At 47.1% G+C, this 141,559-nt stretch overlaps 5 protein-coding genes across 13 annotated transcripts in view; 2 read left to right on the forward strand and 3 right to left on the reverse strand.

Moving 5' to 3' along the window:
• Positions 1–10,900: 10,900 nt before the first annotated feature.
• On the forward strand, positions 10,901–23,654 carry F9 (coagulation factor IX). The gene is made up of 8 exons (XM_048959474.1): positions 10,901–11,016; positions 13,128–13,291; positions 13,581–13,605; positions 15,678–15,791; positions 17,316–17,444; positions 19,104–19,375; positions 20,786–20,903; positions 22,970–23,654. Exons 1-8 carry the CDS (start codon positions 10,950–10,952, stop codon positions 23,515–23,517), a joined length of 1,437 nt encoding a protein of 478 aa, XP_048815431.1. The 5' UTR covers positions 10,901–10,949; the 3' UTR covers positions 23,518–23,654.
• A 114-nt stretch (positions 23,655–23,768) lies between these two features.
• Positions 23,769–72,893, reverse strand: MCF2 (MCF.2 cell line derived transforming sequence). 2 transcript variants are annotated; one of them, XM_048959472.1, is made up of 30 exons: positions 72,752–72,893; positions 64,149–64,217; positions 63,485–63,599; positions 59,829–59,919; positions 53,822–53,941; positions 52,688–52,804; positions 51,296–51,445; positions 49,126–49,250; positions 48,583–48,697; positions 48,099–48,218; positions 46,719–46,910; positions 45,658–45,849; positions 45,345–45,516; positions 43,233–43,321; positions 42,594–42,682; positions 42,303–42,369; positions 40,393–40,508; positions 40,209–40,278; positions 39,753–39,845; positions 39,336–39,428; positions 38,251–38,376; positions 37,230–37,451; positions 34,023–34,115; positions 32,734–32,812; positions 32,136–32,199; positions 31,794–31,900; positions 31,607–31,719; positions 31,215–31,327; positions 29,861–29,961; positions 23,769–25,906 (listed from the first exon to the last, which is right to left on the reverse strand). In XM_048959472.1, exons 1-30 carry the CDS (start codon positions 72,864–72,866, stop codon positions 25,866–25,868), a joined length of 3,369 nt encoding a protein of 1,122 aa, XP_048815429.1. In that variant the 5' UTR covers positions 72,867–72,893; the 3' UTR covers positions 23,769–25,865. The 2 variants fall into 2 exon arrangements, with proteins under 2 accessions (XP_048815429.1, XP_048815430.1); XM_048959473.1 differs by lacking the exons at positions 59,829–59,919; positions 63,485–63,599; positions 64,149–64,217; positions 72,752–72,893 and adding an exon at positions 58,010–58,153.
• A 3,502-nt stretch (positions 72,894–76,395) lies between these two features.
• On the reverse strand, positions 76,396–127,286 carry ATP11C (ATPase phospholipid transporting 11C). 7 transcript variants are annotated; one of them, XM_048959367.1, is made up of 30 exons: positions 124,758–124,836; positions 112,165–112,284; positions 110,508–110,597; positions 106,565–106,645; positions 105,476–105,583; positions 104,675–104,803; positions 102,360–102,463; positions 101,904–101,954; positions 101,244–101,308; positions 100,594–100,675; positions 100,083–100,233; positions 99,030–99,227; positions 97,786–97,947; positions 97,425–97,582; positions 97,052–97,123; positions 96,403–96,476; positions 95,931–96,034; positions 95,087–95,268; positions 93,754–94,017; positions 93,276–93,450; positions 92,058–92,160; positions 90,703–90,848; positions 90,256–90,315; positions 89,201–89,328; positions 87,028–87,163; positions 85,671–85,736; positions 84,278–84,381; positions 83,352–83,505; positions 80,484–80,573; positions 79,278–79,477 (listed from the first exon to the last, which is right to left on the reverse strand). In XM_048959367.1, exons 1-29 carry the CDS (start codon positions 124,821–124,823, stop codon positions 80,487–80,489), a joined length of 3,420 nt encoding a protein of 1,139 aa, XP_048815324.1. In that variant the 5' UTR covers positions 124,824–124,836; the 3' UTR covers positions 79,278–79,477; positions 80,484–80,486. The 7 variants fall into 7 exon arrangements, with proteins under 7 accessions (XP_048815325.1, XP_048815320.1, XP_048815322.1 ...); XM_048959366.1 differs by lacking the exon at positions 80,484–80,573 and adding an exon at positions 81,515–81,605; XM_048959368.1 differs by lacking the exons at positions 80,484–80,573; positions 124,758–124,836 and adding an exon at positions 127,156–127,286 and having other exon boundaries at positions 76,396–79,477.
• A 5,680-nt stretch (positions 127,287–132,966) lies between these two features.
• ARL13A (ADP ribosylation factor like GTPase 13A) lies at positions 132,967–136,009 on the reverse strand. Its single transcript, XM_048959970.1, has 9 exons — positions 135,951–136,009; positions 135,184–135,254; positions 134,648–134,897; positions 134,434–134,539; positions 134,191–134,348; positions 134,016–134,109; positions 133,730–133,937; positions 133,311–133,403; positions 132,967–133,043 (listed from the first exon to the last, which is right to left on the reverse strand). The coding sequence occupies exons 1-9, from the start codon at positions 136,007–136,009 to the stop codon at positions 132,967–132,969; spliced, it is 1,116 nt and encodes a 371-aa protein (XP_048815927.1).
• A 1,569-nt stretch (positions 136,010–137,578) lies between these two features.
• Positions 137,579–141,559, forward strand: part of XKRX (XK related X-linked) — a 7,571-nt gene continuing 3,590 nt past the window's right edge. The window contains exon 1 of one of the 2 annotated variants that reach the window (XM_048959816.1): positions 137,579–137,666. The gene's annotated coding sequence lies outside the window, so the exon portion shown is untranslated. Of the gene's footprint in view, positions 137,996–141,559 lie in introns of both variants that reach the window. The other variant, XM_048959815.1, reaches the window with a different exon arrangement.

A 141,559-nucleotide genomic window follows, 5' to 3' on the forward strand; every position in this document is an offset into this window, starting at 1 on the left:
TGAAGTGAAGCAGTGTTATGCCAAGAAAGGCAGGCAGGATGATTCAGAGTTGCTTTCAAATTACAGGCTTCTTTCAAAGTGGCAGCCATCTGCAGTCATGCAAGCTGCAAGACAAGTGCCTAAGGGAAACAACTTGGTTTCTTTACTAAATGAAGTGGAAGAGGCACCTTACTCACCCTCACCTGCTCTAACTGCCACTGTTCCCATTAATTTTTAGGGCTTCATGTTGAATAAGAAATAGAGCTCTTGGTTTAAAACCATCCTCTGTCCTTGCCTCTGCACAAAGTCAATGATAAAAAAGAAGAAAAAATTAAAGCTTTGATCCTGCAGACTCCTAGAGAGGCTTTTATCACCTTTCATGGAGACCTGATGGTGAAATGGGTTCCTGTCAGCACAAAGCTACTGAAGCCACACAGTTCTCCCCCAGATTGTCAGGTTTCAGATACTCATAAAGGAGTGGGGAAGCCTGTAGGACTTTTGTGTCTTCTACCTTCATACAGGGTGAGCAGAGTTGTTTTGAACCTTCCATCCAAACTGCATAGCCAAGGGCCATAGGTCTTCCCAGGGCATCATTTCTGAGTAACAAACAATTCTAAATCTCTTTAAGAATCTCTAGCAATGGCACCTGACCATAACTTCCAATGACCAGTCACTAGTATTATTTCCAGCAAGGAAGCTTCTCTTCAAATTCCATGATCTTGTTAGAGCTTTGTCTGCTATTTTGAAAAGGTTCCCCTTACCACCTTTCGTTCCAGGTACAGGAAATTAAAATTTGCCTTGGCTAACACAGAATTGTTATTCTAATATCTAAGCAAATAGCTCAGGTTTCTTAGAATAAAGCACATTAATCCACCCTTCTATTATTTTAGCACGTCTTCGGTAAGGGGAAACTGATGAAGCACAACTCTTTCTGTAAGGTTCTGCAGTACCAAATTTTGCACTTGCAGAAGTCAAAGTGCATGTATTGCATCAACCCAAGTATCTTCAGCAAAAGATCTCACCCAAAGACACTACATCAAACTCCTTCAACACGGTTATGTTTCCCTTAGTCTGTAGTGCTAGGAAGGAAGGATTTTTTTCCTCTATACTTCAACACATTCAGCCTAATTCTTTGAGTTTCCTTTCAGATAGCATCAACAATATTAAAAAAATTGTGATTCTCTGCATACACCCAAAATCCATCTAGTTTAGTCACTGTTTTATTTGCATTTGCTTGAAGCATAAACACCAACCACTTAAAAGCATTCCTATTTGAAGCAGGTAAAAAATAAAAAGACAGAAAAAGAAAGCAACAAGAAAGAAGAGCCCATTCCCTCTACACATCCAGCATGCAGGGCTAAATTCATTTTTATTTTAAACCACTAGTGCTGTCTGTTATAAAGTGTACCACAACGGCTACAGCACAGAAGACTACAGAGATTGGCAATAATGCCATTCTGGGTGATATAAAAGGAAGAAATGGTTGAGGTTCCCAACAGATTATTCATTCATCTAGGCATTGGCAGAATGGGGATGCATCAAATTTGCAAGATGGTGAAAACAATGAGAAGTGATGCTTATGAGTGGCTCAGGCTTATTTTTCACAAGGGTTTCTTCTAGTTTTAGGCTCCCTTTTATTAAAAGGGATGCATCAACAGTGAGATACGCTTAACATTAATCATGTATGTCAGATCCTGCAGAACATTTACATATACCCAGGTCTGTGCTGAAATGTTATAGAAAGACCCCCACTGGAATAAGTCTTTGATCACACCAAAATGCTATTTCTGTTCCTAGAGGTGATTCAGCAATCAGCTCACAGAGCTTTTATTTCTACAGCTGAGGACCAAAGGCCTCAAAGATATGCAATCAGCTTTGCTGAAAGATCAGAAGTAAAGGACTAAGGGGCTCTGGGGCTAGCTGTAAAATCAAAGAGAGAGGTTCCCATTTTGCTTCTGTTTCATTTTGCAGATCACCTTGAGGGATTTGGACCACTTCTTGAGTTGGCAATGGGTCTTTCCACCCAATATGCTCTTCCTTTAATTAGCATAAATCAAAAGCCTTGATAAACCTTCTGCTTTGTGGTCATATATTTGTGTCCCCTACATGCTCCAGTCCCAGACTGCATACTTTTCCATTCAGTTGCTTTTATAAGTTCTTCTTTTAAGCTTTTTTTTTTTCATCACTTTTCCCCTCCCCTACCTGATCCCCATTCCCTCTGCTGCTGGGCAGTTCCCCAATTCTTCCCTAACTCTGAGGCAAGAGCTCATCTCTAAATTCTAGCCCATACTTATTTATGGGTGATCTATTACCTTCTTTCTTACATCTCTATTCCTTTCCTCCTGCAGGATGTGAAATTCAGATGAAAACAACAGTTACAACAACAAACAAAGAAAAAAGACCCCAAAATCCCCCACAGGTTCTCAAGGTGTGCACACTGGCAAGATGTAGATTTGTTCTTTTCTGTGGATAAGCATTTTGTAGTTTTTAAGAGGAAACCAGACGGGAAAACTGTTACAGACAAGAAAAACAGAGGTCTGCACCAAGCTCAGCTTGCTTAGGGCTCTACAGAGGCTGTGCAGGAAAAAAGATGTTACTCAGATTTAGCTCTGAATAAATTACCTTCTGGAAAGCTTACATTCCTTCCACAGCTAAAGAGAAAGAGTTCTGGTTTGTTTGAGAGGCACACACTGCAATTTGTTTACCTCTGATGAGTTTGTCACCATTTAGAGCAACAATGAAGGCAGAAATGGCATTTAAAACATTCACTAGACAGATTAGAGACATTAATTAAAATTTGTTTTATTTCAGACATGATAATTTGTTTTCCTTCATTCTGCCATCGACAGTTTTGGTGCCACCTTATCTCTGCAATGGAGCGTAACTACAGCAAGCCTTTCAGCTGAGATCTCAGTTACGAGTTATTGTCTTCTGGCAGCAGACAGAGAGCAGCTGGGCCACCTAGAAGACACTTATTACCTGAGATAAGGCAGAGGGGATGCACTTAAAGGCTCAACTGGCAGACTCATGAGGGCTCAAACTCATGTGTTGAGCATGCAACACATGAAGACAAACTGCATTCTCTAGTTTGATACTTGCTTACCTATGAAATCACACACTGTGGGAAAGTCCTACCTCATTTAGTAGATAATGTCTTGTATCAAGCCTGTTTACTCCTCCGTCTCCTGGATGATTTCACCAAGAACTCAGTTAAATAGGGTAGCTTTAATGCATGACAGGAAAACATCATCCCTTCTTTGCAGAGGCCCTCCAACAACATGGCTGGTCTTATTTATTATTACAGGGTGAGCCTGGAAGAAGTGTCATGGCGATGGATTCGTTCTCCAGAAAAACAAAGCTGTGTATTCTGACCCTGGCACTCATACAGGCAGACTATTATAGTGTCTGTATCTCCCCTTCTTCCCCTCTGTGGGTTCCTCCGTGTGGAGAAGTTTCCCTATGCTGCACGTTGGTACAGATGTCCCCTGTGCAGCTCCTATCTCTGCTAAATCCTGCGTGCATTAGTGGAATACAAAAATAATACATATTTTTTCAGGACTTTCCCGTAAGAATCCTATCTTAAACATTCACTGCTGAGTGATTAAAACAACCTAACATGCTCCTTCTAGCTATGGTTAATCCAATGACCTTCATAAAAAGATAACCTTGCAGAAGTTTATAAATGGGACCATTTTCCATCATAAGCTAATTTTATTTGGGAACTCACATTTTAAATGAACATTTCTCACCATTGCCCTCTTCCCAGGAGGTCATTGCACATCCCCAGGCAAAGCAGTGCCAGCTTCATGTGCACACAATGTTCAGGGGGTCCTTTTCCAGCTGAAAACTCAATGCAGATTAAATTTGAAGTCCTATTCTCTAACTACTTACATGTCTTCACCACTATTGATTACTGTGTGGAAAGTTCTTTTAAAGATTTTAAGCTTCTTTATTTTTTTGAAAAAGAAGAAGTACAGGTAGTTCAATCAGTGCACAGGGAGGTAATCAAGTTATCATCCTCTGAGATTACAGCAGGCCTTTCCTACATTGTTTAAGCAAATGAAAAACTGAAGCTAAAACAGACGAATGAACACTCTCAGAGCTCACCTCTACAAACACCAAGAACCCAATTTTTGCAGCAGTGTGGTGGATCTGCTCAGACAAATACCACTATTGCTCCTATATTGTCAACCCATGTTGAGAAAGCCACAACACCTAAAGGCCAAAGGATGTTTAAAGAAACAAATACCAAGACTTATTCTAGCTGTACTACATGGAAGATGAAAGTACTCTCCATTTTTAATCAGATGGATTTTGTTTTCCTCCTTACAACGGCTCTGAGCCTTCTGACTTGCTGCAGAGTAGAGATGCCACTAATAAATACTGAAAGACTCAAAGCTTTAAGTGAAATGAAGGATTTGTTGGATAACATTTCACTTTCCTTAAGCTGTTCACCATTAGAATTGAATGCTTTAATTTTATGCTGATTGCTTGCAGAACTAATGTTGAGACATTTTCCAAAGAAACCCAAGAGCCAGGAAAGCAGTCTATAAATAACTGCCTTGGAAATAAACTTCTGTGAATTGGACATAACCCAGATCAGATTTTCAAGTGTGTTGTAAATTACCCACAGCCAGAGCACAGGTCAAAAATATTTACTCGCATTGAGCTTCGTTCCTCAGATTCAACTCCCAGGAGTATTTTAAATCCAGAGCAGATAATAGAGAGGCCTGAAATTCAGTTCTGCTTGCCCTCAGCCCTGTGTAGTTATTTATTCCTGTACTGATACAGCAGTATTATGTCCTGGTCTTGCACTAGTGCATGTCTCCCTACAAACCCAAATCATCATATGAGTTTTCCACTATATTAATACGGAATGGATTGCTTGCGATTAAAGATCACTTATGATTAGACCTGACTTGAAAAGCATTACAGCAGCTTTAGAGAAATGCAGGAGAACAGAACTATGAAGCAGGAAGAGAACTGGAATCAGACTTCTGGCATGAAATGAAGGCAGAACTTGGCCCTAGATCTACAAGATCAAGGTGGTAGCTGGACAACTTGAGTAAGGCTGTGTTCCTGCTCTGCATTACTTGCACTGTGCAACCTGAGCTGGAACTCCTGGAGCCTCAAAGAGAAATGCTTGGGACCATATTCATTTGTAGGAAGAACATACGGAGTATTTACCTGTCGAGGCTGTGTTCATGACCAGGAACTGTGCTGCTTTTTAGGAGGAATCTACGCATCTTCGAACTCTTCATGTTTCCATGAGTTGGAAATAGCTTTCAAGGTAAAAGCTGATGCAAAGAAGCAGCCATCAAAAACCCTTGGGAAATGCTTTATGTGATTTCTAAGATAATCCTCTGCAGTTTCAAATTATGATCTAAGCCTGAGCTGTGGAACTCATGCATTTTTTCAAAGAGATGAGCCTAATTTAGATAGAGTGTCTCACATATTAGACATAGCATCTTTTTGCTGGTTGTGTTTCCATGCATGTGAGACATTCCACTTGATTTAAGAAGTTTACAATGTGCTTCAGCTCAAACAATATATTCATAATTAGTCATAAGGCCTTAACTGCAAAGAGGGCTAGCCAAACTAAGATAGAAGTTTGCTAAGGTAAGGTAGGTAAGGTAAGATAGCTGCTTTTTAACGTGACTTTGTATTAGTTTAAATGCAAATTAACGCAGCCTTCATGAAATAGAGCTGTGGGCTTTTTTAGAGCTGGCAATCAGAACACCCAACCATCCATTAGTGATGGATGATTAACAAGAAAAGTACAGCAGGGCAATAGGTCCTGTGGACTGAAGAGAAAACCCAAGTAGGTCAGCTGTGCCAGAAAGGCCTATTCATTCTCAACTGTGAACTGTTCATTGCATCACACACTTCTGACATTCCCAAGAAAATCTGCAGTGTCTCACTGTAAAACCAGACCAGTGGCTTCATCCACCATATGCACTGATTTTAGCAGATAACAGGGACTGCGTGGTCCCTTACTCCGAATTACATCAACAAATTTACTGCTTTGTTCAGTAGGTTCCAGAATTATGAAGAGGGCTTCTAGTTTTTCCAAGTTCCCTTCCAAGTCAGTCAGCTGGAAGTGTTGGTCTGAGATCATATTATTTAAGCATAGGACAAGCTTCAAGTGCAGCTGATCTGAGTACCTACGACGCAAAAGCTGGCTGGTGGTATCAGTTAGGGACACACAGGTTAGAAATATCCTTATCTCTTCTCTGCATATCCTCCCCTTAGATATTAATACCACAGACTTGGACTGAAGGGGAAGAAAGCAAATTATAAAGATAGCAGAAAGAAAAGGAGGAAGAAGGGGCGATTAAAGCACAAGGATGCCCTGCTACAAGGAGAAAACAGAAACATTGGATGGAAAATGGTCAAAGCAAATTAAACAAACAAAGGCATAGTCACAAGCACTGACAGAGTAAATGGATGAAGGAAGAATAATTAATGTTAGTAATTTTAGCTTAATATGAAGTGCGAGGTCTAAGGCTGTGGTAGGCCTGGTTGTGCTGGCTGAGACTTGTTTCACTCCAATTTTAAGTATCCAAAATAAAGTCTGAATAAAGCAAGAGGCACCTCGATCACCCAATAGAAGACATTGGCGCAAAACAGGACGAATCCTCTCCCGTGAGAGAAGGAGGAAACAAGCTCCTCTGATCGTTTGGGTGCTGCTGGCTGGAGTTAACCTCTCTGTAAACAGAGTCTTGGTACAGGAGCATTTCTCAAGACTCTACACTATTTATACCATCAGCAGATGGCTGTGATGGGTTTACTGGAGGATCGAGAAACATCTTGCAGAGATGTGTTTCAAAGCAATCTCCAGAGCTCACGTTTGTGTCAGCAAGCCTGCAGCAGGACAAGCCTCTGTCCTATATATGTGCCTGGCCTATTATAAAGATTGTGTCATCTCATGCCAAGACAGTGGCAAGCCAACTTTCAAGCTTATGTTTAATTTATTTCTTGGTCTGTACGATGATGTTCGAATTTGGTGATCCAGCTGACCCATCAAAATCTGCAGGAGCTGCTTCACTCTCAGAGCTTTGTTTCATTGCTTTATCCAGTTTGAAGTGGAGATGCTGAATTCTAAATTTAAAATAACGTCAGCAGCTCGGTGCATCTATCTGTGCTTGCACTTTATTTTCTGAAAGACGATGACCAAACTAAATCCAGATTTCCTTTTAATCTTGTCTATTTTAAATCAAACTGAAAAAGATATTAAAGCTGCTACTGTGAAACGTGCTGCTCCATGAATTAGTAATTTTGTTTACTTTCTACACTGGGAATTTTTTTGCCTGTGTTGCTGTTTCTTACTGCCACTCAACGTGAGGAGCTTTTATTTGAATGAGACTATTTCAAAGCACTTTTACGCTCATGTAGAGTCAGGGACTTATTTTTTTTTCTGACAGTTATTTACTTCCAGTAAATATTTCACAGCCACTGGATCTCCCAGATGAAAGCAGAGTTTGCTCTGTGCTCCTTTGCAGGAGTCTAATTAAAAACTGAATAAAATGAGGGGGACTGAGACTAAATGCTAACTGGGATGGATGTGTCCAGAGGGAATTCAGCAAGGGGAGTCTGCTCCTTGGCACAGGCTTTGGAACCTCCACGTGAAGGCAAAGTAAGAGTGTCCAGCACAGGAACCACAAGCCCTGAGATGGACGAGAGAGTAGGGGAGAAGCTTGCAGAGCCAAGAGCCAACCCTGCTCCTGCACAAACTGACCGCACGCTGCCATCACTGCTACTTTCTCTAGTAAGTTAATCATTGCGATGGGATAATCAGCACTGCAAAGGGCACGATGGCTGTGCTGCCTCCATGTTTGGGTAATTTCCCCCAGAGAATGGCCTGAGACTTCACACTAACCAAATAAAGAGGGGGAGAAGATGAAGACCAAGCATTACTTTCACTGCTATTTCAGAAATAGCTTGTTTGCTGTTGGTTGAGGAAAGATTACTTACCACAGCTGTCTAGAGGGCAAAGGCAAATTGAAATTTGCTTAAGGTTTTGAGAAGGATTTTTCACACAAAATAATGCATTTGGAGACAAGGGAGATTATGAACAATCCTTTAACAAGTTCCTCAAGCCATCAGCCTGTTTAACATTATTGATCAGTGCAGCCAGAGCACATTTAAAAAAAAAAAAAAAAAAAGTCAGATTAAAATGGAAATACCTTTCTTGTTCTGACTTCTCATAAACATTTCTCTCTGCAGAGGAGAGCTTCCCTGAAAGACCAGCAGCTCCCAGGCCCAAGGTGATGGCCCTGCTGGGAACACGATGTTACCAGCACATGCCAGCTGCTGCCACTCCATGTTCTGCTGCATCCTCCAGCCCAACACACCAGCCCCAAAAAATGCACTACCAGTTTTTTGTTGGCAATTCTTCAGGTCAGGAAGTTCACACTGCCTTCCAAGAAGGAATCTGCATTTTTCACTCCAACCGTGGACATTGAAAACAACAGGATTTACAACTGACAAGCCAATAAGACCCAAAAGGAGAAGAAAAAGGTAGCAGTACACCAAAACCTTAGATTCCTCATAGCCTAGGGAGCAGAATCATAGAATCATTAAGGTTGGAAAAGAGTGCTAAGATCCCCAAGTCCATCCCCAACCCAACTCACCATGCCCACAACCACATCCCTCAGTGCCACATCACCACAGCTGTGGAACACCTCCAGGGTTGGGCATCCTATGACAGTGCCTCTCTCCTCTTTCTGAGAAGTTTTTCCTAATGTCCAACCCAAAACTCCTCTGATGCAACACCACCTTAAACAAAAATAGCCCCAAAGCAGAAGGGACATCTCATAGAAAGCCTCTTCATAGAAAGAAGCACAGTTTGACTGTGCATTTTCAATGCTCTTCATTTGAGAGCAGAGAACACCGAATCAAAACAAACCCAGATCAGGTATTTAATTGATGTCATCCACCTAAACAACAAAGCTTTCATCTCCAAAGAGCTCACAGTGGCGATCACGACTCTGGGGATTTTGGTTTCAAAATAAATAAAAATAAACACTTAGCTTTCAATTTGGTGCTCCAGGATTTGACAGCAATAGTAGTAAACAATAAAAATTATTTGTGTTAATAGCCTTGTTTATTCTAATGATGCTGGCATTTTCTGTGGAGATTAATTAGCCATAATGTTGCAAATAGCATTACACGTGAAATATGTACAATAAACCAAAAATTATTTGACTGACCTATGTTCTGAAGTAAAATATTTGCAGTAATGAGATTTCAATTATCCTCTGTTATGGCAGGCCATTCTCTACACTCTTCTTTATTGATAGGAGATGTATTGTTTCAGCATTTTAGCTCTATTTATTTTCTCCCATTTGCATTTTCTTATGCACAGAAAATGAGAGATGATCGTTACCTTCTTCACTTTGCATTCAATTTACATCAGTAGCACATTACCTCATCCAAACTCATTTATCCGCCACAGAAATTTGATAACAAAAGCTACTGCCAGTGATGAATAAAGATCATTTCAAGTGGAGGAAGAGGAAACAAGATGAATTATTGGTTTGAGGACCTTTTGTTTACTCAAGGAAAGAAAAATATAGGATTTTTTTCTACCTAGGCAGCACAGATCTCACAGAGCTGTAACTCAAACTCAACATCTCCTATTTGCCTACAGCTGATGCTCCCTTCTGCATACAAAAGTAACTCCGTGCACCCATAAATGTCCCTTACGTTTGCTGCACAAAGGAACATTTTTACATTTTTGACTGATTGAACAGAATTGGTGTTTCACAAGCTCGAGCAAACACTCTTAACAACTACCCAAGGGTTGCCGTAGCCTCAGAGCAACAGAGAGCTCTCCAGCCTGCGAGACGCAGCACATCCAGCACAGCACACCGCTTCCCATCAAAGCAGCCAGCCTGTCGGGGAGCGCTCGTGGCGCTGTGAAATGCACCGTGGGATTCTCTTGCATCAACAATAGCACAATATCCATCTTGCTTTGACAACAGCACAGCATCCATCTTCCTTTGCTGGGAACTACTGAGAGCTGCCAGCTCCTCTCCCAGCCCTTGTGCTTTAACAAGCTGACAGAGCCTGCTAGCCTCCATCACGCATGGGTGTGACGTTGGACACCAGCTCTGCACTGTGCACAGGACAAGCTGAATTGGGAAGCAGGTTTTAAGGAGCAGGTCGTTGGCATAAAGCCCACAAGCCCTCTCCAGAGTAGGGTGAATGATGTCAGCTCGCTTTCCCTACAACTCCTCAAGGAAAGAGAGGAGGGGAGAGCTTTGAGCGCACTTTGTTTTGACCTTTCCAGAAATGAGTGCTTCATTTTTTTTACAGTATCCACTATTTTTCCCAAAGAAATTCCTCACCTTCACATTAAGGAAAAGTCAAAAGGGAAGAAATGGTTTCTTAAGAGTTATAAGTAACACACCATTAAACATTAAAGGCTTTGGATAGAAACCTTATTTTTGGTCAGTCTGGAGCAGGAGCGGTTGGTGAACCTGCAGCCAGAAGTCTGGTTGCTTTCCCTGCTCCAGTGACAGCACTTGTCAGGTCATCTCCAAGTGAATCTGTGCTGGCCCTTTCTGAAATGTGGGTTCCGCTGAAGGCTTTGAAAGCACTACTATGGATTTTATGTGGCAAATAACATCATCTGGATAGGAATGGGCAATCCAGTGCTTTGAAGAGGCTCCTGAAGCTGGCTTAATGTATTCTTGTGCCTTGCTCAACCTCCAAACCTGGCAGCAATATCCTATAGGGCATCAGATGACCCCTAAGGCTGCAGCTAACTAATACATTTCTTCAGCATGGATGCGTCCCCTCAAATAACACCCTCACTGTCATTCCAAGGCTCAGCAATGGCACATCTGGGGACCTTAAATTAAAGGGTTACCCAGAGCAAATAAACAGGAGCTTGCACTTTGGAACTATTGACCGAGCTCCACCACCCGAACAATTTGTTCCTAGGTTTGGGCAGTGGGAGGAAGATGGCAAAAATCCCCCTCATACTCTCCTTTTGTCTTCTGGAAGCTTTTCTTGGTGCCGAAAGTACAGGTGGGTTCATTTTAAAACCTAGGAAATCCTTTGCTCCTGGGGGTGGGGGTTACTGGCACACATAGAGGGTCCGTTTGTCAGTTCACAGTGGGACAACTTGTGCTGTCTCATGAGAGACAAGGGATCAGTGGAACTGCAGCATTTTAGAGTTCCTCTATTTGAAGCTCTGCTTTTTGTTTTCGGTTGGTTTTTTGTTTTTTTCCCCAGCTTTTATGCTGATTTTTTACACAGAAAGTTTCACAGGGATTAATTTTAAGAATGGGATTTCTCTTGAAATCGTACAGCTTTCAGAGCTCGATTCAGCCATTTAGAGCACATGCACCCACACACAAAAGGGAAAGCAAGGAACATGTCACTGGTGGAGTAACATCCACAGCTTCTGCGTGCCATCACTTTTTCCTGGAATACAGCACTGACATCCATAGAACAGTCATTGGGCTTGCCGTGTGGGAAATGTTTAAAGCCAAACCCAGCATGCATTTAACAAAGACTGTAAGGTACAGCCAAAACTGTAGACACGATAGAGTAGTTGATGGATGTGGGTAATCACACATAGTAATGCAGGCTGCTGCATGATTGATCTGTAGCAGCAACAGTTCCAGCAGAGCCTGGTTCACTTCCAGTGTGAGTACTTGGCTGGTGCAAGGCCTTTCTTCTTTTATTAAAACATTGCAAGTAACAGGTATATCAAGGAAGAAAAAAAAAAAGTGCTTTTCTAAAGTGTTTGCTTATCAATGGAAAGTGAACAGAGTCACCATCCACCCAGGTGTATTTCCTAGACAATTTAATACTCGGGTGACAGGACAGGTCTCATCGCCAGCCCAAATACCCCCTCACTTTTCCAGGTACTGATTTAGAAGTTGCTAAGCCACACATGAGCATATGCTTGGTGGGAGGATCATTTCCAGCCAGGGCAAGCACCTTGCGTGCGACCCCATGAGCCTGCCACTTTCAGTTCAAATCAAGTTCTGCCTATAAAGCAGAACGTGGGATTAGTAAACATCAGGAAAGCCAAGATGGGTCTGATGGAGGTGAAGTTGTTTTCATTAAAATGAGATCTCCCCATTAAATGGGTTAATTATGGCAGTTGCCTAGCATGTTCCACCAAGAAGAAATGAAGCAGACCTAATGAAATGCAGCCACAATCAGAGGCATGCAGCTGTGCCCATGTCTAGTTTCCCAGGCACTAACCTCAAGGAGAACGCAACAGGGCTACAAAACCAATGAAGGCTGCTCCATCTCACTCAATCCAACCTTTTCAGCCCAGCTTGGGCTCACGCCAGAGGTTGTGACACATGCTGGAGGGAAGAGAGTGACTTTCCAGTGACTTTCATACACCATATATAAGCCCCAGTCTTGCAGATGGGAGGGGATCAGACAGCCCATGGAAGCTGCATTGTTTAAACCAAGCCAGAGTTTTTCACCCATCAATAATATCTAGTGCCAAACAATTCTTTTTAACTGAAAGCATGAGGAAGGCAAAGGTGCAAGCTCCCTTTATAGTGATTAAAATCGTTGCAAAAACAATTAGCGCTGCATTGGCACAGAGACAGAAATGCTTCCTCCAACCTGGGGAGCAAGGTCAGTGCTGGCTGGGAGAGCACATGTGGTAGCAGCACGATGGACCACGTCACCAGGTGGCCGCATTGAAAAGCTGGTGACAACCTGGACATCCCCTCTGGTCCTTGGGCCAGCAGTCTGGAGTTAGCAGTGTTCACACCACCTTGCCTCAATTTCTGTGTTCAAACAAGATGTCTCTAAGCAGCAGCATGAGAAAACCTTTGGTTTTCCCTTCTTTAATAGCTTATTCCAGTTCAGTCCTATCTGTGATAGGAGGAATTCACACCATGTGCTAAACTTCAGTGCTCCTAATCACCCTGACATCAGCCAGTTTCACCTACCAACTGCTTTGACTCCGGGTTCCCCAGCTTTGGTTCAGCAGTTAAATTAGACACCAAAGAAACCTAAAGTAGGCAGTAATGCTCCCAAAACATCACTGGCCGTGGGGCAATGGGGGATGATGAACTCGTGAGAAGGGTTCTGTGGAAGAGCAGAGCCCTGCTGCCAGCCCCATGGCCACTCTGCAGCCTGGCTTTCTTTTCCAATTGCAGTCTTTATTGAGAACAAAGAGGCGAACACAGTTCTGAGCAGGACAAGGCGAGGCAATTCAAACAGGCTGGAAGAGTTTATTCCTGGGAACCTCGAGAGAGAATGCATAGAAGAAAAATGCAGCTTTGAAGAAGCCCGAGAAGTGTTTGAGAACACAGAGAAAACAGTGAGTAGCCCTGCTGCAAAACAGCCAAAAGCCTTCATCTGGACCTCACCTGTATGGAGTGCTGGGGTGAAGCACAGACGGGGGAGGACTGAAGAGCAAGGGCAACCCCATCACCCCTTGGATATCATTCACAATCCATCTGTTGGGCTGGGAAACCTCGTTAGGGGGTGGGTGCTCACAACTGGGACTACTGAGACAGTTGCTTCCCTTCAAGCCTTTAAGCTTTAGAGCCACTCCTTTAAGCCCAGGAAACAGAAACCAAGGGAATTATTTTTTTTCTCCTTTGCAGATGGAATTTTGGAAAATATACATTGGTAAGAGCTGCATTCTTCACATCCACACGCATAACATTCATCTCTCAGTGCATAACCAGAGGCTTATGGAAAGAAATATTTTTCAGCATTCAGGAATTGTTTTATCACAGAGTCACACACTCTGAACACTGTGGTTGCTCAGCCTATGCCCATCCCATTTGTATAAGAAACACAAGGGAAAAAAAGATTACTTAGCCTCTTCTATACAGAAGCAGGGTTTTTTGGAACAAACAGCACAAATCTCACTAGAAAAGAAAATAAAAGTAGTTCACACAGTGAGCCCAGGTCACCTTCTGGGCTTCTGTTTTCAGCTGCAGCACAGAGCAGAGCAAGATAGTAAGAGGTAACACCCCTCCAAGTAGTAAATGCTCTGTTCTCAAGTGGAGATCTCCAGATAGAACACAGCCTCACACAGGCTCAGTATGAACCCCTGGAAACGCCACACTAAATGGACCCTCAATATGGTCACAGCAAACAGCTGTTTGCAGTTCACACCAGTGGTCCCAAAGCTTTGCTTCTCTACCTTTTTTTTTCCCCCCCAGCATCTATTTCCTCCATTTCAACCCCAAACCCCGATGACTCCTTACCAAAAAGATTTTAATGCCCACTAAAACATCTGAAAGAAATTTTAAGTACATTTTGATAACCAAACTGCTTCGTAGACTGGCAAAGCATGCAGAACATCTCACTAGAAAACCTTCAATAATTCAGATTATTTGGAAGTTATGCAGTCCTGCATTGCAGGACTGTCCTCTGAAAAACTGTAACGCGATGGAAAGCACAGCAGCAAGGTCCTAGGCTGCAGCAAGTGAGGATTTGCTCAAATGCAACAACCACGTGCACAGAAATAAAGGAAAGAAGCTGCTTACCTTCCGAAGGCTTCAGGTATGCAGGGATCTCCAACTAGATTCCCTCACCTCCACTGCCAACCCTTAGATGAGGTTTGGGGAGGGGTGGATCCTGGCTCCATCCCTCCCAGTCACTCAGGTGCACTGTATACACCTGAGCTCCTGGGCTGGCTCTGCCTTCCCACCAGGTGCTCAATCACTGCTTCAGGCTGTAACTTAGCATTTTCACTACAAAAACCAACTGATGAAATTCAACACTGCATTTATTTCTCTGTTACTGGAACCAATTAGCCCCCCAGAAATAATGAACACCATCTATTCACTGTCATCCAGAGACCTGCCCTACTGCTCAGTTTACAGGATCTCACTGCTCACACCTGAGCTACCAAACCCCTCTTGCCCTCCGCGGGCAGCAGCAGCAATCATCATCCTATCCAAACCATCTGTGCCAACCCCAACATCACGCCTTAAGCAAGACAGTCCCATTCTGTCTTTGTTTGCAGGCTGCCTTCTGCATTCCAGCACCTTCCTCAAGGCATTGTTAATGGCCAGGTGTACTGGCAGGACATGCCTGTTCCTTACTGCTGTTGCATCGCCATTTCAAAGCGCCCTTTCCTGTGATTTAATGTTGCTTTTTTACTCTTTACTCCAGACCACCGACTTTGCAATATCAGGCATTTCTACTCCTTCGTTTCTCAAATGCAGGCAACTGGGTGAATAAAAGCCTTGGCACATAGAGAAAAAATAGAGACCTGCTAATCGTAGTGAAATGTTTAGAAAGAAACCAATGACATAGGCTCACAGCCCTAGTATTCAAAGAGGTCTCCAGACCCAGCACACACAGAGGGACAGCAGTGTTCAAACAAATTCAGATGAGTAAAACCCAACCACTCTCGATGAGACAAGTCTTTGAACTTCAGCTGTGCAACCAAGCCAGGACATGAGATCCTGCTGAGACGTCATATAAGTGAGATGAAAAAGGTAGAACTAACCCAATAGGAGACAGTGTACATAACTGGGCCTTTGGATTAAGCACTGCTGCTGATGTTCCCCCAGTGCTGACGCTGCTTGTTGTGCAATTGTGTGCCACACTTGCGCTTGTTTCCTACCACAAAAATGGAAGGCATGCAGCCTCCTGCTTGTCTTCAACAGCAGGCTTGCACTTGGCCACCACCAGACGTGGTGGACACTCATGTTTGTTAATTCTCCTGTCTTCTCTCAAAGATGGAGATCAGTGTAACTCCAATCCATGCAAAAATGGAGCCGTGTGCAAGGATGGAGTAAGCTCCTATGAGTGCATGTGCCCACCTGGGTATGGAGGCAGAAACTGCGAGATAGGTATGTACAAGGGGCATGTCTTGTGCTTGTTCTGCCTTCTTTGAAATCCCATCTGATCAAAGTGGGCATAACAATTTTCATCCTAATTGGGGGCTGTTTCAGATACGCTGCACCTTGCTGTAAGACATTGTATGAATGTGCTCGTTTAGCCTGCAGCAGCAGGACCGCGAGGGATGTGCTTTAGGGTTTAGGAGCAGATGTCTCCCTCCTCTGCCATCCCCTTCAGAGCACCAAGATGCTCTTACATGGGGCTCACTCACCCCATGTGCTCTCATTCCTTTCCATCCTCACACCAGATGCTAAGTGTGGCAGGACCATGGCAACCTCCCCGCCACGGCCCCCTGATAACGTAGTAGTCCTAATTACCACCAGCAACCTTGATTCTAAAGGCAAACAAAAGGCAAATATTTTCCTGATGGCTTGAGGAGTCTATGAAAACCAAACAGCTGATAATTTAAGCAAGAGGGATATTCAGCTCTTATATTTATAATATAATCAGAGGCTGTGCGACTCGCATAATGTGCTAGACTCACTGCACTAATAAAAGATTCTCTTTCTAGTTGTGCTTCTGCTCTGGCAAGAGAGGAGCGTACGTTAAAAAGAGCATTTCAAAGCTGCATCAAATTTAAATAGGCTCACTGCAGATTTCTCATGGAAGCGAGACAGAAACAAAAATAGCGCCCGAAGTGAGGCGTGAAAAGGATCTCTGTAAAAATAGTAAATGATGGCATTAAAATGACTACAGGAAGGGAGGTGTCCTTGAGGAGGTGGGAGTGGAGTTAATCTGCTGTGAAGAGATCTGAAAACTCACTGAGAATTAAAAGGGTGCCTGCAGATGGGTGGATTTCCACCTCTGAGGGATGGAGGGGCGGCAGTGAGGGGTGGGAAGAGGCACCTGCTGTGCACTGGGATGCTCACCGAGCCATGGCTGCCCTATGGATGCTGAAAGCAGTCTGACTGAAATGGGTCCTCCACCCCAGGCTGCACCAATCTATTGGTGTGTCAGGAAGCATGTGGTTTGCATGTAGTTTCAAATTCAGAGCCCAGCAGTAATCCTAAGACAAAGCTTTCCTGAGGCACCTAAAGGACACGGGGTGCTCTCTGCTGGCACCTGCACTACAGCTGGATTTCCGTAAGCACAGGGGTTGGAGGGGAGCACAATAGTGGGGAAATCACGTGGCTCTTAACCAAATATTTACAGCAGTCCTTTGGGGCTGCCAAATTTCAGATGGCTCCGCAGGGCTGAGTGGCTCCGACTGCACTGGGATTGATATGCAGGGATTGCTGGGGCTCAGCAGCACTTCCTGTAGGACCTCATGGCCATTTCCTTATCCTGCTGTCCCAAAGAGGTGCTCAGCACTCCCTCACTATGAATAGGGTGGGGATTTGCAAGAGGACACCAAGCACAGTCTGGCACAGCTGTAGGCAGCCACAGGCTGAGGCCAAAGGCCAAAGGCCAGGTCCCTACAGCTGCCACAGGACCATGTCAAAGAGCTTTCAGCATCTCATTTTTATTTCTTTCAGACTCTACTTGTGCTACAAAAAATGGGGGCTGTGAGCACTTCTGCAGGCATGACCCACCGCAGAAGGCTGTGTGCTCCTGTGCCAGTGGCTACAAGCTTCATGAAGATGGAAAGTCCTGTAAACCTGCAGGTTAAACCTTAATGCATTCTAAGAGAGTTGGGTTAAAGTTTCCAAGGTCTTCTCCTGGCTTTAAGAATCTCAGAGAATTTAGATGCTCTGTTGGAAGCCAACCTTGTTCACTTGCTTAGCAGATGTGAAGAGCCTGACGCTGCACTTTCCCAATGGCAGATGTGAGGCTGCACGTGGAAGACACTGTCTAAGCATCCTTTCTTTAGCCTACGTGCATGGAGAGGAGTTCAGGTGTCCAGAATTTCACACAGAAGGCAAATGCCTGTTTCAGAGGGCTGCTCACAAAGGCACATCTCATATTTCCAGATGTGGATCAGTAATTTTCTGGAGACATAACTATTATGCTTGGCTATACACAGATGGCCATTCAACCTGAGCTAGCTGAGCTATTTCTTCCAATAGCTACTACTTCATTACTGATCCTCCACCCAGGATGTCCCAGATTATTATGGGACAACAGAATATCTTTCATCCTGTAAATCATATTCCCTGAGTTTTCCCCACTCCCAGGCTGTTAAAACAGCTCAAACAACACCAGCTTGTTCAATCCCAACCCAACACAGCAGGTTCATTGAGCCACGCACACTCAGCAGAGGAAAGAGGAGACTGAGTAGAGAAAAAACATTGTCAATTAAGCTCAGTGTAACATTTGGTACCATCATATATCCAACATATGAGTGTAGTTGATATGCCACCTGGCTGGCAGGCAGGAGCCTGCACAGGAATGGGTTGAACTCCTGAAGGTCTGGCTTTCAGCAATCAGACTCTCAGCCTGAGATACTTTCTTTGCTTTCTGCTAACGGAGATACATTCTTTGCACCAGAAAGTTTCACTGCTAGCAATAACACCATCCTTCAGGTTGGGTAATTACTCTTCCTGCAAAAGCTTAACATTTCTTGGCTCTGAAGCCTTCATTCCCAACCCAGCCTCCTGGTAGCACTTTCCCTCACTGAGCACTTATTGGAGCCCTACTCCTAAGGTGGACTTTTTAAGCAAATGTGAAATCTCTGCAGGCCATGCTCACATCTGATTTTACACCAATGTTTGTTTGCACAGTGCTGTCAAAAGCTTTTCTGATCAAAGACAATGCCTGATGCTATTTACTATTTTGACTGCCACTATCAGCAGGAGCTCGGCACGCATTGCATAGGAGAGAAACGGGAAGAGCTCAGCTGAAATGAGCCCACAGATGAGGTCTTCATTAACAGGAAAATCTAAACTCAAGCATGAGTTTATTAATGTTTTCCTCACCTTGGTGCCAAGCAGGATTATCTGTACAACTGGCAGATATTATTTCCTGCCCTCTCCCAGCTGGACATTCATTGTTCTGGAGCAACTAGCTGCAGAAATGTCAGCCAACAGCCGGGCTGCCCAGCACACAGCTCCCAGGCACGCTCCCCTGTGCTCTGCTAAATAAAGGCACAGCTGTGCCACCCTGTCCAGCGTGCCCTCTGCCTTGCAAGCTTCCTTCTTTATAAAAGTAGCTCGCAATTCACATCTAAAACCCATTCTGCTTTTGTTGCTCTTGCAAATTGTCTGTATGGACGCTTTGGGGACCGATCATTTCATTCACACGCATCTCCTCGCCTGCTCCTTCCCTTGCTGTGACACTCCGAGTCATTGCACTGCCAGGCATAACCTCATCCACTTCTCCTCCAGTGCCATATCCCTGCGGGAGGATCACAGCTCCGGAGATGAGAGGAAAGGTCACCCGCACCGAAAACACCATTGAGCGCTGGAACATCACGGCCCACGATGAGGACGACGCTCACGACGAAGCGCTCGACATCACAGAGCTGCCCCCCTTCCTCCCCACCGCCACCACCACCACCATCACCACTGCTGCCCCTGCCAGGATCGTGCCGATAACTAAGAATGACACCCGTGTGGTCGGGGGATACGACAGCGTGAAGGGCCAGCTGCCATGGCAGGTATGGGCTGCTCCCACGTGCCCCCGTCAGTCATGGCCATTAGCTCCCTCTGCATCCATGCTCACCTTCCATCACATTGAAACCTGCCTCCAAGGCTGCTTTGGTATGAGAGCTCCCAGCTCATAGGAATGCAGCTTCTCTCTGCAGATGGATTTATGCCACAGCAGCAAAATTTCAGACTGGGAGTCTATCCTGGCAAACAACTAAAAGTCAGAGAGGCTTCAGCATGCTTGGCAAAGGGCTACAAAGCTCCATTTTTGATGAAGCCTTTCTGAATGGATGGGAAATCTCTTTTCAAAGTAATATTCTGATTCTGTTCTCTTGCAAGCCCTGGCACAGACCAGTGCTGATTGTGGCAATGACCCATAGGGCCCATTCATGCAGGTCAGCCAGGAGGAGTACCAGAAATCTAAACCCAAGAAATCAGCACCCACAACAAAAGCATATTCACTTACTATGAGCCCACTGAGGCTGGCTGCACTCACGAGGACCTCCACCTCACCAGACACAATCCTCCCAAATTATTTTGCTCTCCCTTTGGTCACCTGGCAGGTGAGGGTGCCCATCCCGCAGAGGTCAGGCAGCACGCAGGAGGGATGCTGTGTGTTCCCCAGGGCCCGGGATGGCTGCAGGGCTCAGGAAAGACTCCTAGAAAGCCAGCATCGGCCAGCGGGCCAGGCTGCGAGCAGCGAGCGGTGCTGCCATCCCGTGGCTGGCGGCTGGGAACGGCCGAGCGGGGGGCTGCCGCTGCGGGAGCGGCGCCAGCGGCTGCAGGGAGAGAAGGAGAAAGCCTGGCGGGATGCCGTGCCTCGTGGGAAGGACAAAATGGGTGAAACAGAAAGGAAATCCATCTTTTCAGTACAGCTCAACGAGTCGGCTGATGGATTTAATTAGAAGTTTTAGCGTAAGGGATGTCCTGGCTCGGGTCCTGCGAGTAGGATGGCACCAGATGCTCGTGTGGTACAGGGACTTAGCATCTTAGCTTCTGTTTCTCTGGTCATTGGAAAGCACTCTTACGAGGTGTGCATGGAAGTGTATTTGGGAAAGTGCATTAAAGTGGAGTTTATCATAGAATACCCTGAGTTGGAAGGGACTGGTAAGAGTCATTGGCTCCAACTCCTGGCTCTCCACAGGACTATCCAAAAATCAAACCCTATGCTGGGGCTGTCTGACCCCCAGCCTGGAGCAGGGGTCATCTAGGGGCAAGTGCAGCATGGCACCAGCAGTGTGTGAACAGCGCTGGGCAAAGAGGGCTGGGGGCACGGGGACAGGCAGGGAGCAGCTCCTGGCATGGCTGGGGCAGCACCAGCTCTGTGCAATTTAACGCAACCCATCCTACAGCCAAACCCACACCCTGCACCTCCCTCTTGGCACAAACCCCACAGCTGCTGTTTCCTTCTGCTCCTGCAGGTTCATCTGGTGGACAGCAGCGGTTTGGGCTTCTGTGGAGGGTCCATTATCAATGAGAAATGGGTGGTGACAGCAGCGCACTGCCTGAAGCCAGGGGACAACGTCACGGCTGTGGCAGGTGAGCATTGTGGGTGGCACCGCTGCTCAGTGACTCCAGCGGCTCAGCCCAACTGCAGGGGGTCGCCCCAGAGGCAGCATGCCCCTCCAGCAGGTTCTGTTGGAGCTCAGAGAGGCAGCAGGGCCCGGCTGCAAGGCATGGGGTGCTGCAGCTTCGCAAAACTAATTTATCTCTCCTTGACAAACGGTGTTTCCCCCCCCCCACTCCTGGTACCCAGCTGTTCCACGCTGCCTGCTGATCATTCAGCACAGGGCTTTGGCAAGCAGTGCAATGCCATGTTTTACAGCTATGGCAGAGTCATCTTCCCCAAATTACTTGTTTCCCTCCAGTATGATTACCCAGTGCAGGAAGCACGCTGATGGAGCTGGTCTCAGCTACAGGCAATGTTCAGAGGAGGCAGGGAAGAATCTCACTTTCTTGTATTACTGACAAAAATGAGATTCTACCTGAGCCTTGAAACACTGAATTTGTATCTACAGAAATTGGCTTATCAAGAGGACTCCATCTGCATCTTCACCTTCTGCAGCAGCACAGCTGAGCCCTGGCTGTGAGCTGTGCTGCGCCATGGTGCTCGTACTGTGGGACCAGAGCCCTGCTCTGTGCAGGCAACAGGAGGCTTGCAGCTTGCACATAGCTCCTTTATTTCCCTACCTGCCTTCAGGCACAAAACTCAGCACTGCACCCACAAACATGAGAAAGTACACAATTCTCAATGCAATGCTTTCCCCCAGAAAAGCACGTTTCCCCCAGACAGATGTTTTGTGTTCACTGCATCTGCACACCAGCTCCCTCCCCTTCCCAGCTCAGCTCTGCTGTCAGCCAGCTCCCCATGCACTGCCTGCACACCGCCCTGCAGCACTGCTCTCTTTCCAGGGCAGGAGATGGGGCAGGTAGCAAATTCAGTGAGCACAACACGGTTTTGCAGGGCTTCAGGAACTGCTTGATTTGTACTCACATCATGCACAGTGCACGGGTAGCACGTGAATCCTTCACCTCCATTCATGCTAAATGTTCAGCTTTGTTTATAGCATACTGGGAGGCCCATGGAGTGATAGCAGAGACAGAAGAAGCGCTCTCAGCTCTAATTCTTTGCCTCTCTGCCTTCATCACTGAAGCATATTTATGGGTCCCCAGCAATAGCAAGCAGCTGTTACACAAGTAAAACCCTCTCAAAGTCTCCCCCACTTCTTGCATTTACATTGTGGAAACGCAGTCTGCAAAAAAGCTGACACTCACACTGCTACTGCAGCAAAAAAATAAACCCATAGCAATCAGAGCAGCAGCATAGCCACCAGCCCCACCTCGACCGGGCAGCCAGGAGCACCACCTCACCTCTTTACTGGGTGCTGTCGCTCCTTGCAGGCACACACGGGCACACACAGGCACAGGACACAACCAGCGCTGCTGCAGATGCTGCTTAGAGGAGATCGGATGTTGTGGAGATCACAGCAGAGCATGGGGAAATGCTGCAGCATGGGTTAAACGCTCTGTGCCTCCGGGGCTGAGAGAAGCCATCCTGCTCTCAGCGTCACCGGGCCGTGGGTGAGGCAGGGGCTCGGCTCAGCACCGAATGCCCCAGCCAAGCCCCACAGCATTCCTCTCCCTCCACCTGTTGTCACGCAGGCTGGGGGGTAAGCAGCCAGCTGCAGGCACTCAGGCAGCTGCACCCTGCAACTGGGCACAGGGATCCATAGGGCAGTGCTACCCCTACAGCCCCACCAGCTGTGGGTCTGCAGAGGGGCAGGTGGCTAACGAGCAGCGGTTTGTAACAGAGATTTGTAATTCTAGAGCACCTTTCCCTTTGGTGCTAGGGCAGCGTTGTCATGAGGGCGTTCACTTCAGAGAACACATTGCCACACGCTTTGGCAAAACCCTCTGGGCTGCAGTCACTCGGTCTGTATTTCTGTATTTCTCATCACCTGTGGTGATGGCTGCCACGTGTGATGGCGATGCACGCTGCTACAGGCCTGGTGCTACACTGCTGGCTGCGGGACTGGGCTGTGGGAGCACTGAGATGGCAGCAGGAGGACACGGCTGTCACCAAGCCCACACCTTTATCTCCACAGGTGAATACAACACGAAGGAGGACGACCACACAGAGCAGTGGCGGCAGGTGGTTAAAATCCTCCCTTACCCCGCCTACAACCGCACCAGGAACAAGCACCACAATGACATCGCTCTGCTGGAGCTGGACCAGCCGCTCACCTTCAACAGCTACGTCACCCCCATCTGCATCGGCAGCCGGGACTTCACCAACAACCTGCTGAGCAACGGGCCGGGCACGGTGAGCGGCTGGGGCAGCATGCTGTACCGCGGCCGCTCCGCCGTCATCCTGCAGGTGCTCACCGTGCCCTTCGTGGACCGGGTGACCTGCCTGAAGAGCACCTCCACCACCATCCTGCAGAGCATGTTCTGTGCCGGCTACACGGCCGGGGGCAAGGACACGTGTGGGGGGGACAGTGGCGGGCCCTACACCAACAGCATCGGGGAGACCTGGTTTCTGACAGGGGTCACCAGCTGGGGTGAGGAGTGCGCCAAGCCGGGAAAGTACGGCATCTACACCAAGGTCGCCAAGTATGTGAAGTGGATCAGGGAAACCACGAGGCTCACCTAAATGTGCTGGAGGGACTGGGGAGGGGGTCTCAGAAATCACTGTGTTTTGATCGTTGTTTCCATATGAACTAATTTCTGCTCTTGGAAGAGAACCCAGTGTAAGCGTGGCAATACGGAAATAAAAAGCCTTTCTAATTAGCCGTGACTGCATTCCTGCATGCTCCACACATGCCCATGGCTGCCCACCAGTCCCCCTCCCCTGCAGCACTACATGGAGGATGGTCCCGGCACAGCCTGCGTGGTCCCATCGGGATGCAAAGCGAGTGGTGCTGGGCTGCAGCTGCTGTTTCAGACCTCAGGATAAGCACTGAGCCTCGCTCATTTCACCGCCACCACATCCAGCCAGCAGCTGATGGCAGCCTCTGTCACTGCTCGTTTTAAAATCAAAACGTGTGTGTGAATGCTGTATTTGCTCCAAAGAAATGAAATAAAGCCATCACTCAGAATTTTTTCAGAGCCATAGCAGAGGTGTCTTTGGACAGAACTGCATATTCTCATAAGAATTTATTTAACAACTTTTTAATCTTTAAATATAGATTTAACACATTTTTTTTTTTACAGGTACATATACAATATAGTTCATTTAAACTTGCAGTCAGAGAAAACTCTCTACTGTAATTTATAATAACGTACATGAAGAGCCTAGTTCAACAGCATACTTAAAGGTAATAGACCATGTCATGTGCAAAGTTTCCAATGTTAAAAATCCCAGACTGTACATTCAGAATTGCAGAGCTAGTCAATCTCATAAATTAATAAAAGCTTAAATTTAAAACGATGGAAGACAGAAAAAAGATTAAAACCATTTCATATGCAATGTGTGCTATGTTTGAGACAAATATTTACAGCTGTACCTCAAAATGTGTACTGGTACCACAAGAATAGTTACCACTATAAATTACCCCCATACTAACTTGAGAGAATCCTGCTTCTCCACCTAGTGAGCGCACTGTGACCAGCTTTAAAACAGACAGAAATAATCATCAGTGACTTAAAACCTCCCTGGTTTGATTCCCAATGGCTGAGGAACACTGGGATCTTTCCAAGCCTCGCAGTGTTCCTCAGCACAGGCTCAGTGGTCCTGCTTTGGAGATGTATGGGGCTGCTCCCAGCGCTGGCAACCCAACCCAGGGGAACCCCGGGCAGCCACGGCCAAGGAACAGTTCAACCATTCCTCCATGCAACAGTGGTCACCGAAAACACTCAGTGTGTTTGAACTCAACAGCTTGATACTGTATCTAAGAATTGATGGCTCACAAATCAAAGTCAGAACACAAAGGTCCCCTTCAGTCCATGGCATAAAACATTTTGCGTCAACGGGACAGAGCACATCCTGTAAGGCATGCATACTATCAACCCTGTTCTCAACGGCCAGATGCTCTTTGCATACATCTGCTTAAAAGTCAAACCACCTGTACCTATGTTCTACAAAAGCAAAACTAGACAAAGAAACACAAAATTAAACTGAGAATTCAATATTCCTTTTCTTCCTTGAAAATTCAACTGCTGCATTATCGATAAAGATGCTGAAAAGTACAGTCTTGTCACATGAACATCCTTAGTGCAAACATGGACATTTAACTTTGATTTATGGCACGTGTTCCAAAAGTACATACATGTAATGTAAACTTCAACACTTGCTAGATACAGGTTTCAGCCTTGGGACACTGTGGGACCCTAAAGTGATTGGCGACAACCCTGAGTTGTCAGTTCGACCTGATCCAAACCTCACTGAAATCAACGGGACTGACTGCAATGGGCTGGATTCAGACCCTAAGTGCAAAAAAGGGATCTGTAGCATTATTGCATCTTCCACATGAGTCAGCCAGATGATGCTCTTACAGAACATTACATTCACATAGCTGAAGTAGGTTTTTAAGAAAAATCCATCCATAAAATCAATTAAGCAGAACATACAGCTTCTTTGTTGTTGGTTTTTTGTTTGTTTTTGGTTTACCAAAACTCAACTCTTTGATTTGCAATCAGCTTCAACAGTTGTCAGCTAATAAGTAGATAAAGCCTTCAACCTGCAGAGGAAATTTCAAGCATCTATACAAGGTGTACTTCTCTGATGAAACATGATGGATGTCATGGAAAACAGCAGGTAAAAATAATGAAACACTGTACTTTCCATAGTGGGGGGAAAGAAAAGAGCAGAGAATGGCTTCCTTTATGACTATGAGAAGCTGCTTAGGACACCGGTCCCATTCAGTGCAGATGAAGCTGTGGAGCTCTGTGAATGTGATGAATAGTACAGGAAAACTCCAACTATTGTGCTATTTCTCTGTAACACGTAGTTGAAAGCTTCCAAGAGCATCAAAACCAGGATGCTACCAGTTCACCCTTAACTCAAGGGGAACTAAACTTTCGCGTGTTACACAGGGCAGCATCTATAAAGTAATGAAGAATGATGTTAATGTTAAAGCATCTTATTCCAAGAAACACATTGTTCCCTGTAATCATGTAACATTTGTAAAACATGAAAGAAAAAACCAGCACACTCCCGTGGTTCTCCCTGAAAGCTGAACTCCCATTAGCTTCAGTGAGAGCCCTGTCTAAGGCAGGACCACAGGGTTTGACTCGTTTCTGTCATCTATCACTTGATTATCACAGCATGGCCAGCGGTTATCGTCTCTAGAGTCCTTATTTTGTCATTGCAAAATGGCTTTCTATGGGCACAAAATAGCTGCTCTATGAGGCTGGCTGGCATCGCTGGTTGTAAATGTAGACCCTGCTTTATATTTCAAAGGCAAAAATTAACATTATCTTTAACGGACCCTGCATAATAATTCTGCTCACATAAAGCCTGTGGCTGCAATCATTAAAGTGCATGAGTAACAGTGCAAACAGCTGTGCTACATCTGCAACATGACAAGTGGCATTTTAAGCAGAACTTACACAAAACTTGCACATTTCAGCTAACATGCTTACGCTAGCTTGCAAGAGCTCAAGCATTCAGCCACGCACTCTCATCAGGCAAATTAGAACTGTGTGGCCCAAGGTGTTATGTAAAGAGCTGCCTCAAACTCAGCCAAGAGGCCACTGCCCTGGCTGGTTGGAGCAGAGGGTGCATGAGCTTTGTCCTCTAGGCACTCCAAGTGAGGGGCAGCTTAGCAGGAAGAGCACACACGCACTCACACATGCACAAACACATACAGGGATCCCCTTAAGGCTTGGAAGAGAATTTGCCAAGTGGGATGTTGAACAAAACTAGAAAATGTCTGACATATAGCACAGGAGCAGGAACATGGTCAGACCTGCATCACACTGCAAAGTGAGAGCATCGTGGCTGCCTGCATGCTCCCTGAAACAAGTGGGTGCCAGCACCTGCCCTGGAATGGAGCATCTCCCAACGGCTGCTCTGAGTGCTCCTAAGGTTTGGGCTCAATTCTGCTCTATTTCATGCTCTCTCTGAAAGAAATCAGCCTCACACAACCTTCATGCAGTCAGACAAAATCAGAACCCATCTCTCTGCCCAGATTTTAAAGGTCAGATGAAAAAGGCTGGAAATGCATTGGCCTCGTTTGGCTCTGACGTGAAAATTCTAGAGCGAACAAAATGTTTTCTTTTGCTTGCATTTGTTTACCACTGCTGAGAGAAAAGAAGAGCAGAACAAGAGCTCAGCCTCCACAAGAGGGGAGCTGTCGTGCTCCTGCACTGTCACCGTGTCACTGAGATGAAACATGTCACACATCTGCACTGGGTTTCAGCAAGGACCTCACCTCTGCTGTCCGAGCTCTCAGTTTGCTGAGCTGGGTGCTGCAGCACAGCTGGAGTAACATGGTTTTCCCTTCAGTGACACAGGTGCTGTCAGTTCTCTGTGTTACAGCAGTAGGCGGTCTGTGGAGTATAAGCAACCTGGGGACCTGCAGAGCTATTTTGCTTCCTGGCCTATTGTGGAAGAAGAGTTTGGATTCTAACCCACATTCCTGACATTCCAAGGGATGCACATCTTACACTGGGGCTGCTCCTTCTTCACACATACAGAAATGGTTTTATGCTTTAACAAGGCATCTGAAACGAGCAACATGCAACCGCTATTTCCTGAGCAGTGCTTTCTCTGAGCAGAGTTCTCACCAAACTTTTTCCATTTTGAGATCTGTGCATTAACATCTGCGATACAGAACTATTGCTGTGGCACACACATAAGAGAAACACCACAGATTTACACAGGAAACAAATCTATTCAGAAGAAAGAAGCAATGGCTCATTTCAGAAGTTACTGCTAGGGGCACAACAGGGGAAAAATTGTTATTCAAAATGAACTCCAAGCCAGTTATCTTCCTTCTCAAAGCCTCCTGGCTTAAATCCAGGCCAAGATTTACACTAAGTTTAATAAGGTTTTCCCTCCCACTTCTGCAATAGAGATTTAGACCAAAGTACTCTCTTTATCAGCTGTTACACGACATTGCCAATAGTAACCAGTCATCCATAAGGCAAATTAACTGCACAACCAGTGAAGAAGTAAAAGAAAAAAGCATCTGTATTTTCGGGATTCATTTGGCTGTTCCAAATTCTGCTTTGCACAGAGGCTCTCCCTTGGCAGGCCTGGCGCAGGACAGCGGATTTACAAAACTGGCAATGGCAGGGTAGTGGGACATCTACCAAATTCCTATCTGATAACTTCAAATGGGCAGAAAAGCTTCCTGTAACTTTAAGTTGTTAATGACTGTGGGGACCAGGAGCCAAGCACCAACACAGGAACCAGCTCTGCATGCTTTCAGCTCCTGAGAACCCCACAGGCAGCTCAGAATATCTGTGGGTTGCAGTGTGCCCTCCTGTACGCAACGTCACTCCTCAGCTGGCAAACTGTGTCTGCTATGTCAGGACCAGCCTGTCCTTCCTCCGAGGGAGGCTGGCTGGAAGGACTTCTTGCAGAGTGGAGCAAGAGCTCCATCTTCTGAAGAAGCAGAAAACAGACCCCAAACCCGGCCACATCCCAGAGCAATTAATGGCTGTAAAATCACCCACGGCATAAAATGACCTATGCACAAAAGGAACAGCTTTGTTAAATACAAAGGTGTGGTCTGAAAATCAGTTTTTAGAGTGCATGATGGCTGTAAGGACATGTCACTGAGAAGTTCTTTGAATAACTCCAGGAAATGGAGAGAAAACATCCTACACCATCCTACAGCATTGCCTGAAGTGCGTGTAAAATTAGAACCATGCCTACAGACTGCATACACAATCAGCAACAGAGAGAATGAGCAAAGCCAATCTTAACAGGGAAAACTAAGCCTCAGCACTGCTGCCAGACTCTGGTGACACGGCTGCAAACATCTGAGCAGCAGTGTAAGATGTACAGCAGCTTTCTGTGGTTCTGTCCTGTGAAATTCGTCTTACTTTGTACTCAGTGACTGTAAACCAGTGTAGAGCTGCCAATCTCTAGGATGTGGGGGTTATGACCAGTGACAGAGCAAGCCAGCATTCAAAGTTAACCAGTATCCTATTTTCAGGGTGCTTTCAGGGCTGGAGGAACCTCCATACAGACTTTGGTCCAGGACCCAGAGATAACTAGACTTCCTTTTTTATGGACAAAACCTTTGTGATTTTTTTTTCTCTGTGTGTTCTCAGCTGTTCCAGTCACAATCCCAGCCCCCCATTTCCAGCATGGTAATGAAAAACCATGGAGTGGTGATACCAAATACATGGTGAGGGTAATGGGCTGCTCTTAAGGCATCTTCTTGTGTCATCTGCTATTCTTCTTAATCTATGTACATTTACAACTAGAAAATGAGAAACATGATTTTTAAGACTAGAAGCCTTTCACTAAAACCTGGTAATTTGTTTATAAACTATTTTAATGAAGGATTAACAAGCAGAAACCAGCAGTGAGTGAAAGAGCAAGGCTTGACCAAGCGCAGAACTGAAGCCTTCCTTCCACGTGCTTTGGATGAGGCCACAGCACCTTGTGCAGCATGAGGAGGTTTTGCCTAGGTGCATCCTATTCACATGGGGTCTGAGCTACAGCAGCAAGAAGGCAAAAATGGTCACAGGAATCCCTGATCAGACTCCATTTCTTCTCCTAGATCTTCTGCCCAGTGCTCTCACAATAAAACCTATGTGTTTAAGTGCTGTTTTTTTTTGTTTCTTGTAACTTACTAGTGCCTAAAGTCAGAGAAGTGTCCTAAGGAGCCAAGAAAACAAATCCACAAAAAAGCAGTAGCTTAATTTACTACTTTTGCAGGCTTTTTGGAGTAGCTGCTTTCTTTCTTTTTTTTTTCTTTTTTTTTTTTACTGCAGAGGCAAATGCAGCCAGACTTAGTATATCAAGTGCAGTACAAATGGCTTAAAAGACCTGAATTGAGTTTTGAGATATCTCTGTTATGTGTATTATATGATACCTGCAACTTTGGCATTCCGAAATCTACAATCACCGACTACTATCTGCAGACTGTGGACAGGGATCCAGCCTTCTTTTCTTCTGTTTAGGTTTTTCACCAACCTTTGAACAACAACAGTATTAGTAAAAGAAACAAATCACCCCACAAGCAGTTTTGCATTGGCAGTGGGCACACTTTACAAGACAGTCAGTGCAACCAACAGTCTGCTCAAATCGGGGGAGCATTTTAACAGGAGTTGCGCATGCATTTAAGAATTCCATCCAACTAAATTTAGGCAACTAATTAAAAACCTTCATCAGGAACACAGTTGCCTTGGGCCCCTCTCTAGCTAATGGAGAGGAACAAGGCTCTCCAGAGCGTGAGTAACCCTGCCTGGGGTCTGCATCATTCTCCAGAAGTGCCTGTTTCTCTCCACTGACTACCAATGAAGCCCAGGACAATTACTTTCCTGCTCATGTAGTGAGATCTGAACTAACAAATACATTTGGTCTGAGAACTGTCTGCCTGGCACTGCCTAAAACTGCTATAAAAGGTGGTGAGCATGCAGTATGATTGAGATACTTTCTATCTTCTTTTTGCTAACAGCAAACTGAATTTCCCATGAAGCGTAAGGGCTGTAGATGCTGGCCCTGAATCCCCCATAGGGCAGCTGTGCCTGTGTGTTTATCCTAAGGAGAGGCTGGCTGAAGAGAGCTAGTCAGAAATCGGTCTGGAAAGGAACTACAGGCAGGAAACTTGGCCAAAATGCTGCAAAAAACAGAAGAGGGCATGCTGCCCTCTGAGACAATAAGACCAATGGTTCAACAGGCAGAACATGGGGTATAGTAATTTCCCAGGCAATGCTCCCAGTTACAAGGAGAGAACCAGCTGTGAATTGCTATCCTCACAAGCCACAGCTATAAATACAACTGAAAGATGGTCTGCAGCTATTAACCAGTTAACACTGGTTCATTACAGCCATTTGTGGGAAGAAAATGTCTTGTAATCACTCAATATTGCTATTAATAAACCCAGAGGAAAAAAGCCAACAGCTGAGCTGGAGAAGGCATAAAGTGGGCACAGAGCTCTCACTCAAACCACCCATTTGAGCTGCAAGAGCACTACCAAGGGGCTGCTGAGATGTCAGCGTAACACAGCTCACATACCCAAGGCAAGGGAAGTCCAAACACATTTTTTGAGGCCAAACCAGATTGTAAGGTCCCTAGACTTGTAAAGGGAATGAATTCTCTGACTTTCTGGAATAGACTGAAACCTAATCAGAAGCTGCAAGGAGTGGACCACCAGGCAGGTGAGGCAGCATGGCACTGCCGTGCAGGCTCTTAGAGATAAGGTAAAGCAATCCTAAAATACCTACCACTGTCCCTCACCATCTTCATGCAAAAGCTGAATTTCGTCCCCATTTTTCACCAGCAGATCCTCTGATCCTCTCCTCTTGCAGTCTGCAAGGGCTTTGTATTTTCCTGGAGACTGTGGCAGAAAGAGAAAAAAATTATCTGCTTGAGCTACATTCAGTATCACACAGCCTTTATTTCTGACTGCCGCAGGGAATGTGATAGAGCACTAACAGCTACCTTAATTTAAATGGTTTCAAGGAACTGAAACAACTCATCTGATATCTCCTCATTTCCCAAATGGAGATGTAGAAAAATGAAGACATGGAGAAGCCACACCTGTCACCCAGTGAAGCCTGCTAAAGCAACGCAATCAAAACCTCAAGCTTTGGTGCTTCTTCAGTTCTGTACTAACCAGCTGGTTCCCCTCCTCCTCTTCGGTGTCTGAGCAGTTTGAAAGGTACTGGTTGCCAGACCACTCCTCCAGACCCTCACAGATCTCCAGGGACTGTGACATTCCTGGCCAGCCTGCAAGACAGCATGCAGCTCAGCTGGGGAACCCTGTGCCCACACAGTGCCCCGAAGGAAGGGAGGTGCCATACTTCTGTGGGGTTTGCTCTGGGGTGACAGGAGCACGCTGTCCAGTGGCACTGGGCTGGTGCGCTCCGAGTCGTTCTCTTCTGAGCTTATGGAGGCTCTCTGCTGCTTTCTGAAAGATTAAATATGCATATATATTAGTTGTACGTGAGAAATGAAACTAAACTCCGTGAAGATTCGTAAAGCAGGATCAGAAATATTAATGGTACTTATTAATTTATGCTTTTCTGAAGGATCTCAGTGCCCAGTTTCGATTACTGGGTGGACACAAAAAGAAAACTTCAGCTCAGGTTGTGCTGTCAGATGAGTGCTCGCTGGTGCCCCCCCCAGCCACCCCAGGGACTCACCCATCACTCAGCTGGGAGGAGAGGTGGAGCTGGTCAGTGCACGAGCTAGGCTGCTGTTTCTCCACTGTGGGGAGGTCAGACATCAGATTTACATCCTTGTTTCTTAGCAGCTGTCGCACTTGAAGCATTATTTTCAAAGCTAGGCCTTTCAAACAACTCTAATGATTATTGTTTAGAGAAAACCAGACCTAGGGACTATTACAAAGAGCAGATTTAGTTATGATTAAGATGGCATGTTAGCACAAATCCAATAGCAAGCATTCCACTGAAGTCTATGGGACTATAATATGCTTAAAACAAGGCATCTGCTATGAATCTTGTTGAATTAAGCATATGAGAACAAATGTGAAATAACTCTCCACGGTAATAGAAGAAAAAAAAGGTACCTCTGTAATTCATTTCTACTTGAGCACTCGGCCTCTACAGCTCTAACATGTTATTTCCCTGTAATGTAGACCTCACTCCAGAATTGTGCTACTGGGTTTCTTCTGAAAATCAATTCTCTGGTGAGAATTAGTGGATTTGAAGATTTAGCAGTGTGAAAATAGGAAAGGTTCTGCAGCAGAGTGAATGCCACAGACAAATTGGTCAAATGTACCTTTTATGAGCTCCTGCTGCTTGAATAAAATTTTTCTGATTTCATTTAACCATGCCATCTTCAGATCTACTGTTTGGGCCTGAAAGAAGAGAGAATTGTCTGAATTTTGAATTATGAATCACCCATTATATTGTATGAATAGAATCTTACTTTTCAATGCTGCAATTATCTGAAATCCCCTTTCATCCAAAGCCAGCGTTAAATATAAAATATTCTTCATCTTTTTAAATTAACAATCCCACCACATCCAGGCAACGCAGTAGAAATGGTGGAGACATCACTACAACCCAAGGAGTACAGGAAAAAGCACATCTGAGCATGCAATAATTCTCTTTTTAAAATCCCAAAGGGCCAAAACTATCATAGAATCACAGAATGGCCTGGGTTGAAAAGGCCCACAATGCTCATCCAGTTCCAACCCTCTGCTGTGTGCAGGTCGCCAACCAGCAGCCCAGGCTGCCCAGAGCCACATCCAGCCTGGCCTTGAATGCCTGCAGGGATGGGGCATCCACAGCCTCTTTGGGCAACCTGTTCCAGTGCCTCACCACCCTCTGGGTGAAAAACTTCCTCCTAATATCCAACCTAAACCTCCCCTGTGTCAGTTTAAAACAATTCCCCCTTTGGAATGGGATATATGTATACCCTACATACATCTGAGTTGAAGTTTGTTACTGGATTATAACAAGGAGGAAAAAGCTCAGCAGAGGGCAAATTAAAAACAGATGTCAACAAACAATATTTTCACAAGAGGTTGTGCTCTGAACACAGCATTAGGCAAATACTTCACTCTTATAAAATTATATTCAAAATGCTACAAAAGAGGGGAAAATAAACAGGAAAAAAATAGGCTACTGTTCCATAGACTAATCAAACTACCATTGGAAATAGCACCATGGAAGCTAAGCCTTCACTCTGGGGGCAGTTCCAGCATCTAATTGTAGAAGAGCATGTGTTTATGTTCATTAAAGCATGAGGCCCATTTCCCATCTCAGTTCATGTAAGCTGCTAAGCACAATAAAATGTGTTTTTTTTTTTTCAACTACTGGTCTATTTGAGACTGCATTTGGAATTAAAGGCTCTATTTCCAAGGACCAGCTCTGTCCCCACTTTTACAGCCCTGTACTGGACTCTGAGGAGTAGCCACTGGGACAGCTCTGTGAACAGAGACATAGGCAAGGAGAAAGAAGAAATATAAGCTGAATGTCTGATAACCTTATATCCTGAGAAGATCAAGAGGAGACATTTCCACACCACTGTTTACAAATACTCAGATCTCTGAAGCTACAAACCTGCACAACGTATACCTCTTCTCTTCCACTATACCAGATTTCAAATTTTCTATGATCCCCCTTCACGTTCTCAGTTATTCCAACTGCATTCATCTGCAAAGAGAAAAGAACCAAAAAATGAAGCATGTTACAAGTCTTTCCCCTTTAAAATGAATCCATGTATTTTGCACCATGCTGAATTGGCTGAAAACAGCTTTGTTTAACACCTTTCATCAATTTTCATTTCAGCAGCCACTGGAAGTCACCATCTAGTTATTCCCCCTGATTTCCATCAGCTTGTCTTATTTACCAAAGCTTTCTTATAACCACTAACAGACTTCAGAATTTCTACTCAAGAATCAGTGGAACAAAATGAAAAGTTATCTCATGTCTCTTCCAGCATGACATTTCTCAGATGAGTTATAAGAAGCTTTACAAGTGCATGGCACATTATCTTCCTACATAATTTGTGCTGTGCTATATTTTATTTACTTCAAACCCACCTGAGAAGCCCTTAGCTCCTTCAGGAATTTCAGTTCACTCTTTTGGTCTCTGACCCATCCACTGAGCACAACATGCAATTATTGTCCCATTCCTGATATTGCATAAACTTGTTTCTTGTTTAAAGCAGATTTTGCTAGCGATTCACCACTGATTAACAGAGGATCAAAAAGTCAAGTATTCCACTTTCATGTTTTGAAACAGATCTAATAATAATGGTATCATATCATTAATTATTCACACAGGTGGCCATAAGCAAATCCAGTACAAATACAAATAAAGCCTGAGAAAGAACATCTGTTAAACACTGCTGATCCTTTCTGACTATGTGCCTGGTCAGAGCTTTTGTCTGCAAGGCTACAACAGTTACAGGTGGGATCACACGGTCAAGCTCTCTGTTCCTACTTATTCTCTCAAAGGTTGGCACTCATTTCAGTGACTATGAAGAGCCTCAGGAGAAAGGAAGCAAGCTGCTAATTAGCTTTCTTCATTTCTTCACTGGTATAAATAGCAGAGCTCTTGTGAACTTGCAGGAAACTCCAGACTCAGCAAGGAAGGGCACTGAACAGCAAGCAGCATTTCCCAGCCCCTCTTTGTCTCTCATTGTTGCGCACAATGAGGTTTCACCAAAGTCTCCAGGTCTGTACTGATGATTAGAACTGAGACTGATCACTGACTGAAGCCACAGACCATTTGCACATCTGCAATCTCACACATATCCATTCCTTTATTTAAAACTGCACCTATTTAAAAAAGCACAGGTTAAAATCTGCAGCATAGCCTTGCCATGAAGGCATTATATCTCAGAAAACTTCGGGCTTGTGCAGTATGGTGCCACAATGCCACGGAAAGTGAGATCAGGCTCTACTCTGACTGTAGGCAAATGCAACACTGAGATGTTGAAAGGGAAACCTAGAGAGCACTCATCCAGACTCCCATTTCCAGTTCTGTGCTGCCCCTCTGGATTGGCAGTTCCACTTGGTGTCCACGACAGAACTGCCCAGGCATCAAGATACCTGGAACTTTAGATTATCCACTGTAAGGACACGAAGGAAGGTTCCAGAAATAGGTGTATTTATGCCACGTTGATTCATGTTAGAGTATTTTAAAATACCTTTTCCTCCTTCCAAGCAGGATTTACTGTCCCTTCAGCTGCAGTTTGGTGCAATGCAGATGGAGGTGGCTGAGCTTAACACTTTGGGATGGCATCCATCTGCACCACCTTCCACTGTGGCAAAAGGCAGACAATCTACCTTGCACTGCAATGAGTTATAAACCTGCATGCTTTAAGTTACTGAGTATCAGCTAAAGAAATACTTATTGCTGGCTATTTTATATAACATTTAAAATATTATCTTGCTTTTAAAGTCTGCCTGTTTGGGGAAAGTTTTGGGGTTTTGTTTTTGCTGTTTCTACAGATGTCCGGTTTCACCGCTTCCATGAAACAGCTTTCTTTAATTCTGAATCCCTGCAAAGCATTCTGGCAAGGAAAATTAATTCCATGATACTATCACCAATCAACCAAATGCTGAGCTCAGGAAGCGTGGTTTTACCCTCAGGACAGCAATTCTGAGAATCTGTGTGCACGGATGTATTAATGCTTCAGCACCCAGGCATTCTCTAACCACAACCTCTCACCTTAGCAATCAAAAATGCTGGAAAATGAACCCCTCCTAGACAAAAACTGGCCTGAATGTCTGGACTCTTGAACACAAGATTTTCTCCTCTGAGCAGGTTTCTCCATGCTGCCTCTTCAGATCTTTCAAAAGCACATACGGCAAAACAAGTGCTACAGGGAAAACAAGCTCCCCAGAAAGAAAACTATGTTGTTTGGGAAAAGCACTTAAGTAGCTAAACATATGGACTGGGATTTGTTTTTAATACACAATTTGTAATGTGCACCAGAGCTGAACAGACTTATCTACTGTAACATCCTTGAAAGGTTTCTGACTGCTGGTGTCATCTCTCTCCCCAGACCCCATGTAGATCAGGAGACTCACAGCATCTGGGCTCGAAGGCTCAGCCTCCAAGTGCCCATTTGCTTTGCCTTTCTGTGACGTACCTATATTGCTTTTTTATTTATCAAGAAAAACGAGGCAGAGTGTTGAGACAAAAAGCTCGTGTTAGAAGTGCTCATCAGACACAATAAGCCAGACGGTCTCTTTTAGAGAAGCAGTTTGGGATTTTTATTGACAAGAGTTGGCATTTATAGGCTTGGGGCAGTTGTTTACGTCCCTCCTGTTTAGCCAGAGGCTGTTCTCCTTGCCTGATAATTATGTTTCTAGCTGCAGCTGGAGCCTGCTGAAGGAGAAAAGCATAGGAGAGGAAGAGCAGTGATACCCCTCCTCCTGGCTGTGCAGCAGGAGGCTGTGCCTCCTTGGAGACCAGGAACATAAGGAGCCCTGATTCTTCCAAGGAGCTGGGCATGACAGCAGTTCATGCTGTCCATTTCATGCTTTCCTTTGTCCTGGAAAGCAGACTAGAGGAGGGAAGAAGGCACATCTCCATCCCTGGGACTTATCCAAAGCACTGCTTCTCTGGCAGCTGCCACTCCATAATCCACTACGTTACTACATCAACCGGCCTTTCATGGCACCTCCATTTGGAGCATTATAGTCCTTGATAGCAGAAACCAAGCCACTGCACTACTGAAAACATACTCTCTGGGTTCACAGAGTTAACAGTTTACAATCCCCATGGCAATGGCCCCAAAGAAAAAATCCTTACTTTCAGAAAATGCTTAAAACTGTAAGATGAAGTTTTATCATATCCATCTCCGTGATCCTCACGCTTCTTGCAGAAGACCAAGGCTTTCTCATATAGGAAGAGATGCCTCTGCATTGGCTTGAACCTGGCAAGATCCTTCATTTTTGTTGGGCCTTTTCGGTGTCCTGTCCAAACACTGAAAGATCCTTGCATCAATACTTTTCCTAGTTCACTCAAGTCGCCCTGGTGAAAGTATGACAAACACGTATTAAAAAGTTTACATCAATTAAAATGTAGGAGGACTGTGCAAACAATGAAGGGCAATGGGGCCAGCTCTGTTCCAAGGCACGTCACTCTAAGAATAGGTCTTCCTGGAAGGATCAGATGATCTTTTGGGAGTGATGGCATGGTGCCAGGAGGGAAGAAGAGGTCTCAGACACAAGCCTACAGTTAGTCTATGCAAAGGAATACAAGTCAATAGCTGGAGGGTAAGAAAACTTGCCAACACCCAGAAAAGATCATATCAAGGGTTCCCCCATATCAGTGAGACGAGAGCTGAGCCTGAACAGAGGTTGTGCAGAATGGGAAGAAAAGGATTTTTCAAGTAGGCCAGGAATGTGACCAGCAGCTCAGCCATCCACTCAGCACTCCCTGAATCCCTAGGAAGGACGGCCACTTCAACAGGCAAGGAGCAAAACCTACTTCAGGGTGTATTTAATTAAAGGTTGAATGAGAAATATGATGACAGCCCAGCTCAGTTATAAGGTGAACCATTTGAGAACTAAGGTAGATTCTGAAAAAATGCTCCCAGGAACCACAAGGTGGCAAATGTGGGAACTATGTAACTTCACATACAGTTTGGATGGGAACAGCTTCCAAAATCCTGAAATCAAATGGAAGACTGACATCTATAAGCTTCCTGATGCCATTCAGGTTGCAATTGTTCTAATGTGGTTTTAAGTTCCTACATCCTGGGACACCAACCACTTCCAATATATCAACCAGCACTGTGCAAGTTCTTCAATTACTGAAATCTACTCACGTCATATCCTGTTATTGAAATCTGATGCATAGAGTCATTGACTGATTTTAGCAAATCCAGCATTGCAACCAGAGCTTCTTGAAGTTCCTGAACTCCATCACAGCTTGTGCTGTACTTTAACAACTCCTGAAAATAGAAATGGAAGAATATGTGCTTGCAACTGAACAAAGCAAACTTTTTTCCAGCTCACCAAAGTTTCCAATGTCCAAGAGCAAGCTGCACTCCCTGAGTTTCTTTTTTCATATGTCAATGGAAAAAGCACTAATTGCAAACCAGTCAATATGAGGTGTGGAATATCACTGTCCATTTTCTCTGGGTTTCTTTGAGGACAGCATCAGGTTACAGAGTGGCATCACTCTTACCTGAGTTCTTTGTGTTGCATTTTCCTGCTTGATAAGAAATGGCAAATATGACTCAGGTTTGGCATCAGCTGCTAATAAGGCACAAATGTATTCATATGAGTTTGCAGTAGATGACTGTCTGCAGTTTGGCAGACAGAAGGAAGATTTTATAAATCCTGGAGCCTTCAAGCCAATAAGCAGAAGACAGAATTGGCAACACTATGACTGATATAAAATTATTCTCATATTTCATATCTCCTCTGCCTGCTTAGAGCCTCGTGTACTCATTCCTCATTCAAGAAGCTGGAAGGTGAGATTCAGCAACCTTCAGAAGCTACCACCCCAGTTCTCTGTAAAGTGGGAAAGGCAGCATGCTCTGCATCAGAATGGGGACAAAAGGATGAATGCATTAAAGATTATGGGCACTACAACAACCCAAGCAGAAGAGATGAATCAACGTGGTAGGTTTTCATTCATCACACCCTTATGGACATCTCTGGTTCATTTTTCTTGCATTTTACATCTCTGAACAGACTCAGTTCTTCCCCCCACTAAAACAACACGTTAAAAGCACACACTCCTCCTTCAGGTATGAAAAATGTCAACCTTGCTGAACATCACTTTGGAGAACCAAGCTCAGCAACACGTAACCTAAGGCTTTATTTAGAGGTAAACTTTAACTGAAAAATAAAATGGAAAACAAATCTATCTCCAAATGTCATTCAAAAGCAGTGTCTGAAATACCTTCAGAAGCAACTGGTATTTTGTCAGGCGCTGCACTGGTTTGAGCAAATAGGAATCCAGCCCAAGCTTGTGCTCTAATTTTCTTTGGCACTCCTGAAACAAAGAATTCATATTAGGTAAGCTATGTGCTAACAATCTGCAGTTATTCTAACAGCATGAGTAATATGGTTTGAAGACTTCAAAGATTTCATGTAAGACTGTTCTATAGTTCATATAATGAAAGAGATTTCATAAAAACACATGATGTGGATGGATCTGCCTTAAATTCTTTGTATACAAGCAACTCCAACTGCCATTTTGGTGCAGCTTTCACGCAATGGCAAACGGAATGCACTGCAGAAACAGTGGAGTGCTGAGAGTGGTGTTCAGGATAAGTGCCCCAGGATGACACTGCCTTGATAGAAATTAACATCTCACCTGGAAGAAGGTGCTCTCAGAGCACTGCCTCCACAGGGACTCTGACCGGGGCTTGTTCTGACAGTATTTCTCATACATCTGGAAATCCTCTCGCTGCAAAGAAAGCCAAAATGCAAGTCAGCCACATGTATGCAAGCCTGCTGGGCAGCTAAATAGAAGGAATACCTGAACTGTAACATGCTTTTATCTCTGCTTCCAAGTATAACATCTGAAAGTCAGAGCTCAGGTAAAAGAGCCACTGCTGAGAAGCAGAATGCTTCTTGAAGCAAGTCATCATGACCGCTGCTTTCCCCCATCTGCTGCTGTCCACACAGTTGCATTCCCTCCCTTGCTGTTGGAATTACATATCAGAAGCACCTCATCCAACTGACACAACTGAGATGTTGAAGAGTGCAAAGCACAGCAGAAACATTGGCCTTAAAAAGTCTGTCTCATATGTGAAAATGAGTCACCAACCCTGTCTAGGAAACAAAATCCCACTCTCTCGGGTGCTCCCAGGCAGCTTTCCAAACTGTGCAGGAATATTCTGCAAGAGACAGGGGAAGAGACAAAACGCAGCTGTGAGCAAGGTACTTCTTGGGTGCTTCATCATTACAGGAAATCAGTGAGGCAAAGAGGGGGAGGAGAGCCAGCACCATACTTGTTGTGGAAGTCGTATATCTCGGGCATGTTTCCAAAGAGGACATCCTTCCTGTTCCTCAGCACGGGAGGCATAAGGATGACCATGGCAGGGTTGTCCATCTCAGCTCTGTAGCCCTGCAGGATGCAAAGTGGGTTAATTGCTCAGTTTATCAGGCTTTTGCTTGGCACCTCCCCAGAGGCAGAGGACAAGGGGATGTGAGCAGACTTCCAGTATAATCTACTTCATTTCAAATTTCTACATCCCTGTCATTTAGCACATTAGCCCTCAGTATATAGGCAAGCGGGGCTGTGGTCCAGCAGAGAATGGCATGGGACAGCTTTCCTGGGGTGAGTGAATGCTGTGGAGTCATTCTGATCACCAAAGGCAAATTGCAGTCACTTTCTGCTCACTACAGCCCAGCTGATCCCACAGGAATACTTGTCTGGGTTAAACACATCCGCTGTTACGGCCCTGGGACACGAGTGACAACCGTGTTTGTACAGAACGTGCAGTCACAGATGCTGTCACAAGATCCAGTGTACAAGGTGATTTGTTACAGAGCAGAGAAGGCCTGTGATCAAATACCACAATCAATGGGCTTTTTGCTCTTGCACAAGACATGCTCAACAGCAGATCTTGCTCTCCTCAATTCCTGCTGCCTCAGGAGTCTGTCCCCTATCGCCCCACCTGCCTCTTGTACTCACAGCCTCCCAGAAGGAAGCCTTTGCTGCCAACTGCTGGGTGGAATTAGCAACAGTGCAAAGCTCTGCAGGAAAATGACATTACTGCGCCAACACAAAACCAGCTACCAGATGTGGTAAATACCCTAAATGTAGAAGAGGAGAAAGGCAGAGCCAGCACTCAGGACCATCTCTGCAAAGAAAACAGCAAAAAGCTATTGGCAGCAGCTCAGGCAGCTCCTGCCAGTCACTAAGTGCTGCACAAAACTGAGGTCAATTTAATAGAAGTAGCAAATGTTTGCTAAAACATACTTAGTATGTATGGCAGATCTTCTTTGGCTTTTCATACTAATCTCTTAATTAATTATGGTTTAAATCAGTATTCCTTCCACCAAGCAGGCGTTCTGTATTCGATTAAGGATGCAGCAGAAGATAAGTATCTGGAAAATTAGTCATTTTTATTTAACCACTGCAAGGAAGTTTCACTCTTCTATGGAAATGTTATTTTCAGACAACTTATCTTGCCCTGTCCACCGTCCCCTATCTGGACTGGACACAGCAATAAACCCACATAGCTGCCAACTGCTTTATCACATCAAGTGCAGTTTAACAAAACAAAAGCCAATCAGTGCAAGGAAGTTCTGTGTAACTGTGTAACTACCTGCAGCTGAATAGATTTATATGGTGCTTGTTCTCAGGTCAGAGAAACATAATCAGGATGAGGTAATTAACAGTGACTTGCTTCATTCAATCGGCAAGTGGCATTGTGGAACAAAATACATGTGTTTAAAATAGCAGCACAGAAATTACAATCTGCTTTCTGGATTAAGAAATGCGCTTTAACATCCACAAACCTCAAAGCATTGAGACAGAAACCTTCCAAACATAAAACACAACCTCCTTTCATCTCCAAAAGGTAAAGAACTGAGGGAGCAGTTAAAAAACACCAGCTCTTTGTACATGTTCACAAGCAGTGATAGAACTAATTACCAGTGCATGTGTGTACAAACAGAAGGCTTCTTCCTCATTCTGGATGAAAAGTTCATCCTGACACCAACTGTTCCTGCAGATGCCTCCTACTTAGAAATAAAAAGGGAGAAGACTTGAAAATTCATGACTAGCTGGGGGATCTGACAGTTTGGTAGAAACCTGTCCTGTCACATTTCTGCTTCGTTCGACAGAGTGGCAGGTGCTCTTTTGTACAAGTCACCAGGGAGCAATAATGAGCAATCTGAAGAAGTCACTCACCGTCAGAACAGTGAACAGTTCCTCTACATACACTCTCTCCGTTTCTATAAGCTCATTTATGACATGGCTACAAGAAAGAAATATATACATATATTATGTCTGCATTAGAAAAAAGCACAAGCAATTTGTGCAAGCCTAGAACACAGTATGACCTCATTAACAACCAACACAGGGATGACAAAATAGGCAAAAGTGCAAGAGATGACATCAAGCACTATGACGTACATGGATGGTGAAAGGGCTGACCAGAAACACATCAGTCAGAGTGATTTAAACTGGGTGAAAGCTTACCCTTTCAGTATATCTAAGTTGTCATCACTGTCTGAAATAAAAGACTGCAAGGAATTCCGTTTTTCCTGATAATCGTGCATTACTTCAATCTGGAAAAGAAATGGGATGGACCTGAAGGAGCTGCAGAGGTCACTGCAGAGGCAGGATAAGCCCAGCCCTTAGTGCAGCTCCAGAATCTTGGGGAAGGATGAAATATGCTGCTTTTTTAAGAAATCCTTTGTGCCACTGAACTTCAGAAGAGCAAAGCTTCTACTGGGCAGCCAGAAAGTCCCAGAAATTATTATGCTACGTAATATCTGGAAGTACTGACAACATTCATTCATGCAGAAACCAGAGAATGGTCCCCACAGGGGAAATATTTGATGTCTATTTGCAAGATTCTGCATCCACACAGTTATGCAAATTCAGGGAACAACACACAGGAGAACCATATCTGTTACTTGGCAAAACAACCCAAGATAGAACTCAGATGCTGGGCAAATCCAAATAAACTACAGGAGTAAGAAAGGTCAAATATTTTTTAAATTAAAAAACAAACAAACTGCCTTCACATCCCGATCTGAATGCAGTCAATTTTTCCCATTTTCAGATGGGTTCTCAGTCTATAAAACACATTCAGATTTTGTTAGCAATTATTACCTTGCGTGAGCTTGGAGTTTTTCTTGATGTTTTCTTCCCAGGGAGAGAGAGGTCAAATGAAAATTTCAAACTGGAATTAAAATCCACACCTTGGATAGAAAAAAAAAAATAATCATTCCATAATGTACATCTACTGTGACAGAGATGGTTCAGAGAGTAGCTAACAAGACATGAAGAGAAATGGGATATATTTTAAGAACGAGTGATTAGTTAGCAAATACTACAAGCAAAGTGACTCATCAGACAGGGCTTCAAACCCAGGGTAACTTGAAAGAGGAACTGGGTGTCCTCAGACCACAACAGAAAGAAGAAAAAAAAGGAAAAGAGGACAAAAGTAATGCACTGAGAGGTGGTTTGGTTTCAATCCGCGCCATCAAACCCACACATCTCAAAGCACTCCCGGCGGAGCCCAGCGTGTCTTTGACACCGCACATCGCCCAGCAGGACGGCAGCATTTTGATGTTTGGTGTCAAATGGAGGCCTTATTAAAAAGCTCTCTCGGCGTGATCTATCCAGAGAAGAGCCTTTTGTCTTTCCCCTCTTGCTGGCTGTGCTCATTTCAACATGCCTGATCACTTCTCTCAGGAATATGATTAATGGAGGATACCTGTGCTTTGTGATGGAGTGCCCTGCCTAGAAAAATGCACATCACATGAAGGCAGTGCAATGAGCACATCTGGCCTGTGGATGATGGCCTACAGCATCCCACAGAGATGGCCAGACCCCTATTACTGAAACCATTTCTCCTTAACACTTTCCTGCTTCTAGAAAGCTGAAAAAACCTCTGTAAAATGGGCAGTATTTTAGTTTAAAGATGGAGTTTTTTTGTCTTGTATGGAAACTCAGAGGGCATGCAACGTGGCATTGGCTGGAGACGAGAAAATCTAGGCTTTATTTGCAGCACTGGTCTGTATACTGAGTAGCTTCATTCCCTTCATTCCACTAGCTTTCTTATTTACACTATTAGCTCCCTGAATTGGAGCCACTGTTACTGCTTGTATGACACCTGCTACAATTCACCACAGCCAATCCACACTAATTCATCATAAACAAATTTGTATCAAAGCAGATCAATGGTGCCTGATCATCTCATGCAGTCATATTTCATATTCCCACATAACAGCATACCCCTGGTTTAAAACACACCAACACTGCTTTAAAGTACTTCTGAATACTGATACATAAAGGGCTGCTAAAGATGGAAGCTTTAATGATATCATTTAACGTTAACATTGTGCTACATCTCATTAACAAAATGAAGGCAGAACATGCAGCAACCTCAGTTCAGCCAGAACTGGTACCTTTATGGGCATTAATTATTCCACAATTGGGATTTAAGGATGACATTCTCAAAGAATCAAAGGCGGTTGAACATCCAGCTTGTCACTTATGTTCATGAGATTCAGCTCCTCGTGTATCTAGGCTCCTTTGCAAACGTCAGTCTAATTTTATGTCAGTTCTAGCCCACGACAACTAAGGAGATTGTCACCAAGAACAGGTTTATAAATAGGCTTCAGGCTATGGAATGGGCTAACAAATTTATGTTCTTTTTTTTCCCCTGTATCACTAATTTACCAGTTCATCCATGTAAGATGCTAGGAAAACAGAAGTGGAAGTAGGAACTGTTTTCAGCTGACTTTTTTCCACTGAACAGCTAGTGAAAATAAATACCAAGCAAGCAGTCCCACCGAGCCAGCCAGAGCTGTGTTCCTGCACAAGGAGTGCAAAAAACCTTGCACTCATTTTACCAAGTCATCTTTCTCCTTTCCACATGGCTCTTACAAGTAAGAGAACATACTAAGATATTCGGTAGCTCCAACATGTTTCAGAAAAATATTAAACACCCAGGAAACCTTGGGAGCCCTTCTCATAGCTGGGAAGTGCACGAGGAGCCAACACAACAGCACAGAGTGATTCACGACCAACTAGCCCAAGTATTCAGTGTCAGGCTTCCACACCCCATTCCTTAAACAGAAATGGGAAGCTAGACAAAAATTGGAAGACCAGTAACTCTACAGTAACTCTGCAATCTGAAGTAAGTGCTGGTTGGTTTCTCAAGTTGTTACTCATCCTAAAAATGATTATCTGAAAATAATCATGAAGATACTTGACCATGTTTAGGAGAAAACAAAGGTGACTTTGATCGTGGTGGGTTTTCTGGCCGAGGGGCCACCAGCTGGACGGGCCGCACGTGCTTATCCAGCAGCTTCTTGAAGCAGGACTGACGATTCTCAAACATGCTTCGAACATTTTCAAGCTTCACCTGCACTGACTGTATCTGGCACTGTAGAGTGAAAAAGACTTCTGTCATCAAATAACTACTGCTATTTTGCACTTGGAACCAAAGCAGAAAACAGTAATGCTGATGGTGCTGCAGTGCAGTCAGATTTTGCTTTTCACTTGGGTAATTGGGGTATTGGCTTACCTTCAATTCAGCTGTTAAGACTGACTCAAAATCATACTGTAGGGATTGGGGATCATAGTTTAAGTAGGGCGAAGAGCTTTCAAGAAATCTTTCTATGTCCTGGAGAGCTTTCTGAGCACCTTCTTTAGACTGGCACTTGTCCATCTGCTGGTTGGCAAGCAGGTAGGCACCCTCATCACAACACTGCAGGGCCTGGGGAAAACACAGAGCAAAAGCCCCTGCTAAATCAAGGTATCCATGACAAGTATCATTCATCAGCTCCACATTTTCAATGTGGAGCTCATCAGTATTTGTGAAAACCCAAACAGCTATTGCATTTTGACCACTAGCACAACCAGGAGTGCAAGGAGCCTGGGAGAGGGCTCTGCCCCACAGCAGAGATGCTGCAGTGCTCATTTCAGACAAATCCCCACAGGTTAATGCAACGTTGTAGTGAAGAATGAAGGGGAAAAAAAAGTTTCCTAATTGCCCTAAACAGTGGAATGGAACAGGGTCAGACTTCAGTGCTTTTCTCAGCAGCCTCAAGCACGCTAAAGCTGTGTGCCTTCTGGTCTAATTAGCATGAATTTCTCCAAATGTATTTTGGATGCTGATTAAGATATCAATGAGCAGTGGAGCCACATGACTCCACTTCCACACTAATACAGAGCAACTGTGCCTATTTACCAATCTGTCATCTTATTTTAAAGTCACTTACATTCATACACTTAACAAATTGCTAATAAAAAAAACCCACAGAGTCTATTTTAAAGCATTACCTCTATTGCACTGGGTATGGAAACTTCAGAAGTCAATTCATACGTGGATGCACCATGACAGTGTGAGCAACAGAAGCTAACTTCTGGTGTTCTGCATTGCTTTCTAGAGATGCCCACCTTTTTCTGCTGACTATTCACAGCACCTGTTTGCTAACTTAACCAACTGAGTCAAAGCACTCTCCAGGCTTTGGAGGAATACCTGCTTAACAAAAGTCACCAAAGCAAAGCTGCAAATTGTAGATGCTACCAGCTGTAGAGAGGCCAACCATCTGCTTCAAGGGGCACCGTATCTCCAAGCTTTACCTGCTGAAGGCGAGTATGAAGATCCAAGGTCTTCTGCAGCCGCATCTGCTTCCTTTTGATCTCATCAGACAAGACATCAGAATGGTGCCGCAGCTCGTTGCATTGCTGGCAGATTAAGTTGAGTGCATAGTGATGATTTGCTGCTAGCTGGTGTCCATGTAGTATCACCACCTGAGCCTTCCCTATCAGATCCTTCAGTGAAAGGAAGAGAAAAGATTGCATGCTTACTGAAATAATGCCAAAATATCAACATATATCAACATGCACTTGCTCTTCTTACCAGATTTCAGGTACACATAAAGATGACTGCTATTAGGAGTAGCCAGAATAGGTGGCTTACGCAGGATAAAATGTCACCCATCATCTGGGGGAGAAAAGACTTTTGCCACCCAAAAGAAGGATGAAAATGATGGTATCTCACCAAGCTAGCACTGCTGTGAATGGCTGCTGGCAATGCATTGCTGCCATTTGCAGGAAATGCAGTCTAAGAAAAGGCAGCTGATGTCCAGTTTAGGCACACTGTGCTTGTAAGCATGACAGAGACTTTCAGCAGCTACAGCAAAACAAGTCAGGCTCTTTGTAGTAGAGCTTGATGCAAAGAACATGCTGCCTTGTCTGCAGCTCCTGGCGAGTGCAGTGTTACATCTTCCCCAGGACCGGTGTTCTGCTAGGACTGCTTCCCTTCTGCACAGTATGCCTGGCCATTTGTTCTTCCTACCTCGCTCAATAAAGTATCTTTCAAAAGGCAAAAAAACCCAACAACCCTTAGACATTCCCTTAGACATTAAGAACGAGGGCTCTCGTTCTTAAATAAACCTCTAAGGGTTGTGCCTAAATCCCTAAGGACTTGTCTATAGCTCCTGGCCCACTAGTTAAGCACTGCCCTTTGCAGAAGTCACATCCTCAGTGGGGTTCCTGTGAATCATCTCACTTCACTCCTCTTTCTGCTGCATCTCTTAGTCTTCCTCCTCCATATGTTACATTCAAATCACAGACGCTTAAAGATAGCGATTTTTTTGCCTCTCCATGTGCCTGGTAACAAGTCTCTGTCTATTAGCACTGCTAAGAGCACTTAACATATAAATAATTCTTCTTCCAGCTCATTAACTCCCACATTTCCCCTATGTTCAGACATTTATCTGCTCTGGATTTTCATGGTGGCTCAGCAATTTATTTTAACTATGATAATTAAATATCCTGGTTTTCAGTGTGATCACAGTGCTGCTGCAAAGAGCACGAAGACATGAAATCAATCTTTTCCTCCATCTACTTACCAACAAACTGCACCAGAAACAGGCCATTTCAGAGAAGACCTACCACAAGAAGAGAGCATGCCTCTTATGTTTCATTAGTGCATCAGTCTGTGACACATGTACTCACCTGAGCCATGCCATCAAAATGACTCAAGTCCTTCAGCCTCTGTTTCACTTGGGAGGCACTGTCCCCAGTGTCGGGCAGTTCTGCTTGTTGACCCATTAAAAATTCAATGGCATTCTTGACCTAGACATACACACCCAAACAAAAAGACTGCTGCAAAATGATACAAAGCACAGACAGAAAATCATTCTCAGTTCAAAATCAATCACACTTCAGGCGACTGTTACATCCAGTAATAAAATGAGTTTCCAAGAGCTAATTTCTACGTTCAAAGATGCTTCTTCTCAGGTAAATCTATGTGGCTGCAGGGCAGTGATACCCAAATTAGCTCTGAATGAGGAAGAACAGCAGTCTTCCCAAGTGAGTTAGCCCTGCTACTCAGAGTTAGCATAAATTAAACACTCTCAAAATAGAAAACATAAAAATCTTTCTCTTCTCCCCCTTCCCCCAAGTCTTCTGCACACAGAAATAGTGCATCTGTTAATACCTCTTGAAAACTTTGCTCAAACTTCCACAGTTGTAAATACTGCTCCATTTTCAACTGATGTTTTTCCCAGAAGCCATCAAAAGCAGTCTCCATCTCCCGCAGCTGCCCGAGTAGCCTGGAGTAGAGAAAAAAACACAGCATTAGAACAGATGGACAAACAGATGGACAAGCCCTAGAAAGACAGTCTAGTCAGAACCCCAGTTCATCTCTCAGGAGAAATGAACCAATATATGTATGTCAGAGGCTTTTCATGAAATCATCACTGCAGATGACAGTAGCTGGGTGAAGAAGTTGTTGCCATCACCATTTTATCAGAATAAAACCTGAGAGCCCAGCATGGGGCTGAATCTGTTCCACAGCCCCATCACAAAGCCTGGAAAAAATATCAGAGTAGGTCAAAGTTGACAGAAATCAGCCAGGAAATCAACGGGTATGGAGCAAAGCTGGTATTTCTGTCTGCAAGTTTTTGATAGATACATCCATGCTGAAACAGCCCACGTTTCCACTCAAAGATCAGGCAAATCAGCAACACGCTGCACTCACCTATTCACAGTGTCCCAGTCTCCAGGCCTCTCACGGTGCTGGTCCTGGCTGCATTCACCCACATCAGGCTCTTCTAAATTGCTTAAAAGCAACTTTCCTTCTTTTGTGACTGCTGTAATGTCTTCCTGCACAATGCAAAACATTTCTGATTCAGGCTACTCCGTAAGGGTAAAGCATTTTGTGTTGCTCTCTTTTCTGCTTCCCTGCCATAAGTGGAGCACTGGTACCCATCAGGGCAAAGGACTCCCAGCAACATTTAGCTCCCTTAACCCTTGGATGTGGGACTGAACTACAGACTGGTCACCACACTAGGTGGGAACTGGCAAGCATGAAAACATGAGACCACGGAATGATTCAAGATGCACAGCACTACCATGGAGCTGCGAGCAGGAGGAATTATATTAAATATTTATCTGCAAGTCCATGCTTTCATTCAGGTATTTCTGCTGTTTAGGGATGTGCTTTTCCACGATGAAATGTTGCACAGCATTTGTTAGCATGCAGGTGGCCGCTATTCCACCCTGCTACATCTCATTCCCAGAGCCCTAAATTCTCCTTTTGATGCAAAGCCTTTCATTGTATGTCAGACAAAGTAGCTGAACTGCCTAACAGGTGCTAACTTGATTTTGTCCCATTCAGGATATCAAAGAGGTTAATTTCTCAGTTGCTCCGTTTAATTAATTTCTGTCAATTTTTCATCAGGTTTGCATCTAGCTTTTGTTCAGCACTACAGCTACATAAATTATCCTGATCAACTCATTATTTGGTCACAGGAATCAGCTGCACCAATCTTGTGGTTGTCAAGAGACATACAGGAACCCCACGTCTCACAATCTGCACACAGTTTCTCATCAGCTTTCATCTTTCATGGTCTTAGAAGGAACAAAACAAAACAAAGCCAATGGAACTGATTTCAGTCAGAAGCCCAAGAATGTTTTTGATATTTTAAATTAATAGATGTGGCATTAAAAGCAACAGATGGCTTCTACTAAGTGCTGCTGTGCTTTATATGCAAATGAAAACAGATAATGTGCCATATTTCACCCCAGAGAAAAGTGTGTACAGCTGACTTGTTTATATGCAGGACTAAGTTGGGTAACCCATATTTTCTCCCTACGCTTTGGACATAATCTGAAGCACAAAGTCTAATTCAGTCATACATCAACATATGCAGCTGCTGTTGCACTACAGCTCTGCTCATTTCCAAAGAAGAAATAAGGGACTTGCATTAGCTATAATTGCACTTGCTGTATATGTGTACATGTCTATTCAGACATGACTAGACACAGCATCCTTCAGATGTCATCTGGGGTATTTCTAACTGAGAAATCACTGTCACAAGGACGACAAATTATTATAAATGAGAATAGATACTCTTCTTTGATTTACACAAATGAATAAAGCAAAGGACCTCATTCTTCAACTGCACAGCACTGCTATTAGCATGGGGAGTGTTATGAATTGAGGGCCTGGGGATGTGCCTATGCTGTCCCAGGAAGACGCAGGAGCATCTTTCAAAGCTGCAAAGACAGCAGCACCTGTCTGCTCTACAGCTTCCACTAAATCCTACAAAAATATTCATCGGTCACGATAGCTGAAAAAAATCTTTAAATATTAAAGAAAAAAGTAGTTTTATGTGAAACATGAAGGCTCAGAGGGATCAAGTCAGGCATGCTCCGAACCATACACTCACAAGAAATCTTCACCTTGAGTGCTCTCAAGCAAACACAGCTTCCTTCACACCCCTGGGGCTGCTGCACTCAGTAAGTGTGCAGCTCTGCATGGAGGAGGGGGGAGCTGAGGACAAACCATCTCCACAGACCCACTGACAATCCTTGCGTGCAATTTTCTGCAGCACTGAGACTGAAGCAGAGGGAACCCCACCAGCCTCCTTTCTGCCACAAGGATGAGCAAAGACCAGAGGAACAGCACGTTTCAGACTTCTGTATCCAGTAAAGAGCCAATGCTGAGACAGTTTTCTGGATGCCAGCATGACAATTTACTGGAATGAGTGGCAAACATAAGTTTAACGTACAGACACAGTCATGCCATGTTCTATTTTGTTTGCTACCACATACACATGCATGGGAGGGATAGAGGAGTGGGTATCAAGCCAACAGACAGTCAAACCCCAGAAATCCCATCTCGCTGTGCTCCTGATGAGCCAAACCTTGAGCTGGAAATACTTCTCAGTGCGCAGGGCCAGGATGCGCTCAATGGAATACATGTCTTCTGGGAGCTCAGTCTCTGCCAGCTCTGTGCCAAAAGCTTGTAACATCTGTGCAATTTCCTTCACGGTTAGTGCAAAATTCTCTATTGCCTGGTGGGAGACAATAATTGAGATCAGATTGGGATTCAGGACATTGCTACAACTCATAAAGAGTGCACTAAAAGGCTGAGATCTGCAAGAGAGTGCAGCATCTGATTCTTCGAGAGGTGGCTGAGAGGCCCACTGATGGTGGAGCTGTTGTGTGCTAACAGTGGCCATCAAGACATGGCCAGCTGGCTTTTAGCACAGCTTGAATCCATATCAAGGTCTTGAAGCGGTGATGGACACAGACACCTCGTGTTTTGTTTTCTGCTGCCTGTTCTTGTGCACTGTCCTACCATTCATTGAAGGTCTATGGAAGAAGCCACCATGGGATCCATCACACAAATTACTGTAACTCCTCATCTACCATACCTCCCCTCTGACTAACCCACACCATGAACCACCTCCTGACAGCAGGACTTCAGAGAGGTCTTCAGCCTTTTGGTCATGGACATTCCCAGACTTGCAAGCCAAAATACTGGGTGACACTGCAGCTCTGGCTTTTGGGATCAGGGTAATAAATTTTAATGCAACTGAATACATTTGTATTTTCTTTAAACAGTATATTTAACAAGGAAATTTCAGCAAGCATTTTAAGAGCACCTTACACAGGAATTTTTTGAGAGGCTTTTAACATGGACACTTATCTAACACATGCAGATATGTTCTAGAAGCTCATCTTTTTCTTAAATTACCCTAACATTTTTGTCATTTATTTTGTCATTTCTGTCTCAAAGTGTGAGAGCTATGTCACTGTCGCTGTAACACATTGTGCAAAAGAACAAAACTAAGAGCCAGAAGATTTTAAAAAGCACGACAGTGGCAGTGCATCCATGCAGATGGGCAGAAACTGGCAGAAGCAACAGCTTGAACCACTCCAGCAATGATGTCTCGGGCTTTTGTTTTCACACTGAGCTCCGCATCTGTCTGCGTGGATAATGGTGCAGGACTGGGGGCACAATGATTTGTCTCAAACGCTTTCATTAGTGTTTTCATTTGTTGGAAAGGTGGCTGGGAACTCCAGCTGCCATTATAAATCCATTCAGTGCCTAATTCCGCTTGACTCCTTCGCAAACCTTAACAAGGAAAGGTGGTTGCTCCAGAGGTTACCCTCAGCTACTGCCTTACTGCCTACTGCCTTACTCAGTTACTGCCTTACCCACTGCTCACTGCCTTACAGGAGATGTTTAGCAGGGGATCAGGCCTTCCCCAGCAGATTCCCCACACCCAGTGTTGAGCCCTGGTACGTACAGTCCTGAAGATGACCCACTCGCTGTGGCAGTACTCCAAGGTGCCTCCAAACTCTGGGGTTAGCTGCTGCTCATCAATATATGTCAGCAGGTCACTAACCGAGCTCAGCATAACAACCTGCAAAGAAGGCAACACCATCAGCTGGTCGATCGTTTCCACCTAAATCATACATGGATCAAGCCTAGAACTCTCTTACATACGTAAAAATTGAGTTTTCTCTATATGTTGCTTCTTTTCTTATGTTTATAGCTTAACACAGCTTTTACAGATTTGACCACTTTCCTAAGGAATCCCTGATCTTCCAGGTGCTTTCCTTCTTAAATATAAAGTACAGTGAGATACTGCAGTGTGTGCCTGCATATCAGAGCTGAAAGCAGAAGGAATGCAGGTTTTGGCAAGAGATGACAAGTAACCTGGAAAAATATAAAAACTGGAATATGTCACGAAGCACTGGCCATCTTCACCTAAATACACGGGCTTTTTAATATGAGTTTCCAGGTGTCCTGATCCTCCCTGTTACAAGTCATGAATTTTCAAAACTATGGAACTGACAATCATTTTAGAATGATTTCTGAAAAACTCCTATAGGAAAATATTGGTTTGCTTCTGGGAGTTTGTCCTTGTGCCAACCTTAGATTCCATACATGTACTTCTCTTTTCTTAGCTATTACATCCATTAATCAAGGTGGCTATAGAAGCCTTGGAAAGTTTGACTTCAGAATGTAAGAGCATTTCAGTTGCTATTTTAGAAACAAATAGCAACACAGCGTTGGTATGGTGTTGACACTGAGATGAACATGGTGATTACGGGTGGAATCCACAGCAAAAGCTTTGCTAGATGTCTCTTGGCATTTCAGACATTAAAAAAATTCCACAGCATGGTTTTATCCTCCGTGGATGCATAAATCCTTTCGGAGGGGGAAGAATGGACTGATGAAATCACCTGTTCTGCAGGGAATAAACTATGCACAGGCAAGCAGAAAACTGCTACAGGAGAGATTCTGTAGAAATGGAGCAGAAATGGCAGAAACGCTCCAGTCACTCCTCACGTCAGTGCCTTCATGTCACCCCCATCCCAAGGTTCACAGGCAGCCAACAACCACACACAAGGCACAACGCTCCGCACACCCATACCGGTAACTTGAGCAGAAAATCCTCCTGACTAAATCGAAATCCAATGTCAGTGAAGGTGCGCTGGAAAAACCCTGTGGGACGAAGAACCATCACCAAGTGCAGGTTCCCTGGGAATGATGCCTGCAGGAAAACAGAGATAACTTTCAACTGGGGATGCAGGAGCTCCAACTGCTCCCAAACACCTTGAAAAGATGAGCATGCCTTAAACCTGAGGATCTTTTTCTGATTGCCCCCAAGAGCCTTTTCTGAATTCCATCACAGGCTGGACTATGCACTTCCTAATGCAGGTGTGACTTGTCATCTGCTGATGCTGGCCCAGCTCAAGAGCTTGCCTGCTGGGCTCAGATCGCACTACTAGCAGCAATGCTTCTGCAGGCTCACAGCTGTGTGTTTGCAAAAGGTGGTTTAGAGACAAGGGACAATTGCAGGAGACTGTGCAGTCCTACTTCCCTTTTGAACAAGCAAGTGGTTGGCCATGTACCGTGGAGGGCTGCTGGTAGTACATTCTAAAACTAAGTACTGCAGTCAGCATTATAAATGAGGGAATGAAATTCTGTCTTAAAAGTGGAACTTTGAGGGTGATGAGACAGATTGGGAGTGCAAAATTTGTTCCCAAACTTGCTTCACCCATATCTATACCAAGCACATTCTGCTTGCCCCAGCTAATTATCAGGCAACATTTAATTTGTGGTACTATTTCAGAATTTCCTGTCTATGCTACCACTGACTTTTTTTCAAGCATATGTTTTTGGCAGGTGCAATTTTAGATAGAAATCTGCAGAAAGAATGCTTGAGAATGAAAAAGAATTTTTGAGAAGCTAGGAGTCGTATCATTAAATTATGAATAAGCCCATGGTGAAAATAACAGAGTTAATGAAGATGTATCATTTTATCTGAGATCCAAACTAGGCCAGGTTACATTCCTCCCTATATCTGCCTCATTTGAACTTCAGAACCCTAAAGCTGTCAGAGCTGTACATATGAAGACTTCGTGGCTCTCCCAGGTGCAAAGGGACACTAAGTGGTAGGGAGTTCTAATTCTACATCAATATGAAAATAAGTTTTCCTTGAATAGACATACATCTAAATCCACTCAAGAGCACTGGTTAAGCCTTCCCACTACATAAGCACAGCATGTGCATGCCAAGAGCAAGACCATACAGACAATTCCCCATCTCCTGCTCTCTCCAACAGCAGGACCCTGTTGAACAACATGCTCTCCTTCCCAAAGCCCCAGTATGCCAGATGTGATAAAAGAGCACACACCAAGAGTACTGAATATATTTGGATATTTTGCACAGTGCCTTCAAGACAAGGACTGCTCCCATAAACAAACATTAGCATTGTTTGAAAAAGCCATGATTTACAGTTGAGATCTGATATCCATGAACTGCACCACTACTCAATGGCTATGTTTTCTTTTGTAGGAAAGGTCAAGTTGTGGTTTTTTTTTTTGCCTACTACTCCAGTTAGAAATGGACAGTGAGTTAGGATTGAATAAGCCACATAGATTCAATATATTGATCTGCAGCTATTTTAAGTGAGAGCAAAAAATACATATATAGGAAAAAATGTGAATGAAGTGCCAAATTCATATCCTTTGGAAGTCAACGACAACTGTGCCAGGGACAAAGATTTGGCATTAGCTTAAAGAGCAAACCATAAAACACTGAAGAGGTTTACGCTGGCCCAGGCTCTGGGTGCTGTGCCTGTTGTACTCAGCTCAGGGAATGGCTGCTGGCCCTGGGAGGGCAGTAATAGGTACAGCATGGGAGACCTGAGCAATCTGTGCTTATTCAGGTTTGATGTTTGGAACAAAATCTTTCCCTCAGAGGGCAGTGAGTTTCTGGCACAGAGTGCCCAGAAAGCTGTGGGTGTCCCATCTGTGGAAGTGTTCAAGTTCAGGCTGGATGGGGCTCCATGGTAAAGGGTTGGAACCGGGTGGGCTTTAAGGTCTCTTTCAACCCAAACCACTTTGTGATGCTCTGATTCTTGTCAAATTTGGAGACAGCCAAAGGCCTGAACCTGGCCACACAGTCACCAGGCCTCCAGCTTGGAAACAGAGCCTTGTTGAAGGAAGTGTGGCTGAAAGGCTGCAGGAGATGCCGGTTCAGCATCCTGCTTCACCGCCTGTTTAATTACCTCTAAAAGGGAGATCAGCTCTGCTGCAACACACAGGCCCTGCTGCAGGACGCAGCTCTGTCTGAAGAAGTCCACCTCTGACACCCTGCTCAGCTCAGGGTTCAGGAACTTGAGCTTCCCGTATTAGCAGAGAGAAAGCTATGGGATGCTTCCAAGAACCTGGAGCGGTTTCTCATTTTGAGGCTGAGAAAATTCCCTGCCTGGGATGCAGAAAGCCCTCACTGAGGGAAGCACCACCAGAACTGGCACCACCAGAACTGGCACAACCCTGTGAACGTTCTGAATGAACTGAATATTTACAGCATGAATATTTCACTGGAAAGTATCTGGCAAGCTCAGCACTACCCATAGAAGCTGGCTGCCTCTCCCACCTCCCCAGGCTGGGCCCAGCAGTGCTGCTATAACCAGCCCTGCCTACTGCTGGCTGCACCGCCTGGCCCTGAGGTGTGAAGCACCTCTTCAAGAGCATAAGTGTCTTGGGACACCGATGGTTCCATGACTACAGGACACCAGCAGGTGCTACAAAACACACAAGACCATAACCTGACATACCTGCTATGGAGTAGATTCTGACTTGAAACCACTTCATGCTCCATGCATATACATCTGTATTTCTTTTGACATTTGATACACTTCAGCCAGAGGTAGCTGCATTTCCAGGATGGGTTACTTGTTTTCCCTTTAGTTTAGAAAGTGCTAGTGGGTTTCTTAGATGCTTCCATATACGCAAGACCAAGGTCAGCATTTCTGAGTTGTTAGAAAACAAGAAATCCTGCTCTGCAAATGACACCTTGTGTATTTCAAGCATGGAAAAAAAAAAAACCAAGCAAAAAAATAACTGCAGAAAGACAGACAGCTACCAATGAATCCATGCCCTCCTGCAGACTTAAGAGGAAGGATGAAAAGTTAAAAATATAGATAGACAGACAGGCAGACTAATAATTCCTCTGAGATAACTTTCCTGAAGGGACATCGTGTATTTCTCTTGCTGCTACGATTCTCATTCATCCAAGGGCTGAAGTCCAAAGCTCTGCAAACTGAGCTCTGATAATACTGAAGTTAATGGGGAGGTGGGCAGACCAACAAAACCCACCAAAAATGTTCCCCATAATATAATCAAGAAAGCAATGACAAAAGGGTCTTAAAATTTGCCTTGTGCTTTATCTTAGGACACTGAAAAGAATTTGTGCATAATAAACCACCTAAAAGAATCCTCTAAACTCTTTGCCTTTTGGTATTCCTCTGCGGAGTGGGAAAGACAGAAAACTATCAGGTACCCAGCAACATCCCAGGAGCATTCCATGGCAAAGAACACATTCAGGAAACTCCCCATCCTGAGCACACAGGCGTGTATGTTTTAAGGCCCCGCATCAGCAACTGCTTACATGCACGCTCAACTACAATAGAGCTGTTGTAGTCAATATAGGTGAGCTGGGTTAATGCAGCACAGGAAAGGACACACTGAAAGCATTGCAGTTATTAACTCCTTACCGAATAGCTTAATATATTTAACGTGGTTTTACATAACGTTAAGACTGGCTTTCTGAGGACACGTTCCCTGCAGTTCACTGGGCCATCGGTGAGGCTGGAGGTCAATAGACCGAAACAAAAGTAGCGCCCGCCGGTGACTTTGTTTCAGAGCGACTGGAATCGAAGCTAACGGTCCTTATGCGGATGCTGAAGTTCACGACTATCTTCCGTCCCTTAAGGTAGCAACCACACAGCAATAACGCCAAGCAGGGCCAACTCCAGCCTCACCTCCCCGACAGCCAAAACGCAGCTCCGGAGCGCCGTGCCGCCTTGATTCCAGCGGGCTGCACGGCCAACCCCGAAGACGCCGCGAGCACCGGCGCCGAGCAGCAGGTCCCGCCCGGCCCTCTGGAGGCTTCCCCCGGCCGCCCGCACCGCGGACGGAGCCCCGCCGCCCGCCGGCACTCGCATCGCTGCGGAGCCGCGCGAAGGTCGCGGGTGCGGCGCGTCTGCAGGCGCCCCCACGGCGCCTTTCCCCGCGATGCCGGGCCGTTCCGCGGGCACGCAGCGCCTTACCGCATTCCTCCGCGGCCTCCTGCCGCCCCGCGCGGGGCTCCCCTCGGCCATGGCCCCGCGGCCGCAGCGCTGCGGCGGTTCCGCAGAGGGACGCGGCGGCCCCGCTCCCTGCTTCCCGAGCGCCGGCTTCGATTTAAGGTGGAATGCCAAAAATCAGCCTCGGAACGGGGCCGGCTGCCTTCCGCCACGACCGAGCCTGGGCGATTGCACCACAGCTTTCACCGTTCTGGTTTGGTGGTTTTTTTTTTTTTCCCTCCCTGCTGCTCTCTGAAGCACGCGTTCTGAAGTTGATTAAGATTTCGTGTGCGAAGGAATGCAGTCCGTAGCAAAACCTACGGCTTGAGCCTGCTGGCAGGGTCTTGCTTTCCAAAGCAATGGCACAAGCATGAGCCCGTGCAGTCAGTACAGAATGGCATACACAAAGGAGTTAAACAAAAATCTGTATTCTGATAAAAAAAAACACCCTGGATCAGATGCATGACTGCAGAGCTGCATATCCTTATGCTGAAAAAATAGGGCACTGTATTTCAAATGCAGCTCATTTGCACTTCTTTATTCCAGAATGATGCAAAGATCAGAAATGCAGCATGCATTACAGTTTGACTGCAAGTAAATCAGGATGTAACCTTTTGTGTTACTGGCACAAAGCAAGTCCAGCAGAACCCCTCCTGGTCACTAAGATGGCCTTCCAGGGCTGGGCCCTCTGGTTTTTAAGGCGAGCTTCCCAACTCTTGTCATTTAGCAGATTCCTGCCCTCTGCACACAGCTGTGCTGCAGTATTTGCACACACAGCCCTGATACATCCCAGGCAAAGCTGCTGCTCTGCGTGGACACAGGTACACTAATAGGGTGTGCACTCAGAGGTCACACAGTAATTATGTTTCCTGATGAAACACGAGATGAATGGCACTTCTGTTTGAAGCCACAAATTAGGACAGACAGGATTTTTGGTGCTTGAAACTTCCAAACTATGCAAAGCACCGACATCACCCTTAAAGGAAGCTCCTGGAACTCCCACTGGTTCAAACACCAGCAGCAGAACTGAATTCTGATGATCGCTCTAAGGAATTATTCTCTATTTTTCAAATGCTGCCTTTTCTCTCATGATGTGTGCAAATTCATGTTGTAAAGTTCAGAAGTGAAAAAAATAAATAAATAAATAAAATACAATCAAATACTGACAGCAGTACATTATGCACAATGCAGAAAGGTAATGGCAATCCTTCCTTCCACTGGATGCTATGAGCAAAATGCCACTAAGGCCAAGTCCAGCTGGACCAGGAATGCCGTGCTCTGGTTCCCCATGGCTCAATGTGTTGGTGAGTAGCAGAAAACTTGCTTCATGTTCAGAACAGGCAGCACAAAAAGTGAACGCAGGGGTGCATGTTTAAAACAGCTTTTCCACCCCAAGTCCACAAACAAATAGCTGTACAGCTTGTTTTAACAATCCAACCCTTTCAGTCACTGAAAATTAGGTAAAATATACTCTCACTAATAACCAGTGTCTAGAAAGAATATATATGAAGCCAAATTCTCCACCCAACAGAATCACAGAATGTGGCAGAAAACACATTTGGACCACTAAGGGAAAGTACAAAAACAAGCAAATGAATTGGTTTAATGCTCAAACAGCTCATTTATGCATTCAAATGAGGCACAGAGCCATGACTGAATTAATCACAGGGCCATAAAGCAAAATGCTACCGAGAGAGAAAGCACAAGCATTGTTGCTCCCAATTCCTGATGCTTTCTGAAAGTGGCACAGAATGAACACAGCGACTCCGTACCTTGAAAGAAATTACCATTAAAGAGGACTTACTGCAATTTTTTGGAGAGTCATTTTGACAGATGTCCACGTGTCCAATCTTCTATCCAAGATTAGGATAAATTTGGTGTCCGACTCACGTTGACTATGGGATTGAAAATAAAAAAAAGTAAATGAATGACATTGTGAGGGAACGTGACTTTGTTCCCTGTCCCACCTTCTCCCCTATTCCCAAAAAAACAATCCCAAGAATACAGAAAACAAAGCCCATTCTGACATTTCCACAGGTGTGAGACAACCACAGAACGGCTGGGGTTGGCAGGGACCTCAGGGTCACTCAGTCCCAACCCCCTGCTGCAGGCAGGGCTGCCACCCGCTCAGTCAGACACTGGGTCAGGTTCCCCAGGGCTCCATTCAACCTGGCCTCAAACACCTCCAGGGATGGAGCGTGCTGCCAAAATACATTTGAAAATATTTCCTAGACCAGACTCCAGCAGAAATTTGGGAAGTCCACCTCGTGGCTGAAGCATTGCCTCTGCTATCTGCGCATCAAAATCCTTTATGCTGGTTTGAAATCCCCTGAGGAAGTGGAGAGCTCTGGGGATCCACGTGCTGCAGTGTGACCCAGTGCAGAGGTGAACTGTGACTGTAACAAATACAGCCTTGTCAGGATATCTGGTCGCAGCTCCACCAACAGACACACCAGGGGCACCTCCAACTGCAAACTGGAGTTGTGTTTGCTCAGGGTAAGGGCACACCATCCCTACAAACACATGCTATGGATGTGTTAGGTCAAGCTCAAAGTGCATAGGTTTTGTGCTTTTAGGCAATTTATGCGTTGTCATTGAGGCATACCAGAAAAGAGCAGAGAAAATAAATACTGTGTTTTACACATAGGTCACACACAAAACCTTGGCACATAACAAAGTGCGAGGTAAGCTTACACACTGTCATCTGGAATCAAGCTTAACCTTTCAGCCAAAAGCCTATTTTAGCCAAATTAGTTTTGGCAACATGGAGAAGTCTTTGCACCTTTATGTCAGGAAATCCCCAGCAAGAGTTTAGTAACAGTAGCAGGTGGGAGAGGGCCAAAACGATCCTTCTGTGTGAGGCTAGTTTTGATAATGAGGATAGAACTGCTTGATTTTCCAGTGTACAACTCTAAAAGGCAGGTCCCTGCACAACAAGACAGCATTTCCCAGCCCTTGGCAGTATTAAGACACATACAGCAGTTACACAGCACTGCCGTCACTGTAATAAACCCCCTCAAAAACAACACCAACAAACCCAGAACACAAGCAATTCTGAAAAGGCAGCCAGACCTCAACACAATGTCAGTTCACCAATGCATGCCCCAGTACATCATTCAGTCCGGACAAGGTTACATTCAGTGAGCAGCCTCTCAGTAAGCTCATCTACTTTTATCAGTTCCCTTACATACACAAAGAAGCAAGTTCTGAGCTGTACAAAAGCCCTGAAATCTACTATGGGAAATTTTTAATTTACTTTAGGGCAAACAGAGCAAGCCTATGGCTGTTTGCAATCCAGGCCTTGCGGGTTGATCAGATTCCCAGTCCCATGATGTACCTTTCAGACTGACAAGAAAAATAAATCAATGCATTCTCACAAGTGCTTGCAAGAGGCAGCTTTATTTGCATCCAGCAGCATATGATGGAGATGGATAACCAGACAGAGGCTTCCTGTCACTTTTTTCCTTACCCCTAATTTTGTGTGTGTTGCAGGACGCACCAGACAAAAAATAAAACTTGGGAGCTTTTGCAGGAGGACTTGAAATTGGATCTCTGAGTCTGTAGCTGGGAAGCTGCTCACTGGGCTGGGAGGCTGCTGGTGGATCAGAGCACACCCCAGCACTCACTGCATGGTGCTGCTACTCCGAATCGTTGTGGTTTCACTGCTCCGTGTGGCCAGCTGTGGCTCTATGTCACTTCAATATGACAATGCAAGTGAAATACGTAAAGTTTGCCTAAATGACTAAAAGCTGCATCATCAGGATCACTGTTAGGGTCACCTTTCTGCAGAGATTAGGATTTGTCCCTTTCTCCTGTGCCTCTCCTTCAAGCACACCAATGTGCAGTGCTGTTCAGCAAAGCCCATCCCTCAGCACACAGCCCACCACGTGTATTTTGACTGGGGTGCATGGAATGTGAGAACACACTGCTCCTCTTTCTGTATCATCATTCTGTATCATCTTCTCTATTGTTTTTCTCTACAGCTTTTCCATACAACCATGTCCTGCATCATGGTCTCAGGAATCCCAAAATCGAATTAATTGAATACAAAACTCAGCTTCCTCCTGGCTCTGTCACTAACACGCTCACCTTACTGAGCAAAGAACAGCTTCCAGCTGGCAACTCCAGGAGAAGCAGTCCATGAAATTCAGCTCCCTAAAATACTACCGACCTGACATCCCATGTGGTTCCCACAGACTGGTGTCAGCAGGACAACCCATAGTCATTGCTGCTGATAACAGATGAACGGCGTGGTGCATGTGGTTTTGATAAACCCATACCCATCCACAGGCACATGGCAGGGAAGTGCCTGTGTATTACAGCTCGTTCTGTACAGCTCATTCGTTTCAGGCTCCAGCATTGTTAGAACAGCCAGGTACTGAAGCAGGCTGAGATGGCAGTAGGAGGACTAGAGAAGCATGATTAAAGTGGTTTTACAAATAACACACTGAGCACGGTTGAATCACCAGCAAGCTCTCAGCTCTCATTAGTTTCTTGATTGAGTTTGACCTATTACAGGGACAGCAAGACTGCTAATCATGCTAACGCCAGGGTGTTTAAAGTCACATGGAATAAAAAGCCCTGAAAGATTCAGGTAGAGAAGCACACACACAGCCAGGGGCAACCTGCCCAGCAGGACAGGAGGGAAAGACCCCTCTGCAAGCCTGACCCAGGAGGAGCACAGCTTCACACTAGATCAAGAAAGAAAGAGAGACCAGAGGCCCTTTTCATTCCTGCAGAGGTGGCAAAACAGACAGCACTTCTCCCGAGGCAGCTGCTGATGGAAAGCTCCCATCTAGCTGCTGTCAACCTACTCTCCCTGAAGGAAGAAATTTGCCAAAACAGGCATTATTCAAGGAAATTAAGCATTCCAGGTAACTGAGTCAGGCTCAGCAGCAAGAAGTGGGAGCGCCATCAATCTGAGCACAGAGCCCTGCATGTGGTCGGGACAGATTGCTGGCTGCTTAACCCTGGGATATGGGCACATAATGGAGCTGCAGCACGCTGCTGAGTGATCGGGTGTAATGGGGACCCCAAATGGCTTTGTTCCTGTAATTATTCTCTTCCTTTGGTTACATTTCTCTTTTCCACAGTAATGACTCTCTATTTGTACACGTCGCAGTATTGCTCTGGAGAGGAATGGCATATTTAAGCAGTGACACATGTCAAAGTTTAAAAGAAAGCTTGTTGCTAATTAGAAACTTAATAAACTGAACTGATGATACATGCAGGCTGGCAAGTAATAAGGATGATGTCCACTTTTTATCTGCAGTTACTGGCACATTAAATACCACACCTGGACACCGCAAGAGCTTGCAATTAATTGCTTGTCTTCTCCCCTGCCCTAGGAGCTGAAGACATCCCTCATGCCCACGCACAGCATTAAGCTGAAGATATTGCACCCGGCCCAGGTCAGATTGACACTGCCCATCACAGGAGAGACAGAAGGCAGCCACATACCTCGGGACTGATGTCAGGTATGTTAAGACTTTAGTTACAACATCCTCAGGCACATCGTTGAAGCGAGAGTTGTCAGGCAAGGTGATGATCCAAGCCTTGTCCTTCCCTCGGCCACCTGGAAGGAAGACAAGAGTTCTTCTGTGGGTGTTTTCTGGGAGAGCCAGCAGCAAAATCCAGGTGCACAATCCAGGTCAAAAAACACCCCACCAGCCTATAGCCTATGTTATTACAGAGGGTATTTACATCACCAGAACAGCCAAAGTAGGTCAGATTCTGGCACTGATTTCAAGCACAACACCCATGCACAGGTGGTAGAAGCAAAACTACTTGGTACCAGATATTTCCTTTATTTGTTGAGCACACTTTACATGAGACAGAAGTCAGAAATGCAAGGAAAACCCATGCACACTGTTCTCGAGCTTACACATTTCAAAGCAAAATATTTGCAAAGCTTTGAGCATTTTGAAGGAGCAAGTATTGCACAGAGACAGAAATCTAATACATTCTTTCGAGCCGCCTCAATATTTTATTAACAGCATTTCTGGTGGCAATGAAGACTGCTTGACAGATAACATCCCGTATGGAGTATCACTTTGCCAAGCAGTTCATCTGGAGTATTTAATTACAACATGAGGAGAGAACACGGAAGGCTCCTGCTACTCACCAGAAAGAAAAGCAAACTGCTTCATCAACTCGTCACTGATGTCCTTAGCACAGATGGGTGCTGTCGTTTCTGAGGGAAAAAAAACAAATGCAGCAGTCAAAAAGAGAGGAACAAATCAAAAGCAAACACATCTATCAACGTGTTAACACAAAAGTGGGACTTACACCAAACGCAGTTTCCCTAAACTAGGGAAGAAAGTCTGCAACAAAGGATTTATGGTTTTCTATTGACTCTAACAGGGTGAATGCCACAACTCTGCAGTAAATTTATTCTATCAAACTGCTTGGGATGCTGAGAGTGCTTCTCTCAACAGAGAATTCCTCATGGAACTTTCATACTTTGCAGTTACCAATCGTACCCACCTGTATGGCAGTGCTTTCCAGCCACAGATGTACCTGAGGCTGAGCAGCCAGGACCGCTGCAGTCAAGGTTGGGGTTTTCATGCTGTCACATTTCTTAACTTACAGCAAATAAGCTTCTGGAAGCAGCTGGGCTATTTACAGCTGGCATGGGGCCACCTGCACTGCAAAGGCTGTTGTTCTTATGTTCACTATTAGAACTCTTTTTAATCAAATAATGGGAGAGGCTGTTTTAATATCACATTTAGCACACCGTGACCATTTCAGTGGCAGTGAAGCACATCAGAACAATATGCATAATTTTACCTTTCACTGGGAAAAGCAAACAGAAACCAGACTCACTGAGCACACGGGCATTATTCTGGATTATCTATAAATGGAACACGAGCTGAAAATTAAACATCTTTGTTCCCACAAGGAAACATTTTGAAACATCTATACACATTAAGGACCTTTTGCTTTCTGATAATTACATTTTAAACATTAATTGTTTTAGGGAGCCAGTCCCAAGGAGCGTTCTGTTGGCTGTCCTAAATCACATTGGCCAATACTTCAGCATGTTCCACCGTAATCAATATTTATTCTATTTCACTTGTTCCCAAAAGCTTTCTGGTCACTTTGACTTTACCTAAGGATTTCTCAAGCACTGCTTTGGCTGAGCTGCAGCACGGCAGCCCCAGGGGGCATTAAGCACACTCTGCTGTTGGCCCTCCACGCCACCCACCTGTTCCCTTCTGTTACATGCACACGTAGACAAAATAAGTTTTTTTGTTGATGAGGGACTGGCACTCGTTCTTGATTTCAACAGGCCTTAGAGTAAGCTTTGGTAAGGAAGAAGTTTGTTTTGCAAAGACATTTCAAGTATTTCTTGCTCATTAAGCTGACTGCTTCACCTAACTTGGGGGAAAGCAGTGGTGATAACTTTCTTCTGTACTTGTTCATGTCAATATTTTCATACTGATAAGAATCACATGAATAAGTTAATGAGCTCCAACACATGGAATATACGACAACAAACACACTGGCCTTGGAAAACAGAGAAGCCCCAAGGCCAAGTGCATGTTTATCTTGGCTGCCTCTGGAAGGTGTGGGGCTGTTCAGCAGCAGTGTGTACATTTCCAGTCCAGGTAAAGCTCATGGCACGGCCCACACCTGGTGTTTGCTCTCCTGAAGATGCAGCCACTGGGACAGTGGGCGACAACACAACACCCATGTGTGCCTCATGTGCACAGCACTAAAGCCAAACACAGTTGCAGGCTTACAATAAACAGCTTTTGTTTGCTATTCTGTAGTGATAAAGAAGGGGAAATAGAATCATAGAATTGTTAAGGTTGGAGAAGATCTCCAAGATCCCCAAGTCCAACCCCAGCCCACCCCCACCAGACCCACAACCACGTCCCTCAGTGCCACACTTCCACTGCCCTGGAACCCCTCCAGGGACCCCATCACCCCCTGGGCAGCCTATGCAAACGTCTCACCAATTTTTCTAAGAAATTTTTCCTAACCATCAACTTGAAATGCTGGTGCCAAGCATCTTCCAGGCCACACGGCCAAGTCCACAGCATACTGTGAAACTGCATTGGATGGAATTCCCTCCATGCTTTGAGAGCTGTGGTTTCCAGGTTCACAGAAAGCTTCATTCTTGACTTGAACACGCAGACGGAGGCCCAGAATCCTGCAGCATCATTATGAATTCGAGTTTCTTGCTTTGCAATGGATCAGGTTTTCGGAAGGGAGCATTCAGCACAAACAGAAAAATCAGGTCCTTCCAAGCGGTCTCAAGTTGAACACCCAAAATTTAACTCCATTGAGGGAGAACTAGTGAAGTCTGGGGGAGCACCTCCCCTGCAAAGCCTCACCATCTCAGCAGGCAGGGCAGCCCAGAGGAGCAGCAGCTGCCCTTGGTGAGGTCAGAGCACAGTGGGCTGATGGCATTCTCTTAGAGCTGCTCCTCAGCCAACTCATCCCTGGTGCTTGCTCTGCATTTGTCATCAAATGCATCTTCCTCGAGAAACGTTGGAGAAAAATCAAGGGATTTGCATGTTGCTGTGCCCATGACACAGCAGTTGGATGCTGCAATCCTATACAGAAGAGCAGCCTTTGCTGTCAAATATTCACCTCTGAGACAAAAGCAGTGAAAGGCAGCGGGGAATCAATCATATCCAGCTTTTAGGGTCTTACTGAAAGCAAACAGCACCTAAACCATACACTGTCATAGCAGTGCAGCAACTGCAACGGCATTCAGAAAGAGGACAGCAGTCATCTGGGTCCAAATTCACTCACGGAACACAGCAGCCAAGAGATTCAATTAAACTCCCCAGTGCTTTGCTGTCTGGTAACTATTGTTTTCTTTTCTATTCTAAACTTTGCAGGTCCATAGCATCTGCAGGCAGCAGCTGTGTAACGCATCTGCCAAGGCAGTGTAACAGCGCCTTACATTTTACAACATTGGCCAAGTATTGTTTGCAACTACAAAATACGCTTGGAGATAGCTTTGTTGTGAATGAATAATAGCTCTTCCTGCGAGTGTTGCTGGGTAGCCTAGGAAACAAAACTGAACCAAATTAAATGACAAGCGTAAAGGATCACGTTGAGCTTCTCCGTGATCTACTTGTTCTCTGTTTTCTGTCCATTTGGACGTCTACACCCAAAGCAAAAAGGTTGATTTGGTGTCAGGGGAACGCGCAAATGAGCATATTTGTAATCTATTTCCATATCCCCTGGAGACTTTCTGGGTTAACTGTGGTCATCAACCAGCATCTGGTGTCACAGCATGTTCCACCACAGCCCCAAGTGTAGAGAAGGCCCACACAAAGCAGTGACAGCCACAGAAAGGTGCTGTGCTTGGGCAGCCTCAGTGAGGACTCCTCCAGGCTGACAAGGGAACTCATGTCTGTGGCCAGCATTGCTGGGAGCTCCCAGACAGCTGCTGGAGCACGAGCTGGGCTGGGGTATGAGGATTCAGCCCTGCCTTATCTGGCATGCACAGGAGTTGGAACAGAAATCGCTCAGAGCAGAGCACTCCATCTCTCAACCCAATGCAATGCAATGAATGCTGTCTCCACCTCTCCTGTTGAAGTTGTTCTGCGTTGCAAAATTAAATATTCATTGAGGCAAAGAATGGCAACACAGCCCTACAGCCAGGCAGAAGGACCAACACAGCAGCCTGCCATTTGCCCTGATTCAGTCTGGATAACCATACCCCATCCCATAGCTGTAAAGAAGCACTCAGAAGGAGCGAGCCTGCAGCCCAGTACTCAGGAAACTCACTCTGGATAAGCATCATGTGAAATGTAATCACCTGCAAAAGCCCAGGGGTTCCACCAGGAGGAAGGGAAGAAATCCATGCCACAGCAATGGAGGGAACATCTTGCTGCAGGAGATCCAAGTCCTTGGGGCATCCCAGCCATCAGCTGCTGAGCTTTCCCGCTTGAATAATTTCAAAAAATTCTGGATTCAATCCAGTACACAACAAGAACCATTGTTACCCTTCCTACCAGCCATATCCAGAAAGCAGCGTGGAGGGAGATGCTAGAAAGAACATCCTCTCACCCTGTCTATAAAGTGCCCTCCCGTGCACAGCCCGCTGGTGGGAAGAGCCTGCACAAAGCCTGCACAGCAGCACTGTGCCCACTGAGGGAGCTTGCAGCTGGCTGCAGGGCACAAGCAGTGCAAGGACAGCAGGCACTCCTGCATCCCCTGTGCGTTTCCCCAAGGAAGTTTACACCTGGATCCAGCCTGATGCCTGCACCTGTCCCAGGCTGAGTGCAGCAGGGCAGGCATGGGCGCACGCAGCAGCCTGGCCATGGGCCAGCAGTGTGAGGCTGCTGGTTCTGCTCGTGCAGTTCAGCACAATGTCTTCCTTAAGGAACATATAGCAGATAATAGGACATTGTGCTGCTCGGAACATAAGGCCCATTGTGTTTACAAAAGGCTTATTTGCAGGACCTGGTTTGGGCAGAGGACTGACAGCTGAGGTCTGGAGGCCCCTTCCTGGTTCTGAGACAAAATTCTTCAGTAGCTGGGAGTAAATCCTGCTGCGGTCACATTTGCAAGTGATCTATGCTGCACGCATAACCTTCGGTTGTTTCTAACATCAGCCACGCAGCTCTGATCCACCTCAAGCCATGCACACTATGCCCAGGCACATCCAGCAGCTCGCAGCCCCAAATCATGCCACCACTCCCCAGGCCAGGTGAGTGACACAGGAAAGCCATTAAAATATGGATGGCAGAAAGCTTCTGTACCTGGAATGCCTTGAGCCCCAGTACCCACCGCGGTGCCGCATGGGGACAGCCCCTGTCCCACAGCCATGGGCTGCTGACTGCTTACCATCACAGCCACACCACATGCAAACCCATTGCACACCTCTCAACAAGCCTCAGTCCACGTGGGTTTCTCAATCCACGTGGCTCCCAGGCGTCTGACAGAGGAAGGAGCTGCAGCCACACACGCCCAGCATCAGCATGGGGGTGGCACAGAGCTCAGAGCTGGCAGAAGCAAAATGCAGGGTGCAGACGGGACAGATCACACCAGAAGCATCACCGCAGGTGGGAAACAGAGGCAGGAACATCTGGCTCGAGCACCTCAAATCCACCCAGGGATTCAACAAGCGTTAGAAAGCCCCAGGAGGGTTAGTGCATCACTGTGCTGGATGCCCCTTGACTGCACCTGGCTCAAGGACACCTTAAATTATCCTCTGTCAGAGCAGGCAGTTTTTTAAGGAAAGGTTCCAACTGCAAGCTTGTTCTTTTGCTTTTCCCCAAGCACCCACTCCGGCGGAGTGTAGGAGGCAGGATATGGCACCAGATGGTCCTCCCTGACCCAGTGCCTGTATTTCTCCTCCAGGGCCTCCCAGGGCTCCACTGCAGAGGATGCTGCAGCTCAGGCACAGATCCCACACCTGGGAGCAGCCACCAACATCTGAGAAACTGAACAGCAAAAAAAGAGTGAATCCTCTTTGAAAGGCTTCAGATTTATAAAGAATGATGACATGAGTGGAAACATAGAAGAAAATGCTACATTGTGGTCACTGAGCATTCCAGCTGAGGGGGATCTCCCCCAGCCAGGAGCAAACAGCGGGCAAACTGCAGCAGCTCTGCTCACAAAAGGCCAGCTGAAAGCAAACCAAACTACAGCCAGGCTTACACGTTATCTCCTGTTATTGCTGCAGCTCCTAACATGGGGGAACTGAGCACTGGGTGCTTGGGTCTGCTCACATCCAAGCAGGCAGCCTGCTTCCTCGCATCACCCCTAACTAAGCAAAAATGGGGAGAGACAGAAGGCAGCTCAACCATACGTGAATTTGCATCTATTGCAAGAAATGTAATGAAAGTTTCTCAACACCCACCCTGGTGGATTCAAACTCAGTGTGGGAGTTGAGAAAATTTAGCTCCTCAAATTTATAATCCTTATGAGCTCCAGCGTGTTCTTGCTTCTCTCCTGCTCCCCATTTCCGTCACTCTGCCCTTGTGCAGGCTCAGCACCAGGTGCTGCACACAGCAGCTCCATGCTCGCCTGCCAGCTGTCCACCAAAGCTGTGCTAGCAGTGATCACCTCCCAGGCAGCGCCATCGGCCTCCACCACACATTGCTTTCAGCACAAAGGACTTCCCAAGCAGGCTGCTGCAGAGCCAAATAGCAAGTATATGCATCAATAACTGCACATCAGCATCCAGTACCGCAGAAGTGTTGGTTTTTCCAAGCCAAATTCCAGCTTTGTGCACCAACAAAGTAACTCATTGTACGTGTAATAGCAGTAAATCCTCGAACCTGAGAACACCTGCTTAGAAACCAGGAATTAAGCGCAGGGAAGTCACTGGAACAATGTATTCACTTTCACAGCCCACAGAGCAAGGAAACCAAATTGTACAGCTGGGTTCCCACAACGGCATAACCTGGGAACTCTGCTGCAATTTCAGGAAACTAAAAACAATTGCCCTCAATTGAAAATGCTCAATTCCGTCCTTCCCCCACTAAGCAAAAGCCCATATTCAAAGCCAGACTGCTTTTCCTGCAGCAGGAAGAGGTTGGCAGCACAGGAACAGCCCAGTGCTCCTGAGTGACCCCATCCCCAGGGACAGCCCCACAGCTCCCCAGCAAGGGCAGTGCATTGGAAGGCTCTTCTTCTTTCCCCCACCGTTTAACACCTCGGTTCCTCCCCTCCCACACAGCCCTGCTGTCACTTCTGTCATTGCACATGAATGATGAACGGTTAAACCACAGTTGTAGCAAACGTGACTGATGGAGAGGAAGCTCATCCCACGTTCCCTGGCCCCATTGCCAGCGTCCCACATCCCCTGCAGCACCGGGGCAGGTCGGGTGACAACAGCACTCTGCTTCCACAGGGCATGAGCTCTACACACGTGTAAGGCTCCGTCAAGGAAGGAAGAGCTCCAAAATCCTTGGGATGTGTGCATCTAACTGTATGGCAATACGGGAGGGAGTAAATAACCTCATGCTGGAAATAAGCAACAGGTTTCCAGTACTGATGTATAAAGAGAAATAAAGCACAACCCCAGATAAGGCTCAAAAAATCAGTGAGGAGGGAACAAACCCCCTGATTTAATAATATCTCATGACTTTGGGGAACTTTAGTCAATTTTGTATCTTTTTTCATGCCTCATCTTAAGAATCTATGTATATCCCACATCATATATCCAGACCGTGCAGCTCTAGTCATACAGCTGTGCCTTTGGGGAGACATTCTGATATTACAGAGGTCATCTGCCAAGAGCAGCTCACCAGGATCCCCCCAGTATCCTGCTCCTACGAAACGCCATCTGTGCCCCATTTGTGTGCCAGCAGCCCCTGTGCAAGCACTGTGGGTGCTCCGTCACCAACATCAGCACAAGGAGGATTGGGACTGTTGTATTTTCTATCACTGCCATTCAACGACATCCTCTGTCACAATGATCACCTCTGTGCTTCCCCATCGCATTCACAGATGCAGAGTGGCATAGGGCAGTGTGTGATGGGAGCTGAGGGTGCTTTGAGGAGAGCATTCCCGAGAGCTGCTCCCAGGAGCAGGGGATGCTTTGCTAAGTCCACACCTGCGGCCTTTCCTCCTGATCAATTCCTCCCGTGTCTTATGCTGCTCTTTGCAAAGAGGTCAAGGGAACTGGAACGGAGCTGTAAGCCTTTTTTGGGTCAGTGTGTCTTTCCTGTGCCTGGCACGGCTCCAAGCACGCTGCCAGCTGTGAGCTAATGAGGAGTAACGAGCGTCTTCATCTCCCAGCAAGGTATGCATCCTCCAGTGGCAATGGAGTCACCCAGGATGCCACCACCTTCCCCAGCCATTAAAGACCTCCCCGCAGAAATCCAAAAATCTGTTCTCCCCGCAGATAAACAGAACAACAAAAAAGAAGTCAATGCTGCAGTGTATGAGCAGATCATTGTCCATCAAAGGACGCATTGTTGAGGCACAAGAGCAGCGTACAGCCCAGGGCAGCGGGTCAGGCTGTGCCCTGCCATTATGGAACTACAACCCAGCACATCCTGCAGCTTTGGGCATCCCCTGACGTGGGGTCTGGCAGTGCTGAAGGCCCAGGGATGGGGCACGAGGCTGACACCAGCCACACGTGCTCTGCACACACTGCTGCTTTGCTACTTTGGAAGCTCAGGAAGGGCACATCACCATCCTGAGGCTTCACAGAGCCTTCCTCAGTTGCAGCTGTGGGAAATTGTAGAGGGGGGCACCTTTCTGCTTATCAAAGCCCATCTCCTCACTTCAGGTTCATCTGGAGCAACGCATTCCAATAACAAATAGATGTCAGCAGCACAGAGTAGCACAGCCTCTCCTTGAAGGGAATGAAGCCACTCAGCACCGGTAATGTGGCCCACAGAACCAAAAAGCCCAGCGTCCCCGTATCAGCCTGTGCAGAGCCCACCGGAGCCTTCCCGGATAGGCGGAGTTCAGCGCCCGCAGCACCGCGCCCGCATCCCTCTGCTGAACTCGCACTTTCCGTGCGAGAGAAGTTACCACCTGTGGGCTCCTCTCGGTGCCCGCCCGGAATAGACCCAGCCGCGTTTAAACGATCTCCATTAAGAACGTGAGCGCAGCTCCACAAATAGACCCGGCCCGCGGCGGGGACAGCCCCGAGTCCGCACGGAGCCCGCGCGGCGCCCCGAGCCGAGACCCCGCGGGGCAGCGGGCGGCAGCGGACAGCACCGCGCAGCTGCGCCCCGCCGCCCCCCGGACACCCGCAGTCCTTCGGGGAACCGATCCCCGCACCCCGGGACTCACCGGCGGCGGCGGCCTCCAGCAGCGCGGCGGCCCGCAGCAGGCAGTAGTAGCGCTCCATCTCCCCCGCCGAGGTACCCCCCGGCGGGGGCCCGGCCGGGGCCGGCGCCAGGGCCATGCCCCGCGGCAGCGCTCCCCCGCCGGCCGCGCTCCGCCGCCCCGAGCCCGAGCGCCGCCGCCGCCGAGGCGGGGCTGGGGAACTGGGAGCCTCCCCTGCCCGCCCCGAGCCCGCCCCGCCGGGCCGCCCGCCCCGCCTCCCCCGCCGTCTGCCCGGCGCTGCTCCCCGCGTCCCGCCCTGCCGTGTTGTGCCCGGCGGTGCTGCGTCGCCCTCGGCCGTGCAGGGGCTGCCCGCGTCGGGAGCGCTGCGGCCCCGAAGGTGCCCGGGGCGCGCAGGCCGAGCGCAGTCGTTGTTTCTCATTGTCATGCCTTCTGCGTTTCCTACTGCAAAACTAGATTTTCACTTGATCTGCTTCTCTTACTCCCATCTCCAAAACAAACAAACAAACAAACAAGCGAACAAAAACCCAGAGTGCCACGTTTTCATCCTCAGTCAGCAGTATTTTAGAAAATTCCTCGAGCAGTACTAAGAACTGTGCCAGCAGTAGTGCAGCCAGCAGGAGCAGGTGGTGGTCGTCCCTCCATACTCAGCTCTGCTGATGCCACACCTCAGTGCTGTGCTCAGTGTTGGGCCCCTCACTAGAGAAAGACATCGAGGTGCTGTGGGGTGTGAGCAGAGATGGGCAACGTGAGGGGTCTGGAGCACCAGTCTGGTGGGGAGCAGCTGAGGGAACTGGGGTTCAGCTTGGAAAAGGGGAGATTCAGGGAGAGCACATCATCATCTGCAGCTGCCTGGAAGGAGGCTGTGGCGAGATGAGGGTTGGCCTCTTCTCCCAGCTAACAGCAATACTACAAGAGTGAATGGCCTCATGTTGCACCAGGGGAGGTTCAGGCTGGATGATAGGAAATACTTCTCAGAGAGAGTGGTTGGGCGCTGGCTGCGGAGCGGTGGGGTCACCATCCCTGGAGGTGCCCACAGAACGTGGAGATGCAGCACTGAGGGATGTGGTTAGCAGGCAGCACTGGTGGTTAAGTTGGATGGTTGGACTAGATGATCTTGGTGGTCTTTTCCAACTTTAGTGAGACTATGATGCTATGATTCTAAGCCATGCACGGCCGCAGCTGACCAGCACACAGCACCCACCTGAGCCAGCAGTTCTCATGTCCCAGTGCCGAGGTTCAAACGATGACAGCTCATTGCCAACAGCAGCCAGAGCTGCTCAGGAAGCCAGCACAGAGAAGTGGATGTTCCTGTTTTTCCAAAACAACCTTTTAATTACGCTCTTTACTATAATAGCAGCCTTTTTCCAACACTACAGCAGCTGGGGCTATTAATTTAGGACCCAAGGTCTAAGGATGGTAATATGGAAACACCATATTTCAGCAGCCTTTGTCCCTCCATGCACTGATACAGAATTTTCCAAGGAAAAACCACCCACTCAGTCAGCACTCTTTGTTACAGCAGATCCTCGCTCAGCTGGGTTTGAACCATTTTCTGTCTGGCCATAAGGGGCATTTTGTACAAGAAGGAGAAAGAGTTCATGTGCAGCCCAATTCAGGGGCACAGCAGTAAAACACAGCTATAAAACAGCCACGCGTGAGGCTGTGAGCGTGCAAAGGCAGCTGTGCTGCATTCCTCTCGTATTCTTATCACAGAAAGGCTGCTTTCCCTCAGCTGCAGCAGCTCACACAAAGTGAGGCCCCTCTGAGCACATCACACAACGGTTTGGGCTGAACGGACCTTGAAGATCCTCTGCTTCCAAGCCCAGGAGCACACACCTCCAATTGGGCCACGTTGCCCTCCTGGCCTTCCAGGGATGGGCCTCACTGCTCTCAGAGCAAAGCATTCCTTCCTTCTACCTCTTACACATCTCCCCTCTTTCTGTTCAAAGCCATCTCCACAGCAGAGGTGCTGTAGCCCCCCAAGCACCCTTCCAGCTTCCTACAGACCCCCAAAGTCTCTCTGTGTCTGCCTCTGTGCAGAGGGCTGGACAAGGAGGCGAGCATTGGCCCAAAGCCTGCGTGTCTCAAGGCTGTGCCTCCTGGTGACAGGATCTCCTGTGGAGATGGTTCTGAATAAACCAATCAACTATTTCTCCCAGCACATATTTTATTCTAATTCAGGGAAAACCTATTGCTACAGTGTATTTTCCTGGCTTGGCTCAAACCTAGCCCCTGGATGGCCGCTGCAGGCACACTGCTGCGCTGCACAGCATCAGCTCTGCAGGTTCATCTCTGCACAACAGATCTTTGCAAGCTGCCGACTGTGAGCCCAGCCACAAACGCAGCCTTTCACCCCCACGCCCAGACTCTGATGGACAAAAGGAGACGGATTTAATTTTTAGGGTGGTGCTGGGATGTGGAAAACCTGAGCCAGCTGAATGTCATCTGGAGCCTGCCCAGCCAGGAGGGACCCTGGTCATACTGATGCCAGCTCAGCCACTGCTTCCATCAGGACTGGGATTTTATTTCACCTGCTGAACCAGTGTAAAAAAGTAGAGGACTCCCCCATGCTCTCCCCACATCTTTTTCTCTGCTTAAGCCAGGCTATATTGCTCTAACCCCTGCTTTTGGATGGCGCACACACACACACACACACACGGGTGCCCACACACCCTTCCTGCAGGCCACAGCATATTTTCCAGCTCAGCAGGTTACCAGCAGACACGGTGCCAGCAGCAAGCTCCAAGCAGAGAACAGAACAGAGGTTGGCACTGCGCACACCATGGGTGCAAGCACACCTCCAGCCCTCCTGTCAGCATCCCAACCCTCAGCACAGCGGCCCTCCTTGCTGAAAATTGCAGTAGGACTCAATCTCCATTTTAAGGTGAAGTGATGCACAGATGTTTTAAATGCTAATTTGCAGCTTGGTGGAGCACCACACTCGCTCTGACTACTCGCCTGCAGCCCTCCAGCCAAGTTTCACTACCATTCCACGTCAGCTATGAAGAGGCTCAATGCGTGTATCCAGTTTCCAATAGTACCAGCTTCTTCTTAAAGGTTATAGTTTGTTTTAAATAGCACAGCCATCTGTCCCGCAGAGCCTCATGGGAGCTGGAGAAATCAAAGCAGCCAAAACAGAATTTTTCACACTGGCTGTCAGTTTTCATTGCGAACATTTCAGCTTGAATCAGACACGTGTCCTAAGAAGTCTTGTGCCTCACACCAGCACCACGAGACCTGCTGGAACCAATTGCATCAGTGGAGTCTCATCCATGGAAACAGCTGCCCTGCACTTCACTAGCTGCATGCACCTCACCAACCACAAAATAACCCTCATTTACGTGTTTCTAGCCTTTGAGCTCAAAAAACAGCAAAAAAAGTGAAATAAATAACAACAGAAGTTAATTTGTTCCGAGTAGCCATAACACAGAATCAATGCAGAGCATTAAGAAAAAATCCTCGTGCTGTTACCAACAGCACTGCCAATACTGTGCTGACAAAAAACAACACAGAACCAACCAGTGGTCCCTCAGCACAGCATCACTGCGATGAGCCCAGCCCAGCCCTGTCAGCATCTCAGACCTCCTTCAAAATCCCCCCCGTGGTGCAAACCGCAGCCAGGGAGGCCAAGGAGACAAAACAAAATGTCGTATTAATCAGAACAACATACCAAAGTTTATTGATTACTTCAAACATAAGTCTCCGTAATGAAAAAAGAGCAAGTTGCATTCATAAAAGGTAACATTCACATTCAGTTTCTTTTATATAAAGCAACATAAATGTATAAAATTGCATTAAAGTGAAAAAAATGTAAGGTCGCAGTCCTTTTTTTTTTTTTTTTCAAGAAGCTGAAAATGTATCTTCTCATTGCCTGTATATAATTTACACTTTGTATACACTGCATGTTTGTATTTAAAACAAAATCCATAGCTGGGAAATCGCATGAATGGTGCAGTATTAGGTAAGGTTTTCAACAGTAAGTGTTTATACAAATTCAATTTCAAGCCTGTACGCAATTCCAAGTCATTTATAATATTCTCATGACAATTAGGATTAGTTTTTGACAAGCAGCTATGACTACACCACGTTTTTCCATTATCACATTACATTTTTAGAGGGAATCTTCATTACTTTGCTTATCTTTCAGTGTCACTAGCCAGTGAATAAACTTCAGGGGATTAATCTGAAGACCCCCAGCCGTTTTCCTTCAGGTTTCCCCACCGATAAGCCTGTACTGGCCTTTCAGCTCCCTAACGAGCACGGTAATAGTGCAGCTCACCTTACAGCATCTGAACAATGATCACAGCATTACCACCATGTTACTGCTGCTTCCCCGTCCTGCTGGCTGATGCCCTCCAGCTGGTACCACCACCTTCCTTTGCCTTCTCATGACTCCAGCATAGATGTCCTGTTTCTCCTGATTTCACGATACATCTACAACCAAAATTTCCATTCTGCTCTTGCTGCTAAAATAGGGTCAGTTCCTCTGCTGGTCTGTGGAGCTACACCTGTGTACTAGCTGGAGATCCAAGCCCAAGAAAACCTGCTTTTCCCCAAAGGAGCTGCTATTCATAACATTTCCCATTAGTACCAACTTACTTTTCAGCATGCATGCCTTGGGAGTTGGATGCACAGCAGCAGCAACAGTTTGCTCCAGACTGATATCGGGCACTTGGAAATGACAATAGAAATTTGGTTCCAAGAAGGCTTTATCTCAGCACAGGCTGCAGCCATCGGCCTGGTGCAGTGGCTTTATTTGGACATCACACGTCCGTGTTCCCCCTAACCCAACAGCAAGGCTTCCAGCTGCATCTCACAGGAAGAGAATTTGACCCAAGAAGAACACAAGATAAAGCAAACTGAGAAGCGGGCTGTCAGGCTTGGGACCACCAGGGCTTGGAATGGTTTTGAATCACAGGAATTGCATTTTTCAGCGCCTGTGTTTTAAAGGTTATGTAAACACAAGTCAGCAACTGTATATTTAAGGAGAAAGGTTAGATTTGGCATACAGAGCATCTTCATTGTATTCATCGCATACTTGATCTCCAGGCACCACGTTTTAGCAGTAAAAGTTGAGAATCGGGCAAGGGCTGCAAGTTGAATGGTAGGTCCGTGAGACGAGCTAGAAAAAAGAAGAAAAAAGCTTTGCCCATGGGACACATGCTGGGAGCACAGCTCCTGGCTTGCATGCAGCAAGGGGTGGAACTGCAGTCACTGTTGAGGTGACCGCGCTGGCGTTGGGCTGGTGCAGAGTAAATAATACAGCAGACCTGTCCATGTCCTGCAGGGCAGCCACAGGGCTGTGCATACCCCTCTGCTCCTCGCACTTGCAGCCCTCTCCCACACAGGCTGAGTCCTTGTGTATGCAGGCATGCCTGCAGCTGATCCACATCCTGTTTTCACAGCACCAACCATGAGTTCCGCAGCCAGACAGCACGAGACTTGATTCTTCAGACAACTAACAGTCCGTTCTTTAGCAAAATCTGAAGAAGGGAATGATTGATCTGGCTATAAATCATCACTTCTTCACACAGAAGGGAAGCAGAATCTGCTGCAGGCAGAGGTGAGTGAGTGCTCACCACAGTATTTCCATGGCAGCCCCCAGCAGGGCAAGGGGCAGGCAGTGCAAAGAGCACCTTCCCATGCAGGGTGCTGGAACGCAGGGTACTCCAAAACTGCTTAGGGTTCAAGAGAGTGAAAAAGCTGCTTGTTCCACACATGGATGTCTGAGAAGTCTGAGGGTCGGGCACCTCATCTCTGCTGCACCAACCTAAAGGTAGAAGTCCTTGCTAAAGGTAGATTTAAAAAGAACATGCCAATTAAAAACCAAATTAAGTGTAAAATGAATCCACGTATTCCTTTTATTTTAAAACCGACTTCTTTTTTCTTAGTGCAAATAACTCAAGATGCAGTGTGATGCCCACAAGTTCACTGGCACCATCCACGTCCCTGCAGCTGGCTGAGGACACACTGCCACCAGAAATCCGCAGCATTTTGGCAGCTGCTCACTGCACTAATGTCAGCACAGCCACAGCAACCAGGAGAGCTGGGCTGGAAGCGTGGCACAGCCCAGCATTCAGGCTCTTCCCTCCCCATGAAATTTCCTTTCACCACAAGCAGTCCCGGCACGTTTCCTTCCTTCACCTTTTGCCAAGAGAAAGCCTGGCAGCACGGAGGAGCGAGCAGCTGCAGGAGGATGCCCAGCACCTGGGCTCAGAGTCTGTGCTACTTCTTTGGTCAGGCAAAGCAAGAGGCTTCGGCAGCTCCCTGCTGCTCTCGGGCAGAGCTGCAGCGGTCGGAGGAAGCCCCCGTGTGACGTGGGGAGGCATTGCTCTCACTCTGATCATGCTGCTTTTGAAGAATTCCAAAAGATGCTTTCTCAGTCTCCAATTACATAGACTTCTGAGTTGGCAGAATTATGTTTTTCTTTTCTTTTTTTTTTTCTTTTTTTTTTTTTCAGGGGGGAAGCAACAAGACCAAAGATGAACAGCTACTGTGGCCAGTGCCTGGCTACTGCTTTGTCAGCATGGCTGCTTACAGAGCTTGGTAATACTCAACAGAACCGGTACATTTTCCTGCAGGATAACAATTGCACTATTTGGATGGAGCATTTTAAAGTATCCTGAGAGGATATCTTTCTGCCAGATTAGTAAGAGCATCTTCAGTCTTCACATAACCATTCTCTATACGTTTGTATGACACTAATATAGGCAGATCAAAGATGCCAGTCTGCAAAAATCAGAAGGAAAACGCACATGTATTGCAATTGTCACATTCCCAAAACCACAGTAAGCCTTTTGGCATATTTTAGAAAGGAGAAGATAAATAAATAAAGGGAGAAGAAGAATGATTAGCCCACAATAAAAGTGCCAAACTTCACTCACAGCCGAATGGGAGGGTGAAGGACTCTGCACAGGCTGCAGAAGGCAGCGTGGAGCCCAGCAGCACCCAGGCTGAAGTTTGGCAGCCGTGCAGCTGCTTGCTGCCCTCCCTATAAAGTGGGCTCTCTGCAGGCTGCCATGTGTGCAGAGGGAGGGGTTACAGAAAATCCCCGTGTTGATGTTTGCAGCTGGCAGCACGCAGGCATGTCACATCTCACCTGTAGGCTGTGAATTCAGTCGGGCACTTTTATTTCTCTACAGCAAGAAGGCAGCTGGTGGCTTACTACGATGTTTAGAATGGCATAGTAGGATGCTCCCTGTGTGTGTAGCTGCATACAGACACAGAGCCATGCCTGCTGTACGTTATGCTGACATACAGACAGGTACACACTTAGTTTCAGTCTATTCAGATGAATTAAAATGTACTCATTTCTATCTGACACAACAGCATGCACCATAGAAAATGGGATTTTTATACTATTCAGATGCAATTTTGGAATCATTTTAATAGCTTAGACTTGAATACTCCACTGCAAGTACATCAGCGCTTTTACAGCCCAAATCTGTTTTCTCATGCTGTTAATGTTAGATCAGAATATTGGCTATACTGAAGGATCTGCTTATATAAAGCAAAGTGCTTTGGATTGAGCAGATCTGTGCACATACAGGATTCTGAAGAGTAGGACAGGTCCCCAAATTAAAATGCATCCCAAGCATTGCATCTCCGTATCACAGACAGGTGCCCCACACCAACAATCAAGAGGATTACGAGAACCACAGCTTAATTGATTTGGGGATTACATTTGGTTAATCAATGCCTTTTAAAACCATCCCAACTCCTTAGGGCAGGGTACCTGTTACAACACATTAGACTCATCTGAGAACGTTCTTAAAAGAAGTGGTGTGACAGAAGGTCTGGACGACTTGGGCGCCTTCCTACTGCTCTGCAACAGCGAGGCAAAAACACTTGTAGCACATGTGACACGTTACCCTGCTGCTGTCCAACAACAGCAGACACACTCACGCTTCTTACAGCCAGCTACGCCGTTCCACACGGATGTAACACCACACGCTCCCTAAATGCCACTGTGATCATATGGGCTGGGTTTTCAGTGCAAGTGGCACTGCTTCCCACATGGTTCCCTTCAGGCTTTGAGGTTTATACTACAGCTGCTTTCAAGGAGGAGCCTGCCTTGATCTCCTCACAACCGGTGGTTTTGTAACAGTGAGTGACAGCAGGGATGTGCTGTGTTCGAGGTGCTCGGCCTGCGGGAAGCCCTCTGTAGGCAGCAAGCCAGGGAATGCCACTTGTGGCTTACTGCTTGAATACAGAACAGCTGCAGTGATAACAGAGTTATGTACAGGGCAACTGGGGCACTTGGGAAGCTCCTCTGAGATCAAGCAAGCACGAGCTGTTTGCCAAATCATCCAGAAAACAAAACAGAGCCCACTTTGCTCCATGCCTTGGAAGAAGTAGCATCTAGCCCTCTAAAACCAACCTAAATGATGTAGCAGCACTGATTTCCATGAGCAGGCACAATGTGCCTCATCTGAAGGGCCGGGGTAAACCCAAATTTGTGAGCAATGCCTGCCTGTGGTTCCCTGAGCACCTTGGGGACGCTGGGCACGGAAGCACCACCTGCACCCATGTTGCAGGTGCTGGGCATGAGCAGCTCAGCCCAGCTGGTGTGCACCCACAGCAGGGACCAACGGGGGAGACAGACAAAACACTTAAGCAAAAGATTTAAATGAAAGCAGTAGGCGTGGAGGAGAAAGCAAGCTCTTGCCAGGTGAGCAAATCTAAACACAGGTTTTTGAGCAGCAATGCATTAGAAGGAGGAAGCAGAAGAGTAAGCAGCACATACTGGCTCAGAGGGGAAATCACCTTATTCACTCCAAGAAAAGCTGTGATTGCTGGAAGTTTGAGAAAGCATGAAGATAGTGGATGTTCCTGAGGAAGGAAGGCGCTTCGTTACCTAGTTCACAACAGCACAAAAGACAGAAAATTGCAGTACGAGACAGAAAGGCAGAAACCAAAGAAAATAAGAATGCGCCTTGCAGTTAAAAACAAACAAAAAAACACAACAAAAAAGCCCCAAAACATTTCCACGTAGAAAATTTAATTAAGAGTGAGCAAAGCTGGCACTGTCATACAGAAACCCAGTCCCCTACAGTTTAAGAGCAAGCTCCACAACCTGGCTTCGGTCCATGCCCTCCTCCAAAGGGGACCTGAACTCTCACGGTGTGGGCTCACAAAGCCAAATGAGTGCACTGATCTGGCTTTTCATTGAAGGCTCCCCTTGGGAAACTGATATTTGTTTTCCAGTGTTACAGTTAGGAGTCTCAAAAAGGGTGTTGATTTAAAATCCCCTACCTGTGCTGCCGAGCTTGGTATCTGACAGCTGACACAGACATCTAGAGCTGGCATCTGCTCCAGGCATTTTGTAAAGCTCTCACTTGAAATGTACATTTAAATAAGGCTCAGCCTGCCTTTAGTTTAGTATGCACATGCAAAGAGACTTTTCTAGTTGACACTTACTGTTGATTTACAAAATGATTTCACAAGAGCCTTTTTAAACACATTTAAAGCACTCTTGAAAGCAAGTATTTTAAGTGGGAATGGATCTGGCTAAGAGCTGGAAGCAAAATGGGCCTCTAAGAGCTCAGCTGGGTTTCAGTAAACCCCAGATCCCCCTTCTGGGACAGAGACCTCAGACTGCCCTATGGCTGCAGCTGACAGCAAGTCATCCCCATCCTGCCCAATTTAGAAACTGTCAATTCAGATACTACTGAACTGTACTTAAGAGGAAGGGAGAAATATCATGGAGCTGGGAAGAATTTAGCTGCAATTGTTTTACCATCTGTATTGCTCTCAAATTCAGTAGTTCAGGTGGTGGTGTTTCTGGTCTTGCAGATACATATTTTACTTCAATGACACCGTGCCAAAGTTGTACTTTGACGATTATGAGGGAAAAAGAAACTTTATGATTTCATTGGATATTTCGAGAAGATAAGCTTGATTAAAAAGTATAAAAGAAGCAAAAGTAACAGAGGAGACACGTGGCCAGAAGCAGCAGAACCCCCTGCAGCCACACTGCTGGGCCTGCTCCGCCACCGCCCAGGGAAATGCAGAGTGGTGCCTGGAGGCCAGCACTGGCAGGCAGCACCCAATGCAGAACTTGCTGGAACCACAGCAGGGAGAGGAGCAGGAAGGAGGCGAGCGGACAGAGCGACAGGGCATGGCTGGGGGGAGCAGGTGCTGCCTGGGGATGGGTCTGCTGGGATGCTGCCACCTGGGGATGCTGCCCGAGGGATGGGGACTGGGTCATTAGGGGGTGGGCACCTCCCTGACCAGCTTCCCCCTGGCACCTGCAGGATACAGCCGTAGTGAACGCCTTGGGTATACTGACACAAAAACAAGCAGCTTGTTTCAGTACTAAACACAGTGGTTTGGATCAGATTGGGTTGGTGAAGGGATACTGTGCAGACAGCAGTTTTCCATTCCAATCTACACAACTAAAGAAAGGCACTCGTAGAGTCTCTCTTTGCTAGAGATCTGGGCAGTATTTTTAGATGAACTTCTTGACATCTCTGGCATGTGAACGAGGGAGATGAGACTCTAGAAAGCCATCCTTGAGACATGAATGGCACACAGTTCATCTGGTGCTTAACAGGAGAGGCCTTTGTAAAAACACTGTGCAATATTTCATCTTGTTCCTTACCTGATGACTTCTCTCTTTTATACTTTTTAAAACTATTAGAAGAATTTCTGGGAAAAGGCTGATAAAGATCAGCAGAATTATTGCCAGCCACGTGGAAACAGAAGTCAGCATGTGAGCAAATACAAAATACATTCTTTGTTGTTTCAAGAAAGGCCTGAAAAAGAAAGGATACAAATAGATTGTGGTTAATACCACCAGCCCCACGTGTTTCCCAACTAGGTCAGACTGGGATCAAGGTGCTGGCACTAATACCTCCCTGCCAAACACAGACAGGCACAGGCTGCCCACTCTGCTCCCCATCCATCTCCTGCTCCCAGCTGTGCTAATTCTGGAGGGCTGTCAGCAACCTCCTGGGTCTCCTCTAATGCTTCTCCATGCAGACTTTTCACCCTACTTCTCAGCCTACCCACTGTTCCTCCCTGTGGCTTTTTTCTCCTCCCCAGCCAACCGCTATGAACTGCTGATCTCAGCCCTCCTATGAAGCCCTGACCCACCTTCACTGACAATTTTCAAGACCTCTCTCAACAGCAAATTGCCTTTTCTAAGTTTCTAAGGCCACAGCTACCTCCTCCTCCCTGACCCATCCACCTTTCAGTCCTTTACGATGCTTGCTGCCATAGCTCACATGCTCCATTTTTCTTTCTCCTCTTCTGTTCCTTCTTTTCGTATCACCAGGTTTCTCTCCTCCATGGCAGCACTAGAAAATGCCACCTGATGATGTAAAAAAACCCCAATCCTCATTGCCTATCGCTACTACCTGCTGTGCCTGGCACTCAACATCAACATGTGCTCATCATGGTCACGAACACTCTGACATCTCTATAAATCTTCTGACAGACAAAATGAGGGGAGCTGCAGTCACATTCCTCACAAAGAATGTGATGGGCACCCCCTAAGAAAGTACCACAGAAGGAAAAGATACTTGCCAAATGACTCCTCCCCAAAAGAATGAGAAAAACACATAGAAGGCAAGGGAACCCCAGATCACAAAGTGGTTCATCCATGTCCAGAATCGAGTGTCTAAAGCTAGCTGTGTAAATAGAACAGAAAACAACACCAGGCAGAACAGGCATTAGAAGCAGCATGTATTCAACTGTACCCATGTTTCCTTTCACAGTAAGGCTGCAGTCTTCCAGTCAGCCACCTCTCTGCATATGTACACCAGGGAAATATTTTCAACACCTACAGACTGGAACACTAGTGACAGGGAAACAGTTTCCAATTGCAGCTGAGAGTTTTTAACAGAATAAGCTTGATACAATCTCTGATGCTAGAAAGACTGTGTGAAGGTTGCAGTCACTGCAACTGCCTTCTGCCACCACCTGCTGTCCTGAACCAAACATAAAAGACCTTTTGTAAGGTCTGATGCAAACTGTTCATTCTGGAAAGCTCCATGAAACAAAGCAGTTTTGCTATGCTTGTTTGACAAATGTACTTTTCTGACAAATGTTCTTCTCACGGTGCAGAGCAGCAGCTGAAACAAGGTGGGCAAACCCAAATGCTTGGTTGTTCTCAAGCTTAAAGCCAAGCGAAATAAAGTCAAATGCAATCAACTGAAGTACTCAGAAGAAGGCAAAAAATATGTAAATAATTTAGCAGAACATAAGCACTTGTGCATAAGCACACTCTGCATGGTCAACAACCCAACAGTCAATAAGCCTCTTATGTCCTGCGTGTACGGCAAACAGAAGATGGAAGTGTTGGGAAGAAAGGTATTTATAAAAGCATCTTGGGCATGCTTTGGGAGCATGGGCCCTTCACTGCAAGAAAGATATTGAGGCCTGGAACGTGTTCAAAGAAGGGCAACAAAGCTGGTGAGGGGTCTGGAACACAGGCCATATGAGGAGAGGCTGAAGGAGCTGGGAATGTTCAGCCTGGAGAAGAGGAGGCTCAGGGGAGACCTCATTGCTCTCTATAACTTCCTGAAGGGAGGTTGTAGTGAGCTGGGGGTCGGCCTCTTCTCTCGTGTCATTAGTGATAGGACCAGGGGGAATGGTTTCAAGCTACGCCAGGGGAGATTCAGGCTGGACATGAGGAAGTATTACTTTTCAGAAAGGGTGGTCAGGCACTGGAATGGACTGCCCAGGGAGGTGGTGGAGTCACCGAGCCTGGGGGTGTTCAAGGAAAGGCTGGATGTTGTGTTGAGGGACATGGTTTAGTGGGAGCTATTGGGAAGAGGTGAACGGTTGGACTGGATGAGCTTTTAGGTCTTTTCCAACCTTGGTGATTCTATGATCTTCAACATATTTATCACACAGGGTATTTAGCACACATTCAAGAACACCTGCAAAAAGGGACTGGAGAAGGGCAGAATCTAACCTTGAGAGTGACAGTGAACACCAGCACAGTGAAAACGATCGTCCCGAAGGTCCAGTTTCCAAAAACCTGGAAGACAAAGTGTGTGGTCACATGTGCTCCTACCCACTTTGAGAAGAACAGAAAGGAATGACGACACAGTGCAAGCAGGGAGCAGAGGGGACGGAGGAATGGCGCGACTGCTACTCAGGACTTGGCTACACTAACCCTGTGCCATGCACTACCACAGACAAGTGACCGGCGTTGTGACAGCGACAGACACAACCTCCTACTAACAGCAATGTTGATCGAGAACACAAGTCATTGGGACCACCTCTATTTCATGATTTCTTGGTAATTGACTCAGTTTCTGCTTTCTCGTAACACAGAACCACCGCAGCACCTCTACTGATTGTGCTGGGCCAGTCCCAGTTGCAGAATGCACCAATGGGTAATTCTCTGTGTGAGAATGCATCGGTTTGGTTTGTGGATACTAGTGACTATGCACAACAAAGAAAAGCAGATACTGTATATAAATCCAAATGATGGCAACGAATGGGACAGATGCTTACCAAAGGCTGTCAAGATCTGGATGCATACATTAAAACAGAAAGTGAAATGTAAAAGTTTTTAAAAAACGCAAAAAAAAAGTCAATAGGAGCGAAAAAGGAGTCAAACATACATGGATATAATGAACAATTGCTGGTAGCAGTTCTTACAAGCATAAGTGTTTACAAAACAGGACAAAACCACAGGGCTTATGTGAGTGCCACACAGACCTGGCCTCTCAAGGCATCTGCAGAACACATCGGGGCTTACATGTTCTATTCATACGCAACCAGAATGGCTATAAATACAGAAAGGCATGGCATCTACAACACAAGAGCATGACTACACATAGCTGGGGCCATGAACGTCAGCACTGATGCAACACGTGCTATTCTCAGCTTTCCTCCGTGTGCTGTCCCCTAAAAGAACAAAAGCTGGGGTGTTTTCAAGCTCACAAGTGATGGTGTCAGGAAGGTCTCCATCAGCTGAGCCCTGCTAACACCTCCCTTTGGTAAAAGGTGTCCCAGGACAGCACAGAACACTGTGTGTACAGCTGCACTGATGCCTTGCCCTGGGCAAAGCACCAGGCAGCACGAATCTGCTGTAAGACCAGTTCTTGTACTTAGAGAGCACAATCACCGCTGCACTGTTGCCATGGTGATTTGGAAAACGTTTCAAGCACTTGCTGCAGAATCACACCATAAGCAGTGCTACACCGCTGGACACATCGCACAGCTTAAGCATGTAGATATGTGCTGTCAGGCAGATAAGAGAGGCAGGGCGCAAAAGAAACACTCAGCCTTCTCTTTTTTGGGGGAGGATGTGTTGTTACCTTTCCATTATCTTCCAACGATGAATTTTGAAAAAGAAAATAAACCCCAAAGAAAAACACGAGTCCTTCAAAGGCGCCCAGGAAGGTCCAGTACAAAAAAGGCCTCCACTGCAGCATGGCGTTGTCAGAAACTTTCCTGCCAAGAAAGCAAGAACAAAAATCACTGTCACGTGGGACCTGCTGCAAAGCCCTGCATTTCTGTGGGTTTGTTGTGGGTACTGCTGCAGGAAACAAAGAGGTAAAACACCCAACTATCTGCCAGCACGCAGGACATAAACAACATCTGCTCTGTGTGGCTGCTGATCATTAAAAATAATAATCAGGAGATATTCAAGAGATTATTATTTTTTATCCTTCTGTATGCGATGCAGATAAAATCCCAGCCCTGTCTGAGCTAAGCCAAATTCTGCCCCACGCCTTTTCCATAGCCACTGTGCTTCCTTGGCCCTTCCATACTTCTGAATTTCAAAGCCAGGGCTATGCTGAAGAAACATATGAGATGTGGTGAATCTGTGGTACGCTTCCCTCTTTTTGTTGAGCCCACAAACAAAATTTTTTGGGAAAGCTCTGCAAATCTCATTCCTGGTGGTTTCTCTGCATAGGCTGAAAATAACCCCCTGAATCACTCCGTGGGATTTAGCATGGGGGTTTAGCAGGAGGCTCCTGGCTGAGCACAGGAGTGAGATCTGGCTGCAGGCAGCAGCAGCTCCCTGCACCTTGCACCACTGCCTTTTCAGATGCTCCTCCTTAAAATCTGAGGATTGATGAGGGATGAAAGCATGTTTACAGCAAAACCAAAAATCCTCTCTTCTCATTTTGTCTTCCTAACTACAACTACCTGAAGCAAGATGAACTCTGAAAGCAGGCATGGTGCTGAGCTTCTGTAAATACAATTTCTAAAGCAAAACCCTACTGGAATCCCTTGTACTGCAGTGACAATTCTCTAACATACTGTACTTTGGGACCAGTCTGATTTGTCTGTACTCCTTACTAAGAGCTATTTTTTTTGCAAGAAGGGAAAATGCAAAGAACCTGTTCAGTGCAATCATTTTGCATTCCCATTTATGTCCTGCAGCACTCATTGTAAACAGGCTTTTAGTGTGCCTCAGATGAGAGATCTGCACTGCAGCAACTCAGCATTTATACAGCAGAGGCACAGCAGTCATTCTGTATTCAGCAGCACATGAAAAGTCATGAATATTCAAACTGAAGCTATCTAAATGCACAATTAATCTGTTTTCCCTCAATTCACACACCCCAGTGATCAGACAGCCTGCAGGTGAGAGCACAGGAACCTGCTATTATTGGTCTGTGCTGCACAAGATTCAATTACAAACGTATTTGAAAATACATGCATTTTGCTACATGGCTGGAGGAGCTCAGAAGTTTAACCATAGAGCTGAGCAGTTATTTCATCAATAATACCTTTAGGAACCTGCTGCCTGAAAGGCTGCACCCAGGTATATATGTGGAAAGGGGTGGGGGAAATTGGAAGCATCTGAGGTCTCACAGGGGGTCAGGAATACCCCCAAGTTGCAACCAAGGAAGGAGAGAAATATACCAGCACAAGAAATGAAGACCATCTCTCCTTACACAGTGCAATCCACGGCAACGTGGAGGTAATTGTGAGAACAGAGTTTTCAGCTCTCATGTTCTGAAATGAGGATTTGGCTTTTGGGGCATTTATCCACCTACAGAAGCTGAGGAACTGCCTGCCTGAGCTGGACTTCAGCAGCATTCACCTTCCTGTAAATGAACAGATCTCTTTTCTTCCCAAAGCTAGATTTCCCCATCCATTACATGCTCCAGGAAGTGCTTGGCTCACACTGCTCAGCTCAGAGCTAACACAATGAATGCTCTTGCCAGACCTGCAGCTTGCTTTTACCTGTGGATTAAGAGTTCCATCTGCAGTTTGTTTTTTCTTTACACAGACAGAAGTGCAATTTGCTGGACCAGATACCATTAAAGAGCGTGAACAGAAATAGACAATACATAGGACACTGCTCTGCTCTAACACAAAGCACTGGGGATATAAACAGCCTTTCTGCAGTTCCACAGCTACCCTGTTCCTCTCACAAGGCAGGTACGCCAGCTCAAACCACCCCGATGGACTGTGTCCTGCACCAACAAAGCTTAAAGTGCACTGAGGCCCACCCAGCCCCTTGTGACTTACATGTACAGCTGTGGATCTGAGGTCAGTGTGTCAATGTTGATGTGCTGCTCCAGGAGGCTGTAAGCCAGGATGGGGAGAGATGTGAAACAGATGTTGTACATGGTAAGGTAAGCAGCATCGTACAGTGGCTGAAAAGAAAGGGTAAAGTGAGTCAGAAATCCCATATGAAAAGCCTTCTCTGAGACAGATTTGCAGTTTCCAGCCCTTGTCTCTGTACCCACCATGTGGACTCATCCCTTTGTCACAGATGTGGGCCACGCTCTGTGCCTGTCTGGGCTCCAGCACGACCTCCACAACAACGTCATAAAACAGCCGTTACTGCAGCTTTTCTGTAGCTGCCCTTGTGCTGCTGTTTCTATTAATGCACTTGATGTCTCCTGTGACTTTCTAAAGACTTTTTTTTTTTTTATTTTAAGAGGAACTATCATTTTTTGTTTTGTTTTGTTTTGTTTTTTAATAAAAAAGTGGTTTTGCTGAGACAGGCAGAGAACAAACTCTTACGCTTTTAAGACCAAGCAGACAGAGAAGAACAGAAGCAAATGCCACAGCTACTGTCTCCAAGCACCTAAGCCCACCTGTCAGAGGTCTGTCCGTCTGACACTCATCTGGACTAAGTGATGACACTCATCATGTGTCTTATTTAAAGGATGTTACAAAAGAACAAATTGTTCTTCTTTTTGAAAGACACTTTTAGTACAGGGAAATGCAACTGATGAGAGAAGATCAGGAAGTCTTTGAAAGACTTTCCAGAGTATAAGTAGGAAAATTAGGTGCTGGCAAACCAGCTATGACACCCCCCTGATACCTTGGGAAGGTCTCCATTCATGTTTAAGCAACAAAAATGGGTCATGGATGGGAAAGGAAAGGAAATGTATTTATTTGTTTTTAATTGCAAGTCTCAAAAACAAGGTACTGAGCAAGGAGGTCAATTCCTACTGTCATCCAAAGAAAGACGAGGAGGTGGAGGGATGACCAAAAGTCAAGCTTCTGCTAGGAAGCCTTGCTGTGTAACTGGCTTTTCATCCTGCCTTTTTAGACACATTACTGAAAGTTACCTGCTGTGAGAATCCACAGAAGAACTGGTATAAAAATTGTGGTAAAATGAAGCAAAGGTTCTAGAGAAAGGAAAAAAGAAAGGTTAGCAGGGAAGCATTCATGAGTTTAGTGAATGCTTGACTTTTCACTCTAGATCCAATAATTTTTCCCATTTTCAGACAGTATTATCTGATACTGTACTATCAGATAAAGCAGGACACTGTTTTCTACCAAGCTCTACGCTGTTCCAGTAAGCTTGTAGCATCAGCAGAAGACAAGGGAAGAAAGTCACGCTCTCACATTCCCCTACATATAGGGCTTTCAACTAGCAGGCACATGGGAGGCACACACCCCCCCTAGATGAACAGAACAGTGTCCTATACATCATCTTTCCATTTTACACTATTTCTATCATCAGAGAAACCCACAGTGAAAACAAAAGTAATGAGCTGAACACACATCCTTACCTTATAGAAGAAATACTGTACAAGGTGTGCTATTCTCACATAATATAAATGCCCATGTGCTAGTAGCAATTTTCTTAAGTGTTTAAACTTTGGAACAGCATAGTCACTGTTTCTTGCAGCCTGACGTCCTTCTTTGCCTTTTATACCTGGAGACAAAAGCAAGGCAAGGACTGAAATTTATACTGATGCTACTTGTGAAATTTGGTCACATAATTGAATGCTTCAGGCCATGACAAAGGCCGTATTTCCTTTGTGGTTTTTAAGACTTTCACACTTCAGACATGTCCTTGTCACCCTGTGTACCCAGCCACTGGGACTGACCCTGGGAGCCACTGGGAGAGCAACGTTAAAGCTCTGCAAGACTTGGTGTGGCCTTGGCTCTGTGACAATCAGACCCTCCTCTGGAGTTTTTAACCTGAACTTAGGTTGCTAACTGAGTTCTTATGTAGGAGCATGTGGTGACGAGCATCTCAGATAAACCTGATAAAAGATAAGGTTTCCCCCAGGCCTGCCCACATCTAGCAGTGTGGTTATTACACTGCAGAAGCTCAGCATCCCAAGAGATCCCCCTCAGCAAAGCGCAAGAAAGCCAGTTTTGTTCACTCAAAAACCACATCCAAATTAACTACAGTGAAGGATTCTATTCATTAGAGGCTAACATGCCATTTCTAACAGTCAGAAATAAAGAGGGTGGTTAGAAAAGAAAGGACATCCCTCCCTCTTCAGTGGTACTTGAAAAACTGTCAGTACATCCACAATCTCTGACAACAATCTGCAGAAATTTAGATATGAAATTCAGCAGTTTTCCAGCCTGATATCAGGCATCTGGGCAGGGCAGGCACAGCACAGCCCAGCATCAGCCCTAGGAAGATGCACACGTTGCAGCTGCAATCAGAGCTGCCAGGCTGCTGCAGTACTTGGGTAAAGGACAAATGCCTGCTTCAGCTCAGCTGAGATGAGTAGGTGCAATCCCACCAAAACTCTCAGCACTGAATTTAATAGCGAAGCAAAGGTCAGAGGAAGTTACCAGTTTCATTTAAGATAGACTCAACTTTTGTCTGCACAGAAGACAGCAGAAAAACCCCACTGTTTCACCAAAGGGAACTAAAGTGTAAGAAGCAATCTGCAGAAAAACCACATGGTAAAGACAAAGAGCACGTGCCTATCAAAGGGCAGCAGCCTACCCTGATCCCAAGCACTGATCTGGACCAAAAGCCCTCTGAAAGCAGCAGGTGACTTCCCCAATCTGCCAAGTGGGATTGGTTCAGCCACGTGCGATCAGTTACAACGGTGAACGTAAGCAACACAGCCTGACAGAAGCCCCAGGTATCAGATGGGTGTATCAGGGGTCTTACCTATTCCAACATGTGCTTCCAAAATCATACTAACATCATTGGCACCGTCCCCTACCGATAGTGTTATCGGGCTCCCTTTTGTGTTCTTCACCATGCGCACAATCTAAAGATTTAAAACAGGATAGCAGCACAAACCAAAAGTTCAGTAGAAGATAAACAAAAAAAACCCACACTGAAAAATACTCCACCTCCAGGGACCTCTGTAACTCCCCAGATACTCCTGAACAAGTAACCTAGCTCTGTGGCAACGAAATAAGAGTTCAGATTAATCAACACCCTCACTATTTCCTTAGCAAGCATCAACCAGAGGAAAAGCCAAGACTCAGCTTCACAGGGCTGAAGGACAGCATTTAGAAACAAATTACTCCCAGCAGTAGCCTCTCCTTCCCCCCTCTCAGACCCTGCTCTCTCACAGAGATGTGGCCTCTCACGCATTTCAAGTGGAAGACAATCATACCCTGGAACAGGGCTAAAAATGCATTGTTTAATCATCCTTTATCATCAGCTGGTGTGAGGAAGTCATGGACTACAGAGTTGGAAAGGGAAGAAAAAGAACAAATGGGTTTTGTTTATTCCTAATTGGGTTGGGCTTGTGGCTTCCTGCAAGCGTATTTAAGAAAGGTTTTATATTCATAATTGAAAGACTGGTGTGTTTCCATAACGCTCTGAAGTTCAGACAAGGCTAATATATAGCCTGGGGAAGCCCTAGCTGATCAAGATGAGTAAGCTTTATTTAAAGCAGCACTGCAGGAAACGTAGCCTCACACCGTTATACAGAAATAATCAGTGGTTACATCTATCAGCTACTACCAAAGAAACGTTGTTAATGAAAGGACTACAACTTGAAGGGTTTTTTTTACTACCCCAAAAGTCTTCCTGCTTCATCTTCCTGGCAAATCTGTAACTCAGACAGTTCTAGCAAGACTGCTGCATTTTGAGTTTGTGACTTCCTGTGCCAGGCCTTGTTTCCTGCTCCCTGGGGAACAACAACACCCCTCCAGGAGCCTTTTGCTTGACTTTGACATCTACTGCCCAGTGAGGGCAGCTGACCCCCAACAACAAGAAGCCAGATAAGACGTGATTTGCAAAGTTGTCTCACTACAGGTTTTGAAGCCCACCTACAGATCAGGTCAAGTCCATCCTATGGAGTAGAGGTGTGTTATATCACTTAATGACATGCTTCAGTTAGTGGGGGAAAAAAAAAAGAAAAGGAAATACCTGTGCTTTCTGCAGAGGAGCCATTCGGCAGCACAGAACTGCAGTACATTTCAGGCAGATTTGTAGAAATATGTTTTTGTAATGACTAGAACTGGAATCCTGAGAAGGATTGAGTATCAGCGACAGTGTTGAGCCGTCTATAATCAAGCCGTATTCTTGACTCAGTGTCCAGCTTCTGGGGCACAACGAGGAACAGATTTGGAAGAAAAAAAAATCAGTTACTTTAAGAAGTCAATCTAGCTGCTTATATCATCTCAGTGGAAAAGGAACTACTTGTGTAGTAATCTTTCCCTCATCCTTTCTGGGGGGCTTAGGCATCATAAAAAGCCTGGATTTAGAACGCGTCCTTCACTAAGGGAGCTGCATAATTAAGTTCAAAGCCAGCTAACACTAGAGATAATGAGGCAAAGAAGCAAAGCAAAGGAGACAGCAAGCAGCGTGTTTCCTAACAGACACAGGCTTGGATCTCACCACTCACCTCTTCAGGCTACCCCGGGGTTTGGGAACATCCTGGATCAGCCTTTTGTGGTAGTCCATCAGCAGCTCGTGCAGCCGGTCCTCCTTCCTCTCACACTCACCCACCACCCTGGCTGTCAGCTCCAGCAGCTCAGTGCTGGTCTGGAAGAGCCTGCAAGCATAGCAGGTGGACTTGGCAGTCTCCATCTTGTCCCCTGTCAGTACCCACACCTTCATTCCAGCAGCATGCAGAGCTTCGATCGTCTCCGCTGACTGTTCCTGCAGCCTGAGTGCAAAGAGAAAAAAAGATACCACTGCTCAGGCTGGCTTCGGATGCAAGGCAGGCTATGAGCAGCTCCACGCTACTGTGGTGGCACGTCATTGATTCCCCAGCCTCTGTCATCCCAACAACGCTCCACATCCCCAAACCAGCAGTTCACCAGGCAGGGAGTCACAAAGCTGGGCTGATGGACTCTCAGCACTGCAGGTGCCCTGGCCACCAGGCCACCTTCACACCCAGAGCTAGCACACAGCCCTGCAAGCAGAAGCACCACCACGCTACTGGACAGAAGCAGGATGACCCTGGAGCAGCTCTACATTATGTACACAACACAAGAGTGTTGTGATAAAAGAGACCCTCAGAGAAGGCTTCCCTGCAGGCCCGAGGCAGGAACCTCAGAAACATGTTTCTGAGATACAGCACTCCATGGGTGTAAAGAGGCTTAGCCAACACTGCCTCTTAATCCACAAAGCCCCAAGGCATCCTTATTTTGCAGGTAGGGAATGTAAGCTAGAGAAAAATTAATTGATTGTCCCCACGCTGAAGAGACTACTGCCACAGGAATAAGGATTAGAGCTCAGCAATCCCACTTTTTTACATGCAGACAAAAATCACTGCATTATACTACAAGACCCAAGAGTCAAGAATAAGAGGTTAATTTACACATGCACTTACTGTAACAGCACACAAAACTGAATTTGTTTTGATATGTAAATTGATGCTGCATGCATTCATTCATTTTGTAGAAGTGTGAGTACTTCTGTGGTTTCACTAATAAATCCTACTTCTTACAGTAGCTGATTTTTACGTAGCTAGGCACTAAGTAATGGGTTGTATCACAGAGTAATTGCCCTGGATGCTCCCAGCCTCTGCCCTGCTGCTCAGCTCTCACAGGGAGGCTCCAAGTTTTCTCCCACTGCTCCCAGGCTGTCCCCTAACCAAGGGAATGCCAACCCAGGCTGAAAAGGAATCTCACCACGGCTCACGCCAAGAAAGCAAGGGGCCACCACAACACAAGGTTGTAGAGAAACCATGGGTACCAACGTGCTTGATCTGTGTGCTGGTGTCTGTTTACCTGTCTTCTACAGCAGTCGCCCCAATCAAGTGCATGTCTGCTTCTGTGTCTTCAAAAACCTGTGCCATCTTTTCTTCCCTGTCCTGCAGAGCCATCTTTGCTTCATTAAGCTGCCGGTCAATCCTGTCATACTCCTTCTGAGTTAGTTCCTTGAATGCCACACAAAGTGTTCGGTAGCCATCCTTGTAGGGGTGGAAAAAGAAGCAGACAGCTGCCCTTAAAGCCTGTTTTGTGCAGCTCCCCACGTTAGGATCAGCACTTCTCCTGTCAGCAATTTGTCAGTACTGAACCTGACCATAACAACAGTTGGCTTAAGTCAGAAGACAACATCTGTGTTCACACAGGAACTTCTTCACATCAGAGCACACACGCATGCATGTAGCACAGCAGACAGAAGCCAAGGGCAGGGATCCAGAGTGGAGACCCTACACCCAGCTGGGACAACTGAGTGCCCCACACTTAGAGCCAAGCAAAAGACACCCCATCACACCACCACCACTGCCAGATCGGCCTCCCAGGACAGGCTTCTCTTGCACCTTCTCATGCACATCACAACTGACACAAAGATTCCTCCCACCAGAGCAAACACTATGCTTTTGTTAGTGCTATTTTTAACTTGCTCGGGAGATGCTGGGACACAACTGCAATCAAACCCATATAAGTATATCAACAGTCAAATAAACACGGAAGTCAAAGAAACAAAAAAGGAAAGAAACCAGGCTTCAAAACAATAAGGAGTGACACTTGGATTTTCAGTAGTTCCCTCCAAAGTGAGGTCACATCCTATTTTTGGCATACAACTTTCCTGAGCACAGAGCCAGCCACATCCCCACTGTGTGCTCACCATAGCATTGCGGTCCACGTGGACTTTAGTTTGTTGGATCTCCTCTTGCTGCACTCTTGGAAAAACAGAGGAGTCTGCTCCTTTACAGAAGAGAAGCAGCTTTCCTAAAAGCAAAGTTACAAATACTTTATAGCATCCAAAAGCCATAGAAAGGCTTAATGGACGTTGGCGTCAACACCAGCAAAAGATACAGAGGGAAAAGTATGGCAGAACGAAAGGAGGAACTTCTAGAAGCAACCCAAAAGTGGTCTGACACCTAGACAAAAGATTCTTTGATATTGGGCTGGACTACTGAGCGTCACTACCTGTCCCTGAGCAAGCTTTCTGCAAAAGGCTGGACAAAATGTGTTAATGTATCTAGACAGCTCAGAAAACCCAGCAGCCTCAGTTCTCTGGGTTGCAGCTCATGGCATTACACACACTCGCGGTAAGAACAAAGAAGGTGTGTTCATATTTGTGCAGTTAGCTGTACCTGAGGTGGTTCTCACAATGACACTCATACGGCGACGGACAGGGTCAAAGTTCAGTGTATGGAGAAGCTGATACCTTTAAAAAGGAGAAAAACTGAGCTTAGGCTGAGTGCAAGGAACATAGCTCTTCAGGACAGCTCCACACTGACTATCCAGAGAAGTGAAACTTGCTTGGGGGGCAAACAGTAGGGGAGTACTGGAGTTAGGCAATTCACTCCCAGCTTTTTGCATGCACGTGGATGTCACAGGAGCTGTGAGCACAGGGTAAAACCAAATCATTTTCCATCTGGGAGGGGCAATGGGAGGCATATCACACTGCTTAGGTTGTGCCCTGCTTGAAGGCGCAGCTGCTACCCATAAGGCTCTGGGAAAGGAAGGAGACTGCAAGGACAGGACACACTCAAGGGTCCTGAAGGCTTCCCCAGGACTGACAGCAGCCCCATGCAAGCAAGCCCTTCAGCCTGCTCACTGCACAAAGGAGCAGGGGCTGTGCAGGTTGGTAACTGGTCTGACAGCCTTTGCTGAGAAGTATTGACCTTGCCTGGTTTACCTACATTGATTGATCTTAATTAGCCCACGTGTGAGACAAAGCTGAACAGAGTCCACTCAGCCCCTAGCAGCAATATTCCTAGCAGGCCCTGTGGCACTTACATTTCAGTTTCATTCTTTTGGTTTCGGATTTTCATGAAATCATTTTCGAGTCCTAGAAAAGTGAAACCATACCTGTCAATAAACAAGAGGACAGAACAATATTGAGAGCACCCATTGGCGTGTGTTACACATTAACAGAGTTCTCATTTCAAGACCTGTATTGCTGAGGAGAGGTAAGAAGTTACCAAGCCCGAGCTAGAAGGCTTGGGCAGCTGCTTGCAGAGCCAGCTCTGACATGCTGTTATCACTCTCATATGACATGGGGAGCTGGACATCAGAATTGCAAGAGTGCCAGGAGGCTCCACACATGGTCCCTGTGTTTCCAGCAGATTTACAAGAAACAAAACAAAACGCAACACCATCAGATTCTTACTTTTCAGCGCCTTTCACCAAAGCGATTTCATCTGGGGAAGAGGAGATGTAGGTGTTTTTGCACTCAGGATGTCCTATCAGCCCGTCCACCTGGTCTGCTTGTTTGATCCGAACGGTGTGGCACAGGCAGAGGGCTCGCAGGAACAGCTCCTCTCGGCTCTAGGCATGGAGAAAAGGCCCATGACCAGCTCTGTGCCATGCATGCCATCCCCTCTGAGCAGCTGGTGACCCCTGCTGTGTGTATGTATTTCAAAACACAAAAAATCCAGTGCCCTCCCCACAACACTTCAGCAGTAATAGATCATGTACTGACCTCTAGCCTGGAGCCACCAACAAAACACATCGAGACGCAGATTTCTCACCTTTTCTGCTTTGCCATAGCATTTTAGGGGTCCGTCAGTCTGAGAATAGCCATCAACCTCCAAAATGCAGTCCTTGTACTTGTGCCCATCTATACAGCACTCAATGAACTCCATGCTGTTCTCTGTCAGTGTCCCCGTTTTGTCAGTGAAGACAAACTCCACCTAGAAGAGAGCAGACAAGAACAGACACCCACCTCACTGCACTGCTGCAACCATCATTGCAGCAAGGCCACGTGTGGAAGCAGCCCTCCAAAAACTGCAAGGCTGGGGCATTTTGGTATATCTGTGCCAGCCCTTTGCTGCTTTCCTAACCTGGTCCTCAGAAACATGCAGGTGCCTTGTGTGGGCACCATTGGGCATCTTACCACTTCCCTCATCCTTCATCTTTCCATCCGTTGCACAGCTGTCAGGAGGCAGCTCCCAAAGACTTCTAAAACTTCCTTCAAGGCCCTTTGTTCTCCTTCATTCTACTTCTTGTCTGCTTTGCTCCGGCTCCCAGTGCTCATACAGCTGCTGCTGAAGGTCTATTGCCTCCCCTGTGGGATTTCCTCCTTGGTGCTATATTATGTACACGTGTAATTGCTACTCCAAACTGGTAGTAATTTTAAAATAAGAAGCAGGAGGCACTGTACATATCCCACACTCAGAAAGAGAAGCTATAACTGCTCCAGCAAAGCCAGCAGCAGCATGGCTGCACATGCACTGCATGCCCAGAGAGATGACTGGGTAGGCATGTTTGCTAATCCTTGAAGAGACAGAGAATTTTTAATTTTTAATTGAAGCGGTGAAAGCAAACCATCCTGACACACTAAGTGCTGTGCCTGATATTCCCCAGTATGGAAACAATTGGCATGACCCAGTTCCTCCTCCCTCATACACTATTTATAACCTCACCCACTTCGTGCCGCGAGCGGAATCACATTAAATGGAAAGTGCCACCAGTCCGGCCAAAGCCTTGTACTGCTGGGACAGCAGGGGCTGCCATACCAAGGCTTGTTATCAGGGAGAATGTTACTACAGCAGCAGTGACCCATGAGTTGCTTTTCACAGCTATCAAGAGCTCTGAAACATACAGCTGTGCAGAAACCACCACCAGAAGCACCAGCCACCAGAGCAGGAGGGGACAGTAACAGTGTGCGTGCTGCTGGTTACAGCAGAATCTTCTGCCTTTCCTCTTGTGCTGCTGCTCCCCTGCCAACACGGGGATGTCTCTCAAAGCAGATGCAAACAGAATCTGTTCTGACCTGTCCGAGCTCCTCGTTCAGGTCTGAGGTGTTCACCAATGCTCCCTCTTTTATTTCTTCATCGTACATCTCTTTGTCCCAAGAGATGAAGAAGGAGCCCAAGAACTTCTGCATCTCTACTGTAACATACATGGAAACTGGGATAATAAAATTGAAGAGGACCATAAAGGACAAGAAGTCTGTGAACATCCGCAACACCTGCAATGGAAAGACAAGAGGAAGATGCAGTCTGTGCTTGTCAGGCATAACTCAGGGAGACAGCGTTTCTTTAAATGTTAAACAGAAAAAAGCCCTCTGAAAATAACTGAATGCAGTTAAGACTGCACTTTCCTCTGATGTAGAAAATCTCCTTGCCATTTACAGATACATGAGAGTATAACAGAAGAGCGCACAGAGCTGTTTCCAAGTGATCAAATCTACGTTTTATCCAGGTACATACATTCGTTTTCAGAATATACTGCTACAAGCTGATTCTCATCTCAGGTATCTGCAGCAAGTGGCTTGAAAACAGTCAAGCACTGATTCCGTGACATCCCTGAAGTCCTACTCAACCATCAACTACATCAGCTGATTCCCACCCACTTGCATTCACTCTTTCAGGCTTGGCTGCATGCGTCTCGGCAAGTTTAAGAACCTGGCTGACATGGCCTCAATTTAAGTTTATCTACTCGAAGCTGAAAGATAGCTCAAGTTCAGATAAGGATCCAGGTTAAATCAGCTGCTGCATTTATGTAATATCTCTGTGCGGTGGAAACGATGTTATCCTCCTGCTGTCAGTAGCCTGCATGCATCCGCCTGCCCCCAGGTTGATGGAGATGGCAGCGTGCGAGGGGGGTTAGTGCAAGCCTTGCTAAGAGCTTCACTGCACACAAGCAAGAGAAGCAGGTAGTAATCAAGGCAGGAGACAAACACAAACAGGAGAGACTGCAGCAAGTGACAGCGCTTCCGAAGAGCAAGCAGGCATCACAGGACTGGCAGCAGACGTGATCAGATTAAATATAACTGTCAGAACAAATACAGCTGGAGGAGGTGCTGAAATACAAATCCATTTACCTTGAATGTCTCTCTCTCTTTTTTAGTCTTTTCATTGTACCAAGGCTCATCGTTAAATGGATTACTCTGCCAGACATATTTCAGAGTCGTGCACACAGTAGCTTTGCTCAATAGGATGCATAAGTACACTATCAAGAAAGCGTTGATAGATCTGAAAAATAGGTTTATTTTTAAGATTCTTGCAACTACTTCCACATAGAAAAATCACGCAAATAAGCAGGAACAAGCCTTCCTTACTTTTCAGAAGTAAGAACTACAGAACAAGTGCTTTGGACAGTGCTAATATTCAGGGTCAGTTTGTATAAGTTAATATTTCCTATCTTTTTTTATTTTAAGAAAAAAGCTACTAAATGACGCAGCTACTTGAAAGATTTGCTTAATCAAATACCCAGATTGCACAGAAAATCAGAAAGCATCTGAAACAACAGGCGGCAGATTAGGGGATTATTTCTGTGCAAATCACCCGTGAAGAAAGCCACAGCTTTTACCAGTTTTCGCCTGCTGTACTCACTTTTCCACAGCAGAGCGTTTCTGAGATTTCCCTTGGTAGTTCAAAGCCATTTTTGTTTCCATTCCAGTGTAGACTGCCACTCCTGCAGAGGATTAAAGCAGAACTCATCAGGGACTCACAACCCATAAGGGACCCAGCTTTCACCGAGCCATCAAGGGCATCAGTGTTTACATGGAACTTGATTCCCAGTTCTAGAAATTGGCATTACCCAGGGGCTGCAGAAAGCTCAGTGCCTGCTAAGTAACCTTAGTTACACATGTCCCTGAGCACTGACCAGCAGCTGAAGGATTGTGCACAATTAGAAAAAAGATCAGTCTTCTCTAACAGCCTTCATCCTAAATTACCGGTGTCTAGACCTGTGACTCTGGCACAAGCATTTAACAGAGGAGCTGCAAACAGCTTTCTGCTTCTGTAACCCAGACACAAAGAACAGCTTGCTTAGGTGCATTAACACAACCTGCAGTTAATAAGCAGCACCTCTGCATTTCACCCCCAAACTTTGCACTCAACATAGCTCTGCTGGAGTACAAAAACAACTGCAGAGCCCTGCAGATAAGTACTTTTCCTCCCTAGATTTCATGATAAATAATGACAAATGTAGTTGCTCATCTGATCTATTTACATAATCATAATTTTTAAGAACTGTTCACCATAAATCTTCTTGGTATTTTTGAGGGTAGCACCTTTCAGCAACAAGTTTTCAGGACCCAAAGACCTAAAAAAAAAAAGGTTATAATAGAATGTCACTCAAAGTTCATTACAGTTTAAATCCTAGGGATGAATTATAAAGTTAAACCGATGATTTTTAAGAGTTGATCACTTTATTTAAGCTTTCAATTGGACGCCGCATGACTTCGCCTGTTTTTCCTTTTACATGCTTTTATTTCCATTTCATTTCATGCAAGTTATCCTCAGTGCTCAAAGTTCCAAATTTAATGGTGGATTCTCAGTGAAGTTTTGGAAGGATAAGTGCCAAATGTTCAGATCTAACAAGTCCTGGTACTTACGTAAAAACTGTTTTAAAAGCATTGAAAATGCCTTCAGCACAGTCAGTCAGCAGCACCACCATACAAGATGTAATTTTATTCCTCTTTGAATGTCCTACCCGTGACCCTCAGCTGCTTCCCTTTCTTCAGCTAACAGGGCTCAGGACAACCAGTGAAGGAGACTGGAAATGCCCCAGTCCACGTGCACACGTGTGGTGGCCCTGCATGCAGGAGCACTGGGATCCAGATCCCAGAAATGTGATGCAGATGTCTATTCAGATGCCCAGCATCTTTGAGGGGGGCAGCGAGAGCTGCAAGACTAACCTGGCTACAGGCTCTTGGTTGCTTCTGTACATGATGATCCTTCCAACAAATCTGTAATGAAAAAATACACGAGAATCCTGTATTACAAACACATGAATACTATAGATGAGTAATACAAATGCACTCAAGGGGCATCATCAGGAGATGGGAACAAACATGGAAATTCGTGCACCTGAGAGATGAAGGCTTTGGAAGGGCCAACGCAGGGCCCACCCAGCCCAGGTGCCTCTGGCTGCCACCCCCAGCCTACTTGAATGAAGGAGTAGAACACACGGCAGCAAACCTCCCTCTCCAAGAGTTTAACAACCAAGTCTAATCCTAGAAGCAGTTCAGCCAACACATTTCACTTGGAAGGTACCCCACTCGCTTTAGTGAGCTATGACTTATTTCTGCTGATCAGGCTGAGGCTTTGCAGGACAGGCAGCTCACCGGAGCAGTGAGGATGCCCACACTCACTTGTAGAGGTCTGGCTGTGGCTGCTCACACTCGATCGTGGCTGTGAGGGAGTCTATGGCTTCATCCGTGCAGAGCACGGTGGTGTCCCGCACTGCGTAGTGAGTCTGGGAGGAGAAACACAAGAGGATCAGCTCAGTGGCAGCCCTGGGAACAGCTCAGGAGGGTCCCTCCTCACCCAGTACCCACTGCTCCCCAGCGTGCCCCTGGGATGCTCCTGGGTAAGGAGAGGGCAGCCCCAGTGCTGGGGAGCAGGCTGAGCGCTGGCAGCCCCAAAGCTATTTTTAGGTGCTGTGAAGCTCCATTGCTCACAATTAGCTAGGAACTGCACGAGGATCTGTGCACTGCCTGCAAACACTATTTATTTATAGGAGCTGCCGGAGCATCTGAACCACTGCAGGCTGTGCGGCAGGCTGCCTTAATCCGTCTTCATCAACAGATTTATTAACGAGCCTCCTCGACTCATTTGTGTTCCTCTCATTGTGCACAGTGTAGCAGTTCCTCCCACGAGGCACACAGTCGTGATGCTACAAACACCCACCTGAATGCTGGTGATCTGCCTGGATTTTTGTACTGGAAGCACACACATTTCAGCTATAAATCACAGCTCCTGTGAAGCAGCCCAGAACTGTTCACACAATGCCCAATATCACATCAGGCCCCCGTGCCAAGCTTTGCATCCACTGCTCATGTCTCCATGGACACTGTGCAATTACTGAATGATGCTTCAAAGCAGCCTCCTAATCACTCCCACAATCTTTACATCCGCAGTCCCTCGGCCTATTTAGAAAACACACGCTCTTTGAGATAACATACAGCTGAAGATTCATGCTGCAAAGACAGAGCCCTGCCACAATCCATTTTATAACTGCTCCAGTTCCTAGGCATGTTTTCCATGACCTAACAGGCACCAAAGAAACACCCAACAGGTAGGCAACTGCTACCCGTGTGGAGGAGGTTTTGTGAGTACCTGCATGTGCTTCCCTCACCCCAGCTCTGCTGCACACCCTGGTTCCTAATCTTAGCTGTTTCCCCAAACAGCACTTGTTTTTCTATTCCCTCCTGCACCTTCCAACTCCGTTTCCACCTTAATTTTGTCAAGAAACAGGAGACAGCTCCCCTTCACCTACAGGAATCCACAAACTGAGAAAAATACAGTGCTTAATATAGAAATATAGCATTCTGCTTAGAAACTCAGGTTCTAAGAGCCAAGACTCTGAGAAGTTTAACTCTTGCATACAATACACCTGACACTAACAAGCAGTTGCCTATTTAACATGGATATCTGCTTTTGGGCTGACACCACTCCAAAGTTGTACTCCTCCTCACCAGTATAACCATTCAGTACATCAACACTGCGTCAGCTCACACACAAAATTATCAGCATCAATTAACAGCCACTAATTAAGAGGCGAGCTGGAGATCCCATACAGTCAGATCAACACTGCTATTCCCCAGTGTGCTGGAAAGCATCATGAAATTCCAAAGTAACTTTCATTCTTTGTACTGCAGTTGCTAATATCTGCCTAAGTATTCAGCTGTGAACAAATTCTCATGTCTTGTGACCAACATGATTTTATTATTTCTTTCCCTTGGAGAGAGGGAGGAAAATAATGAAAGGAAATACACCAAAGAGGAGATTCACCCTGAGCAACACTAATATCAAATTTCACTTCTGATTCAGGGAAGAGGAAAGCAAACAAACAAAAAGCAACAAAAGAAAAGCACAAATAAAATCAAATAATAATTTAAAAAAAAATAATCAAAAAACCCAACCAAAAAAGAGAGGGAGTTTTCTGCTCACTGGTGAGAAATTCCCCCAATCAAACAAGACACAGTGCCTCAGAAAGTCCCAAATCACACCAAAATATGTCCATTAAATAACAGAAGTGCTGGCAGGTACCAAAAAGAGACTACAAACTCAAGCTGCTGCTTTACCTATATGCGTCAGATCTCAACACACGCAACAGGAGCAGGAAAGCAGTACACATTGCCTAGGGTGGACAACAATGCAGCTAAGCCTTATAATAATTTATTGACACTATTTAGCTACAGACATTTATTCTGATAAAGATGGAATCAATTTGGGGCAGTGCCAGCAGAAATGGTTGTTTAAGAAAACAAAGGAAAACAAACAATCCACAGAGCACTTGGCTGCTGACTCACTGGATGAACAGACGGAGGGAGGAGATGTTAAATATAGCCATAGCCGTGGGGACGGGTGCTGCAGGAGCATCCTCCAATTAATCATCACACACACACACACACTCTGCACGAGCACTGGCTTTGGTTGCGTGCTGCCCATCCATCCCCATCACCTTGAAATTTGACTCGCCATCCAGACTCGCTGTAGTGACGTAACAGGTCCCATCAGTGCTACTTGAGGCCAAAAATATCAAGTCACAGGGGAAGGTCTCATCTGCTTTCACTTCTACTATGTCTCCAACCTGCAAGAAGAGAGACATTTCAATATAAAAAAAAAACCTCTCTGATATTATTAGATGCTTACAGATTTAGCTCCTCTCAAAGCCTAGAAGAAATCACCTTGGCTAAAAGAGGAATCAGGGTGTTCAAGATCAAGATCAAAAGTCAAGATTACTTGGAGGATCAGCTCTCTGCCTGCTGAGAACACCAGCAGCCTGCCCCTTGCCATGCAGGTGCCCCAGGATCAGAGCCCACCCAGTGCCAAGGCAGCCTGCCCACGCAGCACCACTATTATTCAGTTCTCTGCTGAATCTTGATGAAGTCAGAGACTCTGCACTAATCTGAAGTGCAGGGTGATAAATTAACGTCAAAGCCGGTGTGCTTTCCTGGTGTCCTTGGGAGAGTTGGAAATAGAAGAGGACTGCCTGTCCCAGACAAATGCGGAACACTGACAGATCTGTCATTTGTCAGCACAGGCACAGCTTTTGCAAGACAGCTTCTCAAAAGCAGTCAAACAAAGGAAGCTTCACTTATTAACTGGGAAGGACTCTCAGAGCAGCTCACGCAAAAGTCAGAGAAACCTTGTGCAGCTCGGGGAGACCACAGTACATCCCTGCTGCAGGCATCAGTGTGTATCAGAGACCCCAGTGTCCTGTCTGGTGACAGCCACATCTGAATTGTCTGTTAATGGTTACCTTGATTTTTTCGCTCTCTTTCTGCACTTGCTTCGCATTTTCAATAATGAAGACATTACTCTTGTTCACTTCATTGTCAGCTCTGTGTCTCAACCAGTCTTCGTACCCCTAGGCACACAAATACAAGCAACAAAACCCATAATAGAGCAGTAAACTAATCAGATAGGATGCACTGGGAGGGAGAAAGAAGGAGAGAGGGGAAAAAAAGAAACGAGTAAGTTAAACAGTCCTCAGAACTCCTTCATGCCTGACTAAACATCAACTAGAGTAGCTCAGACTGAATCAATTTATTTTAAAAACTTCATATGCATATTTGACAGATTCAGAACAGATTAAAATAACACATGAAAAATAATCTATATGCAGTGCATGCAACGAGCAGCTGAATTACTGTAACATGTTTCTATTATTCTCAGTGTTGGCAAGAACAGGCTGATAATATGAATAATATGCTTAGCACCCTGTGACTCCTTCCTATGGTAACGCAGGACAAGTCTCTTCTCTTCAGTCTTCACTAAAAGAATAAAACATTCATACATATTTTACTCTAGCTCTCCCTCTCTGGCCCCTGCAGAAGGAACTTATCTTATTATTTAGAGCTTCTGTGGAGGAAATTCAGAGTGGCACATTTGCATGTGATAGGAGAAAAGAGGTCTTTCAACACTACGAGAGGAAAGAGGACTACATGTTTTCAAGGCTAGCTGAGTTTGAACTGTCCCTTCTATTTACCAACAAGGCAGCAGAGCACTGGCTATATTTGGAGCGCATCTCTATACCCTGCGAAGGGTTCAAGAACATTTCTAAAAAGAGAAGAAAAACTCAAGTAAAGTCAGACCTAGAGAGGCAGCCACAGTGCTTATCTCTGCTAACCAGCACAATTTGCTTTCATTAATACAGAGGTGGACGTTTTACACTGCCAAACAAGATACACCAATGTCCACATTCAGCATGCAGTCTCTTGAAAAGACCTTCTGAGAAGAGGTTCCCAAACTCTACCAGCCCATGTTGGTTATTTACTCTGCCAGACATCCCAGAGAGCACGAGAACATGCCTACAGGAATGTTGTCTTCTCCCAATTACTGCTGGTACCTGTTTGATGGCTGTGACAGTGATCACGAAGAAGAGCGGAAGGCCGCTGGTTACCGGGCTGGTTGGGGTGTCCACTATCACCTGCAGACAGTAAGAGCAGACTGGTGACAACCTGCTTTGAGCAGCAGAATAAGCAAGAACTCTGGCCACGGTGCAGAACAGTGCTTGGTACACTTGGAGAGAACCAAGGTAGGGAAGGAGGACGGGGCAGAAGCAGCAACCATATGTGAAGAGCAAGATGCCCTCATTTCTCACTGAAAATCAGAAAAAAACATTTCTCCTCTTCGGCAGTGAAGAGTAGGCATATCCAAACCCCAAATCATGGGCAGTTGCAAGCAGGAGGGCAGCACCAGTCCTCTTGAACCACTTGACACCGAGATGCTAGAAGTGACACAAACCAGACTTATTTACTAAGGAAATACACTGTGAAATGGAATACAAATGTCTAAATAAACCAGAAATGAACATTCTGCCTTTGGGCTCCGATGCTGAGTTCAGAGCATGATTTAAACACAGCACAGAGATCACATGAGGGTCAGTAGTTGGAGCCCCTGAGCTGAGCGCAGCGCTCCTGCTGGGCCTCGAGCCCCTGGGGAACAAAACCCAGCAGAGCCTCTTCAACTTTAATTAAACCCTGGGGCTGTGGGAAACCACAGTGTTTGTTTGACAGCATCATGACTTGGCCTGAAGGGGAAGAATAGCAGAACAGGTTCATCGTTGGGATGTATTCACATCAGAACAGGAAGAGCTGCACCGCTTCCCCACTGATGAAATTCATCACGGAGGTGCCCTCTCCCAAGGGACAGAACGCAAAGCCTTTCAGCTCCCAGCTGAGGGCCTCCAGAAGCAGGTGCTCGTGCCTGCTCAGTGCCAGCATCATTTCAGCAGCAGGAGGGCAGCAGCCCAAAAGCAAACAGAAAGTTGAGAGGCAGCAACGCCTGCAGTCAGCAGGCCTTAGGGACTGTCAGCAGCACCACTCCCAGCATCAGTCCAAACCCTGTGCAGGGACCAAAGCGACCAGAGCAGACTGCAGGGCTTCCCCAGGGACACCCCAAAACCAGGGTAAAGGAATTTGGCTGTTTACTTGGCATCCCTGGAGAGGAGGAAGAACAGGAGGCAGATGCAGAGGGCTTCGAGGGAAAGGGACAGAGAAGCAAAGCAGGCAGAAAGGCTTTGTGTCCCACAAAGGGCCTTTGTTGTGCTCTGTTTGTTTGCATTCTCCTAGCATGCTCACAAACAACAGTATCTGTATGTTTGTTGTTTCAGGCTGCCTTAAGCGCAGCACTGGGAGCAGGCTATGTGGAAATGTAACTCTTTGAAATGCTGCACACTGCAATTTTACTCAGCACAAAGCGCATGCAGCCACCAGGTCAGGGGAGTGAGATAAGCAGAGAGCAATTGCTGTAAGCACAGCAAGTCCTTCAGGTACACAGCCTCTGGCTCATCCTAATGAGTGCCACAGCTTACAAACAGAAGGCTGCAGGAACCACTTTGGAGAACCTCAAGTGAGCAATGGCAGTCGTGGACACGTTACATAGGGGATGGCACACCCAGATGGCCACTTGAAGCATGGGTCAGTTAGCCTAACTTTATCTCACAGGAAGTGGGCAGAGCAAGGGAGAGCTGAGGGAGATCTGCCCTGGGCTTCCTGAGTCTCTCACTGCTGGGCCACGTGAGTTTTCTGCACTAGACAACATGCAGCTGCATGTATTTAAACAAACAATGTGATTTCTGTCCACACAAATGTTGTGTTATAGAGGTATGAACACATGTATTGAATTAAGTCCCTGAAATAACCCAGTGATGTATTTGGAGGGTGTTGCTGCACTCCACACAGAGCTATGGCTCAACACTGCTGCTCCTCCTTGGCTGCTGGTGGGAAGCAGAGGGATGCAGGAGCTGCGTGCCAAACCAAAGGCAAACTCCTCTGAAGCTGTTTCTGAGATATTTTAGGACTTCAACAGCTTCATTTGGATCCACTTAAAAGTGACAAAATTCTTCTGTTACTTAACAGTTACTTCCAAATTCATTGTTTACAAGACTGAAGACCACAATCCAGAAGTCATCTTTATTGTAAGGAACATCTTTCATTCCTAGCACCTCCTAAATAAGCTGTTTGCTGCCAGCTCGCTCTCTACAAACGCACCTTGACCACACTTATCCTGGGCACTCTGTTTCCTCCAGGAAACTCAGTTTCCCCTGGGTATTGCAACAGAACAGCCAATGAAACAGGTATCTGTATCCCTGTTAGTGCACCAATTAGCATCTTATGTTTAATGTGTGTACTTTTCCTACCTCTCTCTCAACCAAAAGCTGAATTTGCAGCTTGGCAACAAGTACTGCCAGGTTGTGCTCCTAAAGCAGCACTGGGGACAACTCTAACAATTTACAGTAATTTGAAGATTATAAACACTGAAGCTCTAGATCCATTTACCACGCTATAACTATTGATATTTTAAGTGACTAGAATTGTTGTGAGTGCTTTTTTTTTATTATTATTTTTATTTTTTAAGATCCAGCAGACCCAGAATGATGAGTGCCGTGGGACCCTGTGGACTTTATGGGGTAGCAAGTGTGTTAGTGTTGTGGGATTATTGTTCCATTGGGTTTGGGTTTTCCCCTCCAACAGAACATGACAGTTGCTTCCATATTTTGGAGGCAATTATAGCTCACAGAGCAAAAACAAGCAGGAAGAGCAAGACTTTTCTCTCACCTACATATATCTGTGATTAAAACAGGCAAGCAGCTAAACTACGGTGAGTCCTGCAACTGGAATCAAGAGCAAGCCGTGTCCTTAGCGTCCAGAGGGCCAGCAGACCAAACACAACACCACATCACTAAAAGGCCATCTCCACCAGGACATCCCGACTTCAGTGCCAGCCAAGTTACAAATTCCCTGTGACACGAGGGAGCGGCGCCAGTAAAATCAAGCGATGGCAAACAGCTGATGCCAGGGTTAGCTGCCTTCCTGCAGCACTGCCAGGAGCCGTGCACAGCCGCCACCTTGGGATCCCCTGCTTCTCTAGTAGCTGCTGAAATGGCCATAAACCATAACTCGTTGCTGTCAGGATAAAAATGTGAGGTCTCTTAAACATGCAGACTTGGGGAGTGTGATACCTTGAGACCTGACCCAACAAAATGCCAGAGATGCCATCTAAATGCAAGCTGTTCACAGTGCTACTTGTGAGCTTGCTGGGGGAGGATCTTTGATGCCTCAATACCAGTCCTACAATAAGGTATCTGGTAAACCTTGTGCTTGAGTATGGGAGTAAAAGGTGAATAAATGCACTGCGGTGAGTCTTTCATATTTCCCGTTCCTTCCCCAGAAATGCATTCTGACAGCCCAATTTTCTCTTTGGTTGACAGAACAGAAAACAAATATTCAGGTTTGCTCAGCTTGTCCCTTAGCGAAGCCACAAAGCAGAGCACAAGTTCACCCGTGTATAAAATCTGCTCTTCGGTCCATGGAGCACAGCATCCTGAACATCGTATTCCCAAAGCTCTTGCCATGTTTTTCCTGAATTTCACTGAATACAGCCCCTCTCCCCTGGCTGCCTTGAAACTCACTGTAACTAAGATGTATGAACATCACATTATCTGGGAAAATACATGTTGCTATAGAGCAAAAGAAACAAAGATGACAAAAAAAAACCCCCACAATCCTAGATCTTAATTCTGCAGCATTAACCATACATACCTTGACATGGTTTTACATCATTTCAGCAGACATTTGGATACTGCCTCAGACAGGCCCCCAAACTGTAATTGTTACTATGCCTTGAACAGCCTACCAGAATTATAATACAGCTTTTAAGGAAAACAACTGCATTTACGAGCATCAAGAGGCAGATTTCAGCTCCATTCTTGGTGCTCAAGTTGTGCTTACCATCAGGATGTAAAAAGAAACACCTCCAGCACCCAGCTTGGCAGTGAAGGCTCTTACCTGCACGAGGAAGATGATGAGGAAGTAGAAGTTGGCAATTCTCCTGAACTGCTCAAAGAGGTTTTTCGGGAGGAAGTTCCACACTGTGTACTGCGGGGAGAGAGGAATGGGCTGTTGGGCACCTTGCAGCTTCCAGGTGCCAGCACAAAGAAATCAAGACACAGGGTTTACTGTGGGCTGCAAATGGGAGTTATCTGCACGTGACAGGACACGAGTTCTCTCCTTTAAGTTGAGGTAAACCATGGCAGGAGGTAGAGGAAGCACTGCTGCCACCCCCCTCGACGGGCACAATGCAGCTGTGGTTGAGCTCCAGCTTCCACTTCCAGCACTGCATCACAAACTCTGGCCCTCTCCACTGCTTCATTAAACAGTTAAAATTGTTTTGGAGTCAGGTGGGGCTTCTTTGTTTGTTGGTTTTTACGTTAGTCAACTGTTTCTGTTTTGTCTGTGTAACCCAAACCACATGGTTGGATACAGTGGAGAGCAAAAAAAGATAAACACCATGAGATTGGTTCCAACAAACCAGCATCTATGTGGGCATTTCAGGACACACCACTTAATGAAAAGATAATGCATGCTACAAAGATTTTTTTTCCAAATTAAAAGAATATCTGGAGTTGCTGTTCTGCTTAGACTTCTTGCCCATGCAGATCCATTATTAGGCTGCCCTTTGGTATCATTTTACGAATGGAGCTGAATTATTTGCTTAGAAAATGTGGAATTTAAGAACACGGAAAATAATGGGTCTAACATCCAATCTTTCAGTCTGCTTTGAATAAACAATGAATATTAAGCAGCCAAGTCTCAAGACCAATGTTCATTTAGTAAGAAAACACTGCTCAAGTAAGAAGAGTCCATGTGAGCAAACGCAAGTGGAAAAAAAAGACAAAGGGCACAATATTCAAAAATAAATCAGGGAAGAACTACAGAATTAGTGCTAAAACAAACCATTTATCAGAGAGAGAACTCAAGCATGGGAAGGTGATCTATGAAGGACCCCTCTTGCACATCAGGGGAAAGTCAATGGGAATGTTACACATTATTTAGACTTTAAACTTGCCCCAGTATAAATGCAGCACAAGTCATAAAGTACAAACAAGACCCAAGCTGTATAAATAAAGAAAGGAGAGGAAGAAAGCCCATACAGCTTGAGCATGGCAGAAGCTTAACAGTATGCTCAGCATCACGGCTCCTAAGCAACACAACATGCATCCAGCTGTGTTGACAATATCAGATGCCACTTGTTTGATATTTCACTTGAATTGGCTTCAAATCTCTTGAAAGAACTTCATGAATGTCATGGAAAAAGCTAAGCAGAAGGTAGACGGGTGTCACCACAGTTTTCCACAACAAACAAAAGCTATATTAATACAGTATGAATGTTTCCCCTTTCATCCAAAGGGATAAAGCAAGCACGGTTATTTTTGATCTGCTCGAAGAGAGAAAAACCCATGCAAACAAAAGGCAGGGGAATCATATGTGTATGTCCATTTATAAAATAACCCCCACTGCCTTTCGCAAATCTAAACAGCTGCCATCTCACATGCTGTAGGACACCTGGCCTGCCCTATCCATAAAAAGGGAATGCCTAAAAACCACGAGGAAATACCCCAGCTTGCAGGTGCTTTGCTCTCATCCAGCCCAGCAGAGAGCTTACCTTGGAGGAGACAATCCTGTTGTCGCAGAACTTCTGTGCCACGTAGGCATCTGCCTCTGAAACCGGCCGGTGCCCAACCACCACAGTTCGCGTACCGACCCGCTTCTCCTCCCCAGCACACTGTTGGGGCAATGAGAAAAGGGAACTTTTAGCTTCTAACTCAAAAAACCCCTCAACAAATCAATATTTGTAGCAACAGCTTCCAGCTTTTGGTTGTTCTGTAATTAACTTCTCCATCCCACCAATAGCAGGGAATCGTTCAGCCAAACCAAGTGGCTACATTACAGTGGTGATGGGTTGATGGCTGGACTAGATGATCTCTGTGGCCTTTTCCAAGCTTACCAATTCCGTGATTCAAGGCAAAGCTGAAGGCTCCAGGCTTCTCCCCAGGGCTCCACAAGGGGTAGAAGCTGCACCTTCCTTCAGGGAATGTTTTTCCCCTGCCAAACCCTCAAGCCCACCCAGAACATCTCCCTGCCTCCCTCAGGACATGGACTCAGGACTGGACTTTTCAAGAGCTTAATGCTATTTTTGGATGCTGTTTTACATCCAAAATAAAAACAGAAATAATGAAGCAGGCAGTTTCGCATCACAAACTCACTGCACAGAAAGTTTATTTTAAAAGAATAAGCACACATTTTAACTGTTACACAAATGCCCCTTATGTCAACAGAATGTCAGGAGAACGGATGGCTTTTCTGCTCAAGCAGCAGTGCATTTCAGTCTCATTTGCTCTGTGCAGGTCCAGAGACCGCTCGGCACGTGGCTCAGAGGGGAAGGACCAACTCAGATAAACACGTTTCTTTTAAATATTCTAGCAGAAACCAAGTGTCCCACATCTGTGGGGCTTTTTTTTCTTAGCAGAGAACAGCTGACTGTCCGAAACTGCAGCCTCAAAAAAGGAGGCATCAGGGATGATTGCTATTTTCTTACATTGTCCAAATTTTAAAAGCCCATCTATCAATACAACCATGGAAGTCAATTGAGGCTCAGCCTTCTGCTATCAACTTCTTTGGGATGAGCTGGGAACAGCTACTGATGGCAGTGGGCCAGGTGAGGGCAGCTAATTACCAACAGCACTTATGACCTGAAGTAATCACTACACAGAGATGGCAGAATTAAGCTTTCCGCTCCAAACAATTCCAACATACTTAGCCTAAATTTGTACCTCTCTCCTTCCCTGCCTGTGCACCTCCCAGCTCTCCCAAATTTCAGGGAAACTATTGCAGCACCCTGCACAGAACAGGTTGGCATGTGGTCATCTTGGTAAAAATTAGCAAACTTGGGTAAAAATTAATGGCAGAGACCAACTTCAACACAGGATGAATTCATGCTCTGCAGAAGTGAGCTATGGAAACCAGAGTCCCTGTTACCTGCTTCCTTCATTTTCAGAAAAAGTAGTGGGGGACAAAAGAAACACATTTAATTTAGTATGGTTGCAAGAAGCACATCAACCAAAAACTAATCAAAAGGAATTCCTTTCATGTGTGCTGAAGATATCTTCAAGCCACAGAGTAAAGACAAATAACTCACAGAAACAGATCTAACAGAAACCACAGGCATTAAAAAAAGCCATCTACCAAACCAGAGATAATGATACTGTACAAGTACAAAGCTCAACCATTTGAATGAAATCACAGCTTATATTAAATATATGCAGAAGAAAGATTAAACCACATTACGCGGCTTAGATCTCACGAATGGTTTGAAGTCCAATCACTCCTGCATTGTTCCACGTATCACAGAAGTAGTAGAGAAGGAGACATGATTTACTAAGAAAAAGCCAACAAAAATAACAACTCCCAAACCAGCCTGTTCTGTTTCATTTATCCTCAGAACCAAGGAGAACAACACATGTACAACTCTAAAAAGCTCCCACAAATTTCACATTGCCTCCTCAAACTGCCAGGTCGGCTGAGCACGCCGACCTCCCCGCCTGCTCAGTACTGTTACCCAACCAATATATTTTTAATTGAAATTCTTCTTGCCAATTTTTATATTACTCTCTGCACTGAGTCACTTCTGTGTGAGTACAAGCAACACTTTGACGAAACACTTAATAATTTAGCAGCTAAGGCTATGCTTACCCACACAGACCACATGCTAGGCAGATCTCCCGATCTAAAGAGCGAGCTCCATCGATCTGAATCAACTGCACTTCCAACTGTGTCTGTGAGAGCTGATAACCTGCCTTGTCCTAAGGGGAATATCCCTGCGTTTGCTGCTCTGAGAACCCATAGGTCTGGAAACAAACAGCTGGAGCTGAGCAAAGCTCAGGGCAGCCAGAGGAACTGGGACCAAGGTGACTTCTGCTGGGTGGCCACATGTACAGGAGGGGCGGCCAGGAGCAGAGCAGGGCACAAAGTTGCCATTTAAACACATGAAAAATAGAAATTAAGAAAACAGTAACAGTAGTGGCTCTGAGCAGGTGCTCAGGGGATCCAATGACCACCAAGCAACATGCACCTACAAGTGCATAGAAGGACAATATAATGAAAAAAGGACCAATGCCATGGAAGAAAAGAAAAAAAAAAAACAACTCTTCTTCACCAAGAGCAAGGGTAGCATGATCAGCACATAGCCATGCTGCAGGGGGCACAACACCTGAACCTTATCCCTTGTTCCCAGCAGAGCATCCCCTACCCAAATTACACTTTTCTCAACAAAAGCCAAGGCACAGAGCAGCAACAGAAGGTCCCCCTTCCCAAGGACATGCGGCCTTGCTGCATGCACCCACTGTCACCTTCAGCAAGGACAATGGGCTTGCAAAGAGCAGAACCCAAACCAACCAAGATTCCTGGAAAAGTTGATCTGGCAAATAAAGCCAGTGATAAAAGCACAGAGAGCAATGGAGGGTGTGGAGAACAAGGGAAAGAGCCACTTGAAAGCTGTAAGAAGGGTGGAGAGAGGAAACCTTAGTGTTCTTTCTTCTTTTCCAGATAAACTCCCTGCAGGAACCAGCCCTTTCCTGGAGCCAGCAGCACAGCCTGGCCCCAGGAGCATCACTGGGGGCAGCCCTGCAGGCACAGGCCCTGCTAAGCTCATGTGGGGAAGCGAGCTGTGCCAAAGAGCCTGGAAATAGAGCACTTATGGCCTTGATTAATCTGCCGGTGAGAGGAGCCAGACGCAGGCAGTGACCCTTAGTTCTCCTAATGAGAGGCCCCGGCCACGCGTGCTGTTACAGCAGCAGGAGGCTGGAGTCCTGCCTCAATCCTCTTGGCTAAGGGGCCTCCACCTTGCCCCCTCACCAGCATGGGCTGGAAAATATGGGACAGCGTGGTCATTTCACATCCCCCAGGATGGGACTGAAGCAGGCAGGGATACAAGGGATCAGCTGGTGGCAGAGGAAGGAGATGGCTTCTGGCAGAGCTGGGAAGGTCCCGGTGAGGCTCTCAGTGCACCCCAGTGCAGCCCATGCCCCTGCTCAGCCTCACAGCCACCAGCCTGCCCTTTGGCCAAGAGCTTCATGGGTCATTTAATACCCTTTAATTAACTTCCTTTTGCTCCAAACCTGGTAGTTTGAGCTATGGAAAAAGCCTGCTCTGACCAGAGCTGGGGGCGGTTGGCGCGTTTCTGTGTTGTGCATCCCAAGAGACACGAAGCACTATGGGGATGAAAAAGCCTAAGAGCTTTTCGGGTGCTTTTTTGCCTGTCCACAAATCATGTAGCACCACACTTTCCCAGCACATACACCGCATCGTCTGTAATTACAGTTTCTGCTCAGCAGCAATTTGCAGAAAGTCAGGATCAGTCGTGATGCAGAATGCCTACCAGACCAAAGCCAGCAGCTACCAACTGGGAAAACCTTACTCAATTGCTGCTATTTTGTGGAAAGTATGCTGCTACTGTTCAAGCACAACCACTGCCCTCTGGAAGTTTTCAGGATCTCAGCTCTTCCCTCTGCCTTGCAGGAGCCAGGGTTACAAAACCCTCCTTCTCATTGCAGCAGCATTTTTTTTTGGCAGACCAAAATAAAGTTCAACCAGCATGCTGCCGGCATCTCAAATTCAGTATCGCAGGAACACTCCAGAGCTGAGAACAGAAGAAGGATTTTGAACAAGAGCCCAAACGCTTTTACAGCAGTGACAAAGAAAATACAGCGAGGTCTTCCCTCCTCCAGACCTCTCCCCCTCCCCTTCCAGCTCACGCTGTGCACACACGTCTGCTTGAGGGCAGCTATTTTGGAAAGGCAGAGAGCTCTCCAGAGCACAGGCAGCGATTTGCTCTGGCAAAAATTAGCGAAAGAGCAAACTGGATAAAAATAAAAACAAAAAAGCTCAAAGATTGCAGTTGTCAGAGCTTGCATCAGTCCCAACAGCTATAATTTGCTGGTTTTCTAGTTGTTTTCTGGTCCTTTCAAAGCCTCGGTTCTTCAGTTATAGAAACAACAACTAAAATCTAAATGCCATGGTGCGCTTGGTGACATTTCTGTAACCCCATGCTTCCCCAGCCACCCGAACCTGTCCCAGCTCTGACTGCAGGAGAGCAGCCCCTGGGCAGCCAGGCACTCAGCCTCAGCTGCTGGGACCCTGCTTGTTTGCCCCTGCTTCTTCAAATTAAGTTTTTCCTGTTCTCAACAAGTTAACACTGTTGCCTTCTAACCCCTCCCCTGCTGCTCTGCAGAGAAACATGTACAAGAAAGTAATGGGGAGGGGGGAAGGGAGAAGAGAGAGATATCACCTGGTTCAGCCCTTGCTCCCAGGCAGAAGCAGCTTCAGGTGCCCCAGACCCCATGCGCAGTATTCTCCTCCTCCAGGTCACTCCAGCAACCAGATTTATGCTCTGGGCTGCACATGCGGCTAGACCAGCTACTGGGAGCAGAGCAATTAGCCCGGCAAGAAAGAAAACCTCAACACGTGGCCTGTAATTGTTTATCCTCAGGAAATCCTTTTGGCTCCTGCTCCCGTCAGGCTGGGTAGCAGAGCCGCACAGTCAATCCAGCCCAGCACACGTTACCCATCCACAGCACCGGGATCCGACAGCCTGCGGGCAGAGCACAGCCAGCTGCACAACGTCAGGGGTTCGAGGCAGGGAGAAATCAGTTCATCCGTGGGAACTTAAGCCTCCTGGAGCAGAGGACTGAGCCAGGCTGCCTGCCGGGATGCTGGCGCACAAGGGATTTCAGCGTCACGGCCACGGAAGCAAGCGGGGTGCGAGCTGTATTGCTGTGTGCAGGAGAACTGGGCAGCATCTTGGCTGGGATATGGTCCCAGTGACTCATGGCACATGCAGCCCAGCCATTCCCATCCTGCCCGACCCCAAAGCCTCTTTCCATAGACAGGGAAAGGAAGAAGGGTGTTTCTGTCCTCACAGCTATCAGGACAAGTTTCTTTACATGCATGACTTCCTCTCCCTGCATGTTTGATCTTCCCACCCTGCACTTACCGGAATGGTATCTGTTAAGTGAAAAGTCCCACTTCCATCCATTCAACTTCATTTGGAAGAAGACACCCAGCAAAAAGGGCTGAAAATGAGGTGCTCCACAAAATTAGATGGGCCAACAAATGCGCCCTCGCTGAGCAAGCATTCATAGAAAAGGTGAGCTGGGAGGAAGAGAAGAGGGGGAAAAAAAAAAAAATAAAGGAAAAAAAAGTAACTCCCTTCAACTGAGTGAGAACAAACCCAGCATGCAGAACTCCGAGCCAGGAAAGCAGTGCTGCAGCTAAGGCTGATGCAGCCCGGCTGCCCGGCCCCGCAGGACGTTACATCACCGCCCAGCCCCACGGCTGTGCTTTGTTCCAGCCCAGGGGAGGAATTACATGGGAATCATCATCAAAGATGGCAGAGCTGCTCATGAAGTGGATTGTATTTCCCTCATTTAATTTCCTGGCAGTGAGATTTCTTTCCCCCCCCCCCTTAAGCCAATTGAAACTCAGGCAACAAGCAGTACATGGCTTCACCATACGCTAGCAGCACTTAATTTTTATTACCGCTGAAAATAGCCTGGATCACAAGAGCTAAGAAATGCTTTAAATCATCTTGTCTTGCCTGTTGCACATCTTAGTCAGCTTTTACATATCCTGTACGGTGCAAGAAAAACACAGTGCTCCTGTTATGCAGATCTGTGTCTCCTACAATATTTCAAACAAATTGTATCTATTAAGGAAGCACTGCCTGTCTTCCACTTTGCTAATGCCTCACAGAATTTTAGAACTGGTACACAGAATACAGGAAGATAAGGCCAGATAAGGCAACTGCTCACCAATTCTTTAAGACACAGCAGGAAATCACCAACTCCTCCCAATACAGCCCTACAACAGCAAGACGAGGGCCACACCAAAGAGCCCTCCACTTAAATCCTGCAAATTTCAGCTGAGCCTATAACAAAGCACTGCTCATTCAAGGCTACAGAAGAAGCAGAACTGGAATCTTGTTGAAGTTGTGAGCAAAATAAAAAAACCTGAGCCTGATTTGCTCCCCAAATGCCCCACCAGGAGAGCCTCCCAGGTGCTCAGCTTTGACTTCAGCTGCAGCGAAAAAAAAAACCAAAAAGCCCTTTACAAACAGCCATGGCAAAGATAAGTGCATTAACCTTCCATTAAGGAGAACAGAACAAACGTCTCTGACTACAAAAGCTATCAATTACAGCTGAATGTCAAGGGTGGGCATGCTTTTAGAGTAAATCAGCTTCAGTTAAAATTGTACCTCAAAAACGACCAAAGTTTTGGAAAAAAGAAATGACTGGAAAAAAGAAATGACTGTACTCAATGATATACAACAGGTGCCCAAAAAAGACATCCACAGTTATTTCAAATCACACATCAGTTACTGCATAATGAGCTAAAAAGCCAGTTATAGTATATTGGTTCTGCAGCATCCATGCTTCCTCAGCAGAAACCACCCATACATAAGCCTGGCAAAGAAGGTGGCAGCTGCTGTTGTGCAGAGCCCCAGCTTACCCCTTCACTGCCTCACGGCACGATGTGGTGAGCAACAGCACTGGTGAAAGCAGGGGGCAAAAACCACACAAATCCAAACAAAACACGCAGAGCACTCATCCCATGCAGACGGGGACTGACCCGAGGAGTTCATCCCAAATCAGCTCTGATTAAATCTCTCAGAAAGGACTGCTCCATGGCAGCATGCAAACTGAGGCTTCACTGCAGGTTTCATCTGTGGCAGTGAAAGGAGAAGAGGAAAAGCCTGGCCCAGGACCACTGCCTCTGTACCAGTCCCATCATGTACCAGCTCCCTGCCACCATGAGGCACCTTGTGCCAGACACTGGCACTGAGCTTTCTTGATTTTGGCTATGTCCAAAAGAAACTCCAAAACAAGCAAATGCATATTTTCATATATATATTTAATGAACCTATAGCTGTATTTAATGCATCTAAATTTTAACATACAAAGATTTTTTTTAAATGCATATATTTGCAATCATGAGGTGTTTTCTGCTCGATAGAGTGCTTGGTTAAGGCAAGTTTCATTTACAGCCTATGACTGCTGCAATACAAGATACAACAAAGCAAGAGAGTACAGAACGTTTTGAAAGCAGATGTATTGCTACTGCAGCAACTTCACATCCAGGATAGTGAAAGGAGATTTTAAATGCATATTGATGTTTTTCCTTTCCATTTGTGACAAAGCATCTTCAAGCAAAATTTCCAGCCAACTTTCTGGCCACAGTCTGGCGGAGTTGGCAGCCCTGAAGGTAAGATCTGAAGTCCACAGGACCTGTCTGCCACGACCCCAACCATGTGCCCAAAGGACGAAAACACAAAGGCAATGCTTTAAGTGATGTCTTTTTATCCCCTTCCTGTTGTTACAAAAGCTGTTCCCAAACAGCTGCATCCCACTGGACTCCATGGGAAGCAAAGGGCTAAAGGCTTTCACCACATGGACAGGCTGAGGAGCACTTTCACCACATCTTCCCACCACTCAGCAGGAGGAAAGGTGCTGTGGGTCAAGATAAACTGTCCTGTGCAAACCAAAAAAAGCAAAACAAAACAAAAGCAAAGCAACTTCCTGTAACTGCAGCAGGCATCAGCCTCATGCAGCACAGAGAAACTCAGGCACTGCACCAGGGCCAGGCAGACCAGCACTGCAGGGAAAGCATCACTTTGTAACCACAAATGGGTGACTGCAATCCGTGTAACAGATTCACACACATCCTGGAGCCTTACGTACTGCAAAAAGCAAAGTACTAGCTAACTAGATCCAGTATTCATTGATTACATGACAGTGAATAACCTGGTGGTCAGATGCCAGAAAAGACAAAATAATTCAGCAAACTGCAGTGCAGTGGTTAAGGAGAGCAGCTGGGCTGCACTGTGTTAGTAATGCCATCCTTCAGGTAGCGTGCAAAGAACCACAGGAAAGCAAAACTGCAACAGAGAGGATAGCATGGAATATCACTGCGAATGGCATTAGAGCAGCCGGTCACAGACAGTGCTCTCCAGTGAGGCCCAACCTCAAGCACTGTGCTTAGTTTGGGCCTCTTGCTATAAAAAGGATTTTTTGTTGCTGAAGGATTTAAAGAAGAGCAACAAAGCTGGTGATGAGACTGGAAAACAAGAGTTACAAGGAACAGTTGAGAGAACTGGGGCTGCTCAGCATGAAGGGAGGCTTTGGTACCCTCTGTAAGGACCTGCTAAGATGTTTAATCATTTTCCTGATGTGACAACTGATAGAATACAAGGAAATAGCCTCAAGTTGCATGGGGAGGTACAGACTGGCTATCAGGAAGAATTTCTTCATGGAGGTGGGTGAGGGTGGTACCCAGGGATTTGGTTGCAGACTGCAGTGTTAGGTGATGGTTAGACCTGGTGATCTCATAGGTCTTTTCCAACCTAAATGGTTTTATCATATCATTACTACCAGAAGTGGCTTACAATTACCAACTGTGAACTTACTGCCCACCTTCCCATCAGCAGGACACATCTCCTGATGGGCATGGGGTCCTCATGGTTAAGATGCAGCTAAGCAGCCCCGTCCCACCAATGCACGGCTCACACCGCACTCACTGCTGACACAAGTGCAATGGTGTGAAAGGCCCCAGCAATAACCCTCAGCCCCAGTGGGCACAGAACCTCAAGGCTGGGGTGCCCACAGCTCTGCAACCTCTTGGCTATTAAAACAGGGGCACAAAGAAGACAGTCTGCTCATCAGAGATAAGAGGAGCAGAGGTTGCAGTTCTCCCAGCTTCCCTGTGGTGACATTTAATGATTTGCAGAGATCAAAGCCCAGATATCCAGATCCAAGTCCACTGGCTGGGCAGAGAACACGCAGGTAAAGTCCAAAACTTGTGTGCTCTCAGAGCCACAGCACTGGCAAAACCTGCCAGGCAAAACCCAGCCTGTGCTTCCCAGCAGTGGACCTCAGCTATCACAGAATTCTTCTGACATGAAGAACCAGGAGAAGCAGCTTTCAGTGCAAGGTCTCACGTAAGGTATTTTGCAAGCTCGAGCTGTACCAGCACGCTGGCAACTACTGACTGCCCTGGAGCAGGGCTCAGTGGGGGACTCTGGTGGGCACTTTCCAGCAGAAGGCCATGAAAGGAACAGCCAAGCATGCAGATGGGCGCAGGCAGAGCTCCCAGCATTGGCACCCACTCCTAAACACAATTAAAATACAGAAACTCCCTTGGAAAATCCCCTGAAATGACATCTCCTGGGAAAAATAAGTTGCTTAAGAACACACTCCATCACCCCAATTCCAAGTTTCTTGGAAGACACAAATCCACCCTTCCTAGACAACACGCCCCAAGCACTTCCTCCTCTCTGTAAAAGGAAAAAGTCTTCAACTGCATGCAGTCCATCAGCACTGAGGAATAAGCTGCCAAAGGCAGGCTGCTCTCAGCCATGAGCCTCAGCAAGTGCTTCACAGTGAAGGTTTCTTCTGGTTCAGACTCTGATTATGTTCTCAGCAACCTTTGCTTTTCCTCAATACAATTTCAAAAACCTCCCCAGCAGAGAGGATATGAACAGCTACAGACAGAAAGCAGCAGCTTTAACCAAAAAGAAAGCACATAAATCAAGGGCAACAGGATTACATTAAAGACAAGTCCGAAAACCCTGCTATTAATAGAGGGCCTGTTTGCTTTTATAGTTTCCACTGTTAAAAGCAAATTGCCATGCTTGCAGTTGCAATTCAGCAACAAGCCAGACTCTAAACTTTGCCCGTACAACACAGCAGATCATCATTATTCTCAGCAAAATACAACTGGAGTCAGAAAGAATAAAATGCAACCCCTGCACATATCTAATTCTCAGAGGAAGTTTCTAAACACAGAGGGTTTCATTGGCAGCACTGCTTTAACTCTGACCGGTGCTTTCCAGCTCCTCCTTGCAGCAGTTTCAAACCTCTCCAAACTTGAGCAGCACACATGAACATTTCACTTGTCTGAGGCTGGGTTTTTGTTTGATTTTATTTATTTTTAGCCAAACGGTTGAGCTATTTCTGGGAAAAAAAGCTCCGGGAAGGAGAATGTTCTGCAACTTTAAAGAAAAACGGTTACAGAAGTTTGAGAAACTCTTTTTCAGGGTATGGGCTTTGATAAGAGACTCAGCTGTTCAAAGAAAGGAGCACGTTGGAGCTGGCAGACACAGACCAAAACCCACAGTGCTCTTGGGGTGAGGAGGCTGCTTGCAGCTCATGCACTTGGCAAAGCCCAAGGCCACTCAGGGCTGCTCCCCAGCTACTCACAAGCACATTCCTAGCACCCTTCCTTACAGGACAAAGTCCCACCTTGTATTACAGAACAGCAGATACAACAGCAAAAAGTGTTATGACCAGCAGTCAGGAAAAAGGAGAATCCCTCCGTGACCAAAAGGGGGGTCTGCACCATGGAAAAACAAACAGGCAACAGCCCAGCACCACACTGTCCTGCGTGCAACAGCCTGCTCTGCACCTTCCCCACTGCTCTCGTTCCTTATTTCTAGCTTCCTGATCCTGTTCCTCTGCAGTAATTCGTGGTCTGCACTGCAGCTGCTATCAGCAGAACTCGGTCTCAGTGTGGCAAACAGCGTTATCACGCTAAGGACACTGTACAAAACAAATTCCAGCAACAATGCTTTTATTCATGAGAAGTTAAAGCTGCTTCATTTAAATCCATGCTCTCTCAAAGCATGAGATTCAGCCGAGCAGAACAGCCACCCGGAGCCATGGACACCCCGCAGCGCTGCATGCCCAAACCCAGCCTGTGCTGCCCGTGGCTTTTTTGTCACTTTAAGGAGAGCAAAATGCTCGAGCTGCCAGTCTGGCACAAGGTATTTGACACGCAGCCTTGCTCTCAAGGTGCTAGCGTGGCTGGACTGGGGAAAAAGCGGTTCTTGAGATTTCCTCCTCCCACCTATGCCCCTTATGAGAATAGGAACTGCAATCACGCATTAATGTTTGCTTCACACTGTTTAAAAAAAAAATTTAAAAGCAAGCATGACAGAAAACAGATGTGTTCCATATCCCAAAATAGACAGTATTACACATTTGCTGCAAAAACTAGCGATGGGTGTAAACAAGCACCCTCCACCACACACTCGTGCAGTTCTTGCTCCTGCACTCTGCCCAGCCAGGCATGGGCATCTTCCTGTTGTGATCCCTTCCGTTCTCACCTCCTTGTGGTCCACCACATTGCATGGGGAATTTGATTTTTCTTTCTGCCATTGGAGTGCATCTCTGTGGAGGATAGCTTTCCTGTGGAGTATCAGATTAGACCGGCCCCAGGAGGGCAGTGAGCAGCACCCACTGCCTGCCCCTTCTCCCTGCTGCAGGAGCCCCAGGCTTCTCAGGCAGGATCTGATCAACCTCCAGCACACACCTCTTGAGTCAACACATGCCTTTCCCCAGGCCTTTCTTCTGCCTTTGCTCCTTCCCAGAGGACAGGGGGGCCAGGCAGTTAAGGCTTAGGTGACACAAGAGGTCAAAATGCTCCGATCACAGAGATTTATGCCCTGGGGAAGGTGGAGGGAGCATCAAAGCACTGCGTTGGTAGGGCAGGGCAGCGCAGCAGGAATGCACCCAGGCAGCCCCCACCCAAGCCTTGCAACACCAGTGTTCCTCTGCATGGGGTTTTGGGGCAAATCGCCTAAGATGACTTTCAAAATACAAAGGGACATTGTACAACCACCTTGTCCAAAGCATAACTTGCACTTCTTGCCAGGCACTGTCTGTATGCATGGGAACTTCCATCTGCAGAGACAGGACCCAGCACCTGGGTGCTCCAGGAAGGGATTATGAAAGTAAATTTGCAATTGTTTGCACAAGGGAAAAAGCCCTCCCCTGTCACAGGCTTAACACAAGAAGCAAGCAAAGCTCACTCTGGAGGATGTGAAAGCAGGCGGTGAGGCACTGCCAGACTGCTTGGGTCACTAGCTGGCAGCCACAGGTAGCACAGGAACCAGCTCCTGCACGCATGTCCTTTATCACCCCACTTTGTGGCAGTATGCATACAGTTTTGTAATTAAATAAAATGAGCCCCAGATGGAAAACCTCCACAGTAAAGCAGCACGAAGCACACAAATTGCAAGTAACAGCCTGCTACAAAGACTGCACAGTGCCAACCTAGTCTGCTCTGGTTACTGTCCAGAAAGACACCAAGCAGCTGAGCCCAAGGCATTGCACAAGGGACATGCAGAGGACAGGCTGCCTTCCTGACCTGTGGGCTATTGGCATCCACGTGGCACTGACAGCAGTGAAGGTGAGGAAGCAGATGAGACATCATCACCAAGGCAGACCTGCAAGAAGACACTGGCATCACAGAACTGATTTGGCCAAGGCAGAAGCAATGCAAACCCACTGAAGAGATGTCACGTTCCCCAACTTCAAGTCAATGCTGTGAGATCAAACAGCTCATCAGCACCCAGTGCTTACTAACATCACCACACAAGGGATGCAGTTTTAAATAAAAGCAAACAGGAAAAAGCCCAAAAAACAGCAGGGCCATGAGTAACTTCTCTTTGTCAGTTCATTGGTCCTTACAAAGCCTGAACCTGCGCTCACCCCGCTGTACTGGCAGAGCTGTTAGCAGCTGCAATCCAGATCCCTGCCTGCCAGCCACAGTCACTGTATTGCAGCCTTGGCCCCAAGGAATGGCTGCGTGCACACTTCCAAAGAACCCAGAAAGGTAAGTAAGGAAAAAAAGCACATTATCTCCAATCCACTACATGAGGACCTGCCCTGCCAACCTCCAGACACACTGGAGGGAGCTGCAACTGCTCATGGAGCGCAGACCCCAGCTACTCACCACACGCATTCTGAATGCTGCTCCAGCCTTTCCACAAAAGGGATGCAAACAGAGTGAGACTAAAAATAAAACCCCAATACCAAAATCCACTTCCATAAGAGAATTGAAGTTATATTTCAAGTTGACAGTATCTCCTTAAAGTGGATTAACCGTGGCAATCCTATCCTGCTTCCCCACAGCGATCCTGGCACAATGCTCATTTCAGCAGCAGGGATCTCACCGGTGTAAACTGAAGCTCAGAGCCCATTTGTTCCTGCAGGGAGCACAGGCCTGTGTCTTGTGAAATACACCTGAAAACAGTCCGGCATTTCTGAGCCTCTGGCAGAGGCCAGGCGGTGAAGCAGCAGCACCATTTGTCAGAGCAGCCTTGCGGGGACCTCAGCGCAAAACAGTCTCCAGCCTTCAACCACTGCAGTGAGCTTCCTGCAGTGCCACACCACAAGCACCTCAAAGCCCTGTGCTGCCCATACGGCCATAGGGCTGAGGGCAGCCCCATGTCTCCGAGTTGCCCAACGGTGATGTGCAACAGCAGGAGCTGCTATCTGCCCCAGCCTGAGTTTTGGGCAACCTGAAGTGGCCTGATAGCAAGCAGGGAGCACATATTACTGGGAGAAGCACTCAGCAACTGCTTTCCCAAGGGCATAACAGAAGGCTCCTATTCCTTTTAGCATGAGGACAATGGAGCCAACCATGAACGACACTCATGGACCCCACAATTGTCTCAGCAGTTCCCCAGCACTTGCTTACACAAAGCAGCCAACTAAAATCAGTTTTTAACAGAACTCCAGCACTCTGTACTCAAACTACCTCCTGATGTGCGTTGCAAGCCTCCAACAAGGGAGTGGTAGGAAGCATGCAGCACCAGACAGGGCTGAGCCTCAATAACTGAGGGTACTGCAATTACATCTGTTACATTTGTGCCTGGGGCCATCAAACCAGAGTCACTGTTGCTGCATTTGCTGCAAGGCCAACCCAAAGGCTCCAACAGAAACACAACCTAAAAGCACAAAAACAGTAGAATTAACCATCTTCACTCCTAGTGCAATTTAAAAACGAGGAGAATTCCTTATGCTGAAAGCCCGGCATGAACAGCTTGCTCAAAAACAGAAGTTAACACAGCAACAAAAATCATTCTTCAGCATTTTTCAGCCCTTGCAGCAGCTGAAGGCAGAGTGCATCGCCATGGGGCCAACAAGGGCACACAGTGCGCCCATAACACGCAGCTGCCATTTGAACCCCAGCAGCTCTGCTGCGCAATCAGCAACACTGCTGAGCACACAGAGGTTTCTGAAATGATGCAAAAGCCCTGGTTTTACGCTTGCTGCGGAACAGGAAAAAGTGAGTAATTACAGAGTCCAGTCCAAGCCATGAGGTCACAGGGAAATCTCCAAAGTAGCTTATGTGGCACTGGGCAGGTTTTTAAGGTGTTGCGTGGGGACAAGAAGCACTGGGAAGAGCAGTGCTGAGCGTGCTGACAGCTGCTGGCTACCTCCATCCTGCTGCTGGCTGCACAGGGCTGGTGTGTGCGTCCTGCGCCGGGGAAATCCCTCTGTATCAACTTTTTAATTATTATTACTGGGGAGGCGGGGGTATTTATTAAAAAAAAAAAATCCTAAGGAAGAAAAGGTTCCTGCTCTCGCTGCAAAGCCAGCGCCTTGTGGAGCCCCGCAGCACCAGCAGCGCCCTGAGGGGAGGCTCCAGGATGACGAGGGCCGCCCAGCAGCACGGCGCTCGGAGCCCCTCGGGAAGCGCGACCGAAACACGCGGAGACGCCGAGCTCCCCCCCGCCCGGCCCCGGCCCCGCACTCACCAGGCGGCTCAGGCTGCGGCGGAGCATCGCGGCAGCGCCCGGCCCCGCCGCCCTCACCACCGCATCGCCCGCCTCGCCGCGGCCCCCAGGCTGTCCCGCCGGCCGCGCACCATGCCCGCCGCGGGGCCCCGCCGGCCGGCCGGCTCTCCGGGCAGGGCTCCCGGCGCTGCGGGCCGCTCGGCTCGGCTGGCGGGCACTTCCCCCGCGCCCCCGCTCCGCGCCTTGTCCAGCACCGCCCGAGAGGCGGGGCCCGCCCGGGGCAGCCTGGGAGCTGTAGTGCGGGGCCCGCGGCGCGGCCTGGGGACGGAACGCCCGGCCTGCCCTCGTGCGGTCCTGACGCCGGTTCGCGGCGGTCCTCGCGGGAGCCCCGCCAGCAGGCGTGCCGCCCGGCCCCAGCGGTGCGCAGCGCGGGCGCCGTGCTGCCCCCAGGCCGAAGCGTTTTCCCGCATGCGGAGCGCAGCGCGTTGCACCGAGAGCAGCGCTCTGAGCGTCCGCACAGCGAGAAAACACGCCGCTGCTTCACTTAAAAGCAACACCACCACCCTGCTGGTTTGATTCGAGCTAAAATCCAGCCCCGTTTTTGCTAAGCGCAAACTTGGGGAGTTTTTATAAGAGGTTTTTTTTTGTTGTTGTTTTGTTTTTTTATTTTTTTAAACTCCTGGAGGCACCTTTCCATTATCCCAGGTGTTGCCTTCCACACAAAAGCACAACCACAACAAAGGAAACAAGAAAACAATGCGAGGCAGATTAAAAAAAAGAAAGAAAAAAACACTAAATAATGAATGGGTATTGTTGAACATCTTAATGAAACACCTAACCAGCTCTGAACTTCCCTCCTGCTCGGCACGCCCAGCACCCCACGGAGCAGAATCACACAGCGAGCTCCAGGCCTGGCTGTGCCAACAGAAAGCAGTGGTTGTTGCACTCCGGTGTCACTGCAGCGGGTGCTGAGCAGATCAGTGACACCCAGGGTGCCACCAGCCTTCGAGACCGGTGACAGGAGCAGCAAAACTGCTGTCTCAGCACGGCCACCTCCGTGCAGTGGAAGCAGAACATCCCGCTAGGCTTTCCCACGCCGTGAAAGAGGCTGCGGGATCCAGCGCCTGTGCCGGCAGCCCCTGTCCCAAGGGATTCCCGTTTAAACAAGCTGCCCTCGCACGCTCCGAGGGGCCGCCAGCCCTCCTTGCTGCTCCCAGTTTCTTTGCAACGTTCTTTGCTTCTTCTGCCACCGCGCGGCCATGCGGGGGATGAGCTACCTTAGGAAAAGGTGCCATGGGCTCCTCACACGTTCGGGCTGCGTTATGGATTTTATACCCGTGGAGCCGGTGGAGAAGTACTGCTCAGCTTCTCTGCAAAGCCCATCCTACTTCCTAATGGGTGCTGCTGCAAATCTACCTTTAACACTGGGATGGCCTGCAGGTTAACAAACCCATGCAGGCCCAGTTAGGTGCTCATTTACCTACAGAGCACAGCCCTGTGGTCGACTTGCAGCTTGGGAAGCTGCTTGCATGAGCCAGAAGTACTCACTGTCAACCACCAGAGCACCTACAAGCTCTCAAAGCCATTCTTTCTGCCCTGTGACCTATTGAGGTCCTCTCCCATCTGGAAAAGACATCATGAAAAGTTCAACTGGAGAGTGGTAGGGAATGCTTTGGGGAGCAGAGCTGCCATGGACTGGGCTTTCTGCAACCTTCCTGGAAAAAGGGAAGGAAGCAGCCAATTCAGTCTGCACTGTGCTGAGTTGATTCAGCAGCAGCATCCTGCAGTGTCAGTTGAGCAAGGAGATTTACACATGCCTTCCCTCCCCCCCCTCCCTTCTCTCAAAGTCCATTTCAAATCAGTTCACCACTCCACCAGCAGCTTTCCCTGCCAGAACACAGAGTTCAGATGCTGGTAGCTGCAAGCCTGGGCAGCAGTTGTACCTTGCAAACTATGAAGCCTGGCAGAGTAAACAAATCAAAACATTGAAGGCCTGCAAAAATCAGCCCCAAAACCTCAGCTGTGCTGCATACAGAAGATGGATTGGAAAGTCTTAGAGAACAGGTTGAGCAGCAAGAATTACCTACATCATCAGCTGTAGGTCAGGATCCATGCTAGCAGCTTGCTAAGCCCATCTGTGCTGAAATATAAATGCAGTTTAATAAGGTATAAGTTCTTCCACAGACAAAACATGAGCCCTGATTGCTGCAGAAGTCTGAAATGAAGAATTTTGGTTAATTAGCTCTTGATCTCATATCCAGCAGTATTCTATAGCTAAAGCCCTTCTAATTAATACATTGATAGGCTTCCTCAAGAGACACTTTCCTCTTAGACTGAAATAACATTTTCAAATACTCAGTGACTTACAGTGATTATTTATGAAGTAGAAAGACTACTAGTTTTAGTTAACAGAATTTCCTTTTTCTGAAAGAAGCAATAAAAGCTTTTTATTACAGGACGCACCATGGAGTATATTTGGTACGTGGAGTAACAAACCTGTGCATCTCAGGCTCTTGCACATTCCTTCATGCTTCAGAACAAATACACCCATCAAATAAATTTGATTGCTTCCTTCCTCCCCCCGCCAGCAGTAGTGTCTCCAACAAGGCTCATTTAACTTAAAAGGAGAAAGTTTCCATGTTTTCTAGATTTCCAGCCCTCATTACTTTCCCTTTCCCTGCAAAGTTTTAATAGCCTCTTTCATAACAACCAGGGGAAGCTCAGGGAGTTACTCTCATCTAATTAAATCTGTTTTCTTCCCTAACGATGCTGCAGAGTACATGACAGCGAACAAGCTAACTCTCATTTTTAATGCAGCACAACAGAAGATCTACAACCACGGCAGGAGCTCTCACACAGCACTGCGTAAGGCTGCTCGTCATTCAGTGCCGGGCACAGCGCCGCCCACAGCCATTGAGAACCACGGAGGGGGTTGATGGGCTGCCCCACGCCGCATGCCAGCCTGCCTCAGCTCAATATACTGAATGAGCTCGTGGAAATAGGTCCTGGTAGGCTGGCTTCCCTGGCAGGGGAAGGGAGGGACAAAAAAGTAGCCTTTCCCCACAGTTCCTTTTTATGACTGAATCCAGAAGCAGTCAGAACAGCAGGCTGGCACCCAGCCCACATGACAGTCAGAGGGCAAGAACTCCAAGTGAAAGGAAGTTTACTTTATATACAACATCTCAAGCCCTAAACCACTCCTACTCTGCGCTTTTATCCACCCTAACATCCATTCTGACATTTCACATCCATTCACTTTATTTGTGTGTACTTAGCTGCGTACACATAGCAATCACTTTCTTCCACAGAACAGCTTGAGGAAAAGCCACACGCCTTACCTGTGTCTGTGACACGTGTAGCCATATCCCAAGGAATTACTAATCCAATCAAAAACAGACAGGCCATCATACAGGGGCTGGTCAAGTCTTCATCAGCACAGCTGCCCTAGAGCAGGATTTTCTTTCCTAAGTTATATTCTTATTTTTGACCTTCAGCCCAGCTTGGGAAGAAGACAGCTACGTTGGCAGGGTCTCCACCATCCATCAGCTCCCAGCCTCCATCCCTAGGAAAACCCCAGTGTTTGTCTTCTCTCCATGCACACCCTACAAGCCATAGCTTGGTTTTGTGCTGAGCATTAAAAGAGTGCTGGTGGGAACAAGCAGAACCTGCAGGCAGCCTGTGAGATGGGATCCCTGACATTCACCTGGCAAAGAACTCATTAGCTACAATCATTCACACTTGCTCTTAATTGTTTTTGCAACAGTAAAACAGGCTCCAGAATGAGTGTCTGGGAGGTTTTCTCACAGGTCATCTTCTGGTTCATTCTTCTGTCGCTTGGGATTAAGGAGGGTCTCTGAATGTGAAAGATTGAAGTGATGCTGAGACCACCACTTTGTATGCTGTTCTGTTTGTACAGCCCCTGGAAGGACTCGCTTCAGGGAAAAACTAGACAATTTAGTTTATATTTATAAAATGCAATTGCAGATGTACAGCAGGAGTGATTCTCACACATCCTCCCGCCATAGGAGGGCCTCCTGCCCTATCCACATCCATGGGACAAATCAGCTCTCAATGTTTCCTTCCCCACGGGTGCTCACTGAAACATCTCATCAGCTCCTGGTGCATTACAAACCACCACCAATTGTTGCAAAGCTCAGACAAGGGCAGCCTTTGTTCCTTTGCCTTTCAGCAGGCAGTGCCATTGAATACACCTTCCAAAGGATCCCTCCCTTTGCCATTTATTCAGCTGGTCAGGGTCTGTAACTTAAAAAGGAGGAGGAGAACGACAGAAAAAGCTCTGAGTACCTCTCTGCATGCCTCACTATGCACTCCTGTTACAGCAGCTGCTTTCTCACGTGCTGCAGGAGCAATCCAGCCCATTGCTTGGTGGCACAAAGCAGCTATTAACTAATACATTTGGGTTTATCTGTTGGTGGGTTGTCAAAAAGCTTTCAGGATCTCGTTTCTGAGTATTATCGAATTCTGAGATAGAGCGTTTTTAACATAGAGCTCTTTCTGCTTAACTTCTAAAGAAGAGAAAAATTAGATCTTCAGTTAGCACAGGTCAGATTTGTCTGCTGGTTTGTGGGATTAGCTGCTCTGCAGCCACTGACACACTGGTTCTGAGATGCATCCGAGCTGTCACTACCCATCTCCACACAGGAGCACCCAAAATTCAAACACTACAACCAATTGTCCAAATGCTCCTTGCACTGCATCAGCTTGGAGGCACAGCCACTGGGCAGCCTGTGCCAGCACCCTGCATCCTCCTGTGGGAAGTTTCAGGTAGCTGCCCAGTAACACCAGCTGGGCCGGTTTTGTCTTTGGCCTCTTTTCACTGGCCTACTTCTGGTATACATGGCAGCAGTAGAGGATTTCTTTCTCTTTCAAAAAGCTGCACATCTTCATGCAGAAGGGGGAGAAGGAAGAAAAAAAGAAAAAAGAAAAAAGGAAGAAAAAAGAAGAAGAAGAAGAAGAAAGAGAATAGAAGAGGGTTGTACTGCATTTATTGTTTTACTTCCCTGCACACCCGGGGCAGCAGGGGGAGCTGCCGGCCCTCCTGACCCCGGCCTTCGTCTCGTGCCCAGGCCGGCTGGGCAGAGGGACAGGCTTACTGCAAGCACGGGCTGGGCTTAAGCTGCTGCAATTCATCACTACAGGCACTGCCAATCGAATCTAATAATTTCACAGCACGCAGGCAATAGGCAGAGTTGTTCTCTTCCCCTTTTTAGCCCAGCTGAGGGTTTAGTGGTTTGTCTTGCCCTGCGCAGGGCAGGCATTGCCCAGGAATTGGTAGCTATGGATGGGTTGTATTAGATGCAGATGGTTGTGTCGGGATGCAGATGCTGCTCTGTGCCCTGGCTCAGGCTGGAGCTGGGCATGGCTCTGCCCATCTGACCTCACCAGCTGGAAACAGTGTGTCCAGGCAGCAGGCAGGAGCTGGATGAGTGGCCGAGTTAGCCCTTGACCCATGAACACAGCTTCACCAGGGTTTATGTCAGTTCAAGAAATGGGCTTTTCCCATGGGATATTTGCTCCGAGCTTCCTCTCTCTTCTACAGACTCAGCAGGGTTCAGGGCAAGTCTTACACAGAATATTAACACAGGGTCAGAAAGTGCCGTCTGTTTCCTTTTCAGACTGTTTGCAACCCGGCTGCCAAAGAGGCTTTTTACAACGGGACTTCTGGCTTGCTCCTGCAGATCCTGATTTTCAAGTCACGCAGAGGACAACAGTGCTGCTGTTCCTGCCCCAGGACTGCCAGCCCTGGCCAAACAGCCCGGGAGCCCTGCACTAGCTGCAAGACCATGCAGCCCTAGGACTCGCCTGTCCTGCTCAGGGGGCGATGGCAGATGGCTGCTTCCTCTGCTCCTGTCGCATCTTCAGAGCCAGCATCGCCCGGCGGTACAGGTCTGGGGGAGGAAGGGAGTCAGGCACTGACCAGAGACTGAGCCTGGCAGCCTGGCCCTGTGCACATGGGCTCCCTGGCTGCATCCTACCCGAAGGCAGCAACCACAGCACCCACCTCCCCAGCATTTTGCCCTGCCTGCACCTGTGTTCCCTCACCAGGCACTATATGCCCAAGTGCTCCCAAGCAGCTCAAAACCTGCTGCCATCAGAATGGGACCCCTTGATGCTTTTGGGCAAAGTCAATCCTGGGAAATACCAACCAAAGGTACTTGAGACCTCCTCCTGCTGCTGCTCCATGACAGGCTCCTGTGATTTGATTTTATTCTTGATTTTTTTCTTCTTTTTCTTTTTCATGCCCTGCGCTGGATAGAGAAATACAACATTTCAGGCATCACCTTTGGGCAAGGGTGCCGGTGTCACCAACCCAGCTGGGAGGACTGCTGCTGGCAGGTCTGCAGCCCTCCATCACCTCTGTGCATCGGACATGTCTCTCCTCATACCCATCCAGACTGATGCCACCTGCTCTGTGCCCCAGCTGGCCTGCAAGCAGAGCTAAGGAACATCGCAGGGGCTGCTGGTCCAGCACAGCACTACATGTAAGGATCCCCACAGTCCCTCTTGGGGTGGCTTTGGGGATCCTGAGATGCCTGAGTAGGTAGTGCCAGCAGCTCCCATAGCCTCCTCTCACCTGAGCGGGGGGCAGCTGTCCCAGCAGGCACAGGTTCCTCCTGCCCGACCCTATTGGGGGCCAGCAGCCCCCCAGCAGTGCTGGCTCGGCCATCAGCCCCTCCTGCTGCTCCTCCCTCTGGTTCTCCAGCTGGGTTCAGCTGCCCTGTGCCCTTCTTCCTCATCTTCACCTTCTTCTTCCTCTTCCCAGGGCCATTTGTGCTCACCTTCTGGACAGGGGAAAGAGGAGGAGAAGTGATGTGAGCTCCTCTGTCTTCTGCTCCCTGCTGTGGCTGGGGGAATCTCACCTGGAGACTGGGGGAGAGGAGGTGGCGGCTGGGCTGTGGCTCCTTTATCTTCTCTGCACTGGAAGATTCATCTTCCCTTTGGGCCAGGGGGTCCCTGATGGGGTGAGAGCACAGCTGGGGTTAGGATGAACTCCATGCAGATAGGAGAATGGCACCCATGGAGCTGCACACCCACCTGTGCGCATGTGGGCGGCCGTGGGCTGCTCCAGGTCCAGGGTCAGGTGACGGGGAGCAGGCAGTGGGGAGCTGCAGGGAGTGCTCAGCAGCAGCACGCAGGAGCCAGCGCAGTCCTTGCAGTGTGCTGCGGGCTGGGCCCACGGCTGCACATGGCTCCTGGAGGTGGAGGGGTTCAGTCAGCCCCCCACAACCCTTGGATGCACATGGAGGGGATGTGGGCTTGGGGCAGCCCTGCACTCACGATGCGGCAGGGTGAGTGGTTTTCATTGACGAGCCGCTGCAGCGCCAGGCGTTCGATCAGCTCACAGGGCAGCAGGGCAGCCGCCACGTCCTGCTTGTTGGCCAGGCTGAGGCATAGGGAGAGGTGGTCAGTCCTGGAGCCATCTCACTGTGTGGCTCCCCATCACTGCCGGGATTCCCATTCCTCCCCATGACCCCAAACACTACAGCCTTACAGCAAGAGGGGCTTCCCGGAGACATCGGGGTGACTCAGGATGCGGCTCAGAGCCTTGCGGGCCTCCTCCATCCGCGCCAGGTCACTGGAGTCCAACACGAAGAGCAGCCCGTTGGCTGCACCATAGTGGCTGCGCCAGGCACTGCGGCAGCGCTGAGCTCCAGGCAGCTCCACCAGCGTCACCTCAAATCTGTTCACCCGCAGACGGGTCTGGCCGGGCTGTGCTGCAGGCAGCACCTCGCTGGCCAGAGCTGTGCGTGGGGAGAGGGCTGTGGTGTGAGAGCACCCCTTCCATGCATGCATCCCGCTCCCTGGCCACGTCCCCACACTGACTTGCGGGATCCCAAGGCACTGCCAACACTCTGTTCCCCAGAGCAGCAAGCTGATCTCTTTATTTTGTGGAACATGACTGGCACAGCCCAGCTGAGAGGGATTTGTGGGGCATTGCATCGCCTGCTGCAGTCCACAGGCACACTAGGCACAAGCAAGCACCGCGCTCCCCGTGGGACCCTCCCCACAGAAGGCCATCCTCCCCACCTCTCATGATGTCCGTGATGACGGAGCTCTTCCCTGAGTTGTCCAGCCCCACGACGAGCAGGGTCACTTTCCTGGGGGCAACACCAAGTACTGAGCATCAGGGCTCCATCTGAGCCACTGTCCTCAGCCATAATGCTGGCTGCCAGCTCTGGGGCCTCTGGGCGAGGGGGGTTTACTTTAGCCAGGAGAGTGGCAGGATGGTGCCTGGGGAGAGGGTGAGGGCAGAGCTACCAGCACCAGCACCTGGAGCATCCTGGCTCTTTAACAGCAACTGTTTCCTGTCATATGGGGCTGGGCAATGATACACACAGGGCAAAAACATTGTTACTTATATGGGAGCAGTTAATGATTTTTCTTAGCGCTTTTCCGCGTTGTAGCTAAAACCACAGGTAGAAGGGACATTCTATCAGCTTTTGCCCAGACCCAAGAGATTTTTCCTGTTCCTCAACAGTCATGTTTGGTCTGCAGTAACATGCTCCATCTGAGCATTTCCTCTTTGGTTTACATGTCAACAACATGAGTCATTTGCACCTTAAACACAAGCAAGAGCCTGCGTGGGCAGTGAGCTCCACCTCCAGCATTGCAGCACCACATCGACACTGCTGGGATGGAACCATAAACCTCCACACTGCAAACATCACCCACCTGCAGTGCTCCTCCCAAGGGCATAAAACCCAGTTCCATGGCACTGCGTCCCTTGCCCTGCAACTTGGGGAGCCCCGGTGCAGCACCCCAGTGTCCCGCAGCTGAAAGCAGCATGGATTTACCTGACGGGCTCCTGCACGGCCTGCAGCCAGGTCCAGCAGTGTGAGAAGAGGTGGAACATGCTCTGCGCTGTGCTGTGGGCACCCGCAAACCCGCGCTCTGTCCCTCCACTCACACCACAAACTCACTCCTCTTGCATCTCCTTTGCGTAGCACCTGCTTAAACCTAATCTGGATTTACGTGATTTATTCCCTGCAGCCTCCCTAATCCACACAGGTCAGCCCAGGCTGCTGCATGCTGCTCTTCCATAATAGTTTGGAGGCTTGCAGAGCAGAATCAACGCACAGCTGGGCAGTGCTTGTTTGGGAGCGGGGAGGTGGGGGGCTGTGAGAAGCACTCAGTGTTCTGCTGGACGTACCAGGCTGCTCTGCGCACCCATGGCTGCTCCTGGCCCCGTGGATGCCTGTGCACCTCCATGTGAGTTTGTCGCCTGAAGCAGAATGGAGTCTGGGTGAGGATGGCACAGGGCTGGGCAATAGTGACAGTGGGGAGGAAAAGAACCAAGCTTCAGCTCCTTGATCTGCAGCCCCGCAGTGCTTATCTGGCTCTCGTGTTTTCTGTTGCTTCCCACAGCCATGGCTGGTTCTCTGCAGGCAAAGAGAGGCTGTACAGGGGGGTGTGAGCCATAGCAGCTCAGTGCAGAACATGGAGTCCAGAGGGATGAGGACATGAGATCTGCCAAAAGCCATGCCAGGAAGTATAGGCTGCAGGATCCATGCTTCATTTCTCAGCACCAGCAGCCATACAGCAGCCATACCAAAGCGAGCTGGGAATGCAGAGGTGATGCCAAGCATCCCATAGCACTCACACACTGGGGCACTAGCATGGCTTTCCCCAGAAAACCCTGCAGTGAGGCACAACACACTGAGGCATGAGGGTGGGGCAGTGCCTGGCCCCAGGTCAATGGCCCATGTGGGCAGAGAGCTCACAGGGTTAATGACTGACTGAGGAAGTTTCTGTAGTCACACTGTGGCCAGGCACAGCCAACAGCAGTATTCAGGGCGGTGGTGTGCCTGCATGCTCCATCTCTCTGGCAGCACCCCAGCCTGGCTGAGGTGAGCAGGTGGCACCCAGGGCTGTCCCAGACATCGATTAAATGAGCATTAGAATCTCATCTCTGGCTGCCAGCAAGCAGCCTGCCTCCTGACATCCACACCCTCACTGCCTCGCATGTGTGTTCACCACCCCCTCCTACATGCATGGGTGCAGCCCTGATCCACTTCCCAGGGCCAGCAGTGGCTGTGCCCCTGTCCCCTGCTGTCCCTGAGCCTGGGGGTGCTGTGACTGCGTCTGTGGTCCGTCCAGTATCAGAGGCCCCTGCAAAAGCATGACATGTGGAAGCCCTTTGCAGAAGGAGCTGTGCCCATATCACATGGACACACCAGAGGTGGCAACCCCCATGGACCCAAGGCAGCTTGGAGGCCACCTACCTCCTGATGTGCACACCTCCAGGAAAACCTCAAAAACGCACCCCAGAGCCCAGTGAAACCTGTGGGTGCTGGGAGAGGGCCGAGCCCTGAGCAATGGGCGTTCTGCTCCACCTGGGACGTGCTGTGGCAGTGGCTCAGGTTACAGGGCTGGCAGGGTGCCCGCAGCAGGCGGCCCAGGGACACACGTGTCCCATCTCCCTGCACGTCCTACAGCACAGGGACACCCCTCAGCAGTGCCAACAGGGGACCCTTGGGAGCCGTCCGAGTTTCCTTGGTGACTGTTGCCAGGTGAGAAACTCTAAGGCAGAATTTATCTTGGTGGAGAACGGGAGATGTTCCTCACTGGGGCTGTTACTGGACCCAGAGCCGGCACTGTGCTGGGCCAGGCACCTCGCTGAGAGCAGTGACAGTGGTGACAGCGGGGTCCCCGAGGGCAAGCTGTGCACGGGGTGCTGGGGCTGTGTGGCCTCTGGGATCACTGCCTGGAGGGCAGCACGTGGCGTGGGGCTATTTCTGCCCATTGGAGAGCAGCAGGCAAGGGAAGGAGGTGACACCACAGAGACCACGGAGAAGTGTGGAGGGAACACGGGCTGTGCTGTCACGGCTTCATGGATCCTGTGAGTATGCACCGAGTGACTGCGGGTACATTGGGACAGTGCTGGGACCCTGGGGAGGTGCAGCATGGGGGAGCAGCAGTGACAGTGCCAACACGCAGCAAGTGACAGCTTGCAGGGAAAGCACTGGGCAGCGCTGATAAGAGCACAGAGCTAGGGTAGCTGTAATAAGGAAATAAGAGCCAGGACCCCAGGGTGCCAGCAGCAATGCCTGCAAGCTGTCCTGCTCTGCTAGGGACCACATCTCCTCAGAGCCTGCCCCGAAGGCACATCCACCGTGCAGGGCAGTGCCATGCAGCTCAGAGGAGAGACATGCTATGCTGCGAGCCCATCGGCTGACGGCAGCAACCCTCTTACAGCAGCAGGCCCACATGCAAAGGCCTGCATCGTCCCTTTAAATCCCGGCACAGCTCTGCTGGCTGACACTAAACCCGATCACACGGGCTTGCAAATCCCAGCTGCTAATTACACCCCAGTGCCCCACAGCCCGGCTGCAGCTGCAGGTAACTGCTGCCCACACCAGGAAACCTGTTGTTGGTGAGCCAGGACCGTGCGACGTTTGCTAACAGAGCGTGGTGAGCCGGTGGCTATTTTGGGCAGGGAGGCCATTTTTGTGGAGCACTCTCTGCCCCCCCCAAATGGCCCAGCTGAGCCCCACGGCGAACGCGGAAGCGGGGAGGCTGCTTTCAGAGCAGGGAGATAAGCACCTTTCTGCACTGCACAAACAAAAGTCTGCCCCAAACAGGCTGGGGCATGGCGAACGCCAGCTGAACACTGGCTGCTCTGCTCAGTTTTCTTGTTCTTTCGACAAGGGGAAGCTGACAGCTCACTCCTGCACCATGCACAAAGCTGAGCATGTAGGTGGGCAGTGCCCCGTGCTGCTCCTGTCCCACTGTGGACATGAGGGAAAGGAGTTGAACACAGAAGAGGAGAATCCCTCCTGCCTGCCGTGCACCATGTGCCTGCTGGGACCAGGGGAATCGCTCAATTAGAAGGAGCTCTTAGTCCTGGTTTTCTGTTTCAGCATCACCTGGTGGGACTGCAGATGGGGGGCCGTGCTTTCAAAATGTGCAAGTATCCAAAGCAGGCAGCTTTCACTTTCTTGTGGAAGCAATGCTCCCTCTGGTCCGTGCCTGCTCAGCTCTATGCAGTGCCCCGGGCTGCAGTCAGACCTGGGGCAGACCCCAGTTTTCTCCCTGCATGAGAGTGAGGCTGTGGGAGGAAAAAAAGCAGCAAAAGCGGTTGCATGAAACTGCAAAGCAAATGGAAAAAAAACGTTTCCTCAACCAGAAACTATTCACAGACTGACGGGACAGAAAAAAGAATACAGTTGAATTATTGAGAACGCACTGCGGAATCCAAACAGTTTCAGATGGGAAAGCAAGCCATTTGCAAAGCTATTTCCAAACTAAGTAAAAAGTTCCTGGCTCCAAAACTCCTCCAAGCCCCAGCAGCTGCTGGCTCTGTGAGAGCAGGGAGCACACACAGGCCGCTGCTCCTTCTTGCAGCACACGGCTGGGAGATGCTGGGGAGCTGCATTCAGCACGTGGGGCTGCTGGGAGCCACGTACCCAATGCTCTGTGCAGCACGGGATGGGGGGTTGTTCCTTTGCACAAAAGGAGGAGCACTACTGAGGTTGCTGATCCGGAAGGGCAGCGGTGGGGAGCAGCTGCCCTGCTGCTGTGCTCAGGACTATATTTGGGAATCCAGCAGCTTGGCGTGTCCCGGCTTGGGAAGCAGTGTGTCCCGGGGTCCTAGTGCGATGGCAGAGAGGAGAGGAGAGAAACCACACTGGGAGTGTGTGAGCAGCTCTCCTGCATCTGGGTGGGCTCTTTAAGGGTTCCTGCAGGCTGCTCCCTGACAGCCCCAGCTTCTTCCTGCTCTCCTTTTAGAGGAGCAGAGCTGCTGGGCAGGCGTGTGTCAGGGAGCTGTGCCTATTTTCAGTGCTGGAGCCCTGCAGGAGGCTGCTCCCACCGCTATCTATAGCCTGGCTGCTGCACAAGTGCCCTCCCTCAGCCACGTGCAGGGAGCAGCTGCACAACCCCACATTTCGCACGGCAGGTGGGCACTGTTGCTCCATCCCTGCGTTCACAGCGCATTGTGGGATTAATAAAATAATGAAATCCAGGATTAAGAACATAATGAGGTCAGGTTGTTCTCCTGGAGAAGGCACTGGAAAGAGGAAAGTGACATTTTCTAGGACTTGGGGGCATTGCCTCAGGCACCCCTGCGTGTTGGGAGAGGCAGTTGCAGTGGGCAAGGGCAGGGTGTGGCTGCAGCACCCCAGTGGCCCAGTCCCAGGGTTGCAGAGGCATTAATGCAGGCACTGGGAGAGGCAGCAGCAGGTTGCCCTCTGCAGACACGCATCACTTTTATGGTCTGTTTACAGCGCTGAGCTCCACAGGTAGTGCAGCTCACAGGGTGACTCACGGTGTGCAGCAGCAAACACCCCTCTTCCTCCCCACACATGGGACGGAGAATGGGATAATGATTGGTGTGGGGAGCGCCGTGAGACTTTGTCCATCCGTTCCTCTGATGGTGCCGGTTTACAGACAGAGGATTGGCATTCTTGTCTTCTTAAACAATCGCTCTTAAATATTTCATCACGAAACAGGGAAGACAAAATTAAAAATATGATGACTCTGGGCCCAGGCATTGCTCAGCCAAGGGCTTGGTGACCTGCCAGGCTCCTGGGGGATGCTTTTAATTTGGATAAATGGAGGTTGCATAAATGATTTCAATTGCGCATCGCTCCTGCTGCAAACACTGAGGTGTGGGCGCAGTTGGCAGCGCCGCGCTGCACCATCACCCAATAATTTGTCACCCAATAACCCTGGCAGTGCTTTTGTCTCTGTAGAATGGGGGCAGATCTCACTTGGGTCCGTGGGGTTTCATGCTTTGGGGTGTGCTATGAAGGGGGTTAGGATTAGGGCAGGCGACGGACATCCCTGCTTAGGGATGGATACCCAGTGCCTTTTACAAGATACCAGAGGCTTCCTGGTCTGTCTGGTGAAGCTGGGAGAACTGGCCGACCTCAAGCGCTCTGTGCCTCATCATGTCTGTCCCAGCCAGCCGCTGTGTGCCCAGATTGAGTAATCTGGCAGGCAGTGCATGGCTGGGGAGCCAGCTTGTGAGCACCAGTGGCTGTCTGCTCACACCGTGGTACGCGGGGGGCAGGCAGAGTGCCAGCCCAGCATTGGCTGCTCCATGACCACCAATGTCAGGTAACCCAGCCAGCCTCATCCCTCTGAGTAGCACCCTGCTATCTGTGGACTTCACCACCTCCCACTCGGATGCCTGCAGGAGCCACATCTCCTCCATCCAACCACGTACGGTCCCTCCCTGCCACCCATGGGGTGCCCCTGGATGTAAGGCAGGGCTGCCCTCCTTCGTGGCACCTCTGCCTTTGGGGACCCCCCATGCTGCTGCATCCCGGGGCCTTGGTGGAGGGGGTGGGTCTGGTCGGGAGAGAGCCAAGATACTCAGAGCACACAGAGGGCTGGTGAGGATGGGGCTGCGGGGGGGAGGGGATTCTTAGAGGTGTACCCGGCAGCGGCAGCGTAACGG

The sequence above is a fragment of the Lagopus muta genome, chromosome 13 (genome assembly GCF_023343835.1).
Source record: "Lagopus muta isolate bLagMut1 chromosome 13, bLagMut1 primary, whole genome shotgun sequence".
Classification (NCBI taxonomy): Eukaryota; Metazoa; Chordata; class Aves; order Galliformes; family Phasianidae; genus Lagopus; species Lagopus muta.

Bases quoted from the DNA above. Each gene is read 5' to 3' on its own strand.
- F9 (XM_048959474.1), top strand. From the start codon at position 10,950: ATGGCAAAAATCCCCCTCATACTCTCCTTTTGTCTTCTGGAAGCTTTT. The intron at 17,445-19,103 runs GTTAAACCTTAA...CTTCTCCTCCAG, and splicing joins AAAGTCCTGTAAACCTGCAG to TGCCATATCCCTGCGGGAGG. The intron at 19,376-20,785 runs GTATGGGCTGCT...CTGCTCCTGCAG, and splicing joins AGGGCCAGCTGCCATGGCAG to GTTCATCTGGTGGACAGCAG.
- MCF2 (XM_048959472.1), bottom strand. From the start codon at position 72,866: ATGGCCCTGGCGCCGGCCCCGGCCGGGCCCCCGCCGGGGGGTACCTCG. The intron at 48,698-49,125 runs GTGAGTGCAGCG...TCTCTACTCCAG, and splicing joins GACTGGGACACTGTGAATAG to GCTACTCGGGCAGCTGCGGG. The intron at 46,911-48,098 runs GTGAGTACATGT...CTTTCACTGAAG, and splicing joins ATTTTGATGGCATGGCTCAG to GATCTGATAGGGAAGGCTCA.
- ATP11C (XM_048959363.1), bottom strand. From the start codon at position 124,823: ATGATGTCTCATCTGCTTCCTCACCTTCACTGCTGTCAGTGCCACGTG. The intron at 97,124-97,424 runs GTAAGAATCTGA...GTTTATTGACAG, and splicing joins TTGGTGAAAGGCGCTGAAAA to GTATGGTTTCACTTTTCTAG. The intron at 96,477-97,051 runs GTAAGTGCCACA...TCCTTTTTAAAG, and splicing joins CAAAAGAATGAAACTGAAAT to GTATCAGCTTCTCCATACAC.
- ARL13A (XM_048959970.1), bottom strand. From the start codon at position 136,009: ATGTTCCACCTCTTCTCACACTGCTGGACCTGGCTGCAGGCCGTGCAG. The intron at 133,938-134,015 runs GTGAGATTCCCC...TCCCCTGTCCAG, and splicing joins TCCTCTCCCCCAGTCTCCAG to AAGGTGAGCACAAATGGCCC. The intron at 133,044-133,310 runs GTACCTTTGGTT...TTCCTCCCCCAG, and splicing joins GCAGCAGGAGGAGGTCTCAA to ACCTGTACCGCCGGGCGATG.